Here is a 144,179-nt window from a genome sequence, read left to right as displayed (position 1 = left end):
CCACGGATTGTTGCGAGAGCCAACGAGATCTGTGAAGAGGAAGCCCTTGATGAATCAATTGAAGCGACTGACAGCTCCTCCAGGTAAATCTTCACCATTGTAAGGCCACTTGTGCCGCCTTAAAAGTTATCCTGATGAAAGGAGCCATAGATATAGTTCTTTTTCCAGAACCGCAATAAACACAAACGTTTGAAAAATGCTAAATTTCAACAATTTTTCAAAAATTTTTTCAAAGGATTAGGCTAATATTCAAGTTGAGAAATTGTTGAGAAAATCGCGTTCTCAACAAAAAACAGACATTACCCTCAACAGTAAAATTCGATACAATAGCAATAATTTCTCAAGTGTTATCCTCAAATTGAAATGCATCGCTACTCAACAATTTCTCAAACAATTTTCGATGCGAGTCAAATTAAAAATTAACATTGTTGCAAATACTTTTCAACCAAAATTTGTATAAATGATATCGCCACTTCTAATTGAAAGTCAAAGCCAAAATTCTCTGAATTTTGTATAATTTTTTCATTTTCGTCAAAATAAAATATATAATAATGCACTACATTACGCAATACACTACAATACTAATTGAAAAATAAATACCTTATTAAACATATCAACAAATAAGAACAAAACAACAAAACTTTAAATATCTTAAACGTTATTTGTAAACACTTTTGCATTGATAATTCGATTTCTTTCATGTTTGTGTCATAAAACTGCATTGAAATTAATTAATATGCGGGCAATATGAATTCACATAATATCTATTTTAAGCTGATAATAGGATGTAAATTAAACTGACGATGTGATGCACATTTTCATCCAGAAGTTAATGATATGGAATAATATCAAGTTCTTAACAATTTTAATTGGTTGCACTTTGAAATCTTTCTGGAAACTTTTTCTGTTAAGCCATTCAGTTTTCATCGGCCAGCTTCATAATGTTTGCAAGAATGTAGCATCCAAAGATTTTAGTTTTCTGCAAAAATATTTAAATTTAGTGACTTTAACATGTTGATTTGATTTTTCATATTGACTTACCAATTATTATAAACTATTTGAAACAGATCCAGTTAATTGTCCAACATTTTTTCATCGGTCAGCTTTTTAATGTCTTCAAGAACGTAGAATCCATAATTTTAGTTTTCGGCAAAGAGATATACATTTAGTGACTTTCTTAAAATTTTATTTCATTTTTTATTTTCACTTACCTATAATTATAAACTATTTGCAGCAAATTCAGTCATTTTCCATGTTTTTTTTATTTCTTCCACTTGACCACGAACTTCGTTGCACAAAGATGTATTAAAAACCACATGGTTTTTGCGTTGCATTTTTAGGGTAGTGTTTTGTCAAAGTTTTCTCATATTATCTTCAACACCTTTTCAATGATTTCGTCACCATTTTGGCAAATTGAATGTAATTCGCAACCAATTTGAAGATGTATTGAAGATGAGCTGTTTCAAGTCAAGTTGAATTTATATTGAAAATTACATTTACCCTCAAACTGAAAAGTTGTTGCATTTGAAAAACGCTCATCCTGTGTTTATTGGGACCATACATATATAAGAATAAGATCTGTGAATTAAGCACTCTGGATTTGAAACTTTTGCATAATACCGGTAAAGATAAAAATCGAATATGTATAATTGCTTAGAATTAACTAAACTTGTTTCTGCTTCTTTCATTGAGCAATGCAGACACTGTCGTAGCCAGTCTAGAGATATCAAAATGCAAATACTGGATATCTTCGGTCTACATGGGACATGATAGGGAGATGCCTCCTTGTGCCGTTAAGACCTTAGTTGAGGAGTCACTGAAAACAAAGACAAAAGTCATTATGGGATGCGATGCAAATGCACATCATAGTATTTGGAGAAGTAGTGATACTAACGCAAGGGGAGAGTCGCTAATAGAGTTTATTTTGCGTAGTAACCTGGTAGTTTGCAATAAGGGCGATGCACCAACCTTCGTCACCAAATACAGGCAAGAGGTTTTGGACGTCACATTGGCCTCTCCGGAACTGAATGACAAGATATCTGAGTGGCAAGTTTTGAGGGAACATAGCTTCTCAGATCATCGCTACATCAGTTTCAGTTTGTCTGGTCGTACTTCAAAGACCATATTTCCGCCAAATGTTAGGAAAGCTGATTGGAATAGCTATAGGGAATCGTTCAATATGATGATACCGAAAATACCAGAGACAAATATGAGCACTGTGCAAGATATCGAACACGCAGTGGAGCGGATTACTAAGGCCTTCAACATTTCACTGAAAGCTGAATGCCCTAGAGCTAGGGTTTCCACATGGATAATTTTCAAAAGAGAACTTTCGCTTTTAAAAAAGAGAACATTTTAACTAAAAAAGAGTTTACAATAAAAAATTCTTTATTAAATAATTAATAATTTTATTGATGTTAAAATTAAAATAATAATAGTTTCTAATGATAGAAACAACGAAATAAATATATAATCAAACAATAAAAAACAAAAAGAATCACATTTTCTTACAAAATAAACAGAATAAATTCAAATATACGCTGTCAAAAATAATACACACATGTTCCTATAAAATCGCCCACAATTGACGACGACAACGTATTGGCGTATTTACGTCGTACGTTCAATTACATCTATTTCTAATTTTTACGTGGTACGTTGAAACGTCGCAATTGTGTTCCGGCCTTTAATTTGTCAACAGATTTAACCCAGTAAACAATTAGTGGCGAACAATTGTGGCGAATTCCTACTAAATAAATAAAATTCCATCAATGTAGGATTTTTTTTTTGAAATAGAGTACATAAAGAGCACTGTTGGACATAAAAATACGGCACCAAAAAAGAGAGTGAACAAAAAGATACGAACACAAAAAGAGAACATGTTCTCTTTAAAAGAGATGTAATGGACAGCCTACCTAGAGGGAACCCAAGGGGGATAAACGACCACCATGGTGGTCTACGGAGTTTAGTAATATGAGGAAATCCTGCAGGAAGCTCTTTAACAAAGCAAAATCCTCCAGAGCTCCTGAGTATTGGGACGCTTACAAGAAGAATCTGAGAGGGTACAAGCGAGAACTGAGAAAGGCTCAGCATAACTCTTGGAATGTTTACTGCAGCGTCTCCTCACTGGACAACGTCTGGAGGTACTATTGGACACACATTTTCTTGGAAATCAGACGGTTGAACCATGCTCTGGCGGTGCTACGGTGGCTCATCGGTCGTTTCCTATCGAGGAAATTGTATCGTAATCTAGACTAAAATGGGCGCTAAATAGCTTTGGGTCATTCAAATCCCCCGGACCTGATGAAATTACTCCGGCGGAGTTACAAGCAGTGACTGACAGAATTATCCCTTGGTTGACGGTGATATATAAAGGATGTATAAACTTAGCATATATTCCAGAAAAGTGGAGGGAAAGTCGTTTTCATACCTAAAGCAGGGAAAGCCTCTCACTCGAGTGCCAAGGATTTCCGACCAATCAGCTTATCCTCATTCCTACTTAAGACCCTGGAGAGGATGATAGACATGTATCTTAGAACTACCGTGGATTCAGGTTTGCTCTCGAAACGACAGCATGCATACTCGAAGGGCAGGTCTACTGAGGCCGCTTTGCATGAACTAGTCAGCTTTATCGAAAGCTCACTATCTGTAATTGAATACACAATCGTGGCGTTTCTAGATATCGAGGGTGCATTCAAAAACGTCCATCCGAGCTCGATATTAAATGGATTGGCAACTCTGAATGTTGATCCAGGTATACTAAAGCGGACCTTACACGGTCGGATAAATACTACGACAGAGGTTCGCCTATTTGTTGTGTGTTCGTTCAAGTTTTACCCTTACATAGCACGAACAAATATGATGACAACATGAAAAAATAAGGAGAAACATAAACAATGAAGATGTAAGAAAATTTATGGTTGAAGCCATTTTTACTAAAAACTGGAAGAAAACAATAAAATCCTGGTATTTGTGGCAAACAATAATTCCTGAAGTAATCCATATTTAATAAATTACAAATTACTTTATGAATTTCAAAATACTTCTCGCCTAGTTTTCCATGAATAGAAGTGGAATTTTTCTACGTTTTTGCCACAATTCTGGTTTAGATTTATATATTTCTTAAATTCCCATGCAGAATTTGCTATCCATCATTAATTTCATTGCAGAAATGCTTGTTTTTGAAAATAAATTTGTTTATGATGTTTGGCGAACATCACCTTACACGTAAAGATTTGTGCCTCCCAACCAGAAAAAAATCAAAGTAGTTTTGATTTTATGCCAACACGTCTCCGCAACACGCGAACATGACCTTAAACTAACGGATTTGTAGCCGCAACGTGTTGTGTCGCAAGGTTTATCCGCAAGGGAGCCACCGTGGTCCAACGGTTAGCATGCCCGCCTGGCATACACAGGGTCGTGGGTTCGATTCCTGCTTCGACCGAACACCAATAAGTTTTTCAGCGGTGGATTATCCCACCTCAGTAATGCTGGTGACATTTCTGAGGGTTTCAAAGCTTCCCTAAGTGGTTTCACTGGAATGTGGAACGCCGTTCGGACTCGACTATAAAAAGGAGGTTCCTTGTCATTGAGCTTAACATGGAATCGGGCAGCACTCAGTGATAAGAGAGAAGTTCACCACTGTGGTATCACAATGGACTGAATAGTCTAAGTGATCTTGATACATCGGGCTGCCACATAACCTAGGTTAGGTTAGGTAGCCCGATTAAATTTCAAGCTCACTTAGCACACAAGCTCCATTGTGATACCACATTTAACTAAAAGTACCTATTACATATGGGCACTTCTAGTCTTAACCACTGAACCCTCTCTATTATTTACTTTTGTGGAGCCAAACAGATTGCTCCAAAAACATTAACAAACTGCTTAAGTTAACGTTTTCCAGGTCAGCCAGTAATCTAAAGCTATATGCTCCTAAAATTCGCTTACGCCTTACACAAAAAGCAGGACACTCACACAAGAGGTGTTTAATTGATTCCTTTTCCTCCACATCATGACAGCTTATACAATAGTCATTATACTTCGCACCTATAGTTTTTGCAAATTCGCCTATCAGGCAGCGACCCGTTATAGCAGATATCAGGAGTGCTATCTGACGCCTTAAGAACATTAGCATATCTAGTGTGCGGTTTAAGTTTAAAGGGGGCCATATTTGCATGGTGTCGTTACAACCCTTGCAATTTTCCCATCGAATATTGGACATCATAACAGCCTTCTCACGCAGTAAGAGCTTGCAGGTGGCCAGAGGCATACCAACAGATTCTAGTTCCCCTGGAATATGTAAGGTAGTTCCTAGCCTTGCTAACACATCTGCTTCGCACTTCCCCGGTATGTTCCTATAGCCAGGCACCCATATTAGGTGAATATTGTACTGCTCAGCCATCTCGTTGAGAGATTTGCGGCAGTCTATGGCCGTTTTCGAGTTAAGGAACACAGAGTCCAAGGATTTTATTGCAGGTTGACTGTCTGAGTATATATTAATGCCAATATTTGTTGGAACATTACTTCTCAGCCAATTCACCACCTCTCTTATTGCCAATATTTCAGCCTGAAATACACTACAGTGATTTTTTTCGCTATTCGAATTTCCAGATCTTTAGAATATACTCCGAACCCCACTTGTCCATTCAATTTGGAGCCATCTCCGGGGTGTACACAGAGCCCGGGGTCTGAGTACACCACGCCTCACTGTTGGGTATTAGAGTTTCAAACTTTTTGTCGAAAAGTGGTTTTGCCATGGTATAATCCACTACGTTAGGCACATCTGGCATTATTTTGAGGACCGAACTATGACCGTACATTTTTTCCGACCACAGCGATAGCTCGCGCAACCGCACAGCCGTTGTTGCAGCTGACTGTTTGGCCAAAATGTCTAAAGGCAATAGATGTAGCATGACATTAAGGGAGTCTGTTCCTGTCTTACTAAATGCGCCTGAGATACATAAGCTCGCCATACGCTGAACTTTATCTAAACAAGTCGGTTTCTGAAGTGCCGGCCACCAGACTACAACACCATATAGCATTATAGGTCTAACTACTGCCGTGTATAGCCAATGCACAATTTTTGGTCTTAGTCCCCACTTTTCCCTATTGCCTTTTTGCACGAGTACAAAGCTACCGTGGCTTTTCTCGCCCTCTCTTCAATATTAAGCCTAAAATTCAGCTTCCTGTCCAAAATAACGCCAAGGTATTTTGCACACTCACCAAAGGGAATTTCAGTACCCCCTAAGGAAATGGGCCTAACCGTGTGAGTTTTGCGATCTTTGCAGTACATGACTAGTTCTGTCTTTGCTGGATTTACACCAAGACCATTATCTTTCGCCCATTTCTCAGTCATCCGGAGAGCTCTCTGTATAATATCTCTGATTGTGGATGGGACTGACTGCTAGCGCCACATCACCTGCGTATGCCACCACTTTTATCCTTTCTTTTTCTAGGGAAACCAGAAGGTTGTTTATAGCAACATTCCAAAGAAGAGGTGATAGAACTCGTCCTTGGGGAGTGCCTCTGTTCACATACCTTTGTATGTTTGCTTGCCCTAGTGTGGCTGAAATACGTCTCTTTATTAGAAGTTCGTCTAACAGCCTAATGGCCAGTTTATTATCCTCCGATTAATTTTAACCGGTGGATAGACCTCCGGTTAGTAAATTTTTTGTATGGGATCAGCTGTTTTATCGACACGATAAATAATAAGAAGACATTGAGAAACTGGCCCTAAGTATACCTGGATCAACATTCAGAGTTGTCAGTCCATTTAATATCGAGCTCGGATGGACATTATTGAACGCCCCTTCGATGTCTAGAAACGCCACGATTGTGTATTCTTTGACAGATAGTGAGCTTTCAATAAAGCTGACCAGTTCATGCAATGCGGTGTCAGTAGACCTGCCCTTCGAGTATGCATGCTGTCGATTCGAGAGCAAACTTGAATCCACGCTAGTTCTAAGATACATGTCTATCATCCTCTCCAGGATCTTAAGTAGGAATGAGGATAAGCTGATTGGTCGGAAATCCTTCGCACTCGAGTGAGAGGCTTTTCCTGCTTTAGGTATGAAGACGACTTTTGTTTCCCTCCACTTTTCTGGAATATATGCTAAGTTTACACATCGTTTATATATCACCGTCAACCATGGGATAATTCTTTCAGCCACTGCTTGTAATTCCGCCGGAGTAATTCCATCAGGTCCGGGGGATTTGAATGGTCCAAAGCTATTTAAAGCCCATTTTATTCTAGATTCCGACACAATTTCCTCGATAGGAAATGACCGCTGAGCCTCTGTTACACCGACAGAACATGGTTGAGCCGTCTGATTTCCAGGGAAGTGTGTGTCCAAAAGTACCTCCAACGTCTCCTCACTGGACGTTGTCCAATTTCCCTCCGATGTTTTAATGAAACCTGGAGCGGTGTTAGTGGATGCTAGTACCTTCCGTAGTCTGGAAGCCTCTGACGTATTCTCAATACTGCTACAGTAATCATCCCAAGAGTTTTGTTGAGACCTTCTCAGTTCTCGTTTATATGCTCTCAGATTCATCATCCTCCGGAGCTCTTGTGGAATTTGCTTTGTTAAAGAGCTTCCTGCAGGATTTCCTCATATTACTTAACTCCGTAGTCCACCATGGCGGCCCCTTGGCTTTCCTCTAGGGCAAGCAGCTTTCAGTGAAATGTTGAAGGCCTTAGTAATCCGCTCCACTGCGTGTTCGATATCTTGCACAGTGCTCATATTTGTCTCCGTCATTTCCGGTATCATCGAATTGAACGATTCCTTATACCTATTCCAATCAGCTTTCCTAACATTTGGCGGAAATATGGTCTTTGAAGTACGAACAGCCAATCTGAAACTGATGTAGCGATGATCTGAGAAGCTATGTTCCCTCAAAACTTGCCACTCAGATATCTTATCATTCAGTTCCGGAGAGGTCAACGTTACGTCCAAAACCTCATGTCTGTTCCTGGTGACGAAGGTTGGTGCATCTCCCTTATTGCAAACTACCAGGTTAGTACGCAAAATAAACTCTATTAGCGACTCACCCCTTGCATTAGTATCACTACTTCCCCAAATACTATGATGTGTATTTGCATCGCATCCCATAATGAGTTTTGTCTTTGTTTTTAGTGACTCCTCAACTAAGGTCTTAACGGCACAGGGTGGCATCTCCCTATCATGTCCCATGTAGGCCGAAGATACCCAATAGTTGCATGTGGATATCTCTAGACTGGCGACGACAGTGTCTGCATTGCTCAATGAAGGAAGCAGAAACAAGTTTAGTTCGTTTTTAGCAATTATACATGCTCGATTTATATCGAAACCCGGAGTGCTTAATTCACAGATCTTGTTCTTATATATGTATGGTTCTTGAATAAGAACTATATCTATGTCTCCTTTCATCAGGAGAACTTTTAAGGCAGCACAAGCGGCCTGGAGGAACCGTAGAACCATCCAAATTTTCAACCACCGTCACATCAGCCGCTTCAATTGAGTCATCAACGGCTTCCTCTTCACAGATCTCGGTGACTCTCGCAACAATCCGCGGTTCAGCTTTGGTGAGGCTTGAGCCTGTAGAAACTTCCCGCATATGATTTTCGCCATAGTCTGCAGATTTTATGTCTCCTTCGGCTTCGCTAGGAGATTTTTCACTGCTGACTCTACCGGAGGCTTGTCCGTTTCGGAATCCTTTGGCTGATCGCTTTTGTATACCTTCATATGGATATCATGAAAGCCATAACTTACGCGTCCTTGGGTCTGGGCTAGATGTGGCAGCGACTCTATGTTTAATATAAACACCGCATTTCGTCTTGGTCCATCCACCTCATCCAAACGACCAACCTTCCAATCCGCGGTTGGAAGATCTGGGTTATATTCTTTTAGTCTCTCTAGTATTGACTCAGGATCAGGAGGGTTTGCCGGTATCCATGCATGTGCTCTAGGTTTAGCCGGTATGTCTTTTTTATCGACTAACTCCAAAGCGGCTCCTTCCCAAACTTCACCAATTAGCATCAATGCAGCTTTAAAGCAATCCATAGACCTCTGGTCTGCAAAAGCTATTAACTTATATCGTCCTTGATACCATCCAGCATCTTGCCGTCGAGGACTTGGTCCGGGAAACTTTTTTCGCACCTCTGAGTAGACACCAGACATCGCGTTCTCAATTTTCCCCCATTTTTGCCTTGGAATCATACCGTCCAATGCTCCTTTATTAATAATAGCCATCACAAGGCTGTCTTTTGCAACTGAGGCAAACGATCTTTGATCCCGTTTAGAGGATGGCAGCTCATCCGGTGATCGTTCCCTTTTTCCAGCTTCGAATTCCTTGAGCCCATTTTAAGGAATCGCTTTGCTTAGCCGACAACGTGCTTGGGTCGACTGATCCTAATTTCTTTAGGATAAACAAAGCATCTCTTCGCTCCTTGAATCTCTTTCGAGAGGGTTTGCTCCTTTTGATGTCGTCACCTTAGAAAAGGTTCGACTTGCCAAAGTGTCACCGCCAGTCGACCCGTCTACAGGTCGACTAATTGGGCGTGACTCTTGGTCGCTGCCCAAATTTATAACTTCAGTCGTTACCCGTCCACTGGGCCCTGAAGTTAGCAACCCAGTGGATGACTTTGAATTTCGCTGCATGGTGGTTTATTATTTCCACCACACGTGAAATTCGTAATAAGTACTTATTACGATGAAATACTCCGCTATTAGAAAACACGTCCGTTCAGTTCGACGGTTGAACAAAAACCACATAACCTAACCTAACCTAACCTAAGGTTTATCCGACCGTATAAGGTGCCCTTTAGGCTGCTAGACGAACTGCTAATGAGGAGACGTATTTCAGCCACACTAGGACAAGCAAACATACAAAGGTATGTGAACAGAGGCACTCCCCAAGGAGGAGTTCTATCACCTCTTCTTTGGAATGTTGCTATAAACAACCTTCAGGTTTCCATAGAAAAAGAAAGGATAAAAGTGGTGGCATACGCAGACGATGTGGCTCTAGTAGTCAGGGGAAAATTCCCATCCACAATCAGAGATGTTATACGAAGAGCACTCCGGATGACTGAGGAATGGGCGAAAGAGAATGGTCTTGGAGTAAATCCTGCCAAGACAGAATTAGTCATGTACTGCAAAGATCGCAAAACTCCCTCGGTTAAGCCCATATCCTTAGGGGGTATTGAAATTCCCTTTGATGAGTGTGGAAAATACCTTGGCGTTATTCTGGATAGGAAGCTGAACTTTAGGCTTAATATTGAAGGGCGAGTAGCTTAGTACTCGTGCCAAAAGGCAATAGGAAAAAAGTTGGGACTAAAACCGAAAATTGTGCATTGACTATATACGGCAGTGGTTAGACCTATAATGCTGTAGTGTTGTAGTCTGGTGGCCGGCACCAGACTACAGTTCAGCGTATGACGTGCTTGTGTATCTCATGCGCTTTACAGACTATCAGTTATTCCGGACGACAGTATTCGTGTCGAACATATTCCATATATTGTGCACATTATAAGTTAAGTCCGAAGGCATAATCGATACTGCTGCATGTTTATGGGATCGATAACACATTTACCGATTATTTAGTTATCGCCGACAAGTCGTATCGATCCGACACACTGTAAAGCGGACCTTAGACGGTCGGATAAACACTCCGACAGAAGTTCGTCTATTTGTTGTGTGTTCGTTCAAGTTTTGCCCTTACACTGCACGAACAAATTTGATAACATCATGTAAAAATAAGAAGAAGCATAAACAAACAATGAAGTTGTATGAAGATTTATGGGTGAAACCATTTTTTACTGGAAAAATGGAAGAATATAATAAAAAAAATCCTGGTATATGTGTCAAAACAATGATTCCTGAAGTAATCCACATTTAATATATTACAAATTACATGATGAATTTCAAAATACTTGTCGCCTGGTTTTCCATTGATTGGAAGTGGAATTTTTCCACGTTTTTGCCACAATACTGGTTTAGATTTATATATTTATTTAATTTTCAACCAGAATTGGCGATCCATCACTAATTTCATTGCAGAAATGCCTGTTTTTAATGTAAAAATAAATTTGTCTTTGATAATGTTTGTCGAACATCCCCTTACACTCAATGATTTGTACCACCCAACCAGAAAAAATCAATGTTGTCTTGATTTTATGCCAACACGTCCCCGCGACAACCGAACACGACCTTATACTATCGGATTTGTCGTCGCAACGTGTTGTGTCGCAGGGTTTATCCAACCGTATAAGGTGCCCTTAAGATTCTTCACAAACACCGACTTACCGTCCGGAATAACTGATAGTCTGTAAAGCGCATCAGGCGCATTCAGTAATGGCGTTTTCTTTTCGTGTAAAAAATGCGCACTTTTTTTGCATTTTGCCCGGAAAATTTAGTTTTTAGGTTCTTTTCTAAAAAAAGCAGGCAAAAGTGCAAAAAGGCTTCGCATTCTGTTGTGAAAATAGCGCCACGCATAGAAGCAAATTACGGGCATTTTCAGCACTGCCTACAAACGAGAGTGCTGCGATTGCCCTGTTTCCTTCTTTGAATTCTTTTCTGCCCGCTGAAATGATATCATTTTTTTAGGTTGCTGGTAACATTTTAAAAATGCGCATTCTGTACAGACAAAATGAAGGCAAAGCCCTTTTTTCAGAAAAGAAAACACCATAAGACAGGAACAGATTCCCTTAATGTCATGCTGCATCTATTGCCTTTAGCCATTTTGGCCAAACAGTCATCTGCAAAAACGGCTGTGCGGTTGCGCGAGCTATCGCTGTGGTCGAAAAAAATGTACGGTCACAGTTCGGTCCTCAAAATAATGCCAGATGTACCTAACGTAGTGGATTACACTCTGGCGAAACTACTTTTCGACAAAAAGTTTGAAACTCTAATTCCCAACAGTGAGGCGTGGTGTACACAGACCCCGAGGAATAAAAGGTATATAGATGTCACACTGATGGCTCCAAATTGGATGGACAAGTGGGTTTCGAAGTATATTCTAAAGATCTGGAACTTCGAATAGCGAAAAGATTACCTAATCACTGTAGTGTTTTTCAGGCTGAAATATTAGCAATAAGAGTGGTGGCAAATTGGCTGAGAAGTAATGTTCCAAAAATTGTTGACATTAATATATACTCAGACAGCCAACCTGCATTAAAATCCTTGAAAACGGCCATCGACTGCCGCAAATCTCTCAACGAGATGGCTGAGCAGTACAATATGCACCTAATATGGGTGCCTGGTCATAGGAACATACCGGGGAACTGCGAAGCGGATGAGTTAGCAAGGCTGGGAACTACCTTACATATTCCAGGGGAACTAGAATCTGTTGGTATGTCTCTGGCTACCTTCAAGCTCTTACTGCGTGAGAAGGCTGTCATGATGGCAAATGTTTGATGGGAGAATTGCAAGGGTTGTTACGACACCAAGCAAATATGGCCCCATTTAAACTTGAACCGCACACTAGATATATTAGTGTTCTCAAGACGTCAGATATCACTCTTGATATCTGCTATAACGGGTCGCTACCTGATAGGCAATTTTGCAAAAACTATTGGCGCGAAGTATAATGACTATTGTATGAGCTATCATATGTTATGGCCTGTTATGACACCAATCAATAGCCGTAATTCCTCTCTGTTCATCGACAACAAAATTTCACAGTTCCTACGTTTCTTTTCTTCCCATATCAACTTGGTTTGCTCGCAACCATCCGAAGAGACCCAGCGTCTTCGCCATTGCTCATCATATTTAACCTCTATCCTGTAATGATAAGAAGATAGTGGAGGAAACACGTCCGCTAGGAGAAGAAAAGAAATGGACTGAATAGTCTGAGCCTGAAACTTAATCGGGCTGCCACTTTAACCTAACCTCACCATATCTCGAAAAGTGTTCCATATTTATCCTCTATTTTCGAATTCACGAGTTGAAAATACAAAAAAATAGCCTCTCATCAAATGCACATGACAAAAATTTTATTTTGTTAACTATTTTTATTTATAGGAATTGTATTGAACGATGTCATCAAAGTTGACCAAGGTTAGGTTTAACCTTAACCTAACCTCACCATATCTCGAAAAGTGTTCCATATTTATCCTCTATTTTCGAATTCACGAGTTGAAAATACAAAAAAATAGCCTCTCATCAAATGCACATGAGAAAAATTTTATTTTGTTAACTATTTTTATTTATAGGAATTGTATTGAACGATGTCATCAAAGTTGACCAAATAAATATGTGCTTTTAGCAAAAAATACATACATACATTATTCTCTTAAGACCGTATTTTGTAGTAATTATTTTGCTAAATAGCAAGTTTGTAATGTTATCCAGGTTTTAATACTCACATTTAATGCGCTTTACAGACTATCAGTTATTCCGGGCGGAATGTCGGTGTTTGTAAAGAATGTTACAGTGTGTCGGATCGGTACGACATGTCGGCGATGACTAAATAATCGGTAAATGTGTTATCGATCCCATAAACGTGCAGCAGTATCGATTATGCCTTCGGACCTAACTGATAATATGCACAATATATGGGATATGTTCGACACGAGTACTGTCGTCCGGAATAACTGATAGTCTGTAAAGCGCATAAGGTGAACTTTGCCAATTGTGGTACATTCGTGTACAGTTTAGGTTAGCTATAGTGGCAGCCCGTTATTTCAAGCTCACTTTGACTATTTAGTCCATTATGATACCGCAGTGTTGAACTTCTCTCTTGTCACTGAGTGCTGTCCGATTCCATGTTTAGCTCAAAGACAAGGCATCTCCTTTTTGTAGCCGAACCTGAACATCATTTATTTATTTATTTCCATTTATTTAAGCAATTCAAAGACTTTACAGGGCCAATTTAACGGATTACAATGTACTACTCTAACGGACATTACAATATTATATAAAAATATTAAATATAAATTATAAAAATAAACAACAATCTTATATAAAAAATTGAACCAGCAATCTTATATCAATAATGTTATATATACATTTTTTTATTTTTTTGCGTTTGTTAATGTTCTTGGATCCCATTGAAATTAAAATATGTTTTATTTCGCGAGTCAGGAGACTACTCCAAAATTTTCATTGCGATGAAAACACTCAGAAATTTCACCAGCATTACAGAGGGAGTAATCCACCATTGCAAAACGTTATGGTGCTCGGTCGAAACTGGGATTGAATCCATAACTATTTGTATGCAAAGCGAGCCTGAACCATTGCACGACGGTTGCTCCCATATATCAATGTAAAATAGTAATTTTCTAATATAAAAATTATTAAAAACAAAAGGACTATAAAAGGTATGTCAAATTTCTTAAATGACAAATACAATACTTACCAAATATAATCGCCGTAATAATAGAAATTTTGGAAAATATATTCCAACACAAAATAGCCAATTTTTCCATTTTCCCGGCTTGTCTCGTGTTAAATTCGCTTAAAAGTTATGTTTTGACGGCGTTGGCGTTGACATTTCTCAAAACTGATGCGTCGACTTCACCAATAATAGATCTCTTCGTGTACTTTTCTAGCAATAATTATCCAGTAAAAACTACCAAGAGAGTAAAATTGCATTTTACTCCCTTTGTTTAAAATTGCTTAAAAGTACGCGAATGCAATCCAGTAACTATTTGTATATTCGAAATTTGAGCTTCTAAAACATTAAAAACATTAAACGTATTCAGTGTTTTTAGGTTCCAGTATAATTGCGGAACATTTACATTTCACTGTCTTCTTTCGTTTTGATGAAATATATATTTATGACTCAAAGCGAGAAAATGTGGATATTTAAGGCGAGGACTGATACAATTGAGCTAAACGGTAGAACATTCCGAGTTGGTATCAATACAAATTGCTCCATGTGCAATATGAATGAAACTGAAAATATACAACATTTTCTATGCCGATGTCCCGCATTAAGAGAATTCAGGCAAATGTTTTTTCAAACTATCACATTTCAAGAAAACTTTCTTATTAACATTCTAAATGGATTAGTCGTAAACTGGAAGAAACTAGCAATGTTCATTAAAATTTGTATAGAATACAGAGCACAACTATTAGCTGAATTTAACCTATGAAAAAAAAATCAAAATCTAAGCATTCCATAATTAATTTAAAGACTGACGACCTAAGGTCAACGTCACATTAATTTTTTTTTATTCTTATATTTAAACATTAAATACATATATTGTACAAAATATTTTGTTACAAAAAGATTTTATGAAATGTTGAATGTTGAAATAAAGAATACTACTACTACTACTACTATTTATGACTTCTCAGGCTACACTGGCCCACAGATACGCCTCGACCTTTTCCTACACCCATTCCCCATGGAATATTCTATTGGGCTATAAAAATTCCATTGTGAATAAAAATGATAACCGAAATTTAGTTTATATTGTACTCAGTTCATTTTTAATCGCTTTTTGTCCTCTGTCGCTTTTAAGACGTCTCGTCATTAGGTTAGGTTAGGTTAGGTTAAAGTGGCAGCCCGATTAAATTTCAGGCTCACTTAGACTATTCAGTCCATTGTGATACCACATTTAACTAAAAGTACCTATTACATATGGGCACTTCTAGTCTTAACCACTGAACCTTCTCTATTATTAACTTTTGTGGAACCAACCAGATTGCTCTAAAAACATTAACAAACTGCTTAAGTTAACGTTTTCCAGGTCAGCCAGTAATCTAAAGCTATATGCTCCTAAAATTCGCTTACGCCTTACACAAAAAGCAGGACACTCACACAAGAGGTGTTTAATTGATTCCTTTTCCTCCACGTCATGACAGCTTATACAATAGTCATTATACTTCGCACCTATAGTTTTTGCAAATTCGCCTATCAGGCAGCGACCCGTTATAGCAGATATTAGGAGTGCTATCTGACGCCTTGAGAACACTAGCATATCTAGTGTGCGGTTTAAGTTTAAATGGGGCCATATTTGCTTGGTGTCGTTACAACCCTTGCAATTTTCCCATCGAATATTGGCCATCATAACAGCCTTCTCACGCAGTAAGAGCTTGCAGGTGGCCAGAGGCATACCAACAGATTCTAGTTCCCCTGGAATATGTAAGGTAGTTCCTAGCCTTGCTAACACATCTGCTTCACAGTTCCCCGGTATGTTCCTATGACCAGGCACCCATATTAGGTGAATATTGTACTGCTCAGCCATCTCGTTGAGAGATTTGCGGCAGTCTATGGCCGTTTTTGAGTTAAGGAACACAGAGTCCAAGGATTTTATTGCAGGTTGACTGTCTGAGTATATATTAATGCCAATATTTGTTGGAACATTACTTCTCAGCCAATTCACCACCTCTCTTATTGCCAATATTTCAGCCTGAAAAACACTACAGTGATTAGGTAATCTTTTCGCTATTCGAATTTCCAGATCTTTAGAATATACTCCGAACCCCACTTGTCCATTCAATTTGGAGCCATCAGTATAGAAATCTATATATCTTTTATTCCCCGGGGTCTGTGTACACCACGCCTCACTGTTGGGAATTAGAGTTTCAAACTTTTTGTCGAAAAGTGGTTTTGCCAGGGTGTAATCCACTACGTTAGGCACATCTGGCATTACTTTGAGGACCGAACTATGACCGTACATTTTTTCCGACCACAGCGATAGCTCGTGCAACCACACAGCCGTTGTTGCAGCTGACTGTTTGGCCAAAATGTCTAAAGGCAATAGATGTAACATGACATTAAGGGAGTCTGTTCCTGCCTTACTAAATGCGCCTGAGATACATAAGCTCGCCATACGCTGAACTTTATCTATACAAGTCGGTTTCTAAAGTGCCGGCCACCAGACTACAACACCATATAGCATTATAGGTCTAACCACTGCCGTGTATAGCCAATGCACAATTTTTGGTCTTAGTCCCCACTTTTTCCCTATTGCCTTTTTGCACGAGTACAAAGCTACCGTGGCTTTTCTCGCCCTCTCTTCAATATTAAGCCTAAAATTCAGCTTCCTGTCCAAAATAACGCCAAGGTATTTTGCACACTCACCAAAGGGAATTTCAGTACCCCCTAAGGAAATGGGCCTAACCGTGGGAGTTTTGCGATCTTTGCAGTACATGACTATTTCTGTCTTTGCTGGATTTGCACCAAGACCATTATCTTTCGCCCATTTCTCAGTCATCCGGAGAGCTCTCTGTATAATATCTCTGATTGTGGATGGGAATTTTCCCCTGACTGCTAGCGCCACATCATCTGCGTATGCCACCACTTTTATCCTTTCTTTTTCTAGGGAACCAGAAGGTTGTTTATAGCAACATTACAAAGAAGAGGTGATAGAACTCCTCCTTGGGGAGTGCCTCTGTTCACATACCTTTGTATGTTTGCTTGCCCTAGGGTGGCTGAAATAGGCCTCTTTATTAGAAGTTCGTCTAACAGCCTAAGTATACCTGAATCAACATTCAGAGTTGTCAGTCTATTTAATATCGAGCTCGGATGGACATTATTGAACGCCCCTTCTATGTCTAGAAACGCCACGATTGTGTATTCTTTGACAGATAGTGAGCTTTCAATAAAGCTGACCAGTTCATGCAATGCGGTCTCAGTAGACCTGCCCTTCGAGTATGCATGCTGTCGTTTCGAGAGCAAACCTGAATCCACGGTAGTTCTAAGATACATGTCTATCATCCTCTCCAGGGTCTTAAGTAGGAATGAGGATAAGCTGATTGGTCGGAAATCCTTCGCACTCGAGTGAGAGGCTTTTCCTGCTTTAGGTATGAAGACGACTTTTGTTTCCCTCCACTTTTCTGGAATATATGCTAAGTTTACACATTGTTTATATATCACCGTCAAACAGGGGATAATTCTTCCAGCCATTGCCTGTAACTCCGCCGGAGTAATTCCATCAGGTCCGGGGGATTTGAATGGTCCAAAGATATTTAAAGCCCATTTTATTCTAGATTCCGACACAATTTCCTCGATAGGAAATGATCGCTGAGCCTCTGTTACACCGCCGGAACATGGTTCAACCGTCTGATTTCCAGGGAAGTGTGTGTCCAAAAGTACCTCCAACGTCTCCTCACTGGACGTTGTCCAATTTCCCTCCGATGTTTTAATGAAACCTGGAGCGGTGTTAGTGGATGCTAGTACCTTCCGTAGTCTGGAAGCCTCTGACGTATTCTCAATACTGCTACAGTAATCATCCCAAGAGTTTTGTTGAGACCTTCTCAGTTCTCGTTTATATTCTCTCAGATTCATCTTGTAAGTGTCCCAATCCTCCGGAGCTCTTGTGGACTTTGCTTTGTTAAAGAGCTTCCTGCAGGATTTCCTCATATTACTTCCTCATATTACCATGGCGGCCGATTTTTTCCCCTTGGCTTTCCTCTAGGGCATGCAGCTTTCAGTGAAATGTTGAAGGCCTTAGTAATCCGCTCCACTGCGTGTTCGATATCTTGCACAGTGCCCATATTTGTCTCCGGCACTTCCGGTATCATCAAATTGAACGATTCCCTATACCTATTCCAATCAGCTTTCCTAACATTTGGCGGAAATATGGTCTTTGAAGTACGAACAGCCAATCTGAAACTGATGTAGCGATGATCTGAGAAGCTATGTTCCCTCAAAACTTGCCACTCAGATATCTTATCATTCAGTTCCGGAGAGGTCAACGTTACGTCCAAAACCTCTTGTCTGTTCCTGGTGACGAAGGTTGGTGCATCTCCCTTATTGCAAACTACCAGGTTAGTACGCAAAATAAACTCTATTAGCGACTCTCCCCTTGCATTAGTATCACTACTTCCCCAAATACTATGATGTGCATTTGCATCGCATCCCATAATGAGTTTTGTCTTTGTTTTTAGTGACTCCTCAACTAAGGTCTTAACGGCACAGGGTGGCATATCCCTATCATGTCCCATGTAGACCGAAGATACCCAATATTTGCATGTGGATATCTCTAGACTGGCTACGACAGTGTCTGCATTGCTCAATGAAGGAAGCAGAAACAAGTTTAGTTCGTTTTTAGCAATTATACATGCTCGATTTATATCGTTACCGGTATTATGCAAAAGTTTGAAACCCGGAGTGCTTAATTCACAGATCTTGTTCTTATATATGTATGGTTCTTGAATAAGAACTATATCTATGTCTCCTTTCATCAGGAGAACTTTTAAGGCAGCACAAGAGGCCTTACAATGGTGAAGATTTATCTGGAGGAACCGTAGAATCATCCAAATTTTCAATCACCGTCACATCAGCCGCTTCAATTGAGTCATCAAGGGCTTCCTCTTCACAGATCTCGGTGACTCTCGCAACAATCCGCGGTTCAGCTTTGGTGAGGTTTGTAATGGGCAATGTGTGAATATACCTGCATCACAAGAGGAAGAGGAATATATTTACGAAATAAATTTTTTTTTAAGTCTTCTATTAACACTTTAATTGACCTGAGGTTTAATTGAATAGTCTGTGGGAATTTGGACTAATTGGAACCAATTATTTTCGCTATCGGATTGAACGGAAGAGAGAACAATTGAATTGTTTTGAATTTGAACGATGTGCAGATGTCGGTGTATCTTTAACGATTCAGGTCACCGATGAATGGCAATGTCGTTACTTGTGGTATCGATGATCGATTCAGAAACGTATGATCGTCAACAAATTTCGACGAGTTACTTTGACAAGCGATTTTGGCAAGGAACGTACTTCCTTTTTTTGTTAATATCTTGACCGAATAGCTCAGTAGACGTGGGAAGTAATCTTGAGAGATCGCCGTTTTTGAGAAAATTCCAGTACAAAATTCGTAAACATTTTAAGAACTATAAAGGAATTGTGTAAACAAGTTTCGGTATTTCGGAGGATTTGTCGATATTGGAACCAGGTGGAAGAACAGAAACCCACCCGGGGTGATCGTATCTCCGATCTGCGAAGGAACTTAATCTAAATTCCTTTACCACAAGCATAACACTATTGGTAATTAAACTGAATAACTCTGTCAGGCATGGAATGTGAATGACGATATATATCTTTTTTAGTAGTCTTGTACCACTGCCAGATTGGCAAGAATTTTACGTCTATCACGTGGCGTGGTGTCATTTGGATATATCACTTGGGCACTTGTAATCGGAGAAGTCACCAGTTAATATTCGTTGCCTACGATCAATCTACCAGACGGTTTACAAATGAGAGAAAAGGGACTAGTTACGTCGATTTTAGTGCTTACAATCGTCAATGGTCCCTCTACGATTAAATAAGCACAAGTTCAATTAATCCCCACTCCCCCTTTTGAGTCGTGGGGTTCATAGAGCCTAGAATTGAGACCATTGCTTTCTCTCATCTATGATATAACTTTAAGCAGAGAGAGCTAACAACGCAGAAATAAAAATCAGTCTTGCATTGATGCTGACGGGAATAGTCACGAATGTAAAAATTAACGGCTCGCCAAAATTTCATATTTATCAACATCTCCAGGAGTTGAGATCCAGTAAAAATTTACAATTACCATACTATTAACTCAACTCGTTCATTTTAATAATTAAAGTCCGTGTAAGAAGAAAAGAGAATAATATTAGTGGTGCTTTTAAGAAATCATATAGTGAACATTAAGATAAGTGATTACATATATCTAATTTTAATGATCATTAAATAGTAATGTAAGAACAATTTAATGACATTTTATTTTCATTATTATGTGCATTTAACGATCATTAAAATTTAGTAGATTTGCAAAATCAAAGACAGGCTCCAAGTATTCTTTTTATCCACAACGCTCTCATCAACATTTTCCACGCTTTGTACGAGTTTGCTGAAGGCCTTCATCATCATCGACAATGCGGGTGAGTACAAAAAAACAATGCAATCAATGAATGTGTAAATAGTAAAATCAAAAAATCCATTCAATGAATGCGTAAATAGTAAAATCAAAAATTCCATTCAATGAATGTGTAAAAGATCATAGCAAAGTAAAACGGAGAAATTCCAATCAATGAAAGTGTGGAAAGATCATAAGCAAAGTAAAATCAAAAGTTCCAATCCAGGAATGCGTAAAATAATAACCAAAACAGAAAAACAAATCTAGTTAATGAAAGCGTAGTAATAAGAAGAGTATACATCGAATATATTGTTATGAATAGAGTCACAATGAAAAATCAGTAAATCGCATTGGTCTATTAAAATTTGGCTTTGCAAATAAAAAAAAAAATAGAAAACAAAAATAATAACCATAATTAAAGAATACGGAAAAGAAGTAGGGAAAAATTTGAATTTATCGCGATACCTTCCCCATTGAAAGAGATGGAGAATTTAAGAAAAAGAAAAATGTTTAATCACTAATATTAAGTAAATTCTTGGAATTTGGAACATTTCCTTTTAAGATGCAAACATAGTAAAACTCTAAAAATATATATAATTTTTCGCCCAGGTTATTGTGAATTTCAGATAACTTATTTAACTATTTTCATAAAGTTTTAGAAAATTGTGTTCATGTAGGAATTTATTCCAAGGAATACAATTTAGTAGGAATAATTTCGGTTCATTAAGCATAAAGAGCAATACTTTAATACTAGAAATGTATTTTAAATAAGTAAATTGATGAATAAATGTGATACAATATCGACATGAACTGCTAAACGGAATTGAAGTGTTTCCATCCCACTATGTGGTAATTGTTTATGTAGGTCGTAAGGGGTCTTGGAATACATAAAGGGCGCGGCCAAGACATCGGTTGGGTATGGGTTACGAGAGCGCCGAAATCTCACAACATCTTGAGATACATGGGAGTGAATTTTACACCGTTTCCATAAGATTATAATGGGGTAAAAATAATAGTTATTTATAGTCTTAACCATTTAAATTTTTTTTTGCCAACGAAAAAAAGGGAGTCTATAGAAAAATTTTCCTGTAGAATACAATTTGCTTGAAGAGGACGAGAACCCCCCACCCGACTGAACCTAGTCCTGAAAGGCTCCCGCAGTCCTCTTCATATCAAATTTTTTCGGGATTAGAAACGATAGTATTTGAGTTGGTATCTACTCGACCTAGGTTTCTGCTCGACTTATCTGCTGATCTAAACTTATCAGTAGGTTCATTACAGTAAATGGCGCCCAACGTGGGGCCGAAATCGGCTCTAAAATTCCATTTCCATCCAAAAAATGTTTTCACATATCTATAGAACCAGTAAAAGGGTTACTTTTGTCTAACTTTTAATTTTTGAATACATCGTCAAGTTTATCAGGATTTTCGAGTATTTGATGAGGTTCGAGTACTTGACCGATAAGTCCTTGGCGATGATTTTCTGAATTCAAAAAGTTAACAATAGTTTCCCTTCGGACATTTCTGGGAAATTGCGAATTGATTACTTAGTCATCGGAAATTGATTTTCTATTGGAAAACTTTTGAGACGCTGCTGGCGCTGAAAGTCCATAAAAAATTCAAAGACAACAAGGACATGATTGTCGTCCGGTTTGTATCAATTTGTCATGTTTTCAGATACTCGACTTTAATCACACTAAATAACCCGGCTTTGTTAAGTATTTTTCGCTCCCATATTAAATCACGAACACATGAACATCCACTGTGGAAAATGGAAACACTAATATATATAATTTTTGTAATACATTTTTTTCACGAATTTTTATCTGATATCGTTATCAGTCTTTACGATATTTTACAAAATGTCAGTTATGAGATCACCGACTCGTCAAAACGACGGAACGGGTACCGATGGGATTCCGAATTGCATTATTTGCAATACACTTCTGAATTCGTCGCAGGAGTGTCTTAAAATAGACCAATGCAATCACATATTCCATCGTGCTTGCATCGAGAATGCTCTCGCTGAAACATTAGAGTGTCCTTCTTGTCAAAGACCATGTGAACTGTCTGAGCTCCACGAGTTTGCAACCCAATTTCATTGGAGAAAATACATCAGCTATGCAACAGGAGGACCAACAAAGTACTTCTCAGAATACACCGTCATGGCAATTTAAGAATCGGAAACCGAAACAAGGACCTCTTAGAGGAGCCAAAGCTTTCCGGTATAATACCCGTAGTTCTGGAAAGATCAATCCTCAAGACCCTATTTATACTCAAATGTCAGGTTGTAATATACAGGTAGCTGAGGATAGACACCTTCCTCCTCCTGAGCAATCTCACACAGATCTGAACCATTTCAATACGACCCACAACTCTAATCAGATTTTTGAACGGAATCCTAATGCAATCGATTATTCTCAGCTTAGTCAAATTATTGAGTCTACTATTACAAGGGTTTTGAGTAATTTAAATTTACAAGGCATCCCGGTCTCAAATGTCCCACGCAATAACAGTTCTCCTTCTCCTAATATGCCATCGAATTCACATTTTTTACAGGGTAATCCCAATATTCATTCTCCTTTCAGTCATAACACGAGCTTTGCATTGAGAACCGACAAGATAACATCGATAATTAAGAATTGGAACTTGCAGTTCGACGGTTCGGCGAATGGGTTAAGTGTAGAGGAATTCCTATATAGGATCAAAATTCTGACAGCGGATCATTTTGATAACGATTTTTCAGTTATTTGTAAGAATCTGCAATTACTTCTAAGTGGGAAAGCGCAATCATGGTTTTGGCGCCACCATAAGAGAGTGGGAACAATTGTATGGGAAGATTTTTGCACGGAAATTCGTTATCAGTTTAAAGACTTCAAGACTGACTCCGACATCAGTGATGAACTGCGTAATAGGAAACAAAAACCTGGGGAAAAATTCGATTCCTTTTTTGAAGCGGTTTCGTCTATCATGGATAAATTGAGTAAGACCATCGATGAGACAGAATTGGTTGAGATTCTTAAACGAAATCTCCGTTCCGATATTCGGCATGAGCTCCTCTACGTGCCTATATGTACTTTGGCTCACCTTCGTAAATTAGTGCAAATGAGGGAGGAATTATTAGGTGAGGATAATTTCCGGAAACAGAACTTGGCCAAAATTACAAATTATTCGTTTCCGCGCAGGAACATTGTTTCGGTCGATATTTTCGACGACACAACAGCTGATAATCAGGCGGAGGTGCAAGCTGCCGTAGACGCCTTAAACCACCCGATGCTTAAGTGCTGGAACTGCAACGAGCCCGGACACCTTTGGGAGGATTGCCTGCGTGATAGAGTCGTTTTTTGCTACGGGTGCGGAGCAAAAAATGTATATAAGCCCAACTGTCCTAAGTGTGCCTCCAAAAGAATAGGGGCGGGGAAGCTTTACGGCCAGAATACGCAGTCAAAAAACTAAATGATGATGGTAAATTGAGCAAGGAAGTCTGTATTAATACGGGTAATCCAGACTCTCCAACGCCCAGTTTTTCCATTGAAAAGCCAATAGTAATTTGGAAACGAGAAGTACCCGAGATGGGAGAAAAACTAATATTTCCGCCCCGGCCTTATCACATTAGGTTGGCGGAATATATCTCCAAACGGAATGAAATTTTTAACGTATCCTCTCTTTCCCGTAACGATTGCTTAAAACCTAAGCGTTCAACACTTCGCCTAAGGAAATATTTTAGGAAAAGGAGATTGTATTCTCGTTATATCGTATCGAGTATTATCAATGATCCACAGGATCACCGATATTATGCTCGAGTGTCATTTTTGAATTTTGACGTACACGGTCTCTTGGACACAGGAGCCAATGTAAGCTGTTTAGGTTCCAAACTAGCGTTGAGTGATTTTTCAAGTTTCGATGGATTCCATGAATCCAAAGCATCAGCTTCTGGGCATCGACAGACTGTTATTGGGTATTTAGATGTCGACGTTGGTTTTAGGGATCAAGTCCGTCAACTTAGATTATTGATTGTTCCGTCCTTAAGTCAAGATTTGATACTAGGTCTAGATTTCTGGGATAAATTCAATCTAGCACCTTCTATTTTTCAGTCCGTCACAGTGTCATGTCCGTCCGGGAATCATAATAAGTCCAAAGTCCTGTCTGAATTGTCCGATTTCGAAAAGTCCGATATATTGTCCGATATTAAAAATAGAATCGAATCAAATGATTCTCAATCAAATAAATTTCCACTAACCCATAGTCAGCTACAACAATTAGAAGCTGTCAAAGCTCTATTTCCAAACTATGAAATTCAGGGGTTGGGGAGAACAAGCTTAATTAAGCACGAAATCGACATTGGCAATGCCAAGGCGATCAAATAGAGGTTCTATCCAGTTTCTCCAGCAGTGGAGAATCTGATGTATAAGGAGATCGATCGTATGCTGACTTTAGGGGTTATTGAACCATCTTCCTCCTCATAGAGTTCTCCCATGAGATTGGTTGTTAAACCAAATAAAGTCCGACTGTGCCTAGATGCCAGAAAGTTAAATTCCGTCACTAAAAAAGACGCCTATCCGTTACCAAGCATAGAGGGAATATTTTCACGCCTGCCGAAAGCGAATATAATATCAAAACTTGACCTGAAGGACGCATTTTGGCAAATCGGCCTAGCCGATGAGGCGAAGCATCTAACGGCGTTCACAGTCCCTGGTAGACCTCTCTACCAGTTTGTGGTTATGCCATTTGGACTGTGTAACGCCCCACAAACGATGTGTCGCCTCATGGACGAATTGATACCTGCTGATCTCAGAGCTTCTCTGCACATTTGGCTGTGCTTGTCAGAATAGCTGCCGAATTTCAAAGGGCAAATTTGACATTAAATGTGGCTAAGAGTCGATTCTGCGTTACAGAAGCAAGGTACTTGGGTTATGTAATCGGGCATGGGGGTTTGAAGACGGATCCCGAAAAGGTTCTGGCAATTCTGTCATGGCCTATTCCGAGAAATCTTAAGCAGGTTCGGGGTTTCTTGGGTCTTTGTGGGTGGTATAGAAGATTTATTAGCAACTTCTCCTCTATAGTCTTCCCCATTACCGAAGTAATATCCACCAAGAAAAAGTTTGTCTGGACCCATGAAGCCGACGAAGCCTTCAGGAAAATACAGCATTTACTTACAACGGCCCCTGTCTTGAGTAATCCTGACTTCACGAAAAAATTTTACGTTCACTGCGATGCCAGTGATTATGGCATCGGAGCTGTTCTGGTGCAACTGGACGACGATGGCTCGGAACGACCCATAGCCTTTATGTCCAATAAGCTAAACACCTCTCAAAGGAACTATAGTGTAACTGAGAGAGAGTGTTTAGCTGCAATAGAGGCCATAAAGAGGTTTCGTTGTTACATCGAGCTCCATGAGTTCGAAGTTATAACAGACCATTCGAGCCTGGTCTGGCTGATGAAGCAATCCGATTTATCCGGCAGACTGGCTCGATGGGCTTTTAAGTTACACCGGTTTACAGTGAGTCACAGAAAGGGAAGGGACAACGTAGTCCCGGATGCGCTTTCAAGGATGTACTGTGAAGGTGTTACGTTAGTGGATGAGTCGCAACCGGAAATTGACCTGAATTCGCCCCATTTCTTCGATGCCGATTACGTTTCACTCAAAAATGAGATACTGACAGATGCTTCTAGATACCCAGATGTAAAGGTCGTTGATCATTTCATCTACATTCGAGTTGAGCATTATACTGGCGACGCAATTCAAGAGGAGAAATCCTGGAAGCTTTGGATTCCTTCAAAACTTAGGCAAGGGGTTCTTGCTAGGTTCCATAACGCAGAAGTCGCATGTCACGGATGGTGACGAAAAATTAAGCCATATATGTTGTGCGTTGAGAAACTCGATTCATCAATCTACCCATTGCTCCCCTTACCATGTACTTTATGGGTTTGACATGGTCACCCATGCGACCTCATATGAACTTTTACGTAATCTTCAGCTTCTGGACGAGCCAGCGCATGCAATTCCAAGGGATGACCAGTTAAAACTCATTAGACATGATGTACGGAGATACATATCTCAAGCTTACGAACGGAACAAACAGCAATATAATCTAAGAGCTCGACCTATATCATTTACAGTGGGCCAGAGCGTTTTTAGAAGGAATTTCGTACAGAGTTCCGCAGGAAAACAATTTAATGCGAAACTTTCTCCAATCTTTGTGAAGGCGACAATAAAAGAGAAAATAGGGAATAACTACTACGTCTTAGCAGACGAATATGGGAAAATCGTTGGCACTTATCATGCCAAAGATATTCGGACTTAGGGTTTTTCTCTCCAATTAATATTTTAGTATAAGATACAAATATTACTTGGTTTTGTAATGGGCAATGTGTGAATATACCTGCATCACAAGAGGAAGAGGAATATATTTACGAAATAAATTTTTTTTAAGTCTTCTATTAACACTTTAATTGACCTGAGGTTTAATTGAATAGTCTGTGGGAATTTGGACTAATTGGAACCAATTATTTTCGCTATCGGATTGAACGGAAGAGAGAACAATTGAATTGTTTTGAATTTGAACGATGTGCAGATGTCGGTGTATCTTTAACGATTCAGGTCACCGATGAATGGCAATGTCGTTACTTGTGGTATCGATGATCGATTCAGAAACGTATGATCGTCAACAAATTTCGACGAGTTACTTTGACAAGCGATTTTGGCAAGGAACGTACTTCCTTTTTTTTGTTAATATCTTGACCGAATAGCTCAGTAGACGTGGGAAGTAATCTTGAGAGATCGCCGTTTTTGAGAAAATTCCAGTACAAAATTCGTAAACATTTTAAGAACTATAAAGGAATTGTGTAAACAAGTTTCGGTATTTCGGAGGATTTGTCGATATTGGAACCGGGTGGAAGAACAGAAACCCACCCGGGGTGATCGTATCTCCGATCTGCGAAGGAACTTAATCTAAATTCCTTTACCACAAACATAACACTATTGGTAATTAAACTGAATAACTCTGTCAGGCATGGAATGTGAATGACGATATATATCTTTTTTAGTAGTCTTGTACCACTGCCAGATTGGCAAGAATTTTACGTCTATCACGTGGCGTGGTGTCATTTGGATATATCACTTGGGCACTTGTAATCGGAGAAGTCACCAGTTAATATTCGTTGCCTACGATCAATCTACCAGACGGTTTACAAATGAGAGAAAAGGGACTAGTTACGTCGATTTTAGTGCTTACAATCGTCAATGGTCCCTCTACGATTAAATAAGCACAAGTTCAATTAATCCCCACTCCCCCTTTTGAGTCGTGGGGTTCATAGAGCCTAGAATTGAGACCATTGCTTTCTCTCATCTATGATATAACTTTAAGCAGAGAGAGCTAACAACGCAGAAATAAAAATCAGTCTTGCATTGATGCTGACGGGAATAGTCACGAATGTAAAAATTAACGGCTCGCCAAAATTTCATATTTATCAACATCTCCAGGAGTTGAGATCCAGTAAAAATTTACAATTACCATACTATTAACTCAACTCGTTCATTTTAATAATTAAAGTCCGTGTAAGAAGAAAAGAGAATAATATTAGTGGTGCTTTTAAGAAATCATATAGTGAACATTAAGATAAGTGATTACATATATCTAATTTTAATGATCATTAAATAGTAATGTAAGAACAATTTAATGACATTTTATTTTCATTATTATGTGCATTTAACGATCATTAAAATTTAGTAGATTTGCAAAATCAAAGACAGGCTCCAAGTATTCTTTTTATCCACAACGCTCTCATCAACATTTTCCACGCTTTGTACGAGTTTGCTGAAGGCCTTCATCATCATCGACAATGCGGGTGAGTACAAAAAAAACAATGCAATCAATGAATGTGTAAATAGTAAAATCAAAAATTCCATTCAATGAATGCGTAAATAGTAAAATCAAAAATTCCATTCAATGAATGTGTAAAAGATCATAGCAAAGTAAAACGGAGAAATTCCAATCAATGAAAGTGTGGAAAGATCATAAGCAAAGTAAAATCAAAAGTTCCAATCCAGGAATGCGTAAAATAATAACCAAAACAGAAAAACAAATCTAGTTAATGAAAGCGTAGTAATAAGAAGAGTATACATCGAATATAATGTTATGAATAGAGTCACAATGAAATATCAGTAAATCGCATTGGTCTATTAAAATTTGGCTTTGCAAATAAAAAAAAAATAGAAAACAAAAATAATAACCATAATTAAAGAATACGGAAAAGAAGTAGGGAAAAATTTGAATTTATCGGGATACCTTCCCCCATTGAAAGAGATGGAGAATTTAAGAAAAAACATTTAACATTTTTTAATCACTAATATTAAGTAAATTCTTGGAATTTGGAACATTTCCTTTTAAGATGCAAACATAGTAAAACTCTAAAAATATATATAATTTTTCGCCCAGGTTATTGTGAATTTCAGATAACTTATTTAACTATTTTCATAAAGTTTTAGAAAATTGTGTTCATGTAGGAATTTATTCCAAGGAATACAATTTAGTAGGAATAATTTCGGTTCATTAAGCATAAGGAGCAATACTTTAATACTAGAAATGTATTTTAAATAAGTAAATTGATGAATAAATGTGATACAATATCGACATGAACTGCTAAACGGAATTGGAGTGTTTCCATCCCACTATGTGGTAATTGTTTATGTAGGATGTAGGTCGTAAGGGGTCTTGGAATACATAAAGGGCGCGGCCAAGACATCGGTTGGGTATGGGTTACGAGAGCGCCGAAATCTCACAACATCTTGAGATACATGGGAGTGAATTTTACACCGTTTCCATAAGATTATAATGGGGTAAAAATAATAGTTATTTATAGTCTTAACCATTTAAATTTTTTTTGCCAACGAAAAAAAGGGAGTCTATAGAAAAATTTTCCTGTAGAATACAATTTGCTTGAAGAGGACGAGAACCCCCCACCCGACTGAAGCTAGTCCTGAAAGGCTCCCGCAGTCCTCTTCATATCAAATTTTTTCGGATTAGAAACGATAGTATTTGAGTTGGTATCTACTCGACCTAGGTTTCTGCTCGACTTATCTGCTGATCTAAACTTATCAGTAGGTTCATTACAGGTTTGAGCCTGTAGAAACTTCCCGCATATGATTTTCGCCATAGTCTGTAGGTTTTATGTCTCCTTCGGCTTCGCTAGGAGATTTTTTCACTGCTGACTCTACCGGAGGCTTGTCCGTTTCGGTATCCTTTGGCTGATCGCTTTTGTATACCTTCATATGGATATCATGAAAGCCATAACTTACGCGTCCTTGGGTCTGGGCTAGATGTGGCAGCGACTCTATGTTTAATATAAACACCGCATTTCGTCTTGGTCCATCCACCTCATCCAAACGACCAACCTTCCAATCGGCGGTTGGAAGATCTGGGTTACATTCTTTTAGTCTCTCTAGTATTGACTCAGGATCAGGAGGGTTTGCCGGTATCCATGCATGTGCTCTAGGTTTAGCCGGTATGTCTTTTTTATCGACTAACTCCAAAGCGGCTCCTTCCCAAACTTCACCAATTAGCATCAATGCAGCTTTAAAGCAATCCATAGACCTCTGGTCTGCAAAAGCTATTAACTTATATCGTCCTTGATACCATCCAGCATCTTGCCGTCGAGGACTTGATCCGGGAAACTTTTTTCGCACCTCTGAGTAGACACCAGACATCGCGTTCTCAATTTCCCCCCATTTTTGCCTTGGAATCATACCGTCCAATGCTCCTTTATTAATAATAGCCATCACAAGGCTGTCTTTTGCAACTGAGGCAAACGATCTTTGATCCCGTTTAGAGTATGGTAGCTCATCCGGTGATCGTTCCCTTTTTCCAGCTTCAAGAATTCCTTGAGCCCATTTTAAGGAATCGCTTTGCTTAGCCGACAACGTGCTTGGGTCGACTGATCCTAATTTCTTTAGGATAAACAAAGCATTTCTTCGTTCCTTGAATCTCTTTCGAGAGGGATTGCCTCCTTTTGATGTCGTCACCTTAGAAAAGGTTCGACTTGCCAAAGTGTCACCGCCAGTCGACCCGTCTACAGGTCGATTAATTGGGCCTGACTCATGGTCGCTGCCCAAATTTATAACTTCAGTCGTTACCCATCCACTGGGCCCTGAAGTTAGCAACCCAGTGGATGACTTTGAATTTCGCTGCATGGTGGTTTATTATTTCCACCACACGTGAAATTCGTAATAAGTACTTATTACGATGAAATACTCCGCTATTAGAAAACACGTCCGTTCAGTTCGACGGTTGAATAATATAATACTGTGTAAATATAACCATAGCGATAGGCGAACACCTGTTTACGTGTATTTCTTATGGGAAGACCAAAATCCGCGACGGAATACAGTGACGGCTAGCGGCATGTCGCCAAAATAACGGTCTGTTCGTGGAATTTTCGTTCGCCTCGAGACGAACGAAAAGTCAAAAATCATTCGTTAATATCACGAGAACTATAGTTTGGGGTTCGATAGTAAATCATTAAGAATGAGTTCATGCCAAAATTGGAGGTTTTGGGCCTGTTCGAAACCGAATCTTTTAACTAGCATTGGTAAAAATTTGACGTAGATCGAGGTGAGAATAATTTCCCTAGCCTATGGGGCTAGTAAGAAATTTGACATTTGTTGAAAATTCTTGACATTTACGACATCACTAGGTTTGGCATGTTTGGATTATATCAAAACAAACAAAAAGTGGTTGTATTTGTTAAAGAAATGTGTACCACAAATTAGCAATTTTTTCACCATAGTAAATTGATATCTCACCATAGTAAAAAGTTTCGGTTTTGTGACGGATCGCTTTAATTGTGATAGTTCGACTACGGTAAAGATCTTCGCAGGACGCAAACATTTTGCGTGAAACAGTTGTGGTGGAATATGGCAACATGGGAGTTACATATCGAAAACACACACCTGCGAAGGACAGAAAAGAGAGTTGACAAAGAAAGTGATAAGAATGTTCTCGACCTCTTTTTGTGCTCGACATTTGAACCATTAAGAAGTGTTTTAAAAGAGATATATTTTCCACGTGTTATAAACTTTTAAGGAAACCATCCGCCAACTTTACAATTATTTATTTTGCCAATATTCCGCAACACGGGCAAAGCGATCGCAGTCTCAAAAAGAAAATCATTAGATTATACACATTTTTTGCCAGGAGAAGCGTTTGCTAAGATTTTCCATCTGTATATGGATATACATATTGAAGCCTCAAAAGAAAAGGGAATCCACGCCATATTTTAGTGCGCTGGCGTTGCACATCATCGTTGGTGTAGCTGAAAATTATTTCATCCGATAAGGATACTTTCCTAAAAGTCAAATTTTCTAAAATATTGGGTTATCTTGGCAAAACCCCAATTTTCAACGTCAACTCGCAAAACTAAGGTGCAGTTCATCTATAATTGGCGAACTGAAAAAAGTGCGACTCATCTTCAACCGGCAAAGCTTACAATTGCGGTTCAACTTTAACTGAAGAGAATTTACAACTGTTGAATTTACATCTCCATCAGCTGGCAAGAAGGGGACAAGTGACTCTAGCGACTTCACTATATTCAGCTAAACACATTCTGGGAGTTTTTTTTTTTGTTTGTTGCAAGTGGCGGCTCAACCAACTCCAAGAAGACCATAGATGTAGCAGCTCAACACTTGGGAAGTATTACGTAGTATTAGCATATAAGAATTTCCTTTTTGGCCATGTAGAACCTTCTCATATACTCATGTCCTTAGTTTTATCCCAAATTTCTTTCCCCTAACCTCTTCCATTATTGTGTGATTGCGGCCTTTAATGATAAACAGTCAACTCAAATTTCTTTGTGTTGCGTCCTACCGAATAACGAGCTCGTAATTAGGCAGGCTTACCTCTTGTTAGGTATTAATGAAAAAACAGAAAAGGTTAATTTCGCTCAATTTTCGAAATGTGGTAAGGGGGTAGAAATTCATAAAAGGGTTAATGAAATATGCCTCAATTTCTACAGAGTTACATGATTTATAATCTATGAAGTTGCAATCATCTTACGATATACTATCCATTTTACATTCATTTTATGCATTTTTTTCTCATTTTTCCTGTACTTTTAAGTAAACAGCATTACTTTTAAGTATTATTATGCCTAAGCAATTTCTTTGTACATTTTATAATTCTCTCTGAAGCTGAGGTTGTGTAAATATAATTCCTCATAGTTATACGACACTATTTATGTATTTAAACGCTTTTGAGCGCCTGTTAAGACTCTTTTTATGTGCTCATTATATTTGCTATATTTTTCCCTCATTTCGAATCCTCTTATATATCTCATAATCTTCTAGAGTTATATAGATTACTACTATTTTTTTTTCTTGCTCCGCCATTTCCATATAGTACTAGATTCGTTTTTCGTTTCATTATATCATGGTCTTATAAATTACAACTTATGTTCACATGAATATATCATATAATAATATTTCTATAGATATAAGACATTCTACATTTATAAGGCTCAATCTCCTTAAATATATCTAATGAATTTGTATCACTTAAAAATGGAACTCTAACTCGTTTTCATTTGGAGAGATAATAGCATAGTTGGTCGGTGAGTCCGTAGTGTGGTCAATGGGACAGAAAATATATTTTGCACGGAATCTGTCATAGGCTACGGGCGGGGAAATTGTGCACGACGACAGTGACACCTTGTCGTCGAGGAATGGCATATGCTTGGTCTGTGACAGTGATATCGAATCCAAGGTGGTATTCATTGGAAACACATTAGATATTTTTTTTGTTGATAATGGCATGGAATAATATCTTTATATGTTAGCGCGCCAGAGACAGGGACAGAACCAAAAACAACCTGATAAAGAGTTAGCCAGGGTAAATTTCGAACTGACCATGCCATTCTGCCTTTGTTTTGAAGTTGACATCTTTTGCTTATTTGTGGATGCACAGTGAAAGGCGGGCGCGTAACATATATGGCGCCCAACGAAAGTTAAGGTTTTCTGTATATCTTAACATTTTTTTTTTTGTTTGATTTTCATAATCACCGCCCAAATTTATGGATGTTCTTTTAAAGGATTTCATTTTAAAACCAGAGCCACTGTTGCTGACACAAGATTCGAGCTATGCTTCCATCTACTCGCACTTATAAGTGAAATGCCATAAGATCTAAATTCTTTGGGACTTTACTTTACATACCTGATATTTATAGCTATGGTCATTACATTTGTAGAAAAAGTGTGTGGTAGTCGCGAAAAGCTTGTTTATTTATTTTCACATCTCCAACATGACATTCTTACTTTTGGACATTCGAGGGGCCAGGCTAATAACTATTAACATGTTAGCTACTGTTGCAACGAATGTACATTTTGGGAGTTGGCATGTAGGCACCCACATACAATATGCACAAGACATTGGTCGATTTTTTTTTGTCGTGCAATAGCGGTGTATTTTGTTTTGGTTAATGATAAAATGCTATTTGGAGCATTACGATCATACGGCTTTTTGCACTTTTCTTGTTTTATCATACGTTTTACTTGAGACGGTACGAGGATTCTCTTAATCTAATGAGTCACTGCTTGTCAAGTAATGGAAGGGGGAAAAGTCTGTGTACTTCTGTACCATGCGTTCCCTGATCGAGACCACATTTAGACTTATTTACACCAATATGCTATTTATCTCTCCGGAATGATATATATCATTATTTCGATTTTTATTTACGCTGATCTTTATTTTACTATCATATGTCTTGCAGTTGTTTTTTGTTTTGTTTTTTTTTTTGCTTACCTCAACAATACAGTTTAGGATATGACTTATTTTCGGGGATACATTTTATTCTGATAAGGAATGGAAACCCGTTCCAAATCACGTTCTAACTCATCTAAGGACAATCAGATTGAAGAGGAGGAAAATATATCGACTTCGGTTCCGACAGATAACAACATAGGTAGGGAAAGGCTCATAGAAGTGGTAGATTCACCAAACCCTTCGTCTATCGGTCTGACAAATTCTTTTAAGTGTACTAGAGGAAGAGATGTCGCTCATAATAACAATAGGTCCGGCATCTGTGTCGGAGCTAACTCTTCAGTAGAGGCGATTAAAGGGTCGGAACTGAATTTTTCCCTGGATAGTTCAGGTGGCTCAGTTGGGACTATTACCAACATTGAAGTGACTGATAGTAAATCAGTGTCGCATTTGGGTATATCTGATAGTACTACCGAGGTAGGGCCCGTGACAGGGCAATCTTGTGAACCGATAAATAACCGATCTAATTTAGACCGAGGTTTCACAATGGATGAGCAGGGGCGATTGCCCGATCCCCCACCGCTTACTGTAAGACCTGACGGGAATAACTCAAATGTGAATTCTTTGGAGAGCCTAGTCCTTTGCCTGCAACAGTCATTGGCAAACACACAAGCAGAATTTCAAAGGGAAATTAGATATCTTAGGGATTCAATAAGCCAGCCACGCGATGGTGGGCATTCGCCGTCACACACTCGGGATGTATCATCTCCAATAAATCAGACGAGTAACTCGGATATAATTGCTCCTCAGGCAATCAAGCTGAAGGACTGGAATGTTACCTATAGTGGGGAAGGTAGCGTTTCCGATTTTATATTTAAGATAGATACGTTGGCCAGTAGGTCACATTGCCCTTCGGATCATTTAATGAATAACTTTCAAATCTTCTTATCAAATAGGGCCGAATCCTGGTACTGGAGGTATATAAAACAGCACCCAAGATCTACTTACGATCAACTTAAAAATGCATTGAATAAGGAATTCGGTACCTTAGAGAGCGATAATGAGGTCAAGCTCAGAATTTCGACCCGTCGACAACATGCCAAGGAATCATATGATGATTACCATACGGTTATCATGCAGATGAACCAAAGGTTGAGAATTCCGCTATCGGACAGCACATTGGTAGAGATCATGAGAGAGAACGTTGACGGGGACCTCAAACTAATGCTTTTTGGGCGCGATTTTAAGGATGTCGATGAATTACGTGAAGTTGCCCGGAGGGCCGAGAAGATAATTAGGGAGAATAAATCCGCCCCCAACAGTGTAACGACTCGCCAGCGGCAGGTTAACGAAATCTCATTTGAGGAGGAGCATGGGGACTCAGATGGGGAGATAGATCCACAAATTGAGTCCCTAAGGGTGACTCGCCCTAATACCAGGGCTGACTATTCTCGCATAAAATGCTGGAACTGTCTCAACATGGGACATAGTTTTATTTACTGCCCAGATACTGTGAGAAATATTTTTTGTTATAAGTGTGGGCAAAGAGACGTTACGACACCGCAATGTAGCAACGCCCACACGGGAAACCGCCGCAGGAGCGAGATGGCCACCGGGGACTCTCGTTTCCCAAATTAGACCCCGAGTCGTATTTTGAGAAGAGGGAGAGTGTTCCACAGGAAAACTTCCCCTCGACTATTTCAGCATTACCTGACTATGTCCTTAACACTCAGATTGTACCGACTTGTAGACCTTCTCCTCGGATAATGAGATGCAGAGCGCGTTATGAAAAGAGAAGGTTTTTTAGAAGGGCCATTGAATCGACATGCTTGTCAAACGCGGACGACGGTAGGCCTTATGCCAGAATTAGGATATACGATGACGAATTTCTGTGTCTGCTGGATTCCGGTGCGAACATTTCGGTTCTGGGGAAGGGCGGTTTAGATTTCGTTAGAAGGAATAGGATTGAGTTAAAGCGATTCAGATGCAATGTATCCAGTGCGAATGGCTCGAAAGATGAGATAGTGGGGTATTGTTTTTTACCGGTGATGTTCAAAGGTGTAACGAAGGTTGTTACATTTTATATAGTTCCGACCCTAACACAACAGGGCTACCTTGGTGTTGACTTTTGGAAGTTATATGCAATAGCTCCTGAAATAATACCCCAAGTTAGCAGCATTGAGAAGGCACCACCACCTAATGTACTCTTTCATGATCTAAGCCCTGAACAGAAACTACGCTTAGATATGACTATTTTGAAGTTTCCGTCGTACGAGAAATTAGGGCTCGGTTGTACAAGACTTCTCGAACACCGGATTGAGACTAGTGACGCTACACCAATAAAATCACGGCATTACCCCCTATCACCACCTAGACAAGCCGAGGTCTACGAGGAGCTGGACCGATTGCTGACTCTCGGAGTCATAGAGGAATCTAACTCCCCGTGGTGCAGCCCAATTGTTGTCATTCGTAAACCAGGCAAGATAAGGCTTTGTCTGGACTGTCGTAAGGTGAATGCAGTGACCAAGAAGGACTCATATCCTCTTCCCCATATTAACGGGCTCTTGAGTCGATTGAAAGATACACATTACATCACCGGCATCGACCTAAAGGATGCGTTTTTCCAAATCAGACTATCTGAGGACTCAAAGGAAAAGACAGCTTTCGCCGTACCTGGCAGACCCCTATATCAATATAGGGTCATGCCATTTGGTGTCTGCAATGGTCCTCAGACCATGAGTCGTCTGATGGACAAAACCATCCCCTCGAGACTTAGGGACTCTGTGTTTATTTATTTAGACGATTTACTCGTTTGTAGCCACGATTTTGACAGCCATCTGAAACTTCTTGACGAAGTGGCATATTGCCTCAAGTCTGCCGGACTTACTATTAATATTGGTAAGAGCCGATTCTGTCAAAGGGAAATACCATATTTAGGTTATATTATAGGAGGTGGCACACTGAGGGTTAATCCCGGAAAGGTTGTAGCCATCACGCAGTTTCCCATGCCCAAAACGCCTAGGCAAGTTAGACGTTTTGTGGGAATGGCGAACTGGTACAGGTCCTTTATACCAAATTTTTCGAACCTATCTGGTCCTCTCACCGATTGCCTAAGTAAGTCTAATAAGCCGTTTCGACTTACTGACGGGGCAATGAAATCATTCTCCTCACTAAAGGATGCTCTTGCTCATGCACCGGTGCTTGCGGAACCTGATTTCGAACGGCCATTTGTTATTCAATGCGATGCTTCGCGTATAGGGGTCGGTGGTGTACTATACCAAGTGGACGACGAAGGAAGGGAACGCCCAATAGCCTATGTTTCGCAAAAGCTCAACAAGGCCCAGCGAAACTACACGGTGACCGAGCTGGAGTGCCTTGCGGCCATTGTGAGCGTGGAGCGTTTCAGGCAGTATGTAGACGGGGTTCCTTTTAAAATAGTCACTGACCACTCCAGTTTGCGCTGGCTTATGAGCCTGAAGAATCTCTCGGGGAGGTTAGCTCGTTGGAGCTTAAAGCTCCAATCGTATGATTTCACCATGGAACACAGGAAAGGGTCACTCAACGTGGTGCCAGACGCCCTTTCAAGATTTGACATTGATGAGTTGGAAGTGATACCCTCTCTGCCCGAGATCGACCTTGCCTCACCCGCTTTTCGGGAGGAAGGGTATACCGAATTAAAGGATAGGATAAGGCAGAATAACGAGGCTTTGCCCGATTTACGCATCACTGGCGATATTGTATACAAGAGAGCAAGGTTTCGGAATGGTATTGACAACGAGGAGGACCTGTGGAAGATTTGGTTGCCGCAGTCTCTTGTGGATGAGACAATTGCAAGGTATCACCTTATTGATTGTCACGGCGGTTACAACAAAGCCCTTCGTCGTATAAGACAGAAATATTTCAAATCTAGGAACACGCAGTTATTGATTGTCGTTGACCATATGACGAAATTCGTCTTTTTGAGGCCGTTGCGGACTGCAACGTCACTCAACGTCATAGACTTCCTTAGTAATTATATATTTTGCACTTTTGGTGTCCCTCAGTTTATTCATACGGACAATGCTAAGCAGTTTACATCTAAGGAAATAACTGATTTTTTTTGCACTTATGGGATCACCCATATTACCACGGGTTTCTACTCGCCTCAAGCAAATTGCTCGGAGAGAGTTAATCGCGAAATTATTTCTAAGATACGTTATTTCCTAAAAGACGAAGGTGACCATACTAACTGGGATAGGGACATACCAAAGATTTTGTCAGTATTGCGTAGCGACTTCCATTCTGCTATACAATGTTCGCCTTATTTTGCCGCCTTTGGGCAAAACATGATTCTACACGGCTCTACATATGAAGTTCTCATTAATCTCAATAGCCTGACAGACGATACTGTAGTTGAACGCTCTGACAGGCTTCAGGGAATTCGTGATAGGATATGTAAGAATTTGGAGACGGCACACAGGAAGTCGGACAGGACATATAATACAAGGGCGAGGACTATGTCCTATATCGTAGGAAAAGAGGTATTTCGAAAAAGCCACTCACAGAGTGATTTTAAGAAAGCCTTAAACGCTAAATTCAATCCCAAATTCATCAAGTGCCGGATAAGAGGGAAAGTTGGGAATAGCCTCTACGATATTGAGGACCTGCAAGGGAAATACATAGGTAGATTCCACGCTTCAGACCTTCGCCCGTAAGTGCGATATGATGTGTGCCCGGCTTGTGGGTCGAGCCACACGCTTGGTTTATTTTCAAGCTATCCTGCCTGTCCGTTCTTCGACCTTGGCCTTTGATACGGAGCAGGTTTGTGACGGATCGCTTTAATTGTGATAGTTCGACTACGGTAAAGATCTTCGCAGGACGCAAACATTTTGCGTGAAACAGTTGTGGTGGAATATGGCAACATGGGAGTTACATATCGAAAACACACACCTGCGAAGGACAGAAAAGAGAGTTGACAAAGAAAGTGATAAGAATGTTCTCGACCTCTTTTTGTGCTCGACAGTTGAACCATTAAGAAGTGTTTTAAAAAGAGATATATTTTCCACGTGTTATAAACTTTTAAGGAAACTATCCGCCAACTTTACAATTATTTATTTTGCCAATATTCCGCAACACGGGCAAAGCGATCGCAGTCTCAAAAAGAAAATCATTAGATTATACACATTTTTTGCCAGGAGAAGCGTTTGCTAAGATTTTCCATCTGTATATGGATATACATATTGAAGCCTCAAAAGAAAAGGGAATCCACGCCATATTTTAGTGCGCTGGCGTTGCACATCATCGTTGGTGTAGCTGAAAATTATTTCATCCGATAAGGCTACTTTCCTAAAAGTCAAATTTTCTAAAATATTGGGTTATCTTGGCAAAACCCCAATTTTCAACGTCAACTCGCAAAACTAAGGTGCAGTTCATCTATAATTGGCGAACTGAAAAAAGTGCGACTCATCTTCAACCGGCAAAGCTTACAATTGCGGTTCAACTTTAACTGAAGAGAATTTACAACTGTTGAATTTACATCTCCATCAGCTGGCAAGAAGGGGACAAGTGACTCTAGCGACTTCACTATATTCAGCTAAAAACATTCTGGGAGTTTTTTTTTTGTTTGTTGCAAGTGGCGGCTCAACCAACTCCAAGAAGACCATAGATGTAGCAGCTCAACACTTGGGAAGTATTATGTAGTATTAGCATATAAGAATTTCCTTTTTGGCCATGTAGAACCTTCTCATATACTCATGTCCTTAGTTTTATCCCAAATTTCTTTCCCCTAACCTCTTCCATTATTGTGTGATTGTGTCCTTTAATGATAAACAGTCAACTCAAATTTCTTTGTGTTGCGTCCTACCGAATAACGAGCTCGTAATTAGGCAGGCTTACCTCTTGTTAGGTGTTAATGAAAAAACAGAAAAGGTTACTTTCGCTCAATTTTCGAAATGTGGTAAGGGGGTAGAAATTCATAAAAGGGTTAATGAAATATGCCTCAATTTCTACAGAGTTGCATGATTTATAATCTATGAAGTTGCAATCATCTTACGATATACTATCCATTTTACATTCATTTTATGCATTTTTTCTCATTTTTCCTGTGCTTTTAAGTAAACAGCATTACTTTTAAGTATTATTATGCCTAAGCAATTTCTTTGTACATTTTATAATTCTCTCTGAAGCTGAGGTTGTGTAAATATAATTCCTCATATTTATACGACACTATTTATGTATTTAAACGCTTTTGAGCGCCTGTTAAGACTCTTTTTATGTGCTCATTATATTTGCTATATTTTTCCCTCATTTCGAATCCTCTTATATATCTCATAATCTTCTAGAGTTATATAGATTACTACTATTTTTTTTTCTTGCTCCGCCATTTCCATATAGTACTAGATTCGTTTTTCGTTTCATTATATCATGGTCTTATAAATTACAACTTATGTTCACATGAATATATCATATAATAATATTTCTATAGATATAAGACATTCTACATTTATAAGGCTCAATCTCCTTAAATATATCTAATGAATTTGTATCACTTAAAAATGGAACTCTAACTCGTTTTCATTTGGAGAGATAATAGCATAGTTGGTCGGTGAGTCCGTAGTGTGGTCGATGGGACAGAAAATATATTTTGCACGGAATCTGTCATAGGCTACGGGCGGGGAAATTGTGCACGACGACAGTGACACCTTGTCGTCGAGGAATGGCATATGCTTGGTCTGTGACAGTGATATCGAATCCAAGGTGGTATTCATTGGAAACACATTAGATATTTTTTTTGTTGATAATGGCATGGAATAATATCTTTATATGTTAGCGCGCCAGAGACAGGGACAGAACCAAAAACAACCTGATAAAGAGTTAGCCAGGGTAAATTTCGAACTGACCATGCCATTCTGCCTTTGTTTTGAAGTTGACATCTTTTGCTTATTTGTGGATGCACAGTGAAAGGCGGGCGCGTAACAGTTTCGAACAGGCCCTTTGTAGCAAATTATCTAAAGTTATTTTAGTTTCACCCTAGACGAACGATTCGTCTCGAGACGATTTTGGGTTTCATGAACGGGCAGTAAAATCTATTCTAATTCCTTGGCGGAAAATGGTATAGTGTTGGCATCGATTATCAAATTTTACTAGGCATTGTTGTTGCCTGTCCACGTGAACAATCTTTTATCTTCAAATAACTCAACAAATGACAAGACATTACATGTTTTTATTCAACTTCAATGTTTAACATTGAAAATGTATGCTGTATGGACAGCAAAAGCACTCGGAAACATGAAAAAAGGAAGTATTTGTCGATATCACTAGAAAACAATCGGCTGATGTGCAAAAAATGAATTTTAATTTTTTCCGTGGGTATTAAGTTCGTGTTTAGCCGCTAAAATCCTCACTTTTTCGCGATTAATTTTCTTTAATAATCCATTTTAAAGAATATAAACTTTATAAAAAGTTGTTTTGGGATATTCCCCATCAAGTTATAATTAAATTTGCATAAAAGAGGTATAATTTTATACTTTATTATCAGTTTTTTTTTTCTAAAACAGCAAACAATCTGTTATTTTTGAACAGCTGCTGATCCGAATAAAATTATAAATTCACTCAGGTCAAATGAACAATATTAGAATGGTACACATTATATAACTTCAAACATTAAAAACAATTACTATATTTTGATTGTGCAATAACATTTGTGAACAAGCTAACCTTTTTAGTAATTTACATTTTTTAATTAAATGGACCCTAGGATTTGTATACGCTTATCTTCTGTGAATATATGGCTAACATAAATAAAGGGTGATTCTTTTGAGGTTAGGATTTTCATGCATTAGTATTTGACAGATCACGTGGGATTTCAGACATGGTGTCAAAGAGAAAGATGCTCAGTATGCTTTGACATTTCATCATGAATAGACTTACGATCTGCCACAACGTCGAATTTTCAGTGAATGGGCCCTAGAAAAGTTGGCAGAAAATCCGCTTTTTTATCGACAAATTTTGTTCAGCGATGAGGCTCATTTCTGGTTGAATGGCTACGTAAATAAGCAAAATTGCCGCATTTGGAGTGAAGAGCAACCAGAAGCCGTTCAAGAACTGCCCATGCATCCCGAAAAATGCACTGTTTGGTGTGGTTTGTACGCTGGTGGAATCATTGGACCGTATTTTTTCAAAGATGCTGTTGGACGCAACGTTACGGTGAATGGCGATCGCTATCGTTCGATGCTAACAAACTTTTTGTTGCCAAAAATGGAAGAACTGAACTTGGTTGACATGTGGTTTCAACAAGATGGCGCTACATGCCACACAGCTCGCGATTCTATGGCCATTTTGAGGGAAAACTTCGGAGAACAATTCATCTCAAGAAATGGACCGGTAAGTTGGCCACCAAGATCATGCGATTTGACGCCTTTAGACTATTTTTTGTGGGGCTACGTCAAGTCTAAAGTCTACAGAAATAAGCCAGCAACTATTCCAGCTTTGGAAGACAACATTTCCGAAGAAATTCGGGCTATTCCGGCCGAAATGCTCGAAAAAGTTGCCCAAAATTGGACTTTCCGAATGGACCACCTAAGACGCAGCCGCGGTCAACATTTAAATGAAATTATCTTCAAAAAGTAAATGTCATGGACCAATCTAACGTTTCAAATAAAGAACCGATGAGATTTTGCAAATTTTATGCGTTTTTTTTTTTTAAAGTTATCAAGCTCTTAACAAATCACCCTTTATTAGTCCCGAACGCAAATCTAACATGTCAATGTCTTCGGTAGTCGATATATGGCAGTTCTACAAAAGCCTAATTTTATTTCCCGTACAAAACAGCCGCAACAAAACTCAACTTGATGAAGATCTTCTAAAAGGACTCTATTTTTGTAAAGTATTTTCCAATAAGAGCTGGTATTGTCGTGTTGGAAGAAAAATTTAATGTTTTGAGATAAATGTTCGGATGTTTATTTCATAATAAAGCGAAAAGTATCCAGTTGATAATGAGAAGCAATTTCAACCAAATGTATTCACTTGAATTCTATCGTTGAGGCTGTGATTCGACGCTGGGTTGATAGCATTCTTTCACATGGTACGACAGGAAGGTTTTAAAGTCGCAATGTCTTGGTGGCTTATTATGATTGCCCAGCTTGGAAACGTTTCCTGCAAAAGATCAACGGCTTAGTTGCTTGTGTGACACGTAACTGTTAAAAGTAAAGGGTGATACGGTCAAAATTTGGTCAATATAAACTTGACTTATTTCTTTCAATTTTGCATTTAAAAAACCTGAACACCCCTCATTTTGAAGGTGTGTGTGTGTGTAGAATGTTGCTCCTATTTTGATTTTGGAATTCACTCTTCAGTTGTCAAAATGCCGTCCAAGCAAGAAGAGCTGCGTATCAAAATTATGCTCGCGCATCGCGAAAATCCGAGCTACTCGCACGCAAAGCTGGCAAAATCGCTAAAAGTTGCCAAATCAACCGTTACAAATGTAATTAAAGTGTTTGGGGAACGTTTGTCGACAGCCAGGAAGTCTGGATCGGGGGGAAATCGAAAACCGGAAGCCGCTGAGACGACAAAGAGAGTTGACGGTAGTTTCAAGCGAAACCCTAACCTCTCTCTCCGAGATGCCGCAAATAAGCTGGGTGTATCGTCTACAACCGTGCATCGAGCCAAAAAACGAGCCGGACTAGCGACTTACAAGAAGGTAGTGACTCCAAATCGCGATGATAAACAAAATACGACGGCCAAAGCGCGATCCCGGAGGCTGTACACGACGATGCTGACGAAGTTTGACTGCGTGGTAATGGACGACGAAATCTACGTCAAAGCCGACTACAAGCAGCTTCCGGGACAGGAGTTTTATACGGCAAAAGGAAGGGGAAAGGTAGCAGATATTTTCAAGCACATAAAACTGTCAAAGTTCGCAAAGAAATATCTGGTTTGGCAAGCCAGCTGTACCTTTGGCTTGAAAAGCAGCATTTTAATAGCTTCCGGGACTGTCAACCAAGAAATTTACGTGAAAGACTGTTTGAATAAACGTCTGCTGCCTTTCCTGAAGAAACACGGTTGTTCCGTACTGTTTTGGCCGGATTTGGCATCTTGCCATTACGGTAAAAAGGCCATGGAGTGGTACGCCGCCAACAACGTGCAGGTGGTTCCCAAGGACAAGAACCCTCCCAACACGCCAGAGCTCCGCCCAATTGAGAAATACTGGGCTATTGTCAAGCGGAACCTAAAGAAGAGCAAAAAAATTGCTAAGGACCAGCAGCAGTTCAAGGCAAACTGGCTTTCTGCGGCGAAGAAGGTGGGCAAGGTGGCTGTACAAAATCTGATGGCAGGTGTCAAGCGTGAGGCCCGGCAATTCGGATTTGGAAAAGCGAAATCCTAACTGAATATTTTTCCTGAATTTTATACTAATTGAACTTGAAAAATAAATTTAATTTGATTTTTTAAATAAACGATTTCACCGATTTACACGCGTTCTCCCTTGACCAAATTTTGACCGTATCACCTTTTAAGCGTTGTCCAGATCAAAACCAACCAACGCCAACCATAAAAAAGTTCATTTACGAAAAAAATCAAGTAACTCCGCAAAGCCACTAACCAAACTAAACAGTCGTACGTTGAGAATAGAGGACCCTCAGATAAAACAATTTCGCACTTTGACATATACGCCGAGTTGGAATGAGCCTCATTTATCAAGATGATTTTCCGAAAAAAATCCGAAAAAAATTCGGCCAGGCCGAATCTTGTGTACCCTCCACCATGGATTGCGCAGAAACTTCTACGAAAGACTGCCATCCACAATCGAATTGAGTCGTGGTATCTAAAACTTCTTAACATCGTTTTCTAAATTGTGAGTTAGTCCATACGTGGTATATATTAGACAAAAAAGGTATGTATAGGTAAGTCTACAAATAATTACGAATCGATATGGAATTGTACACGGTACGTAGAGCCAGAATTGAAATATGGGGGTCGCTTATATGTGGGCTATATACAATTGTGAACTTGATATGGACCAATTTTTGTGTGATTGGGGATCGATTTATCTGAGGGCTATATATATAATTATGGACTGATATGAACCAATTCCTGCATGGTTGTTGGATACCTTATACTAACATCACGTACCAACATGTACCAAATTTCAGCCGGATCGGATGAAATTTGCTTCTCTTAGAGGATCGGCAAGCCAAATTTGGGGGTCCGTTTATATGGGGGCTATACGTAAAAGTGGACCGATATGGCCCATTTGCAATACCATCCGACCTACATCAATTACAACTACTTGTGCCAAGTTTCAAGTCGATAGCTTGTTTCGTTCGGAAGTTAGCGTGATTTCAACAGACGGACGGATGAACATGCTCAGATCGACTCAGAATTTCACCACGACCCAGAATATATATACTTTATGCGGTCTTAGATAAAGTGAAAACTAAATCAATAAACAAGGCATAAAATTATACATATTTGTTGCAAAAATTTTATTATAACTTGATGGGGAATAGCCCAAAGCAAATTTTCACAAAGTTCGTATTTCTTAAAGTAGATTAATTAAGAAAAGTAATCGTGAAAAATGGCGAGTTGTAATTGTCTAAATTTACAAATTAGCTATAATTCGAGCTAAAACTAACTTATTTACCACTCCTATATGGCGAACACGATGTAAAAACCAAGGGGAAAATGTCTTACGATAGCAAATCCAAAACATTTTCAATCAATAAAACTCGATATCGACTCCCGGATCAAAAAATTTAGATTTCGATCAAAAATTCTCGATATCGAATGTCGTGATTAGCCCACAGGACAAAAAAACTACAACTGACACAAAACTACAACAGCAGACGCCGACTGATGTTTTTAAAAAGCTTTTATTAGTGTATTATTTCGAATATTTTTCAGAGATTTATATTACCAGCAACATTAATAAAATGTCTTTATAACTAGTTACATACCAAATAAAAACCGTAAAATAAAAATATTGACAAAATTGTCGTGCAAGTTACATATGTAGAAACCAAAGATTGCAAATATAATGGTACATAAATTAGTACCCGGAAATAAAATTTAAAGCAAGCCATAATCTGATAGTTCTTTGATTATATGAGGTAAAGATATTGAATAAAAGTGATCATTCTCATATGCTTTAATATATTGGCATTTGATGGTGCTGCCATTAGGTATTAGTTCTTCAAGTACACGTACAATGTCTTCGCTGCAAGTCTCGGGTAATCCTGTAATATAAAATTAAAAGGGTGAAGAAACCTAAATTAGTTATCATGAACATATTCGATAAAATTTTAACAAAACATAATTACCGCTAATTTCACAATCTGCCGTATAAATTGGGAAAGTGAATTGTGATGGATAGCGCCGAATGTCGTCCAGGTGCACAATTGCTATATTGCCATAGTCTAGAAACAAAACAGTTGGGTAACCATCTCCAACAATTTCAAGACATCGTCCCCGATACCATAGGCCATCTTCTTTATATTTTACAATACATAGTTCATCAACTCTGTAATTTTAAAATTGTTTTCATGCATACAGAACTGCAATAAAACAAATGAACTAATTGCGATTACCTTGGAGCATATCCTATTTTCGGTAAATTTACAACGTATCTCTGTAGTTCATGTTGAAATTTTTGAATTTCATAGGCAAACGGTTTGGTAGTGCAGGATATACATCCAGTGCTCATTAATGAATTGTCCATTACTATTAGTTCTGTATTATCTCCGTTTGGCAAAGGTGTAATTTGAAGATACTATACGCGAAACAATAATACGGTGTTGTTAGTGCCTCTAGTCTTAACAGCATATTGAATAAAGATATATTTACCTCCCTGTAGCATATTTCTGCATTTCGTTTTGGTTCGGTAGGGATAGACATTTTAGTTATCATCTTATTTAAATTCTGTTGTGTTGTCTCATCTATAAGTTCTACTTTATACACGTTTTTACTGTGATCGTAGTCTTCTGGTTTATATTTTATATATACATTGATACCATCCAAGTAAGAGTACATAAAATTTCTTATTTCTTCAGTCATATAACTGTCTGGGACATCCTTGAGAATCACAGGTACGGCGTGCCTTGGCCTTTCAGTATATTCTAGGGGAGCTTCGTATAAATCTTCCAACCTCAAACTGTCCAAATTTCCGTAATCCATGAAGTTTAGAAAAATATTCTCTTTGTTGTCGGCATTTAAAACGAGCGCACGATTGTATTGGTTTCTATATTTGCCAATAACAACATTCCCACATTTTGGTAATATTGTCAAAGGCTTCAGTAGTTTACTGATGGACTGTATACCATCAATAGTCTTAAAATAATTAATGTCGTCGTGGTAAGATTTTCCACGTAAAAAGACAATATTAGTTTTGCTAATAGCAGTTATGGTCACCACATTTCCACTCCTTGGGATCTTTGGAGAACAATTTTCATAATTTTTCGCCGTTGTTACAAGTTGTTGAGTTTTACTTTCTGAATAGTTTTCCTTTTCCTCTAGTTTCAGTTTCGGAGTAATTCCCATTTTTGGAAGCGTTTTTTGTAAATGCCTAATAAAGTATAATATATTACTATTTTTGTGTTAAAACCTTGAAAATATATATTCGGAAAATCTGGAGAAGCCCTACAGAGTTAGTAGTAGTTAAATGTTTACTAGGCTGTAGTGACAATGCTTTTATTTAATATATTTTTCTCTTTACGAAGTAATTCAATTTATTTTTAAATGATTTGTTTGTGAAATTGATACAAATTATGTTACTTAGGTTTCCGTTTCCGTTTCGCAAAAATGTCACCATTCAACTATCCATGGGACGGTTGTTCAATTTGCACCACTACTACAATGGCAACTTGTCGATCTGTGCACGGCTAAGGCTAGTCGGGCTTGGGCGGGTGTTCGTTGTAGGCAAACCGAATGAAATCTCGGATAATAAAAATTATTTGTACCAGTGTAACCAAAACGTAGACTATAAATCTTTAAAAAAAATAAAAAAAATGGAGCCAGAAACAATTTGCGTCAAATCTGTGGTGAAATGTTTGAAAACAGAGGGAAATGATGTAAATTCCCAGGCCTAATCCCACCCACGGTCACTCACCTATGACCTACCATGGTAACACTTGGGCCTAATTGATTATGGTTACCCCTAGAACCTTTTATTTCACGACCAAATACCTACCTGTATATCAGCCTACTCAGACATTCCAAAACACGTTCTATTCAAATTCATTCAACGACCTTAAATTTATTGATACAGATTTAGATTCTCCATAAATATGTCTAATAATTCCAAAATTCGATTTAGTAAAATAATGAATTTAAAAAGAGCATCTAGACAAAGTGTCTTTGTCAACAATGAATCAAACTTTGGAAAATCTTCTTCACGAAGAGCAAAAACATTTTATCTAAAGCTCATAGTAACTCTAATTTCTTAAGTCGAAGATTTTATATAATGTAACCTTGATAATAGTAAAAAAAATACAATGGGTTTATATCAAGGCTCTGAAACCTTAGTTCGACGTTGCTGTAAATCAATAAAATAAAATAGATTCATTGTACTACAGACTCCCTAACATAGCGCTATGGACAGGGTGAAAGCGTGTATTAATCCCTAATTAAATATTTTTCGAACTAAAATTTCACCGAGAAAAATATGAAAACCGTAACTAAAAAGTATGTATTATAATAAATATTACCATAATTGAAATTAGACTGTTATATGTTTACATTTTTGGACATTATAATTTTTATCCTGCATGTATTGTCTCATCCCTAACGTTGTGTTAGCAGATGTTGACTAGTTACTGAGTAGCTGTAAATTCTTTAATTAATTTTTTTTAATTTTTATTTATTTTTTATATATATATATATTTTTTTTATTTAGTTTTTAGTTTTTTTTTTATTTAGTTTGTATTATGTTATATCATTTTTAATTTATTTTATTGAGTCTCTTTACTAGCTTTTTATGTTAGTATTGCTGTCTTACTCACATATTCATGTTTTTTTTTTACTTTTTTATTTTTTTTTATTGTTCTTATTGTTTAATTTTTTAAATTGATAATTTAATTTTTTTTTAATAGTTTTTTTTCTTAATTTTGTTAATTGTTTTAATTATTGTGTATTTGTTTCAAATTCAGTTTAGTCACTTATTGATACTATTTTTGTTATTAATTTCTAGTTTTTAAGCGCATAATTTTTATAATTTGTTATTATTGCTATGTTTGTGTAGTTTTGGAATCCGTATATGGCTTTGCGGCTTGGATTCGCCAAGAGAAAATAAATAAATAAATAAATAAAACAATCAAAACCATTGCTCTAAATTATTTCGGACGTTAAATTTTCATAATAATAACATTTCTCAATGTCTCAATGAGATTCAATAAATTTCTGACTTCTCGAATTAAATTCTGAATCACACTCAACACATTAAATTAAGCACAATAATTCATATCACTTAAATATAATTGTGATCAATAAATTTAAGTTTAAGTTGTATTCAATAAACACTAAAAAATATAATTCTTAACATAGCTTAATTGTAAGAATTTTCAAGCCTGTGAAATGTATTTAGTTAGGCAGCAGATACTGTTATTGATAAGTGGTAATCGATTTAACAACATCAACTGGAAACTGGCTGGTGGACTGGTATATGCTTGTGGATCATTTCGGCCGTACATAATATGTATGTTGTAATATGTATGTATGTTGGCAGGTATCCTCAACGTACCAATCGAATTTTTGTGACACAGTACTTGTGGCTGGTGGTTTTGCCACGTTCCCCTCGTTGTGGGCTGACTAAAAGTTTGCCAATCAGTGATGGCTATAACACAATACGTCTTTTTTTCTTATCGTGTCGACTGGAAAAGCTGTGTTTAAAACGGAGGCCTCACGAAATATAGTCAACCACAAAAATTGCAAATTATTTTTCCAATATGGAGGACTTGAGCCTGCCACGTCGACACTCAACCGGAAAAGAACATTTCTCGACGAAACGCCTTTTTATATATGGATCAAACTTCGTTAAGTCGAGCTTATAAACTGCTACCAACTTCTTTTTAGCATCATAATTATTTTTCCATCTAGTTTATCTATAATGTGTAGATGGCGCTAATCGGTACAAAAATATGTTGACCTGGTGTTGCACTACTTCTTCCCCATTGTATTTTCGCTCAAATGGTAGTGTCATTCCAAAGATATTGTTATTTCATAATATTGTGAGGGATACAGGTTCCAAAATCTATGACAGAGTCCTTCCTATTTAGGAATAAATTTTGAGAATGTTGCAGATTTTTCCCCAATAGAAATCGAAATTAGAATCACTCTGAATAAAAACCTACTTTTATATATATTTCATTCAACCGTCGAACGGAACGGACGTGTTTTTTTAATAGCGGATAAAATCATCGTAATAATGACCTACTACGAATTTCAAGTGTGGTGGGATATTAGGCCACCATGCAGGAATTCTTGAGGCTGGAAAAAGGGAACGATCGCCGGATGAGCTGCCATCCTCCAAAAGGGATCAGCGATCGTTTGCCTCAGTTGCTAAAGACAGCCTTGTGATGGCTATCATTAATAAAGGAGCATTGGACGGTATGGTTCCAAAGCAAAAATGGGGGGAAATTGAGAATGCTTTGTCTGGCGTCTACTCACAGGTGCTGGAAAAGTTTCCCGGTCCAGATCCTCGACACCAAGAGGCTGGTTGATATCAAGGACGATTTAAGCTAGTCGCATTTGAGGACCAGAGGTCTATAGAATGTTTTAAAGCTGCTCTAGAGTTAGTCGAGAAGAAAGACATACCGGCTAGACCTAGAGATATAGTTCTTATTCAAGAACCATATGTTTATAGAAACAAAATATGTGAATTAAGTACTCCGGGGTTCAAACTATTGCAGTAAACTGGTAATGATGTAAATCGAGCCTGTATAATTGCTAAAAACGAGCTCAACTTGTTTCTGCTTCCTTCAATGTGCAATACAGACTCTGTCGTTGCCAGTTTAGAAATAGCCAAATGCAAATATTGGGTATCTTCGGTCTACATGGGACATGACAGGGAGATGCCTCCATGTGCCGTTAAGACCTTAGTGGAGGAGTCACTGAAAACAAAGACGAAACTCATGATGGGATGCGATGCGAATGCACATCATAGTATATGGGGAAGTAGTGATACTAATGCAAGGGGAGAGTCGCTAATAGTTTATTTTGCGTACTAATCTGGTAGTTTGCCACAAGGGAGATGCCCCAACCTTTGTCACTAAAAACAGGTAAGAGGTTTTGGACATCACCTTGGCCTCGCAAGAACTGAATGAAATGATATCTGAGTGGCAGGTTTTAAGTGAACACAGCTTCTCAGATCATCGCTACATCAGTTTCAAATTTGATGTTCATATCACCAAGACCATATTTCCGCCAAATGTTAGGAAAGCTGACTGGAATAGGTATAGGGAATCGTTCAATATGATGATACCGGAAATAACAGAGACAAATGTGAGAAATGTGCAAGATATCGAACACGCAGTGGAGCGGATTACTAAGGCCTTCAACACCTCACTGAAAGCTGCATGCCCTAGAGGGAAGCCAAGGGGGAAAAATCGACCACCATGGTGGTCTACGGAATTAAGTAATATGAGGAAATCGTGCAGGAAGCTCTTTAACAACGCAAAGTCTACCAGAGCCCCTGAGGACTGGGATACTTACAAGAAGAATCTGAAAGGATACAAGCGAGAACTGAGAAAGGCTCAGCATAACTCTTGGAATGATTACTGCAGCAGTATTGAGAATACGTCCGAGGCTTCCAGACTACGGAAGGTTCTAGCATCCACCAACTCCGCTCCAGGTTTCATTAAAACATCGGAGTGCAATTGGACAACGTCCAGTGAGGAGAAGCTGGAGGTACTATTGGACACACATTTTCCTGGAATTCAGACGGTTGAACCATGTACTGGCGGTGCCACAGATGCTCAGCGGTCGTTTCCTGTCGAGGAAATTGTATCGGAAACTAGAATAAGATGGGCGCTAAATAGCTTTGGACCATTCAAATCCCCCGGACCTGATGGAATTACTCCGGCGGAGTTACAACCAGTAACTGACAAAATTATCCCCTGGTTGTCCGCGATATATAAAGGATGTATCACCTTATCATATATCCCAGGAAAGTGGAGGGAAACAAAAGTCGTTTTCATACCTAAAGTGGGAAAAGCCTCTCACTCGAGGGCGAAGGATTTCCGACCAATCAGCTTATCCTCATTCCTACTAAGACTCTTGAGAGGATGATAGATATTTATCTTAGAACTAACATCGATTCAAGTTTGTTCGAGAGCATGCATACTCGAAGGGCAGGTCTACTGAGACCGCACTACATGAACTAGTCAGCTTTATTGAAAGCTCACTATCTGTCAAAGAATACGCAATCGTGGCGTTTCTAGACATCGAAGGGGCGTTCAATAATGTCCATCCGAGATCGATATTAAATGGACTGACAACTCTGAATGTTGATCCATATATATTCAGGCTGTTAGACGAACTGCTAATGAAGAGACGTATTTCAGCCACACTAGGACAAGCAAACATACAAAGGTATGTGAACAGAGGCACTCCCCAAGGAGGAGTTCTATCACCTCTTCTTTGGAATGTTGCTATAAATAACCTTCTGGTTACTCTAGAAAAAGAAAGGGGGTAAATCCTGCAAAGACAGAATTAGTCATGTACTGCAAAGATCGCAAAACTCCCACGGTTAGGCCTATTTCCTTAGGGGGTATTGAAATTCCCTTTGGTGAGTGTGCAAAATACCGTTATTTTGGACAGGAAGCTGAACTTTAAGCTTAATATTGAACAAAGGGCGAGAAAAGCAACTGTAGCTTTGTACTCGTGCAAAAAGGCAATAGGAAAAAAGTGGGGACTAAAACCAAAAATTGTGCATTGGCTATACACGGCAGTGGTTAGACCTATACTGCTATATGGTGTTGTGTTCTGTTGGTCGGCACTTCACCAGCCAACAAGTTTAGACAAAGTTCAGCGTATGGCGTGTTTGTGTATTTCAGGCGCATTCAGCAAGACAGGAACAAATTCCCTTAATGTCATGCTACATCTATTGCCTTTAGATATTTTGGCCAAACAGTCAGCTGCAACAACGGCTGTGCGGTTGCGCGAGCTATCGCTGTGGTCGGAAAAAGGTTACGGTCACAGTTCGGTCCTCAAAATAATGCCAGATGTGCCTAACGTAGTGGATTACACTTTGGCGAGAACAGTGAGGCGTGGTGCACACAGACCCCGGGGAATAAAGAATATATAGATGTCTACACTGATGGCTCCAAATTGGATGGACAAGTGGGGTTCGGAGTATATTCTAATGATCTGGAACTTCGAATAGCGAAAAGATTACCTAATCACTGTAGTGTTTTTCGGGCTGAAATATTAGCAATAAGAGTGGTGGCAAATTGGCTGAGAAGTAATGTTCCAAAAATTGTTGGCATTAATATATACTCAGACAGTCAACCTGCAATAAAATCCTTGGACTCTGTGTTCCTCAACTCGAAAACGGCCATCGACTGCCGCAAATCTCTCAATGAGATGGCTGAGCAGTACAATATTCACCTAATATGGGTGCCTGGCCATAGGGACATACCGGGGAACTGCGAAGCGGATGAGTTGGCAAGGCTAGGGACTAACTTACATATTCCAGGGGAACTAGAATTTGTTGGTATGCCCCTACTTACCTGCAAGCTCATACTGCGTGAGAAGGCTGTTATGATGGCAAATGTTCGATGGGAGAATTGCAAGACACCAAGCAAATATGGCTCTATTTCAACTTAAACCGCACACTAGATATGCTAATGCTCTCGAGACGCCAGATATCACTCCTGATATCTGCTATAACGGGTCGCTGCCTGATAGGCGATTTTGCAAAAACTATTGGCGCGAAGTATAATGACTATTGTATGAGCTGTCATGATGCGGAGGAAAAAGAATCAATTAAACACCTCTTGTGTGAGTGTCCTGCATTTTGTGTAAAGCGCAAGCAACTTTTAGGAGCATATACCTTCAGATTACTGGAAAACGTTAACTTAAGCAGTCTGCTAATGTTTTTGGAACAATCTGGTTGGTTCAGCGAAGAAAAATAATCGAGAAGGTTCAGCGGTTGCCCATATGTAATAGGTACTTTTAGTTAATGTGGTATCACAATGGACTGCATAAAGGGTGATACGGACAAAATTTGGTCAATATAAACTTGACGTATTTCTTTCAATTTTGCATTTAACCTGAACACCCCTCATTTTGAAGGAGTGTGTGTGTGTGTAGAATGTTGCTCCTATTTTGATTTTGGAATTCACTCTTCAGTTGTCAAAATGCCGTCCAAGCAAGAAGAGCAGCGTATCAAAATTTTGCTCGCGCATCGCGAAAATCCGAGCTACTCGTACGCAAAGCTGGCAAAATCGCTAAAAGTTGCCAAATCAACCATTACAAATGTAATTAAAGTGTTTGGGGAACGTTTGTCGACAGCCAGGAAGTCTGGATCGGGGGGAAATCGAAAACCGGAAGCCGCTGAGACGACAAAGAGAGTTGCCCGTAGTTTCAAGCAAAACCCTAACCTCTCTCTCCGAGATGCCGCAAATAAGCTGGGTGTATCGTCTACAACCGTGCATCGAGCCAAAAAACGAGCCGGACTATCGACTTACAAGAACGTAGTGACTCCAAATCGCGATGATAAACAAAATACGACGGCCAAAGCGCGATCCCCGACGATGCTGATGAAGTTTGACTGCGTGGTAATGGACGACGAAACCTACGTCAAAGCCGACTACAATCCGGGACAGGAGTTTTATACGGCAAAAGGAAGGGGAAAGGTAGCAGATATTTTCAAGCACATAAAACTGTCAAAGTTCGCAAAGAAATATCTGGTTTGGCAAGCCCTCTGTACCTGTGGCTTGGAAAGCAGCATTTTCATAGCTTCCGGGACTGTCAACCAAGAAATTTACGTGAAAGACTGTTTGAATAAACGTCTGCTGCCTTTCCTGAAGAAACACGGTTGTTCCGTACTGTTTTGGCCGGATTTGGCATCTTGCCATTACGGTAAAAATGCCAAGGAGTGGTACGCCGCCAACAACGTGCAGGTGGTTGCCAAGGACAAGAACCCTCCCAACACGCCAGAGCTCCGCCCAATTGAGAAATACTGGGCTATTGTCAAGCGGAACCTAAAGAAGACCAAAAAAAACTGCTAAGGACGAGCAGCAGTTCAAGGCAAACTGGCTTTCTGCGGCGAAGGAGGTGGACAAGGTGGCTGTACAAAATCTGATGGCAGGTGTCAAGCGTGAGGCCCGGCAATTCGGATTTGGAAAAGCGAAAGCCTAACTGAATATTTTTCCTGAATTTTATACTAATTGAACTTGAAAAATAAATTTAATTTGATTTTTTAAATAAACGATTTCACCGATTTACACGCGTTTTCCCTTGACCAAATTTTGACCGTATCACCCTTTAGTCTAAGTGAGCCTGAATCTTAATCTGGCTGCCACTTTAACCTAACCTAACCTAGACCTAGAGCACATGCGTGGATACCTGCAACCCTTCCGACCCTGAATCTATTTTAAATAGGCCGTTTGGAATATATGAAGGTTGGCCGTTTGGGATATTAGGCCACCATGCAGAGAAATTCAAAGACATCCACTGGGTTGCTAACTTCAGGGCCCAGTGGACGGGTATCGACTGGAGTTATAAATTTGGGCAATGACCAAGAGTTAGGCCCAATTAGTCGACCTGTAGACGGGTCGACAGGTGGCGACACTTTGACAAGTCGAACCTTTTCCAAGGTAACGGCATCAAAAGGAGGTTAGGCTAGGTTAAAGCGGCAGCCCGATTAAGATTCAGGCTCACTTAGACTTTTCAGTCCATTGTGATAAAAAGGAGGTAATCCCTCACGAAAGAGATTCAAGGAACGTAGAAATGCTTTGTTTATCCTAAAGAAATTAGGATCAGTCGACCCAAGCACGTTGTCGGCCAAACAAAGCGATTCCTTAAAATTGGCTCAATGAATTCTTGAGGCTGGAAAAAGGGAACGATCACCGGATGAGCTGCCATCCTCCAAAAGGGATAAACGATCGTTTGCCTCAGTTGCTAAAGACAGCCTTGTGATGGCTATCATTAATAAAGGAGCATTGGACGGTATGGTTCCAAAGCAAAAATGGGGAGAAATTGAGAATGCTTTGTCTGGCGTCTACTCACAGGTGCTGGAAAAGTTTCCCGGTCCAGATCCTCGACACCAAGAGGCTGGTTGGTATCAAGGACGATTTAAGCTAGTCGCATTTGAGGACCAGAGGTCTATAGAATGTTTTAAAGCGGCTCTGATACTAATTGGTGAAGTTTGGGAAGGAGCTGCTCTAGAGTTAGTCGAGAAGAAAGACATACCGGCTAGACCTAGAGCACATGCGTGGATACCTGCAAACCCTTCTGACTCTATTTTAAATAGGCTCAAACGATGCAATCCAGATCTTCCAACAGCTGATTGGAAGGTTGGCCTTTTGGATGAAGTGGATGGACCAAGACCGCATGAATTGTTTATATTCAACACTCAGTCTTTGCCACATCTAGCAAAGTCTCAGGGCCGTGTATGTTATGGCTTTCATTATATCCAAATGAAGGTGTATAAAAACGATCAGCTAAAGGATTCAAAAATGGACAAGCCTCTGCCTGAATCAGAAGTAAACGGATCCTCTTGCGAAGTCAAGGGAGATCCCAAAGTTGAAGACATGGATAGATACCGTATGCGTGAGAAGGTTTCTACTGCCTCAGAACTCACCAAAGTTGAACCTATGGTTATTGCGAGAGTCACCGAGATCTCTGAAGAGGACATTCTTGATGACTCGATTGAAGCGGCTGATGTGACGGTTGTTGAAAATCTCGATGGTCCTACGGATCCTCCAGATAAATCTTCATCATTGTAAGGCTGCATGTGCTGCCTTAAAAGTTCTCCTGATGAAAGGGGACATAGACATAGTTCTTAAGGTTGAACTACACACCATGCGTCAATCCGTGCGTTGGTGGAAGGGTTGATATTTTCTGTTTGTGGCAGACTATTCGAGCTTTTGATTTCAAAGACAAATATCAACTCTTCAATCATCGGACGCATTGTAAGCATTGAGCGCATGTAATTCTAATTCATGTAATTATGTAATTCTACCTTTATTCAAGAACCATACGTTTATAGAAACAAAATATGTGAATTAAGTACTCCGGGGTTCAAACTGGTAATGATGTAAATCGAGCCTGCATAATTGCTAAAAACGAGCTTAACTTGTTTCTGCTTAATTCAATGTGCAATGCAGACACTGTCATTGCCAATTTAGAAATAGCCAAATGCAAATATTGGGTATCTTCGGTCTACATGGGACATGACAGGGAGATGCCTCCATGTGCCGTTAAGACCTTAGTTGAGGAGTCACTGAAAACAAAGACGAAACTCATTATGGGATGCGATGCGAATGCGCATCATAGTATATGGGGTAGTAGTGATACTAATGCAAGAGGAGAGTCGCTAATAGAGTTTATTTTGCGTACTAATCTGGTAGTCTGCAACAAGGGAGATGCCCCAACCTTTGTCACTAAAAACAGGTAAGAGGTTTTGGACATCACCCTGGCCTCGCAAGAACTGAATGAAATGATATCTGAGTGGCAGGTTTTAAGTGAACACAGCTTCTCAGATCATCGCTACATCAGTTTCAAATTTGATGTTCATACCACCAAGACCATATTTCCGCCAAATGTTAGGAAAGCTGACTGGAGGAGGTATAGGGACTCGTTCAATATGATGATACCGGAAATAACAGATACAAATATGAGAAATGTGCAAGATATCGAACACGCAGTGGAGCGGATTACTAAGGCCTTCAACATCTCAATGATAGCTGCATGCCCTAAGAGGGAAGACAAGAGGGAAAAATCGACCACCATGGTGGTCTACGGAATTAAGTAATATGAGGAAATCCTGCAGGAAGCTCTTTAACAAGGCAAAGTCCACTAAGGCCCCTGAGGATTGGGACTCTTACAAGAAGAATCTGAGAGGATACAAGCGAGAACTGAGAAATGCTCATCATAACTCTTGGAATGATTACTGCAGCAGTATTGAGAATACGCCCGAGGCTTCCAGACTACGGAAGGTGCTAGCATCCACCAACTCTACTCTAGGTTTCATTAAAACATCGGAGGGCAATTGGACAACGTCCAGTGAGGAGACGCTGGAGGTACTATTGGACACACATTTTCCTGGAAATCAGACGGTTGAACCAGGTTCTGGAGGTGCCACAGTGGCTCAGCGGTCGTTTCCTATCGAGGAAATTGTACCGGAATCTAGAATAAGATGGGCGTTTAATAGCTTTGGACCATTCAAATCCCCCGGACCTGATGGAATTACACCGGCGGAGTTACAAGCAGTAACTGACAAAATGATCACCTGGTTGTCGGCGATATATAAAGGATGTATCAACTTATCATATATCCTAGGAAAGTGCAGGGAAACAAAAGTCGTTTTCATACCTAAAGCGGGAAAAGCCTCTCACTCGAGGGCGAAGGATTTCCGACCAATCAGCTTATCCTCATTCCTACTTAAGACTCTGGAGAGGATGATAGATATTTATCTTAGAACTAGCATCGAATCAAGCTTGTTCTCGAAACGACAGCATGCATACTCGAAGGGCAAGTCTACTGAGACCGCATTACATGAACTAGTCAGCTTTATTGAAAGCTCACTATCTGTCAAAGAATACACAATCGTGGCGTTTCTAGACATCGAAGGGGCGTTCAATAATGTCCATCCGAGCTCGATATTAAATGGACTGACAACTCTGAATGTTGCTCCATGTATACTTAGGCTATTAGACGAACTTCTAATGAAGAGACGTATTTCGGCCACACTAGGACAAGCAAACATACAAAGGTATAAACTGCACGTGGAATGATTTCCTTAGTAAACGTGAAGTCTCCCTTGCAGCAAAGTGGAAACTCTTCTTAGCTGTCAGCAGATCAATACAGACATACGCGGCGCAAGTGTGGGGTGGCAAACACTTTGAAGAAGTCGACAAATTGCAGATATTCTTCATCAAGAGAATACTCAAACTGCCAGATTGCATGCCAACGTACGCTATAATGCTAGAAACAGCTCTCGAAAATGGGCATATTTTCACACTAGAATTGCATCTACGTTATTTATTTAAGACTCTCTTTCTATATCAAGAACCTCGATTACCGCTTTTACTACACCCAGAAAAAAGTGCCTTTGAAACTAAAGGAAAACATTTTCATCAATATAGTTTATCCATTTTATTTCCATTAAGGTAAATTTTTGTGAAAAATAATAAAATTTACTCGTTTCAGTAAAAAAATCCTAAACTGTAAGCAGTTAGGAACAGTTCATTAACTAGAGTAAGGCATGGAATTTTACTCATACTATTTTCTTCGCTGGGTATAAGAATTTACTACTGAAAAAGAAAATTTTATTCACCGATAACAAAGCATTCGTAAAAATAAACAAAAACCGAACTAAAACCAAGTTTCCTCAAAATTAGTAAAATTTCTTATAAAATGATAATTGCGACTTCCTTTATAATAGAAAGTTTTTCATACATACGAACAACACTTGGCATAGAAAAATATTTTAGTTCGTTCGTACTAAGAAGTATGCAATCCTTTCAAAACTTAAGGAAACACACTTGTTAGAATATAGGAAATTTTCCTAAATTTCTATTGTCTACCTGTAATCGATACCTGTCATCGTAATCGATGTGTTTGCGCGTGGGTGTAATCGATATATTTGCGCGTCGGTTGTTTTTTAGTTGGAATCGCGTTGTTAAAAAATAATATGGTAAAATAATATAATAAATAACAAATAAAATATATAAAATATTTGTTATTTTAAATTAGTGAGAAAAATTTTCGTTTTTTTTTAAATAAATCTATCAATGTTCGTGATAGTGTATAAAGAAAGAAAACACCAGCAGAATAACAACCCTTTCATTTGTCTTCATTTTGGAATCTTCAATTATCAGGTAATATTCAGTGACGCTAACCTTTTGCAACAAAAATGTTTTATGATTTTTTATATTTGTAGGTATTGAAATTGTAAAAGGAGGACAAAATCGTTAGGCAGCAACTTATTAAAAGTGAAAAGTACAAGAAGAAGAAAAAGTGCGTTTTACAGTTGATAATATCACACGGAAATTGGAAATAGTGGAATAATAAACTAATATTTCAAAGAGATTCGATGCTGTTGATTCTTAATAAATATATTCAATATATTAATAAAACATGTCTTTTATTGAAGATAAAGTTGCTTATAGAAATAAATAAAATTGTATTTAAAAACGAAGGTAAGCAGTTCTAATTATGAAGTAAAAGTTTTACCACAAATGTGTAAGATTTGTCCAAATGAATGAAAAAAATTCAATAAAATCATTCCATATATGAATTCAAATTAGTTAAATTTTTTCATTCTGTAGTATAGTGGTACATAAATATAGGAAAATGTTAACTAATATATGGAATACATTATTCCTAATTTCTACGAAAATCACATCGTTCAAACAAATAAAAATGGCTTTGGCGCTATACGAAGTTCAACTTTCTTCACAATGAGTTCATTTTAACTTAAAGAAGGGGTCACTTTTTTCTGGGTGTATCAGAGAAAATATTAAACAAAAGAATATTCTGGGAAAAAGATCTAAATGACATGGGAACGAATTTTAATATCGGGTGGACAACAAATAATCTGAACTGGTCGATATGGAAAAAAAACGAAAACAAGCTGCTACAAGCACTAAGATTAAAGAACATAAATGGGTACGTGTTAAGAAAAAGTAAAAGTAAAGTAAGTATTTTTACTATTTATAAATACTTTTTTTATTCTTATTTCTATTTACTACACCATTGTCTTAAAGATTTTATCTAGTTTTTTTTTTTATATATATATATACCATTGTTGAAGTTTATATTTTATTATAATTTTGTGTGATGCAGGATTTTAGGTCTATTTATTGCCTTTTGTATCACTTCGTACGATAATAAATGAAATGAAATGAAATGAAAACAGAACACCCGAAGAATATATAGAAATTTGGACTCATCGCAGGGAACAAACTATTTGAGCATAACCAACACAGTCGAGGACATTAATAATGCAAATTAGAACAGAAACAACAATTTTAAATGGCAACAGGTTCAATAACAATGGCTCAGAAATGTGTTCGCTGTGCAACACACAAGAGAACGAAAATGTTCAGCACTTTATAAGCAGATGTCCAATTTTGAGGGAAATAAGAAAAACCTATTTTAAAAAAGAGATTTTATCAGACGAGAAGATAAAAAATTTGCTTGATGGAAAGATTGTAGAATGGGCATGTCTGGCAAAGTTCACAAGAATGGCATTGAAGTACAGACTAGGATTAATATCTGAATTCAACTATTAAATAGTATTTCATATTACATATGTACAACGTAAAATTAAATTCACATGTAGACTAACGACGATATGTCAAAGTCTTCAAGATAACTGAAAATAATTGTATTTATAATAAATGAAAACCAAACCAGAGTATTATACACATTGTAACTGTTTATGAAAAATATTAATAAATACTACTACTACTGCAAAGGTATGTGAACAGAGGCACTCCCCAAGGAGGAGTTCTATCACCTCTTCTTTGGAATGTTGCTATAATAACCTTCTGGTTACCCTAGAAAAAGAAAGGATAGCAGTCAGGGGAAAATTCCCATCCACAATCAGAGATATTATTCAGAGGGCCCTCCGGATGACTGAGAAATGGGCGAAAGACAATGGTTTTGGGGTAAATCCTGCAAAAACAGAACTAGTCATGTACTGCAAAGATCGCAAAACTTCCACGGTTAGGCCCATTTCCTTAGGGGGTATTGAAATTCCCTTTGGTGAGTGTGTAAAATACCGTTATTTTGGACAGGAAGCTGAACTTTAAGCTTAATATTGAAGAAAGGGCGAGAAAAGCAACGGTAGCTTTGTATTCGTGCAAAAAGGCAATAGGAAAAAAATGGGGACTAAAACCATTGGCTATACACGGCAGTGTATATGGTGTTGTAGTCTGTTGGTCGGCACTTCACCAGCCAACAAGTTTAGACAAAGTTCAGCGTATGGCGTGTTTGTGTATCTCAGGCGCATTCAGCAAGACAGGAACAAATTCCCTTAATGTCATGCTGCATCTATTGCCTTTAGACATTTTGGCCGAACAATCAGCTACAACAACGGCTGTGCGGTTGCGCGAGCTATCGCTGTGGTCGGAAAAGTTACGGTCACAGTTCGGTCCTCAAAATAATGCCAGATGTGCCTAACGTAGTGGATTACACTTTGGCGAATCCACTTTTCGACAAAAAGTTTGAGACTCTAATCCCCAACAGTGAGGCGTGGTGCACACAGACTCCGGGGAATAAAGAATATATAGATTTCTACACTGATGGCTCCAAATTGGATGGACAATTGGGTTTCGGGGTATATTCTAATGATCTGGAACTTGGAATAGCGAAAAGATTACCTAATCACTGTAGTGTTTTTCAGGCTGAAATATTAGCAATAAGAGAGGTGGCGATTTGGCTGAGAAGTAATGTTCCAAAAAAAGAATCAATTAAACACCTCTTGTGTGAGTGTCCTGCATTTTGTGTAAAGCGCAAGCAACTTTTAGGAGCATATAGCTTCAGATTACTGGCGGATCTGGAAAACGTTATCTTAAGCAGTCTGCTAATGTTTTTGGAACAATCTGGTTGGTTCAGCGAAGAAAAATAATCAAGAAGGTTCAGCGGTTAAAACTAGAAGTGCCCATATGTAATAGGTACTTTTAGTTAATGTGGTATCACAATGGACTGAATAGTCTAAGTGAGCCTGAATCTTAATCGGGCTGCCACTTTAACCTAACCTAACCTATATAGGTTATAATATATAGGGTGAGTGCAGCAAATGTGGTACAGGCTGGTAACGTGGTATAGTAACTTTTTTCTCTATCTAACAGCATATGAATAACTAAACCAAGCTGAATAGTGGCTGTCAGAGAATGAAGCAATCAAAGATCAGTTAGAGTACACATAATCGGACGGTGGTGGATCAGGTTTCGGCAGACTGAACAATACCATGGTCCGGGGTTCTCCTCTATCCCGGCTCGGACCAACAGCAAACGGAGAAGGCTCCCCGGGATGCACCTTCTCCAACACAAAAAGACGGACGAAACAACACGTACACTGATGTGGCAGCCGCTGGCCAATGGATGGGGTCCATCGGGTCGATCCGGTACACAGAACCCGCCGTCGTGGGATCGTAAAATTTGTTGTTTTGTACTCTATATCACTAGAACACACTAGTTCTGAAGGAAAAATAATTTTGCAATGGCAGGGTTAAATATACGAATATGAACCTTTATATAGTTCTAAACAAATTTGGAGGACTTGTGATGGAATAAAAATTGTATTCTACAAAATGATTAATTTCACACTTAAAATAGAAATAAATGTAGGTTGTTTAAGGGAGTTGGATTCGTGAATTACGTTATAAATATGCAATAGCCAATTCACATAAGGTTCGAAATCTACTAAAAGTGGATTTTAAGTCTCTTTTTCATTTGAAATTTAGTTTAAGCGCATTTTGGAAGTGTAATGTGAATGAGGTATAAAAAAGCGTTTATTTAATACCTAATATGATAATGTCATTAAACACAATTATTATGAAATATTTGTGACAAAAATTTCTTAAGAAAAAATTTTCAGAATTACCGTTACATTACATATTCTTTTTGATTTTTTATGTAAGTGCTCGATTATGTGAATAATTATACCTAATGGTACCATCATTTATTCTATTTTATTAATTCGTTAACTACAACTGCCTAAAAATTTGAGAATAACAATTCGAAAATTAGCGAGAAGTATTTATTTTTGTCATTACAAGTTAGTCATTATAACTCGCCGCAATGTAATGCAACGTGTAATGACAGCTTTACTCCTGGTAATGTCAATTGTAATGAGATGTGGTTACCTAGTTTTTGCTGGGAGAGGACATGACTTAATCGACTTACCCTGCATATACCGTACACCGAATTTTCAATTTTTTATGTCCTTTTAGTTAAATAACACTTCCTCTCATACAAAAAAATCAATAATTGTATACTATAAATAGGTTACCTTAATTGCTCAAGGGCAATAGCAGAAATGACAAAAAATGAGGATTTCACTTTTTCCATAGAAATAAACTTGCATAAAATTGACGAAACACATTTTCGACAATATGAAACCGATAAATTAATATTAGAGGGACCCCCTTAAAATACTCTAACAAAAATTTTAAATACAGCATACAAGGATAATGTATAATCGGAGCTGAAAGTGAAAGGGTTGAATATCAGGTCAATTGGAGTAAAATCACGTTGAAAATGGTTGTAAAATATCAAAATTTGCTACCATTTTTCCCCAAATCTAGCGTACATATAATTGTAGCTATATCCAACTCTTAACCGATTTTAACCAAATTTGGCACACATTTCCAAACTGTTAATTCTAACCTCAGTGCAAAATTTCATCACAAAATCGGAATGAAGCTTTGGCCTCAGGCGTTCATATGAATCTATATCGGGCAAAAGATATGTATGGGAAATATTTATAAATCTGAATCGATTTTATCCAAATTTTGCACACTTGACGATACCAACAATTGTACTCTTTTTGCAAAATTTAAGGAAAATCAATGTGACTCTCTAACTCTGGTGCCAATTAAATCCATATCGGGTGAACGATATTTGGGAGCTATATATAAATCTGAACCGACTTGAACAAATTTGACCAATATAATAAAGATATTATTGCTGCTCTCTGCAAAATTGTATGTAAATCGGTGTAAAAGTTTGGCTTCTGTGGTCATAAAAGTGTAAATCTGGTGAAATGGGAGTTATAACTAATTCTGAACCGAAGCAAATCATTATGTAACACTGGCCTCTGAGGCCATATAAATGCATATCGGGCGAAAGATATATATGGGAGCTATATATAAATCTGAACCGCTTTGGTATTTTGCAAGTTTTAGGAAACTCACAAAATATTCGGATGCACAAAGTTTGAAGAAGATCGCATGATAAATATTTCAATTATGACTAAATATGAAGAAGATCGGACATAAACTGCGCTGTTCTTAGCACACAAATAAACTCAGAATTTAATTCTAACAAGATCGGTATACTAAACGATGTGTCTCCAATTTATCCTTTCTTATCGAAATTTAACGTCTACGAATAGTGAATTTTGAAAGCTTCCACTGACCACAAGGTTTAATATGGCAGACAATTGTAATATCGATGGAATTAACGTTGATGTCACCAGGGTTATTCTTATCCCATATTTTTCGCTGAGAATATAAAAATAGGTAGGGTTCCCTAAAATATAATGCAATACAATTTACTTTTTACTTTGAAATCGTCAAAAATATTCAAGTATAGACAAGCATGTATGTTGTCTGTTTTTAGTTTTTGACAAAACTATAGATCGGTTCATGTTTAACCACAGACTTCAGTTGTAACATTCTTTTTTTTTTTTAATACATACCCAGTTTTTCCGCAAATGTAGCGATGTTGTTGCCAGTTACTTTTTTGACAATCTAAACTGCAATAGTAGGTCGAGCAACGACTGCATATGCTATCACATGACCGAGAACATGTAGTGCATTTTCCTATATTGTCAGGCTTATCAATACCACAAGACTTGTTGGTGTATTGTTCTGCGGACTCACAATATTGGCCTATTGATTCATTATGTTTTTTTACAACAAATTTTCTTGTATCATCGGGTATTCTGTAAATAAACAAATATCAAAAATGGGCATTAACGTAAATTGGTTCATATTACTCAATATATGAACGGCCTGTATGGTATTTATATTTATTGCGTTGAACTGGTCGATAGCATCCTTCACGTTCTAATAAATGTGCGTCATTATTGAGAGCTTCAGAAGGAATTCCGTAAATTTGTTCCTTTTCAACTAAAGGTTTTTTATATATTGTAGGCCTCGGTGGCAATTTATTGGACACTTGGTACCTGCGATTTTCATAGTCAATGCCAATACTTCGAGGAGGCACTGTTGGTAACCTATTGCTATTGAGAAAATCTGTGGGAGAGATCTTTCTGTTATGCCTACCAACAAAAACCTGAAATCCGTAGTTATTTTTTTCTAATGCACGAAAAGCAGCTTCCATATCCCTAAAATCGAATAGGTATGTATTGTATATTTCGTGTCACAATTGTAATTTACTTACGCCACTGTTGCAAAGTCGGCAAAGAAATAATCACACTTCTGACTATCCCTTATACTAGTTACTTTTCCATGCTTTGAACATATATTATGCAAAGCTGATTTTGTCATCCTATGCGGCATATTTTTAAACAACAAAAACGGCGTTGGTACGTTCTCCAGTTTATTGGCATCCCCCTTCGGTTTTGGCTGTTGCAGAGACAAATCAAGATTTGCGCCGGGACCTGTATTATATCGATTAAATTCTACGCTTTTATAATCACTTTCCATAGGATTCCATTTATCAAAGTCTTCACAAAAGCCGGCTTCGTCATCCATGATTACGCTTATCTACAGAAGAGGTAGTGTTGGGAAAGTAAAGTATTTGATTACAAGTACTCGTTACTGACTAATTTTTGGAGTACTCGTTACAATTAAATGAGTACTCAATATCTTCAATACAATCCAATTAAAAAATTGATTGACACTGAAAATATAATAGTAAACAAGTATATACGGCCGAAAGTTCGCCAGGCCGATTATGTACCCTCCACCATGGATTGCGTAGCAACTTCTACAAAAGACTGTCATCCAAATCGTATATTAGGGCTGTTTTCTATTAACACTGGATTCACAATAGCAACTTATTGTGACTAATTTATCAAAAAACATGTAATTCAAAGTGGTACAGTGTCATAAATAATCGCAGCAGTAAATATTTATTACAAATTGGAGCATTTCATATATTAAAAATGCAAGATTTAACTTCTTTTCTGTGATTGTTTTTAAACAGCTGATGACAGTAGGGCTGTTTTCTTTTAGCACTGGATACCCTAAGCCGTGAATAGTGGTGCCAACTGTTTTGGGCTGAAAATCGTCAATTTTAAAAATATTTTTCGTCAAAATCGTCAATTCATCCCAAAGAATTCGTCAAAAAATCGTCACTCATAAAACAGTTGAAAAACAAAGATTTAGGAACAAAATAAAAATTTTATTCAAACATCTGAGGCATCCATATATTGTATACACAATAAAGCTGTTATTAAAAAAGGGGTTTTATTCATTTTAGTTACATGAATAATGTCATTTAAATCTCTAAGTAAGTCATATAGTTTCCAGTTTTTTAAACGACGATTAATTGAAATAAATTTTTAATTAATTTAAATTAATATATCTGATTGTGACCATATGTACTACATTGTTTAACAAAATTTTCTTGACAGAAAAATTTCCTATTCTCCAAACGAATTTAAATCCTTATTACTTGCTCATGTATAATTTTTTTATTATTACTATTATCGGTAATGAATAAATAAATAAATTGAATTTAACTAAACTGGCTTCATAGGAATCAAAATTATTTCGCTTTAAACAGTTTATAGACAAAAGAATACCTTGCAATGTTTAAGTTTCAAAGGGATTTCGAATTTTAGGTTTATCAATATATGCTTTGAAATTTCTTTCTACATTGGAGACGGCTGGGAGCAAGCTACATATAAATTGTCATATTATTGAGATCCAAAATAACATGTTTACATTGCAACTTATGAAAATCGTCAACTTATAACTACATCTTTTTGAAAAATCGTCAAACACCCTTAAAGGCCGGTATGCACCTCTAGCGAAAAATTTCATTCCCATAAGAAATGCATTGCTATTTATGCTAACGAAATTTTCGGTAGCGTTCAATTTCGTAAGCTGGTACGCACCTCTAATGAAAATAACAGGGTTGTCAAAAGCATATTTTGGCAGCAAACATTTAATTTATTACAATCATTGTGTGCGTAAAAGTTTTAAAAGGTCTGTAAATAATAAACAATTTATTTGAGGAATATTTGGAACATATATTAACAATGTTTAAAAGCGATTAGCTGGTTTAAAATTTGTGTACACAGCCCTGTTTTTTTGTTGCAGACTTAAATAAATTTTTGCTACCGAAAATTTCGCTAGAGGTGCATACCGGACTTAAAAGGAAACACTTGAGTCGAGCATTTTAAAAAATCGTCATCTCATAACTAAGTTGTTTAAAATCGTCGTCAAATCGTCAGAGGCCAAATTTACCATCAAAAATCGTCAAAATGACGAAAAATCGTCAGAGTTGGCACCGCTGGCCGTGAAGGACTAAAAGAAAACAGAGTACTCGTTTATCCAGGACATCTCCAAAAATATGCAACACTGTCATCACCCTGCCAGCATTTCAATGTTCCATTTCATCCTCATCGCTACCACAGACTCGTAAGTGACACTGCAACAATCGCCAATTGTGATAGTATTTTGCCATCACTATTCGCATAAAAGTATTTTGCCATCACTATTGTTACAAGAGCCATTTTATATTTTGTGAAACACCAAGCGCAACTGGCTTATTATAATTTATTTCAATGAAAACGAAAATAAAGTGCTGAAAACATAGTTATTACGCTTAAAATTGTGAAAAGTAAATTGGTGAACAATTTTCGACTTTCCAAATGGAATAAATTGATAGTTTTTCAAATATATTTCCAGACACGCTGCCTCCATTGGGAATAAAAGTACTGGCTGATAGACGCTACAACATTTAACTTACATCTTGTAACACAACATCAATCTCTTATTAATGCATAAAAATGTGTTAAATGTGATGTGATAGTCGTATAAATGTTATATTTATGAGAATTTATAAATGTTTCATAAAATTAATAAACATCTAAACAATCGTGTTTTACTTGACCACAATGATTCTTTTACAACTATCTTAAAATGCACTTTGTCTGGTTGTTTGAAGGGGCTCTTATTGGCGTCCTTCTAAATGTATCCAGAAGGGCTCCTAATAATTGCACTCATGCGATACTTTTTTGTAGTAACTTGGCGTGGTACAACTACTCAATAGTGACGGCGCTTTTCCGAGGAGTTTTGGATATCGTATACGACTGTTTTCGACGTAGTGGGGATTCTCAGAAGCGTCCCCAAATTCAAAAAATGTTGGCAGGGATCTATTCATTTTCTAGTACTTTCCTTAATTTCTCTTATGTTCTTTTGTTTGCTTATTTTCATATCGAAATGTTAGTTCTTACTCTCTCATAGAATAACAACCCCTTTTCTTTATTATTTTGCATTCTCATTTCATCTCATTGTCTATTGTCATTGTTGTTGTAGTAATGCGAGCATATATCTATGTGAGTGTATATGTGTTTGGCAGTCACCAGATGAATAACTTAATGGTCGTAGATCCTTCTAGCGTTGTCAAAGCAAAGATAATTGAGTATAACAAGATTAAGCATTGTGCTCTTATAAAGAGAAAACAAATGTCAAGGTGTAGAGGGCTATGAGAAAAAAAATTGTTTTATTTGTCAATTTTTTCCAAAGCAGCTCTGCCCAGGAATAAATTTAAAACGGCAATATTCACATAAAACCATAATGAATATTCGCTTTAAAATACACATACGTTTTATTTTAATTTTCTACAATCGTTTCGGTATTGCTTTTGTGGGTTTTAATTCAGAAATTTATGAAAAACGCTAATGTTATGATATTTTCCGACGCAAACGGCAGTACATTTGAGAGACACGTCGACGCAAACTTTATGATATTTTGTTGGCAGAGTCCTCTGGTGCTTCAGTTTTGCTATGACAAGACTGCATCTTCTTCTCAATTATCTGTGGTCAAAGAATGTTCTGGCGTTGCCAGAATATTGTAGTGCTGCCAGAATATTCTCGTATTGCCAGACCGTCATATATAAAAGCGCTCGCATGCTGCTAACGAGTCAGTCTTAATTAAAGCGTTAAACGAATAACATCAGTGTGAACGAATTGTAAAGTGAAGGAATTGAGCAAACTGGAGCTGCCGACAACAGGCAATAAGGCCCAGCTTCAAAAGCGTCTACTGGAAGAATTTGAACGGCGTAATATGGACATTGCGACGCACGAGTTTGATTATAAGGAAGACATTGATGAATCAATACTCGCCAATACCAGCAGTGTAGAAACTCCGTCTGTGGCCTCGAGTGTTGTGGATTACACATCAATGCTCAATGTTCTGAGCAAAATGATGGAAGAAAACTCTAGAAAAATCATGGATGAGAATTCTAGAAAAATGGAAGAAAATTCTAGAAAATTGCTGAAAGAAAATGCCCTACAAATGGAAGCAAGTTCAAGAAAATTGGAAGAAAAATTCGACGAAAATTCTAGAATTCTCAATGAAAAACTACAACAAATTTCTGAAGGCATGGAGAAACGTGTGGACCATATAGAAAATCAAATTGTGGAATTGGATAAGAAAGTTCTTTCCGTGGATGAGAAAATTATGGTTCATGATGAGAAGTTTCTGCACATTGAGAAAAAAATGTCAGAGCTGGAAATTAAAGGTGGTCCAGTGCGCGTCATCGAGGGCTCAAAAATCAAAACTCCTGTTTTAGATGGCTCAACGTCATTTGATGTCTTCACATTCCAATTCGAAATGGTTGCTTGTAGGAATTTGTGGAATGACGATGATAAAGCAATTGAACTTCTATTGGCATTAAAGGGCAATGCTGCTGATGTGATTCAAAGCATTCCCGCTGCTTCTAGAAATAACTATAATGAAGTAATAGCGGCACTCCAACGCAAGTATGGCGGAGAGCACAAGCAGGACATCTTCAGAATGGAATTGAGAGGAAGAATCCAGAAATTGAATGAAACCCTACAAGATTTCGCAACAGAAATTGAGCGGCTAGTGCTTTGACATACCCAGGTGAGAGTCATCCTCTTGTGGACCGCATCAAAATTGAGACCTTCGTCAATGGAATTCGAGACCCAGATATAAAATGTGCAACATATGCCGTAAAATTAACTATTGCTAACAAATCCGTTACTTATGATTTCATTGTGGCCGATATAGTAGACGAAGTTATAATTGGAGCGGATTTCATGATTGCTTTTGGTCTCGATCTGGATATGAAGCGTCGTGTAATGACATGGTGCGATGCCGAAATAACGGTAAACGTGGGATACGACGAGAATACACCTGTCAGACGTTTGACAACGAGCCAGTCAGAGTCTATACCACCGAATGCCGAAGCAATTATATGGGTTTCTATGAATGGAGATTGCGAAGTCGGCCAATTGTGGGTTGTTGAACCAGCAGAAAACAAAAGCAATAACATCTTGATAGCAAATGCCCTGGTAACAACGAACGAAGAGAGACTAATACCAGTTCGTGTCTTGAACTTGTCTGACAATCACGAGCGAATTGTAAAATTTTCTGACATTGGCAAATGTACACCAGCCGAGGCATTAGTCAATTTGGAAGGCAACTCATCAAACACACATGGAGCAGTGAGAAAACATCTAAAAGGGTATGCCGAGGCTTGGACACGTCATCTATCGCCGTCAGAGAGAAATAAAGCCAAGCAATTGTTGTGGAAAAACGCCTCTGTTTTTGCTTCTGAAAAGGGAAATCAAGGAAGAACATCTGTAGTGAAACATGAAATTAAAACCGCAGAAGAAAGGCCCATAAAACAGGCACCACGAAGTGTTCCCCTGGCAAAAAGAGACAAAGTTCAAAAGCTTATTAAGGAAATGGCGGAGAGTTGTGTGATCGAGCCATCATCAAGTCCTTGGTGCTCCCCAGTTGTGCTGGTCAAAAAGAAAGATGGAAGTACCCGATTCTGCGTAGACTACAGAAAACTGAATGATGTCACCAAAAAGGACAGTTATCCGCTTCCACGCATTGATGACACGTTGGACACACTAGCCGGAACAACATGGTTTTCTACGCTTGATTTGCAGAGTGGATATTGGCAAGTAGAGATCGCCGAGAAAGACAAGGAAAAGACGGCTTTTGGCGTTAATGGCGGTCTCTGGCAATTCAATGTAATGCCGTTCGGGCTCTGCAACGCTCCGGCTACCTTCGAAAGATTTATGGAGCGGGTACTGAAGGTTGCACTGGAAATCGTGCTTGATATACTTGGATGACATCATAGTGATGGGCAAAACATTTGATGAGCACATTAAGAACTTGAAAGATGTTATCCAGCAATTGTCAGCCGCTGGTCTACGCCTTAACGCAAAGAAATGCTCCCTTTTCCAGCGGGAAGTTAAATACCTGGGTCATCATGTGACTGCAGAGGGCATATCCACCGATGAAGACAAAATCCACGCTGTCAGAGATTGGCCACGACCCCGAAATCTCCACGATTTAAAAAGTTTCCTTGGGTTATGTACATATTACCGACGATTCGTCCCAAACTTCGCCAGCATCGCCGCTAGTCTCCATAAATTGATGCAAAAAGGTCAGAAGTTACAGTGGAGCGACGAACAGTAGGAATCATTCCAACATTTAAAAGAACTTTTATGTTCAGCTCCTGTTCTAGCGTATCCCATTCCGGGCGAAAAATTTGTTTTGGATACAGATGCTAGCGCGCATGGTATTGGAGGTGTCCTATCTCAACAGATAGACGGCAAGGAGAAGGTCATCGGATATTTCAGCAGAACGTTGTCCAAGCCCGAAAAGAACTACTGTGTAACGCGACGAGAGCTGCTAGCCATCATAGAGAGTGTAAAACATTATCATAAATATTTGTATGGACAACGCTTCTTGCTCAGGACTGATCACTCAGCTCTACGATGGTTGGTCCAATACAAGAATCCGGAAGCTCTACTGGCACGTTGGATCGAGAGGCTCCAAAGCTATGATTTCAGTATCGAGCATAGAAATGCTGGAAAACACGGTAACGCTGACGCTTTGTCACGTCGACCTTGCAGTATAGAATGCAAGCACTGCTCGAAAGCTGAACATAAGGAGGAGATTGTTGTTATTCGGCTGTTACACATCGAATCTGGAGTGGACTGGCCAACAGAACAGCGTAAAGATCCCATTTTGAAAAAAAAATATTTCGGCAAAGGAAGAGAACAAGAAGCCCAGTAAGAAAGACATCACAGCCGAAAGTCCACTTATGAAATCATACTGGGCTCAATGGGATAGTTTAGTTCTAGTCAATGGATCCCTGCAACGTAAATGGGAAAGCGAAGATGGCAAGAGCAGCCGAAATTTGATCATCGTACCGGATTCATAAAATAAGAGACGTTTTGGAGGAGTTCCATAATGGTCCCAGTGGCGGTCATCTGGGAATAACCAAAACAGCCGAGAAAGTGAAGCAACGATTCTACTGGGTTGGATGCCAGAAATCAATTGCTGAATGGGTAGCCAATTGCGAGAAGTGCATGACGGCGAAAGGTCCAACAAGGAAAAGTCGAGGTCCTATGCAAGAGTATAGACCAGGAGCCTAGTTTGAAAGAATAGCAATGGACGTGGCAGGCCCTTTCCCAGTAAGTGATTCTGGAAACTGTTATGTCCTTGTGGTCATGGATTACTTCAGCAAATGGCCGGAGGTGTATGCAATTCCAAACCAAGAGGCAAAAACGATTGTGGATGTGGTCAACAAAAACTGGATATGTCGCTACGGCGTGCCGTCCGAGATTCACTCAGACCAGGGAAGAAATTTTGAATCGGCCATATTCAAAGAGATGTGTGAATCCCATGGTATCAAGAAAACGAGGACTACACCGTTACATCCACAATCCGATGGCATGGTAGAAAGGTTTAATCGCACTCTGGAGGAACATCTTCGAAAAGTGGTGGACAACGGCCAGAGGGACTGAGACGAGCATATACCAAAGTTTTTGCTGTCCTATAGATCTGCCATTCATGATTCCACCTCTCGAACACCGGCCAATGTTCTATTCGGAACTGAGTTGAAGTTGCCTGGAGATCTGATATTCGGCGCTAAACCTAATGAGCTCGCCATGGAAGAAAACAGAAACGACATCCCAAACACTTTCGGTGAAGTTCACGAATCAGTGCGCAACAAAATAAAAATGGTCAGCAACAGAATGAAGGCGAGATACGATCGTGCTGTAAATACTGAGGGCTTCCAAGAAGAAGAATTGGTTCTGCTTTTTAACCCGCAACGAAAGAAAGGATTGTCCTAAACTGCAAACACAGTGGGAAGCAGCGTTGCCAATTTAGCTTTTTTCCCGCTAGATTTGGCTTTTTTTTTGAAGACGTTTAGCGGGGAAAAAAATGCATTTAGCTTTTAGCTTTTTTCTGGCTTTTTTTCATGACCCTTTTAGCTATTTTTGGCTTTTTTATTTTCGAGATGTTCCTATTGCAATATGGATAAAACTTCGATTTTATCTAAGCCTTGCTGCCAGAATAAGGTTTTCCACATATTTCAAAGCTCATTTGAAACATTAATAATTATTCCGGCCATTATGCGGGCATTTTGCAGCAAATACACCTTGTTGTAAAGTTTTTTCCTCGTATTCATAAAAGTTATCGTAAACTTTAAATCTACTATTACCATACAAATTCCTTATATAAAATGTCAGTAAATTATTAGGAATATTAGCATTTGACTCGTTTATTCTTTTTATGTTATTATAATATTTCAAAGTTATTATGATATTACTAAATTAAAATAGTAGATGTGAATTGCTTTGTATACTGAAAAAATATTGTCCTGAGACCAAAGATTTCATGTCCTTAAAATACGAACGCGAATTTTGGTTATAATAGCATTTGTGAATTTCTCTTATATAAGCTGTTTTCCTTACCCAAAAGCCGATAAAGTCGTTTTGTCCTTATACGAGTAGTTAAGTGATTCAACTTAAACATCGGTATCTTTTCATGAAAGAAGACTAGGGTCAAATCCAAAAATTTCTTAAAATTAATGATATAGTCTTTAAATTTGTGGGGTTTTTGTATCTTGACCACAAACCAAAATAACGTTCAAAAATAGAAGAGGTTTTTCAACATTTTATTCTTATTAAAGTCGAGTCTGAATTTGGAAATTTAAGTTGTCGTTAGCACGTTTTTAGCTCACTGTGATAGCTCATGAAGAAAAAGATGAAAAAACGAATGAATTCAAATTTGACTCGGAATCAATACCAAAATCATCAGTGTACAAAATCTTTGGAACCGAACATAGAAATAATAAGGGAAATAAAGTTTTGAATGTGGTATTTTTTTAACATCAAAAAATGCAATAAAAAAATCGTAGTGATAGGATCAAAACAAATGTGCTATTTATTAATGGAATGGATTTACATTTACGAAAATTGGACAACAATAGGTTTGTATGGGAAGTTTTCGAAAAAAGTTATTCAGTATAAACTTGCAAGACAGTTAGAATGGGTTTTATTCTCTTGGGCAAAATTAGGAGAATTGTGCACGTTCACGAATTTATGATTAATTCGGTTAAAATATATAATATATTGATATTTTCTAATGCAGTTCTATGTGACATTGTGCAATATATCACACATTGGACTTGTTGATGATTAACCAGCTGATACTTGCAAGTTTACTGGGAAAAATGTTTTTACTAGGAAATATAAACGAAGAACGAAAAATTTGTGATAGTAATCAAAATGTATCGAGTACGCAAATAGAGCTAATATGACATAGATTTTCTTACAGTTTCACAGAAATGGAATTAAAATTAATACAATTAAAATAATATGCATTTTAAGTGAAATAAAGCCTTAAAGTTTGTTAAATTTCAATCAAAAATGTGACTTTTGATACAAAAAAATTTGGTTTTTTTCTAGCTATTTTTTAAAATTGTTCAGTTTTTTTTGGCTAGTTTTTTTGGAAAAATCTAGCGGTTTTTGGTGAAACAATTCTGGCAACGCTGGTGGGAAGGCCCATACAAAGTCATCAAGAAGATCAATGATGTTGTATACCGGATTCAGAAGGACGACAGCCCTAGATCAATGATGAAAGTTGTACATCTGGAACGATTGGCTCCTTACGGAACAGGTTCTGTGCCTGTTCGGGACGAACAGGCTTAAGCGGGAGGCAGTGTTACGAATTTGATAATTATAGATTTAAGTTTATTTAAATTAGTTTCCGTTAATTTAAAATTTCAAATTGTAACGATAAAAATTCGCTATCACTTGTTGGAATCATCTATTCATTTTCTAGTACTTTCCTTAATTTCTTTTATGTTCTTTTGTTTGCTTATTTTCATATCGAAATGTTAGTTCTTACTCTCTCATAGAATAACAACCCCTTTTCTTTGTTATCTTGCATTCTCATTTCATCTCATTGTCTATTGTCATTGTTGTTGTAGTAATGCGAGCATATATCCATGTGAGTGTATATGTGTTTGGCAGCCACCAGATGAATAACTTAATGGTCGTAGATCCTTCTAGCGTTGTCAAAGAATGTTCTGGCGTTGCCAGAATATTGTAGTGCTGCCAGAATGTTCTCGTATTGCCAGACCGTCATATATAAAAGCGCTCGCATGCTGCTAACGAGTCAGTCTTAATTAAAGCGTCAAACGAATAACATCAGTGTGAACGAACTGTAAAGTGAAGTCATACAGCCTATTTCTGCTATCCGAATTCTAGTCTTCGTTCGCATACAAAACGAAAAACAGCTGATTTTGGTTTCTCTAAGGGGTATCTAAACGAAAGTCGAAACGAAAGTCAATGCGAACGAAGACGTAACGTAAGCTCTAAAATTGGGTTTCTCTAACTCGATTCGTTCGCATTTTGACGAACTGAAATGTCAAAACCACTCACTTGGTAAAGACCTTTCGTTTTGTGGAAAAAGGCATTTATAAATAGGAAAAACTTAATAATTGATAAATTGATTAAAGCTTTTATTATAAATATGTGATAAAGGTTAATTATATCGATCTATTTTTTCTTTATAACCGCAATAGAGACCGTTTAAGGGAAAGTCTAACACGAGCAAACATATACATTTCGAATGAAACACTTATTAAAAGGACAACTGAACTGTAATTATTGTAGAAATATGGAAATACAAATTCTTATCTCTCTACGCGGGCTATTTTGTTAAAAAAAAATATTGAGCTAAACCAAATATCAAAAGCGGGAAATGTTTGCCAAATGAACGGCGATGCCAGATTGAATTTTATGGAAAATCATTTTTAAAATGTATGGGCCTTTTTCAGGAAATTGAAATAATGGAGATCTGGCAATGCTAGCATTTGACAGTAACGTAAGCCATGCGAACGAACGAAAGGAAGTTAGAGAAACCCAAATCTAGACGAAAGTGAGTGACTGCCGTTCGTTCGCAATTGTTTTCGTTCGGATATCAGAAATAGGCTGATAGTAAATAAATTGTAGATTAACGTTATTAAAACGAACAGTGTTTTAATTGTCGGGTAATTAAAAACGCCTAAATATAAAAACGTAACAGTATTGACAACATCGCAGACTGTCACGAAATTACATAAAACATACGCAACTAGTGGCTCGATTTACACACACACGCATACAAAATAAATAATTTGAAAAAGAAGAAGCAGGCGGTTATTTTACTAATATTTTTGGAATTAAAAAATTAATTTTACAATGCTGCATTTTATTTTTTGGAACATAGCAATTAATTATTGTGATTCCATTCATTGCTACCTCGGTACTATACATGTTGGTTGAAGTGCTAATGCTTGTTTTGGAAAATCAATTGCTGTGCCTCCTTTTGTTTAAATTATGTTTTGTGTTTGTTATCCCGATGCCCAGTACAAATGAAACGATTGTAAAATATAATTCACCAAATAAAGCTTTTATTACATTTACATTTGTGTTTAAATTTCATGTTATATACATTATTTATATTCTACCATATAGTAGGGAGCGGCTAGATGTTGTTTGCTAGTTTATTATGGAAATACAACTCCATGTTATACTTTGTTTTATCAATCATCAGATTACATTTTTAAATAATAGTAAGATCCACTTTTGTGTTATAAATTCACAAAAATCAGTTTAATAAATAAATTATTTCTTAATTCACATTGCAAATGGCGCCATTTTATGAAAATACTGACTACGCGAGTTACGTCAGTTTTTCAACTCGAAAAAAACAAAGTACCACAAATGGAAAAAATTTCGCTAGTTTTTCGCATGTTTTGGTTTTTGTAGTGGCGCAAGTAGCTGAAATAGTTTCCTTATATGGCCCGTTCAACTCATAAGGTTGGACATAAGGATTTGGGCATCTAAATGAAATTTTCGCTAACATAAGTATCTGAGATATTTCTATTTTAGTGGGCAATTGCGTAAACTGCTGATATTTTCTTTGCAGCATGAACCGTAATGTTAGCAATTGGTATTTTAATATTTTACTTCTCAGCTTTGCGTATGAATCGACTATTAGCCTGAACCCTCTGCTATCGATTATGTGGTTGCTGTTTTAGCATGCAAATTCAATGGTCCAGTGAAGAGTATGTCAGACTATCACTCCGGATGCCCGGGTTCGATACCCGTCATCCTCTTTTTAAATATAGAATTATTTTTTTTTTAATTTTTTTACTTTTTATTTATTTTTAATTTTTATTTTTTTATTTTGCTATGATTTTTCTTCTTTGTGTGCTTGGGTGAGTGGGTTTATGGGCAGATCATTAGTTTGAGGTAGCGCTGTTGATGCTCTATCCGCTGTTAAGTGAGTCACTGTTAATGGGGCAGCTGCTGTTAACGGATTAACAGTGATCGCCTGTTTTTCATAGCTCAGAGGAAGTGTGTTGGACTACGGCGCAGGAAACCTGGGTTCGACTCTTCGCTCGGTCGTGTCCTGAGAGATAGTTTTTTTTTCGTCCGTGTGGTGAAAATTTGCCTATGTTGATGGCAAAAGTGTGTAGCTTTTACGACCACATTAATATTTTTGGGATGTATGAGTGAGCATTTCTTGGAATGGGGAGCCATATTGTCCTTGGAAAATGTATGATGCTGTTTGATAATGGCCGATGTGGTTCTTTTCGGAGTTATGAAAGGGTAGAAAAGGGGGTGCTGTGATAGCCATCTTCCACAGTTTCCTTTGAATTTTGGTATCCGGCACATTGACTTCTCGTGGAAGGCAAACTATTGCTCTTTAGTTGGAATTTTTCTTTTTCATCGTTGTTGATCACAGCCATGTAAGTTTCCCTAAACTGTTTGAGAACTGATATCTTTTTCTTTGCTTGGTTTTGGCTTGTTGAGAAAATATACTTTTCTTTTTTGTGCTTCAGACTTAAAGGATACTTCGAGTGGGAAAATTCTACAACAAAGATCCTTTGAGGGAAACTAAATTTTGCTGCAACCCGAAGATTTCTCCAGCTTTAGTTGGAGGTTATCTGTTATTGGGCGATTTTGCTTGGAATTAGCCTTTTGCTGGTTGGATATCGTTGGCTCCCTGTTATTTCTGTTGGGCTTTGTCCAATATCATTTACGCTCCAAAGTCTCTTGGCTAAACATAAATGGTAATTTTGTTTTACACTTCTCTCTTGGACGAAGGAATGATACATATAACAGACTCTCAATTCCTCCACAGATTCGCTTTGAAGACCCCTTTCGTCTGTCACCATTGCTCTCCTATTTTTGCCAATAAACCAAATTCGATAGGAGAGCACAGTTATCAGTGGGTTGCTGTTAGTGCCGGTTTGCGAGTTGGTGACGTCGGTAAGGCTCAATACCGCGGTGATTGTGTCCGTCGGGTATCTTAGGCTGATAAATACCTTGTTGGGCTCTTGGGCTGTGTAAATTGTGCAGAAAGTGGAGTGAAATAACAATTTTGGATTTTTAGCCTTTCTGTCGTCCTGATATCCTATTTGAGGAAAAAAAAAACCATCATAACAACACCGTATTTTCGGTTGATCCTTTGATTTTGAAACTTGGTGATTGAAATTTGAGGTGTAAATATTTGTTAATATAGTTTAATAAGTTTGCATAAAATTAATCGGAAGTGAAGCGTTGAAAACTTAAAGTCAATCTACAATTAATTTTCAATTTTTAAGTAATTCCATTCGAAGTTACAGATTCCGGCTAAAAATCGGTTTTCATAATTTTTGAAACATAACGGTTGGAATAAATTTTTATTTTTTTTTGCTTCCATCGGTATAAATATAACTAAAGAAAAAATATTTAAAGTGCATAAAAAAAAACAAACAAAAAGACATTAAGAACATAACATTCGTATATGAATATATACGTGAATGGACAATTAAAACAAAAGAAAAATAATACCACAGGAATATATTCAAAGTGAACAAAACCCTCTCCTGCTCATCACCCCTGAAAGGCCTTTCATCGTTGGATAGCAGCATATGTTCAAAGTAAGTGATCCAGATTTTCTTTTGTTTAATTTTTGTACTTGTGTGATATGTATTTTTGGCAGTTTGTATGCTGAGAGAAACTCGTATAACTCCCGTTATTTGAGTCTCTCAGTTGATCCGTATAAATTCAGAAAAATATTAAAATATAAACTAATTTAAATAATATTGTTTATATACCTTTTTGAATCCTGTTTTTCATACGAAAATGTGTTTTTACTGTTAATCAAAATAGTCCTTGTAATCCTGCCGTTAAATACATATACACTTTAGTTAAATTGTAGTATTGCTATGCTAACGAATGCACAATAACATACTTCTGTTGAATCTGTTAATCTCCCATGTTGGTGTTACACAAATAGTCATGCGCAGTTTTGGAAGCACTGGACTTGATGTTAATTATATATGTGCATCGATTTCGGTAACGAAATTGCAATTATGATTTTTAAATGATTATCCGTTCGCATAGCATTACTATTTTGAAAAATATTACCGTGGAATCAAAATTTGTATATATAACTTGGCTTGCAAACCTATTTCGACCTATAATATCGAAGAAATTACAATAAATTTACCAAAATTCATTTGATTTTAATTTGCCCCGCATGTTAACATTTATATCGGTGTGAAGAATAACATAGTGGGTCAAAGACCTAATGATCACGATTGTGGTTGTTGTTTTGTTTGCATTAGGTTAAATGTATCGAAATATTTTTTTTCGTCTAACATTCGTGATAAAATCTCGCAGATACTGGTAGTTTTTTTCTTTTCGCTTCCGATTTTAATGTTGCCGCGTTGTTAGTAAAAATAGCTCTATTTATATATAGGAAAGTTTACGAATAATTTATTTTTTTTTATAATTTGGTTATTGCATATAATTTGAATCTGTGAATTTTGAATTCTTTTTATAGTAATTAATCTGTAATATCATTTGCTCTCGGCTATAATGTTCTACCATTTACATGTATCAAAGAAAACTGTTATGAATGTTATAGTTAAATGAATTTTTTTTCTTTTCGACATTAACTTTTGGTCTTGTTTGGATTAAATATATGGATTTTCATTCTATGAATATGAACTAAATATTTTCGATTTTGATTTGTAGGGGCCGAAGGTAAAAGGGTAGGGTTACAATGTGTGGGTTTACCAGTTATTTTCGTTCGATATCGGATTTTTAGGGTAAACAGGAAGGGCGGGCTATATGTTTGTACGAATGACATCTAAGTACAGACCCTGAACACTTCGAGGTGCTCTAAACCCTGATTCTATCTTGTCTGTTGTTTTTCCATTTTCCCTGCGACAACCGCACGCAACACATTTTTTTTAAATTATAGCATCGATCTCCTTGTTCGAAGGTGGCAAGATCCCACCCCATCCGACGAGCAATAAGGCTGGCCAGAAGCGTGCCATTGCCTTGGACCTTTGAGTAAGGATTAGGGACTATGATTTTTTTTTCAGTGGACCGACGTATGCTACAGTTTTATGGCGCCCAACGTGGGGCCCGAGTGAATCGGAAATATATATGGATTTTGATTTATTGACTCTTGGTATTTTCCCAAGAAAATATCGAAGCTTTTTCACTCTGGTCCTAATTTTTCTTCTTCATTTCTTTTTGCTTTTCTATTTTCTTATTATATTTCATTTCTTATCATTGTGATGTGATTTCATTGGAACTTATATTTTTGGAAATGCAGAGGTGCTACATAATATAACCGGAAATCAACCCACTTTGCCTCAGATTCTAGTTGATTTGTCAATATGGTTTCTATGCTCTAGGAAGTTAGATATTTGGCTTTTGGTTGGATTCTAACCTTGACACAGAAGTCTTTGCGACAATTCTACACTTTCTCTCTTCATGGTTTGGAATATAGTTGTGTTAGTGATGACGTGATTAGCCAAATGTGAACTTTTCTTGCCTTTACTTTTGCCTTCTTTTTATATCTTTATTTTTGTTTCTTTGATTTCCTCGAAGTGTTTTTTTATATTGTTTTAATAACTCTACCTTACCATCGGCTACCTTAACAAATCAAAGTTGTATTCAGAGTGATTTCATTTTCTTTTGTTTATAGTTTTTGATATATTTTTTTAGAGAGTTTTCTATTAATTGGGATATTTTTTTCTGCTTGTATAATTGGTAATTTTTCTCGGGAGTTGGTGCAAGCATTTCTTTTATAATTTATTGTTTAGGTTGGTTTACTTTCTGTCCGGATTTTTTTTTTGATATTTATTTATCTATTTTTTTTCTCTTGAATTTCTAAATTACTATTGTGGGTATGAGTCTCGCTAGAAGTACGGAGGATCTTTCTTTGGCAGGTATTTCTGATGAGAATCCCACCTGTGGGATATGCAAGTCTCTCATCACCAGTCCGTCCGCTTTGACAGAATCACCTTGTAATCATGCATTTCATAAAATATGTATCTCGAATCATATTAAGAGCAGCTCGAACTGTCCGATTTGCGGGGCAAGGATAACGAAAAGTAGCAAGCCAGAGACCTCTGGTAGTGGCCAGAAGCAGGCTTCATCAATGATTACTCGGTCCTATGCAAAGGCTAAGAATTTCGATGCTAGTAGAACTGGAGAGTCAGCTCCTCAGGATTCTGGTCAGTCGGCCAGGATACAGTCCGATATTACCCAGCCTATGTCAACTTTAACTATTGAGGGGGTTAAGGAATTGGTATCTGCTTTAATGCAGGAGCAACAGGCTCACCTCTTGTCGACATTGTCTTCACAAATTACTACGTTGGTGGAAAAGAGTGTTGACGCGAATGTTTCTCGTTTGTGCCCCAACCCTCCCCCGCAAATGAATTGTACATCATCTCCTGCTGCAGTTTCTAACCCGGTTATGCGCACTTTGCCTGATGTTGAGCAGCGAACCCTTGAGCAGTTGTTAGGTTTGCCTCCTTCCAGTAATGATCGACATAGGCATAGCTTCATTAATGGTAATGGCTCAGCAGCTCCTTTGGAGAGCAGGTCTCGTTCTAATGGCCAGAGTACTGTTTCCGAGCTAGCTTTTAGGCCTGATAAGGTTAGTCAGATAATGGCTAATTGGAGATTGAAGTTCAATGGTAGTGCTGGATGTTTACCTGTTGATAGTTTCATATATCGAGTGGAGGCTTTGACTAAGCAGACTCTTGACGGTAATTTTGAGATTTTGTGCAGGAGTGCGAGTGCTCTTTTTGATGGGAAAGCCAGTGATTGGTTTTGGAGGTTTCATCGTACAGTAGGTAATATCGATTGGTGTGAGCTTTGTAAGGCTCTGCGACAGCAATATCGGGATTCGAGGACTGATGTGGATTTCAGAGAATTGATCCGTGACAGGAAACAGAAGGTCAATGAATCATTCGATAGTTTCTACGAATCGGTTATTGATTTGGTTGATAGACTTGATAAACCTCTTGATGACAGGACTTTGGTTGAGATTTTGCGCAGAAATCTTTTACCTGAAATTCAACACGAAATTTTGAACATGACCATATCGTCAGTGGGTCAGCTCCGTGAGATTTGTAGGCGACGGGAATTTTTTATGCAGGACATACACCGGAAGCATGGAGTTTCCAATTCCAGAGTAGGTAATTTTAATAAGAGAATTTCTGAGATTGAGATTCAGGAACCGGAAATGCCTGTGTATGAGGAAGTATCTAAGATTGCGCTGACTTGTTGGAATTGCCGGAAATCCGGCCATAGATACCAGGACTGTTTAGCAGAGAGGTCCATATTTTGTTACGGTTGTGGTGCGCCCCAGGTGTATAAACCGAACTGCCTTAAGTGTAATGGGGCTTCAAAAAACTTCCAAGCGTTGGCACAGAAAAGTGCCTCCAATCAGGACACTTGTCCACGGTCATCTCAAACCCAATAATCAACCCTAGCCATTCATATGTTGACCATACCCTGATTAAGTCAAGTTTAAACGAATGCGACCACCAAGGAAATAAAATTTGTGATGGAATTAAAATTTTGAAATCGGATAGGAATACCATTACACCCAATTCAAATGATTTAGATACAAATCCCAGTTTGTTAGGACCACGGCCATTAATACCACTACACTTGCGTTTGGAGAATTATTATCGTGTTCGTGAACGGATCTTTAAGGACGGACCAGTATTGACCAGGTCGAAACGCCGTATGCGTAATTTTTGGCGGAATGTTAAGTCTTGTAAACGTAACTTTGCTGTGTCATTTCTGGAAAAGCCTGGTGACGTTCGGCCATATGCTGAGGTACGCTTGCTAGATAAATGTATGGTGGGTTTGTTAGATACGGGTGCTTCGGTGACGTGTTTAGGAGCACAGGCGGCGTTGGATTTTCTTAGTTCTGAGGTACCCTATAAAAAGTTGAATATTTCTGTAATCCTATAAAAAGTTGATTTCTCCAGCTTTAGTTGGAGGTTATCTGTTATTGGGCGATTTTGCTTGGAATTAGCCTTTTGCTGGTTGGATATCGTTGGCTCCCTGTTATTTCTGTTGGGCTTTGTCCAATATCATTTACGCTCCAAAGTCTCTTGGCTAAACATAAATGGTAATTTTGTTTTACACTTCTCTCTTGGACGAAGGAATGATACATATAACAGACTCTCAATTCCTCCACAGATTCGCTTTGAAGACCCCTTTCGTCTGTCACCATTGCTCTCCTATTTTTGCCAATAAACCAAATTCGATAGGAGAGCACAGTTATCAGTGGGTTGCTGTTAGTGCCGGTTTGCGAGTTGGTGACGTCGGTAAGGCTCAATACCGCGGTGATTGTGTCCGTCGGGTATCTTAGGCTGATAAATACCTTGTTGGGCTCTTGGGCTGTGTAAATTGTGCAGAAAGTGGAGTGAAATAACAATTTTGGATTTTTAGCCTTTCTGTCGTCCTGATATCCTATTTGAGGAAAAAAAAAACCCATCATAACAACACCGTATTTTCGGTTGATCCTTTGATTTTGAAACTTGGTGATTGAAATTTGAGGTGTAAATATTTGTTAATATAGTTTAATAAGTTTGCATAAAATTAATCGGAAGTGAAGCGTTGAAAACTTAAAGTCAATCTACAATTAATTTTCAATTTTTAAGTAATTCCATTCGAAGTTACAGATTCCGGCTAAAAATCGGTTTTCATAATTTTTGAAACATAACGGTTGGAATAAATTTTTATTTTTTTTTGCTTCCATCGGTATAAATATAACTAAAGAAAAAATATTTAAAGTGCATAAAAAAAAACAAACAAAAAGACATTAAGAACATAACATTCGTATATGAATATATACGTGAATGGACAATTAAAACAAAAGAAAAATAATACCACAGGAATATATTCAAAGTGAACAAAACCCCCTCCTGCTCATCACCCCTGAAAGGCCTTTCATCGTTGGATAGCAGCATATGTTCAAAGTAAGTGATCCAGATTTTCTTTTGTTTAATTTTTGTACTTGTGTGATATGTATTTTTGGCAGTTTGTATGCTGAGAGAAACTCGTATAACTCCCGTTATTTGAGTCTCTCAGTTGATCCGTATAAATTCAGAAAAATATTAAAATATAAACTAATTTAAATAATATTGTTTATATACCTTTTTGAATCCTGTTTTTCATACGAAAATGTGTTTTTACTGTTAATTAAAATAGTCCTTGTAATCCTGCCGTTAAATACATATACACTTTAGTTAAATTGTAGTATTGCTATGCTAACGAATGCACAATAACATACTTCTGTTGAATCTGTTAATCTCCCATGTTGGTGTTACACAAATAGTCATGCGCAGTTTTGGAAGCACTGGACTTGATGTTAATTATATATGTGCATCGATTTCGGTAACGAAATTGCAATTATGATTTTTAAATGATTATCCGTTCGCATAGCATTACTATTTTGAAAAATATTACCGTGGAATCAAAATTTGTATATATAACTTGGCTTGCAAACCTATTTCGACCTATAATATCGAAGAAATTACAATAAATTTACCAAAATTCATTTGATTTTAATTTGCCCCGCATGTTAACATTTATATCGGTGTGAAGAATAACATAGTGGGTCAAAGACCTAATGATCACGATTGTGGTTGTTGTTTTGTTTGCATTAGGTTAAATGTATCGAAATATTTTTTTTCGTCTAACATTCGTGATAAAATCTCGCAGATACTGGTAGTTTTTTTCTTTTCGCTTCCGATTTTAATGTTGCCGCGTTGTTAGTAAAAATAGCTCTATTTATATATAGGAAAGTTTACGAATAATTTATTTTTTTTATAATTTGGTTATTGCATATAATTTGAATCTGTGAATTTTGAATTCTTTTTATAGTAATTAATCTGTAATATCATTTGCTCTCGGCTATAATGTTCTACCATTTACATGTATCAAAGAAAACTGTTATGAATGTTATAGTTAAATGAATTTTTTTTTCTTTTCGACATTAACTTTTGGTCTTGTTTGGATTAAATATATGGATTTTCATTCTATGAATATGAACTAAATATTTTCGATTTTGATTTGTAGGGGCCGAAGGTAAAAGGGTAGGGTTACAATGTGTGGGTTTACCAGTTATTTTCGTTCGATATCGGATTTTTAGGGTAAACAGGAAGGGCGGGCTATATGTTTGTACGAATGACATCTAAGTACAGACCCTGAACACTTCGAGGTGCTCTAAACCCTGATTCTATCTTGTCTGTTGTTTTTCCATTTTCCCTGCGACAACCGCACGCAACACATTTTTTTTAAATTATAGCATCGATCTCCTTGTTCGAAGGTGGCAAGATCCCACCCCATCCGACGAGCAATAAGGCTGGCCAGAAGCGTGCCATTGCCTTGGACCTTTGAGTAAGGATTAGGGACTATGATTTTTTTTTCAGTGGACCGACGTATGCTACAGTTTTATGGCGCCCAACGTGGGGCCCGAGTGAATCGGAAATATATATGGATTTTGATTTATTGACTCTTGGTATTTTCCCAAGAAAATATCGAAGCTTTTTCACTCTGGTCCTAATTTTTCTTCTTCATTTCTTTTTGCTTTTCTATTTTCTTATTATATTTCATTTCTTATCATTGTGATGTGATTTCATTGGAACTTATATTTTTGGAAATGCAGAGGTGCTACATAATATAACCGGAAATCAACCCACTTTGCCTCAGATTCTAGTTGATTTGTCCATATGGTTTCTATGCTCTAGGAAGTTAGATATTTGGCTTTTGGTTGGATTCTAACCTTGACACAGAAGTCTTTGGGACAATTCTACACTTTCTCTCTTCATGGTTTGGAATATAGTTGTGTTAGTGATGACGTGATTAGCCAAATGTGAACTTTTCTTGCCTTTACTTTTGCCTTCTTTTTATATCTTTTTTTTGTTTCTTTGATTTCCTCGAAGTGTTTTTTTATATTGTTTTAATAACTCTACCTTACCATCGGCTACCTTAACAAATCAAAGTTGTATTCAGAGTGATTTCATTTTCTTTTGTTTATAGTTTTTGATATATTTTTTAGAGAGTTTTCTATTAATTGGGATATTTTTTTCTGCTTGTATAATTGGTAATTTTTCTCGGGAGTTGGTGCAAGCATTTCTTTTATAATTTATTGTTTAGGTTGGTTTACTTTCTGTCCGGATTTTTTTTTGATATTTATTTATCTATTTTTTTTCTCTTGAATTTCTAAATTACTATTGTGGGTATGAGTCTCGCTAGAAGTACGGAGGATCTTTCTTTGGCAGGTATTTCTGATGAGAATCCCACCTGTGGGATATGCAAGTCTCTCATCACCAGTCCGTCCGCTTTGACAGAATCACCTTGTAATCATGCATTTCATAAAATATGTATCTCGAATCATATTAAGAGCAGCTCGAACTGTCCGATTTGCGGGGCAAGGATAACGAAAAGTAGCAAGCCAGAGACCTCTGGTAGTGGCCAGAAGCAGGCTTCATCAATGATTACTCGGTCCTATGCAAAGGCTAAGAATTTCGATGCTAGTAGAACTGGAGAGTCAGCTCCTCAGGATTCTGGTCAGTCGGCCAGGATACAGTCCGATATTACCCAGCCTATGTCAACTTTAACTATTGAGGGGGTTAAGGAATTGGTATCTGCTTTAATGCAGGAGCAACAGGCTCACCTCTTGTCGACATTGTCTTCACAAATTACTACGTTGGTGGAAAAGAGTGTTGACGCGAATGTTTCTCGTTTGTGCCCCAACCCTCCCCCGCAAATGAATTGTACATCATCTCCTGCTGCAGTTTCTAACCCGGTTATGCGCACTTTGCCTGATGTTGAGCAGCGAACCCTTGAGCAGTTGTTAGGTTTGCCTCCTTCCAGTAATGATCGACATAGGCATAGCTTCATTAATGGTAATGGCTCAGCAGCTCCTTTGGAGAGCAGGTCTCGTTCTAATGGCCAGAGTACTGTTTCCGAGCTAGCTTTTAGGCCTGATAAGGTTAGTCAGATAATGGCTAATTGGAGATTGAAGTTCAATGGTAGTGCTGGATGTTTACCTGTTGATAGTTTCATATATCGGGTGGAGGCTTTGACTAAGCAGACTCTTGACGGTAATTTTGAGATTTTGTGCAGGAGTGCGAGTGCTCTTTTTGAGGGGAAAGCCAGTGATTGGTTTTGGAGGTTTCATCGTACAGTAGGTAATATCGATTGGTGTGAGCTTTGTAAGGCTCTGCGACAGCAATATCGGGATTCGAGGACTGATGTGGATTTCAGAGAATTGATCCGTGACAGGAAACAGAAGGTCAATGAATCATTCGATAGTTTCTACGAATCGGTTATTGATTTGGTTGATAGACTTGATAAACCTCTTGATGACAGGACTTTGGTTGAGATTTTGCGCAGAAATCTTTTACCTGAAATTCAACACGAAATTTTGAACATGACCATATCGTCAGTGGGTCAGCTCCGTGAGATTTGTAGGCGACGGGAATTTTTTATGCAGGACATACACCGGAAGCATGGAGTTTCCAATTCCAGAGTAGGTAATTTTAATAAGAGAATTTCTGAGATTGAGATTCAGGAACCGGAAATGCCTGTGTATGAGGAAGTATCTGAGATTGCGCTGACTTGTTGGAATTGCCGGAAATCCGGCCATAGATACCAGGACTGTTTAGCAGAGAGGTCCATATTTTGTTACGGTTGTGGTGCGCCCCAGGTGTATAAACCGAACTGCCTTAAGTGTAATGGGGCTTCAAAAAACTTCCAAGCGTTGGCACAGAAAAGTGCCTCCAATCAGGACACTTGTCCACGGTCATCTCAAACCCAATAATCAACCCTAGCCATTCATATGTTGACCATACCCTGATTAAGTCAAGTTTAAACGAATGCGACCACCAAGGAAATAAAATTTGTGATGGAATTAAAATTTTGAAATCGGATAGGAATACCATTACACCCAATTCAAATGATTTAGATACAAATCCCAGTTTGATAGGACCACGGCCATTAATACCACTACACTTGCGTTTGGAGAATTATTATCGTGTTCGTGAACGGATCTTTAAGGACGGACCAGTATTGACCAGGTCGAAACGCCGTATGCGTAATTTTTGGCGGAATGTTAAGTCTTGTAAACGTAACTTTGCTGTGTCATTTCTGGAAAAGCCTGGTGACGTTCGGCCATATGCTGAGGTACGCTTGCTAGATAAATGTATGGTGGGTTTGTTAGATACGGGTGCTTCGGTGACGTGTTTAGGAGCACAGGCGGCGTTGGATTTTCTTAGTTCTGAGGTACCCTATAAAAAGTTGAATATTTCTGTTAATACCGCTGACGGTAGGCCTCAGAATGTTGCGGGGGTTGTTCAATCTGAAATAAGTTTTCGTGGAAGGACATTGCTCTTGACAATTTACATTGTTCCGAGTTTATCGCAGAACCTAATTTTAGGCATTGATTTTTGGAGATCGTTCGATTTACTTCCTTCGGCGTTATTTCCTACTGTTTGTGCCTCGAATTTTTTTTCATGTGTGGATAATACCTTTACTGATAAAAACTTGTCTTCTGATCAGATGGTTGAATTAAGGAAAGCTATTGAATTGTTTCCGTCATTCGCGAAAGAGGGGTTGGGAAAAACGAACCTGATTTGCCATGTTATTAATACGGGTGAGGCCAAGCCCATCAAGCAGAGACATTTTCCTGTGTCTCCAGCTATTGAGAGACTAATCTACGATGAGTTAGATCGCATGTTATCCATGGGCGTGATTGAGGAATCGACCAGTCCTTGGTCATCTCCAATCGTGTTGCATAGGAAACCTGGTAAGAATAGACTGTGCCTCGACAGTCGAAAAATGAACGCCGTCTGCCTAAGGCTGAATATATCAGCAGTCTTGACTTAAAGGATGCCTTTTGGCAGATACCATTGGACGAATCGTCGAAAGGTAAAACCGCATTTACTGTCCCTGGGAGACCGCTTTATCACTTTAAGGTAATGCCCTTTGGTCTGTGCAATGCGCCACAGACCATGTGCAGGCTCATGGACAGGGTGATACCAGCGTCTCTTAGGACAGAAGTGTTGGTGTATCTGGACGATCTGTTAGTGGTATCTCCAACATTTGATCGCCACGTTGAAGTTTTAAAGGAAGTAGCTAAGTGTTTACGAGTTTCTGGTCTCACTATTAATGTGGAGAAGAGTAAATTTTGTATGACTGAAGTCCGATATTTAGGCCATGTAGTTGGGGACGGGACAATTCGAACAGACCCGGACAAAGTAGCGGCCATCGCAGAATTTCCGACGCCGAAGTCTGTTAAACAAGTTAGACGATTTTTAGGTATGTCAGGTTGGTACAGAAAGTTCATTAGGAACTATGCTGCCATTTCTGCCCCACTTACTGATCTTCTCAAAGTCAATCGAAAATTTGTTTGGACCAATGATGCCCAAAAATCTTTTGAAGAATTAAAATCCATTCTGTGCTCAGCTCCTGTTTTACACAGCCCAGATTTTTCACAGCCGTTTTATATACACTGTGATGCTAGCAAAACAGGGATAGGAGGAGTATTGGTGCAAAAAAATGCGGAGGGCGAAGAGTTTCCCATAGCTTTCATGTCCAAGAAACTTAACCAAGCCCAACGTAACTATAGTGTCACCGAACAAGAATGTTTGGCTGCCATGTTGAGCATTAAAAAGTTCAGAGCTTATGTCGAAGGTCATGAGTTCACTGTGGTCACTGATCATGCATCATTAAAGTGGCTCATGTCCCAGAGTGACTTAAGTACAAGGCTGGCCAGATGGGCTTTAAAACTTCAGGGATATCGGTTTAAAATAGAGCATAGAAAGGGGTCGCAGAATGTAGTTCCTGATGCACTTTCACGTGTCAATACCGATGACTTGTCCGAGATATTTGGTTTGTCCGAAGCAGGGAATAACCGTGGGGTTTTTGTAGATTTAAAATCTACTCATTTTTTATCCGATGACTATGTTGACTTGCTGAAAAGGGTTGAAAAGAATATCGACTCCACACCTGACTTGGAAATTGTCGATGGGTATTTATATAGAAGGACTGATCATGCTGTCGGGGAACAAACTATTGATGATTTAGCATGGAAGCTTTGGGTTCCTAAGGGTCTTGTACCTGACGTTTTGAGGAAACACCATGACGATCCCATGTCTGCGCATGCAGGCATTAACAAGACACTTGAGCAAATCAGGCGTTTTTACTTCTGGCCAGGTATGGTGAATGACGTCCGTGATTATATCAACTCGTGTGAGGTTTGTAAGGCTACGAAACATTCGAACCAGATTTTGAGACCGCCAATGGGGGACACTGGGGAGACTAGACGGTTCTTTCAAAATTGTATGTCGATTTTTTGGGTCCATATCCGAGGTCGAGATCAGGACATATAGGTATTTTTATCGTTTTGGATCATTTTTCCAAATTTGTTTTTATTCATCCCGTTCGTAAGTTTACCGCTGATGCTATAGTGAATTATATGGAGGAGTATTTGTTTCATACTTTTGGTGTTCCTGAGATTGTTGTATCCGACAATGGTACTCAGTTCAAGGCGAATAAATTTAATGACTTGTTGAAGTCCTATAATGTATCTCATGTTTATACCGCTGTTCATTCCCCTCAGGCAAATGCGTCTGAGAGGGTAAACCGCTCTGTTCTTTCGGCCATTAAGGCATACGTTCGCCCGGATCAGAAGGATTGGGATGAGAAGTTGAGTAGTATTTCATGTGCCCTAAGATCATCACTTCATTCATCCATTGGAACATCTCCATATTTTATGGCATTTGGCCAGCATATGGTGACGAATGCATCTAGCTATCGCTTGTTAAGACAGCTCAATTTACTTGAGGATCGTTCGGTACGATTTGATCGTTCTGATTCTTTTGATATCGTAAGGAGTAAAGCGGCTAGGGTTATGAGGAGACAATTTGAGAGAAACGAGAGGGCATACAACCTTAGATCGCGAGAGGTTACGTATAAAGTTGGTCAGGAAGTGTTTAGAAGGAATTTCAGTCAGAGTAAGTTTGAGACAGGCTATAACTCTAAGCTGGCTCCAACATTTTTAAAGGCCCGCATACGTCGGAAAATTGGTAATTCTTATTATGAGCTTGAGGATCTACAAGGGAAGTTAGTAGGCACATATCATGCAAAGGATATTAAACAGTAGTTAACATCTACTTGCGGTATCAGCCGTCATTTCCTGGTAGTCTCTGGTGGCTGATCTTGGTGGGGGGTATATGTAGTGGCGCAAGTAGCTGAAATAGTTTCCTTATATGGCCCGTTCAACTCATAAGGTTGGACATAAGGATTTGGGCATCTAAATGAAATTTTCGCTAACATAAGTATCTGAGATATTTCTATTTTAGTGGGCAATTGCGTAAACTGCTGATATTTTCTTTGCAGCATGAACCGTAATGTTAGCAATTGGTATTTTAATATTTTACTTCTCAGCTTTGCGTATGAATCGACTATTAGCCTGAACCCTCTGCTATCGATTATGTGGTTGCTGTTTTAGCATGCAAATTCAATGGTCCAGTGAAGAGTATGTCAGACTATCACTCCGGATGCCCGGGTTCGATACCCGTCATCCTCTTTTTAAATATAGAATTATTTTTTTTTATTTTTTTACTTTTTATTTATTTTTAATTTTTATTTTTTTATTTTGCTATGATTTTTCTTCTTTGTGTGCTTGGGTGAGTGGGTTTATGGGCAGATCATTAGTTTGAGGTAGCGCTGTTGATGCTCTGTCCGCTGTTAAGTGAGTCACTGTTAATGGGGCAGCTGCTGTTAACGGATTAACAGTGATCGCCTGTTTTTCATAGCTCAGAGGAAGTGTGTTGGACTACGGCGCAGGAAACCTGGGTTCGACTCCTCGCTCGGTCGTGTCCTGAGAGATAGTTTTTTTTCGTCCGTGTGGTGAAAATTTGCCTATGTTGATGGCAAAAGTGTGTAGCTTTTACGACCACATTAATATTTTTGGGATGTATGAGTGAGCATTTCTTGGAATGGGGAGCCATATTGTCCTTGGAAAATGTATGATGCTGTTTGATAATGGCCGATGTGGTTCTTTTCGGAGTTATGAAAGGGTAGAAAAGGGGGTGCTGTGATAGCCATCTTCCACAGTTTCCTTTGAATTTTGGTATCCGGCACATTGACTTCTCGTGGAAGGCAAACTATTGCTCTTTAGTTGGAATTTTTCTTTTTCATCGTTGTTGATCACAGCCATGTAAGTTTCCCTAAACTGTTTGAGAACTGATATCTTTTTCTTTGCTTGGTTTTGGCTTGTTGAGAAAATATACTTTTCTTTTTTGTGCTTCAGACTTAAAGGATACTTCGAGTGGGAAAATTCTACAACAAAGATCCTTTGAGGGAAACTAAATTTTGCTGCAACCCGAAGATTTCTCCAGCTTTAGTTGGAGGTTATCTGTTATTGGGCGATTTTGCTTGGAATTAGCCTTTTGCTGGTTGGATATCGTTGGCTCCCTGTTATTTCTGTTGGGCTTTGTCCAATATCATTTACGCTCCAAAGTCTCTTGGCTAAACATAAATGGTAATTTTGTTTTACACTTCTCTCTTGGACGAAGGAATGATACATATAACAGACTCTCAATTCCTCCACAGATTCGCTTTGAAGACCCCTTTCGTCTGTCACCATTGCTCTCCTATTTTTGCCAATAAACCAAATTCGATAGGAGAGCACAGTTATCAGTGGGTTGCTGTTAGTGCCGGTTTGCGAGTTGGTGACGTCGGTAAGGCTCAATACCGCGGTGATTGTGTCCGTCGGGTATCTTAGGCTGATAAATACCTTGTTGGGCTCTTGGGCTGTGTAAATTGTGCAGAAAGTGGAGTGAAATAACAATTTTGGATTTTTAGCCTTTCTGTCGTCCTGATATCCTATTTGAGGAAAAAAAAAAACCATCATAACAACACCGTACTTTCGGTTGATCCTTTGATTTTGAAACTTGGTGATTGAAATTTGAGGTGTAAATATTTGTTAATATAGTTTAATAAGTTTGCATAAAATTAATCGGAAGTGAAGCGTTGAAAACTTAAAGTCAATCTACAATTAATTTTCAATTTTTAAGTAATTCCATTCGAAGTTACAGATTCCGGCTAAAAATCGGTTTTCATAATTTTTGAAACATAACGGTTGGAATAAATTTTTATTTTTTTTTGCTTCCATCGGTATAAATATAACTAAAGAAAAAATATTTAAAGTGCATAAAAAAAACAAACAAAAAGACATTAAGAACATAACATTCGTATATGAATATATACGTGAATGGACAATTAAAACAAAAGAAAAATAATACCACAGGAATATATTCAAAGTGAACAAAACCCCCTCCTGCTCATCACCCCTGAAAGGCCTTTCATCGTTGGATAGCAGCATATGTTCAAAGTAAGTGATCCAGATTTTCTTTTGTTTAATTTTTGTACTTGTGTGATATGTATTTTTGGCAGTTTGTATGCTGAGAGAAACTCGTATAACTCCCGTTATTTGAGTCTCTCAGTTGATCCGTATAAATTCAGAAAAATATTAAAATATAAACTAATTTAAATAATATTGTTTATATACCTTTTTGAATCCTGTTTTTCATACGAAAATGTGTTTTTACTGTTAATTAAAATAGTCCTTGTAATCCTGCCGTTAAATACATATACACTTTAGTTAAATTGTAGTATTGCTATGCTAACGAATGCACAATAACATACTTCTGTTGAATCTGTTAATCTCCCATGTTGGTGTTACACTAAATAGTCATGCGCAGTTTTGGAAGCACTGGACTTGATGTTAATTATATATGTGCATCGATTTCGGTAACGAAATTGCAATTATGATTTTTAAATGATTATCCGTTCGCATAGCATTACTATTTTGAAAAATATTACCGTGGAATCAAAATTTGTATATATAACTTGGCTTGCAAACCTATTTCGACCTATAATATCGAAGAAATTACAATAAATTTACCAAAATTCATTTGATTTTAATTTGCCCCGCATGTTAACATTTATATCGGTGTGAAGAATAACATAGTGGGTCAAAGACCTAATGATCACGATTGTGGTTGTTGTTTTGTTTGCATTAGGTTAAATGTATCGAAATATTTTTTTTCGTCTAACATTCGTGATAAAATCTCGCAGATACTGGTAGTTTTTTTCTTTTCGCTTCCGATTTTAATGTTGCTGCGTTGTTAGTAAAAATAGCTCTATTTATATATAGGAAAGTTTACGAATAATTTATTTTTTTTTATAATTTGGTTATTGCATATAATTTGAATCTGTGAATTTTGAATTCTTTTTATAGTAATTAATCTGTAATATCATTTGCTCTCGGCTATAATGTTCTACCATTTACATGTATCAAAGAAAACTGTTATGAATGTTATAGTTAAATGATTTTTTTTTCTTTTCGACATTAACTTTTGGTCTTGTTTGGATTAAATATATGGATTTTCATTCTATGAATATGAACTAAATATTTTCGATTTTGATATGTAGGGGCCGAAGGTAAAAGGGTAGGGTTACAATGTGTGGGTTTACCAGTTATTTTCGTTCGATATCGGATTTTTAGGGTAAACAGGAAGGGCGGGCTATATGTTTGTACGAATGACATCTAAGTACAGACCCTGAACACTTCGAGGTGCTCTAAACCCTGATTCTATCTTGTCTGTTGTTTTTCCATTTTCCCTGCGACAACCGCACGCAACACAATTTTTTTAAATTATAGCATCGATCTCCTTGTTCGAAGGTGGCAAGATCCCACCCCATCCGACGAGCAATAAGGCTGGCCAGAAGCGTGCCATTGCCTTGGACCTTTGAGTAAGGATTAGGGACTATGATTTTTTTTTCAGTGGACCGACGTATGCTACATTTTGTATGGAGTTTCAACGCGAAAACCGAACAGAGTACTATAAGTTATTCCGGACGACAATGTCCGCGTCAAACGTTTCGATTAAAATCGCACGCATTGACCACACTTCAATTTTTGTTTGACAATGAAAAAATCGATAGCAGAAATCGATTTGATATCAATATTTTTTATAAACAATAACATTAAGGAGAAAATTGTGCCGCTGTTATGCCTTGGTATCAGAGAATGAAGCCGCCGAGTCGCGCCGCCGATTTTAGCCGCCGCCGACTAGTTTTTACCAGTCGAAGCCGTCGCCGAATTTGTCGACTCATCTCGACTCAAAGTTAGCCGGCAATTAATCAAAAATATTGATTTGAATCAGAAAAAATTATTAATAATGGCTGCATTTTTTGTCAAAATGTTTAACTTTCCACCCAAAATCCGTCAGTATCAAGTTGCTATAATAATTTTGCAAAAATTTGGCTCAGAACATTTGAATTATGTGTAAATGTGTGTGTATGTGTGGAAGATAAGTTGTACAACTAATCTCATTACCATTCGGATAATGCGCTTTACAGATTATCAGTTATTCCGGACGGAATGTCGGTGTTTGTAAAGAATCTTACAGAGTGTCGGATCGATACGACATGTCGGCGATGACTAAATAATCGATAAATGTGTTATCGATCCCATAAACATACAGCAGTATCGATTATGCCTTCAGACTTAACTTATAATGTGCACAATAAATGGGATATATTCGACACGTGCACTGTCGTCCGGAATAACTGATAGTCTGTAAAGCGCATAACATCAAATTGTTTTTATTATGGATAATTGTCCGCCGTCGATAAGACAAATTTATATCGGCTTAGCCGTCAAGCCGCCGCCTCCGCCGGAAGCAAAAAATTAGTATTAGGCGCCCCCGACAAAAATGGGTCGGCTTCATTCTCTGCTTGGTATGTATGAGATTGGTTAGCTGTTGATATAGACTTTCAATATACATTGTATTTACAAACTTGTGCTGAAGATGTGATGGCATCATGCAAGTTATTCTTAAGAAAAGTCGATTCCAGTCTCGTATCTTCTTTTAAGGCATTTAATTCAGAGGTTTACAACGAGCGTTCTCATGATCCATGGTCTCGTATGGTTCTAAACGTGGTGCCATTGTTAAACAAGAACATATGTACGGGAGAACTGCTTAAAAACTCAAAGCGTAGGAGTTCTCCAATAGTTGAACAGAAATAAAGATTGTGATGTGAGAAATGAAGAACGTGGAAGATCAACAAAAAAGTTTGAAGATGCTGATATTGAATGGAGATGACACTTTGAGTCAAAACAAATGGTAGGAATTTTAAATTTTGCCCAACCCAATAAACACAAACGTTTGAAAAATGCTAAATTTCAACAATTCTTCAAACATTTTTTCAAAGGATTAGTGTAATATACAAGTTGAGAATATCGCGTTCTCAACAAAAAGAGACATTACCCTCAACAGTAAATTTCAACACATTAGCAATAATGTCTCAAGGGTTATCCTCAAATTGAAATGCATCGCTACTCAATAATTTCTCAAACAATTTTTGATGCGAGTCAAATTAAAAATTAACATCGTTGCAAATACTTTTCAATCAAAATTTGTATGAATGCTATCCCCACTTCAAATTGAAAGTCAAAGCCAAAATTCTATGAATTTTGTATAAAGGCCGGTATGCACCTCTAGCGAAAAATTTCAGCCCCATAAGAAATTCATTGTTATTTATGCTAACGAAATTTTCGGTAGCGTTCAATTTCGTAAGAACATATATTAACAATTTTTAAAAGCGATTAGCTGGTTTAAAATTTATGTACACAGCTCTGTTTTTTTGTTGTAGACTTAAATAAATTTTTGCTACCGAAAATTTCGCTAGAGGTGCATACCGGCCTTAATTTATTCATTTTCGTCAAAATAAAATATATAATAATACACTTCACTACATCATACACTACAATACCAATTGAAAAATAATAATCTTATTTAACATATCAACAAATAAGAACAAAACATTAATGGCCAGTTTCTCATCCTCCGATTAATTTTAACCGGTGGATAGACCTCCGGTTAGTAAAATTTTTGTATGGGATCAGCTGTTTTATCGACACGACAACTAATAACAAGACATTGAGAAACTGGCCCTAAATATCTTAAACATTATTTGTAAACACTTTTGCATTGATAATTCGATTTCCTTCCTGTTGGTGTCATAAAACAGCATTAAAATTTGAAAATAGAACGTGCTGGACCGCGTGAAAATTTATTGGGTATGGAGTGGTGGTATTAAGTATGAGAAATGGTATGGTTTGAATTTCCATGATGGCTGCACAAAAACCTTTGAAAGAGTTGTACAGACAGCCACCACATGTATGAGTTTTTGGGTAAATCAACATGACCTTTGACTTTAACATGGATTTTCGATGTATTGGAGCGGCATTGTTCTTTGCGTGCATGAAGGGAAATTCATTTCAAGTTCAAGTCCTAAACCTCCAATTTTCTCAATGGCATCATAAGCTTTATCGGGCAAACCACCATTATAAGCTGAATCTGTTGTATCACAATCTAATAATTCCTGCTCGGAATATTGTTCCAGTTTATCAGTCCTGACATCATGCAAATCTTCGACATTGCCGGTAACACTAAAAGCCCAGCAAGAGCCACATTGACCTTTTCTCTCCAATCGAATTCTTTGGGCAATTCAATGTCTGGAATTTCAGTTTTAGGGGTTAAAGCAGCATTACCCTCATCTCGTTGCCACATTCCGGTACGTTGTTTATATTCGGTACTGGTCAAATCAGCAAATTCAGTGATACCATATTAGGCACTACCACGCTCATTTGCATTCAAATCCTGTATGATTTTTAAATTTTGCTTGAAAATTCTCACACGCATTTGTCTTTCCATGGTGGTGTGATAACGACGATTTTAAGATATTCGACTTTATTCAAACTATGATGATTTTGTTCCTTATGTGTCTTCTTTGTATATTCCAATGAACGAGTAGGGGTTTTCACCAATTGTTTTGTTACTGAATTAAGTTTGTTGCTGAACGGATTGTCAATTGCTTCGGATGTAAAAGTTTGCATAACAAATTGACGGAATCCATTTGGATTATTATTGTCCAGTGCTTTGTGAGATTTGATTCAAAACAATTCAAAAACTGGTAGAAAAACACTTCAAAAAAATTATTATGAATGCGTGTATGGAAACAATCAGCTGCTGCGTATGTATACGTAAAAATATTATGACGTTTGGCGCTGTTGTCAATTAAATTGCTGAGAAATAAACGCAGAATAGCTCCAAAATAGCTGTTTTCTTCGTTCGAAATCTATTGTCAACACTCTCATTTTTCAACGCGAAAGAATGGTTAAGTGAAGTTTTTTTCGTGCCAACAAACATAGTACCCACCTTTAGAATAGATTTCCAGCACAAGGAATTCACAAAATATCCATTTTAAACTGATAATTTTTTTTTTTATTATTTTCATCTATGGATTAAACCCTTACAGACTAACAGTAATATATTACATTATATACATATCGTTTGTTAATATATCAAGTATTTAATAATAATGTTATCTTTTTCTTTACATTGTATTTCTCTTCTGACAAATCAAGATAATAATAAAATTTATTGAATTCTTTACAAAGACGGCGAAGTGGATCGTTGTTTTCAAAGTTCGTTCGAAAGTATTCAATGTGGAGCAGTTCAAAGTTGCGGGTAGGTCTAAAGGGTACATTGAATGATATGCTGTTAATAAGGAAGTCAGATTTAAATCTTCCGTTAATTAAATCAACCATAAAACAGATATTCAGCATGGTACGTCTACTTTTCAGTGTAGGTAATTTGATGAGCGATAGTCTTTCTTTGTAAGACGGCAAGGTTTGAGGTGTCCAGTTATTCCGACGTAAACAAAACAGTAAAAATTGTTTCTGAACAGATTCAATACGATTGCAATGAATTTGGTACTGTGGGTCCCAAATTACAGATCCATATTCCAGGATAGGACGCACAAGTGAAGTATATAAGTTTCTTGTAACAAATGGGTCAGAAAATTCCTTACTCCAGCGCTTGACAAATCCAAATGATCCATAGGCCTTATTTACAGTCATAGAAATGTGAGATCTAAAATTTAGCCTACGATCCAAAAGTATTCCAAGATCTTTAAAGGATTCAACAGTTTCAAGCGTTGTGCCATTCAAGTTATAATTCGTGTCGATATAATTTAATCTATAAAAAGAGATATGCTTGCATTTCCTTATGTTCAGTTCCATCATATTTGATGAGCACCATCTGTACATGCTATTCAGATCAGATTGGAGTAAGGATTGGTCATCACTATTCCGAATAACCTTTATAATTTTAACATCGTCAGCATACATGAGAGTGTAACCATATTTAATGGCTGATGGAAGGTCATTTATAAATAAGCAGAACAATAGAGGGCCAAGATGACTGCCTTGTGGAACACCAGAAGGCACATGTATTGATTTTGAAATAATGTTATCAAATACTACAAATTGTGTACGATTCTTTAGATAACTTTCAAACCAGGATACCATTAATTCACTGAAGCCCATGCGATGCAGTTTGTACAGTAAAAGTGAATGGTTTACTTTGTCAAACGCCTTACTAAAAGCAGTATAAATGACATCAGTCTGTAAACGATCTCTAAAGCCTTCATTAACCATTGTAGTCAATTCCAAGATATTTGTTATGGTCGAACAAGATTTACGGAAGCCGTGTTGTTTAGGCGATAGAAGAGAGGAGACTTGATGATTCAAACTATTAGAAATAATTTTCTCCAACAGTTTTGGAATAGCACTTAATTTAGCAATGCCTCTATAATTCGTAATATCTGACTTGCTTCCATTTTTAAATAGCGGAATGATAAATGAATTCTTCCACAACGTAGGAAAGAGACCTGTGCGCAAAGATTCATTAAACAGAAATGAAAGAGCAGTCGAAAGAGAATGAGCACAATATTTGAGGATGTTACTGGGAATCCCATCAGGGCCCGGGCGATATGAACATTTTATCTTTTCCATATAACTCATCACAATATCAGGAGAAATAAATGGAGTAGTGAATGTCGAATATTCCTGTATCTTATATGGGTACGCATCAGATTGCTTGAAATCCTTATGGCAGTAAGTTGTTGCAAAGAACTTTGAAAACAAATTACATATAGATTCATTATCATCCCCTTCAACAGCACCATAGTGAAGGGTTCTTGGATACACATTTGATTGACGTTTAGAATTAACAAATCTGTAAAATGACTTTGGATTAAGCTTCAGTTCATTTTTAATTTTCGATAAATAATTGTTATAGGATTGTTCATTCCACAGGTTGTATTCTGAACGAGCAATTGAGTAGTTTGCGTAGTCAGTCACAGATCCAGATTTTTTATACTTTTTATAAAGTTTATTCTTTCTATTCTTCAAGTTACGTAATTTACTGTCATTCCAAGGTGGACCAGTGTGAGAAGTTATTCGAATTAATGGAACATATTGGGCAATGAATGAATTCAAAGTTTCATAAAATGTATTTATTGATTCATCAAGATTTCTCGCTGGTAAGATTTTATTCCAATCCACATTTAATAGTAATGAGTTCAGTTTTTCGTAATCAGTTCTATTAAAAGAGAATATTTTATCAGTTTTCAATACGAGTTTTTTTCGCATAGATCTCGAAAAAGACATATTTATATTCATACAGACAGTGGGATGATGAACATCTTCAGGATTTACGACGGCATTGACGCGTGATAAAAACACATCTTTTAGTTCATTTGTAAAAAATAAATCAAGTAGTTTATTTTTCAAATTTTGTATGTTGCTAATTTGAAAAAGACCATCTTTTAACAAGTTTTCAACAAATTCAGATTGATATCCATTTCTTAGCATTGGTACGGAGTAATTCATTTCCTCACAATATTTCCATGTAATAGATGGAATGTTAAAATCACCAGACAAAACAATCAAATCAGAGGATCTCACAGTAGATAGGACCGATTGGATAGCAGTCAAATGAGCATTATAAACATCGTTACAAGAACCAGGAGGAATATAGGAGCAAGTCACAAACAATGAATTATGGCCGCACCTTATTTTCACTCCTAAATATTCAATTTGAAGTTCATTTAGAATATCAATTTTTGATGAAGCAAATTGCGAAGAAACAGCAATTAGGACGCCGCCACCAGATTTCTTCAAACCATTTGTGCGGTCACATCTATAAATTTGGTACTTGTCGCATAAGATTTCAGTATTTAAGATATTACTTTGAAGCCAGGTTTCAGTAAATATAATCAAATCATAATCAAAGCCAAAGCTATCCGTATATGGTTGCATAATTTTGTGTTAAGTCCCCTAACATTCTGATAAACTAAAGTAAAATTTGTATCAGACAGGGTTTTATTCAGTTTTTTGATTGCTCAACGGGACGTGCAGGTAAACGGGCAACTCTATCTCTAAAAACAAATTCATGCACCACAGCTCTGTAAGGCCAAAATTCCGGATTGACCACTGTGTCAAAAATGTCCTCAGGTACGAAAATTTTAAATGACGACTTGTTCCTCCTCTCTACAAATTGCAGTTTAGATACCTTAATGTCTACATTTGCATTCAGTTTTGATTTTATGTAGAAATGAATATCATCCTCAGTTGTTTCTGGAGCAAAACGGGCAGCAAAAATGGTTTTCATTGGGGGTAAGACCCTTAAAGGTTTTGGAGCTGAACCAGCAGGCGATTGATTTGTAGGTGTATTAAAAGGAGAAAAGAATGCATTAGTATCAGTTAACACAGTAGCTGGTGCCACTACTGTTCCAGTGGTCAGTGAATTCGAATGCGACGGGGTAATAATAATAGGTGGAATAGGTAAAGGTGCAGTTTCAGCGTTGTTAGTAGGAATGACAACAGTCTCTGAATCCTGAATATTATTATTGGCGTTAACTAGTGTCGGAGAAATTGTTTCAATCTCATTGTTAGATGAATTCTTGTTAGATTTAGATTTCTTCCTTTTTCTGGAATTTTCAGTTGGTGATTGTAACACTATGTCCAAGTTTGAAGAATTATCAAGAAGATTTTTATATTTTTTAAAGCGATCTGAGATCAAATCAAAATCCCTCGAAATATCATCAAGTCTGGCTCTACAGTTTTTAAAAAAGGTAAAAAACTCGCCATCAATATGTTTGCACTTTTCACAGCACCACCGTAGACCCTTATCTTCACGTAAGTTGACAATTGTGCGTGCTGCTAATTGCGCACATTTTGAATGGTAACTTGTTGAACAAATCCAGCACGAAATCATTTGTTCATCCAATTTAGTGATACGACAATTTAGTGATAAATGATGCGCTTTACAGACTATCAGTTATTCCGGACGGAATGTCGGTGTTTGTAAAGAATGTCGGATCGATGCGACTTGTCGGCAAGGGTAAATGTGTTACCGATCCCATAAAAATGCAGCAGTATCGATTATGCCTTCGGACTTAACTTATAATGTGCACAATATATGGGATATGTTCGACACGAGCACTGTCGTCCGGAATAACTGATAGTCTGTAAAGCACATTAAACTGACGATGTGATGCACATTTTCATCCAGAAGTTGTTGATTTTAACAATTGGTTGTTTTTAACAATTTTAATTGGTTGCACTTTGAAAGGTTTATGGAAACTTTTTCTTGTCGATAAGCCACTCATTTTTCATTGGTCAGCTTCTTAATGTTTGCAAAAATGTAGCATCCAAAGATTTTAGTTTTCTGCAAAAAGATTTAAATTTAGTGACTTCTCTAAAATGTTGATTTAATTTTTCATATTGACTTACCAATTATTATAAACTATTTGAAGCAGTCACAGTCAATTGTCCAACATTTTTTCATCGGTCAGCTTTTTAATGTTTTCAAGAACATAGAATCCATAATTTTAGTTTTCTGCAAAGAGAGATACATTTAGTAACTTCCTTAATGTTCTTTTATTTTCACTTACCTATTATTATAAACTATTTGGAGTAAATTCAGTTATTTGTCTAAAATTTTCCATTTTTTTTATTTCTTCCAATTGACCACGAACTTCGTTGCACAAATAAGTATTGAAAACCACATGATTTTTTCGTTGCATTTTAGCGTAGTGTTTTGTCAAAGTTTTCTCATATTATCTTCAACACCTTTTCAAAGATTTCATCAACATTTTGGCAAATTGGAAGTAATTCGCAATCAATTTGAAGATATATTGAAGATGAGCTGTTTCAATTCAAGTTGAATTTATGTTGAAAATTATATTTACCCTCAAACTGAATAGTTGTTGCATTTGAAAAACGCTCATCCTGTGTTTATTGGGAACAAACAATGGGAAAGATTCAAATGTGTGGAAAATTAGTATCACATGAAACAAAAAACATTTCATACCGGTGTACCCGGTAGTGTTTTGACCAGGGCTGTGTAGTCCAGCCAATTTTTCTCGACTCCGACTTCAGCATTTTTCATCAGCCTCGTAAATGGATCGATATAAATTATCGTATTTATTTGTGTGTGCAAAACATTTGATGCCAATTGAACTCTATATTTTAAATTTAAGTCAATGTCTGCCCTATGTTTAATAAATAAAATAATTATATAAATACACATTACAATATGAGCAGCTACCAACAGTCTTCAGTATATGTATTTATAGATAAGTAAAGAAAGTTCAAAGTCGAACGGAGCTCATTGTATTATACCCTGCTACATATTGTGGAACAAAACTATTGAAGGCATCTCAAATCCTTTAAATTTTTTATTTACAATTTTTTAGACAATTTTGCAAAAATGCATTCACACCCAGAAAAAAGTGACCCCTTCTTTAAGTTAAAATGAACTCATTGTGAAGAAAGTTGAACTTCGTATAGCGCCAAAGACATTTTTATTTGTTTGAACGATGTGATTTTCGTAGAAATTAGGAATAATGCATTCCATATATTAGTTAACATTTTCCTATATTTACATACCACTATACTACAGAATGAAAAAATTTAACTAATTTGAATTCATATATGGAATGATTTTATTGAAATTTTTTTCATTCATTTCGACAAATCTTACACATTTGTGGTAAAACTTTTACTTCATAATTAGAACTGCTTACCTTCGTTTTTAAATACAATTTTATTTATTTCTATAAGCAATTTTATCTTCAATAAAAGACATGTTTTATTAATATATTGAATATATTTATTAAGAATCAACAGCATCGAATCTCTTTGAAATATTAGTTTATTATTCCACTATTTCCAATTTCCGTGTGATATTATCAACTGTAAAACGCACTTTTTCTTCTTCTTGTACTTTTCACTTTTAATAAGTTGCTGCCTAACGATTTTGTCATCCTTTTACAATTTCAATACCTACAAATATAAAAAATCATAAAACATTTTTGTTGCAAAAGGTTAGCGTCACTGAATATTACCTGATAATTGAAGATTCCAAAATGAAGACAAATGAAAGGGTTGTTATTCTGCTGGTGTTTTCTTTCTTTATACACTATCACGAACATTGATAGATTTATTTAAAAAACGAAAATTTTTCTCACTAATTTAAAATAACAAATATTTTATATATTTTATTTGTTATTTATTATATTATTTTACCATATTATTTTTTAACAATCTCTCCGTATACCAAAACAACGCGATTCCAACTAAAAAAACAACCGACGCGCAAATATATCGATTACACCCACGCGCAAACACATCGATTACGATGACAGGTATCGATTATAGGTAGACAATAGAAATTTAGGAAAATTTCCTATATTCTAACAAGTGTGTTTCCTTAAGTTTTGAAAGGATTGCATACTTCTTAGTACGAATGAACTAAAATATTTTTCTATGCCAAGTGTTGTTCGTATGTATGAAAAACTTTCTATTATAAAGGAAGTCGCAATTATCATTTTATAAGAAATTTTACTAATTTTGAGGAAACTTGGTTTTAGTTCGGTTTTTGTTTATTTTTACGAATGCTTTGTTATCGGTGAATAAAATTTTCTTTTTCAGTAGTAAATTCTTATACCCAGCGAAGAAAATAGTATGAGTAAAATTCCATGCCTTATTCTAGTTAATGAACTATTCCTAACTGCTTACAGTTTAGGATTTTTTTACTGAAACGAGTAAATTTTATTATTTTTCACAAAAATTTACCTTAATGGAAATAAAATGGATAAACTATATTGATGAAAATTTTTTCCTTTAAGGTGGGTATTAAGTTCGACTTTTTTCACTAAAGTGAAAACTAAAACAGTAAAAAAAGGCATACAATTATACATATTTGTTGCAGATTTTATTATAACTTGTTGGGGAATAGCCCAAAGCAAGTTTTCACAAAGTTTGTATTCCTTAAAAAGTATTATTAGAGAAAAGTAATCGTGAAAAAATGGCGATTTTAGCGGCTTATCTCGAACTTAATACTCACCTTTAAGGTGAGTACTATGTTCGGTTTTTTCACCAAAACACTAAATTACAAGTACAAATATAATTATGAAGACGATTATATTTTGATCGAGTCTTGCCAAATAATGGATGGAAAAGATCCAAGGAATTGATTGCAAATAATTTTATATTTCTGAATTAGTTCATTAAAAAAAGTAACCGTGAAAACAAGCTGGTTTTCAGCTTGAAAACTGAACATAGTACTCAGCTTTAGTTTCGAAGGCACTTTTTTCTGGGTGCATGATTCATCAGTCGATATATTTGTATTAGAGGTATAGGAACATTTGAGTAATTTTTACAAATTTTTTACTTATATTTGCTAAAGAAATAAAATTTTGAGAAAATTTGTTGTAGAAATAAAATGTTGACAAAATTTTCTATAGAAATAAAATGTTGACCAAAATATGTATAGAAATAAAGAATATAATGGCCAGTTTCTCATCCTCCGATTAATTTTAACCGGTGGATAGACCTCCGGTTAGTAAAATTTTTGTATGGGATCAGCTGTTTTATCGACACGATAAATAACAACAAGACAATGAGAAACTGGCCCTAAGAATATTTTTTATAGAAAAATTTCTATAGATATAAAATTTTGACAAAATTTTCTATAGAAATAAATTTTTGAAAAAATTATCAATATAAACAATATTTTGAAAAAAAAAAATTATAAAGTAAATAAAATTTAGCAACATTGTCTGTAGAAATACAATTTTGCAAAATTTTCTATAGAAATAAAGTTTTACAAAATTTTCTATAGAAATAAATGTTTGAAAAAAAAAAAAATTCTGGCAATATTCGCCATATGTATATAGGTATATGGTTTTAAAATAAAATTTAAAAAAATAAAATTGATTGTTCGAAATATTTTAAATAAATTGCTTTGATGGTGGACATTAATATGGATCAATTCAACCTATCTGCTAGTCTAACATTCTAGGAAACATAAAATGACCTCCTTAATTGGAAGTTGATTTTCATTTACATTCATAGCTTACATTTATCGAATGAAGAACGCAATGGAAACGATTTTGCGTAAAAGCTTGTTTAGTTAAAAAATGTGAAGTGTTTTAAAAAGAATTAGTTTAGCCGGAGTCGGAGTTGAGCAAACTTTTTACAACACCGACTCCAGCAAAATTTTCAGACTCCGACTCCACAGCCCTGTTTTCGACGTTTGAGCAATTTCATAAAAATAAAATATTTGTTTTTAATTTGTATGTACATTTCACGGTTTTTATTTGGAAGTCATTGAGATTCAACAAAACAATATAGGTCTATCAATATACGTGATGGCATATAAAGGAAATATGACATAAAGAAAACACCAGTAGAAAAACCCCATTCATTCGTCTTTATAGTGTAATTTTTTATGATGAGGTAATATTCAGTGACGCTAACCTTTGGGGGGAAACTCTTCTATTATCTTCTATTCGTAGGGATTGAAATCCAAAAAGGTCAAAATCGTTACGGCAGCAACTTAACTGGAAGGTAGAAACAATGGATGAGAATAAGTAATTTTACTTTAATATTCCTTTAATTTTATATATCCTATTACACGTATTAATAAAATAATATTTTAATGTCAGTATATGCTGGTATGATTCGTAATAAATATAACTAATAGAATGTAAATATATAATAAACCAAGTAAGTAAAGTCTGAAGTCGGGCGGGGCCGACTATTATATCCTTCACCACGATGTACACCAAAATTTCAATTCAATTCAGACATTTATTTAATTAATTAAGCCCTCTTGGACCATGCATTGATAGCTTTGTGTTACCATCTCAACTCCCTCAAATTTGTTGGGAGTTATTATGAAGGTTTATATTCCCATATTGAAATATTTATCTTAAAAGATTTGGAGACAATTTTTTGTGCAAAATCTCTAGAATTAAAATTTAAATCGGCTAACGTCCTGGGATGAAACACAATGTTAGTAAAAAAGTGTAGGAAATATAAACCAAAAGCAATTTTAATGCATTTGTACAAAAGAGCATTTATGATTTATCGGGCGATACATATGTATTCGGAATAAATGACAATTTGAGTAATATTAATAATTTTTATTATTTTATTTGATTTTCTTCGACCTTCTTATGTTATAATAATAAATTAATGATTTTTCAAGCTCGAGGTCTTTAATGAATATTTTATTTATTTTTCCCAATATTTCGCGATTGCCATATTGAATCGCTTCTTCAGGGGGTCTACAATAGATTTTAAAAAATTACATTTCATAAATTATTAAATAAATTATTATTATTAAAAAAATATAAAATTTTTAAATAAGTCTATAAATTATTGATTAAAAGAAAATATTTTTTTATTTATTTTATTCAATAATTCAATATTTACAAAGAAATGTTTGTCTCTGCGTCATAAAGGCTTTAGTAGAGACTAGTTGGCAATTTTCTAATTACAATTCATAAACATTTTGAATTTACTCAAAGTGACGCTTCATCGATTCACAATAGCACTTTATTGTGACTAATTTATCGAAAAACATGAAATTCAAAGTGGTATAGTGTCATAAATAATCGCAGCAGTAAATATTTATTACTAATTGGAGCATTTCATACATTAAAAATGCAAGATTTCACTTCTTTTCTGTGATTGTTTTTGAACTGCTGATGACAGTGTTGCATATTTTTGGAGATGTCCTGGATAAACGAGTACTCTGTTTTCTTTTAGTCCTTCACGGCTTAGGGTATCCAGTGCTAAAAGAAAACAACCCTATTATATATATTTTTTAAAGTAACGATTCAGTTCTCTCAAAGAATTCTGGCGGAAAAGGTCCATTGTAAAATACGATTTTTTGAAAATTTGGCCTTATCGCATCGATAATTTTTGAACCACTTAACTTATTACAGAACCAATTATAGACAATTATTCGTCACCTTAATACCTTTCATTTATGTTCCAACGATATAATCGGACATTTCTAACTCAAGATATAATTTGTTTAGCCAAAAAAGAGCGAAAAACTAAAAATAGCGGGATATCTCGAAATCTGTTCTATAACTTTTTTTAATTTTTTCGAATTCAGCAGATCAAAATACATAAGAAAAGGTGACTTTCATCGAGTGTGCATGAAAACAATTTTTTTGTAAACTAGTGTAATTTTTGTTACTTAGCAGTAGTGGTTTACAAGTCTATTGGTTAGATCTCGCCATGATATGTGGTCAATTGTGGGTTGTAATATATTATTTGGCCATTCTGTAGAAAGTCTGGTACTACAGTGTGTAGGATATGATTACGATATGGAAAAATCATGTGGGTATTTTGGCCATATTTGTATAACCCGGAATAACAAATATATTGAGAAAATGAGATTAAAATATGAAACATTCACCTGCGTGAAGATAGGGACGTTGCTAACTTTCGATAACAGGGTTATCGAAAAAATAACAGGGTGACACAGAGACGACAGAAACTGAATTAATATAAGACGAACAGACAGAATACTATTTCCTGCGCTGAGGCCAGGAATGGACTTCGTACACAAAAATGATAACGGAACTTGGTAGAGGACATCAATATTACAATTTGGTATACCACATGTATCTGGGAAACGCCGAGTGTAGAACAAAATTTTCCAGAAACTGTTGGACGCTCTGGTAGTCAGGACAGTATTTCCAGCGCTGAGGCAAGGAATGGACTTCGTACACAAAAGTGACAACGGAACTTGGTAGAGGACATCAATACCTACAATTTGGTATACCACATGTATCTGGGAAACGCCGAGTGTAGAACAAAATTTTCCTGAAACTGTTGGACTTACTGGTGGTCAGTACAGTATTTCCAGCGCTGAGGCCAGGAATGGACTTCGTACACAAAAGTGACAACGGAACTTGGTAAAGGACAGCAATACCTACAATTTGGTATACCACATGTATCTGGGAAACGCCGAGTGTAGAACAAAATTTTCCAGAAACTGTTGGACTTACTGGTGGTCAGGACAGTATTCTCAGCGCTGAGACCAGGAATGGACTTCGTACGCAAAAGTGACAACGGAACTTGGTAGAGGACATCAATACCTACAATTTGGTATACCACATGTATCTGGGAAACGCTGAGTGTAGAACAAAATTTCCCAGAAACTGTTGGACGAACTGGTGGTCAGGACAGTATTTCCAGCGCTGAGGTCAGCAATGGACTTCGTACACAAAAGTGACAACGGAACTTGATAGAGGATATTATTCCCCACAATTTGGTGTACCACATGTATCTGGGAAACGCCGAGTGTAGAACAAAATATTCCAGAATCTGTTGGACGCACTGGTGGTCAGGACAGTATTTCCAGCGCTGAGACCAGGAATGGACTTCATACACAAAAGTGACAACGGATATTGATAGAGGACATCAATACCTACAATTTGGTATACCATATGTATCTGGGAAACGCCGAGTGTAGAACAAAATTTTCCAGAAACTGTTGGACTTACTGGTGGTCATTACAGTATTTCCAGCGCTGGGGCCAGGAATGGACTTCGTACACAAAAGTGACAACGGATATTGATAGAGGACATCAATACCTACAATTTGGTATACCACATGTATCTGGGAAACGCCGAGTGTCGAACAAAATTTTCCAGAAACTGGTAGATGCACTGGTGGTCAGGACAGTATTTCAAACTTAAAAGCCAAAAATAAACATTAAACACGAAAAGGACAACAGAACTTAAAATGGGGAATTAATAACTTAAATTCTTTCGTATGTACAAAGATCATTTATTACATTTTTACAATTAATATCATGTTTTTTCTTTTCAATAATTATTGTGATGACATGTCGATCGTGGAAAGGGTGCATATTTAAAGCACGTGTTTCGAATGTTATCTTGGTAACTCTGCTAAAAGTGTTATAACACGTAACAAAATGGCGGGCTGGTGTATAATGCGCTTTACAGACTATAAGATATTCCGGACGACAATAGGGCTGTTTTCTTTCTGCACTGTTGACCAGTGCTAAAAGAAAACGCAAAAATGGTTTCAGTTCAAATTTCGATTTTGATTGTCAACACTTGGCCCCCAGCTGTCAAAATAAAATTTATTGTTTACAAATAAAAAAAAGATGGTTGAAAATTTTGTGACGGCCACTCTATTACAGTTATGATGGCGGATGACTGAAACTTGCAGCAGATTTTTCAAATGAATTTGGATACATGTCTCGTTTGTTTTTTTTATTGTTTGAGATATAGCACAATGTATCTAAATGGAATTTTTGTTTACAATGCCTAAGGATTATTTTGTTTTAGCAAAATTTATTTTATGTGTGATCTGCCAACGGTTCTCATTTAGAATAATTTAGTGCGGTTTTGGGAAACGAGACTACGGCGGACTTACATATTAGGTGACGAAATGGAAGTTATAGGCGGAACAAATGATGATAGTTGCCATGTTCATTTTTTATTGGAAAAGGTATTTGAATTCCCCAGTCATAACGTATGTCGACAAACACGCCATCTATGGGTAATCAGAGGCAATTTGCGATTCGACCAACATTTGGACAAAAAAGGAGTAGATAGGCCATGGTTGTTGATGATACGGAGTCAGGATAGGAGTTGACCTTTCTCAAAGTCGTGAGATGAGGGCAAAAACATGGTGGTATATGAACCTCATGGTAACTGCTATTGTTCATTATTGATGTTGAAGTCGAAGTAATAAGATTGCTATTTCACAGTTACAGTGTAAACTTTCAAACATTTAATTTGTTTTCATCACGATTTGTTATTCTTCTTAGACCCGAAACTGTGTTGCATATCAATACTGTTTTTGTGTGTTTTTTTTTCTTTTAACCTCGGGATATTGTGTTGGCAACAAAACGGCGTTTTGGTAGAAGAACACTCAGGACCATCTAGCAGTTTCAATTAGATAGCCAGACCCACCTGGTGGCCACTGGCATCAATCATCCAAACGCGCAGGCAACTATGTATCCCGAGGAAGTCAGGTTCTTAACCTTGCTAAGAGAATGAAAATGTTGAGTGAGTACATAACATTATGAAACATGTTTCTGAAAGAATTAAAGAAACATAACGAGCACAGTAGGAGAATAAGTCGAAGAACACATGAAAACGAATTTTAAAAGCTTGAAAAGCAAAAACGGGGAAGATATCGGAAAGACTAATGAAAATAATGTAGATTTCATAAAAAACACGTGTCAGGCCGTTACGCAATCAAAATCCTTATGACTTATTTTTTCTCCATACATAATCATTATGAAATTAAACTAAAAAAAAAAAACTTTCTAACAAATATGAAGAAAAATAATTAAATTTAAACCAATCATACAACTCACACAATTACCACAAGATGAAATATTGAAGAATCAGTTTATGTAAAAAAAAAAAAAAAGCAAAGATTTTCTAAACTTTAATAATTGTTCAACCTTAAAGAAAAATGCAAATATATCAGAAAGACAAATAAAAAAAAAAAAGAAAAGAAGTTAAAAGCATGAACCGAAATAACATTGTTAAACAACTAAAGGAATGAACATTTTATATTATGTTAAAAAAATGTTAAAAAGATTATCAATTCGAAAAAATTTTAAATGTTAGAAATAATAATCTTGTATAATAAATAATAATAACGTCCAAACCGTAAAAACTATTTAATAAGCCGATACCTAAAATCTAAAAAAAAAGGAAAATAACCGATGTTAAATTCATAATACAGAAAAAGATATATTCATAAGTTTGGACCTTGTTATTATCTCCTTTATGCTACATTATTTATTTATATTTATATAGTGTTATACTACCTTTATTCATTATTATAAATTTGTTTACAAATTATTATTTTAATATGGAATTTATAACAATATATTTTGGATTTTGAAAGAATATTTGATTCTATGATGTGTTGAGTTTCTGTTTGAGGGTCGAGGATGTAGCTGATGTGAAAGGAAATTTTGTGTAGCATATTTTTGGGAGTTTCTTTTAAGATTGTACATAAAGGGCTAAAAAGGAAACTCAAGGATGATCAATCTAAGGATCATATTAAGGGGGGGTAGCCCATTGGACCACATACACCTGGTTCGGGATGTAATCAACACACATTCTCTTGTTCGAACAATGGGGTAGTCAGCTGGAGGATGTCCGTCCGTCCGTTTTCTTTATAGCTTCAAATTCAAAAAGGGTAACTGTCCATCGTTATGTGTTCGAAATTAAATCGTTTGGAAATCTTATGACACCAGGCACTTCAAATTTGAATGTATGGATTATAGCGGAAAGAACCCCCAGTTTCCGGCGAGCTACAGCCGCAACCAATCGCTAAGAGTGCCACCGCTAATTCCACAAAACTAGTCCATTACATTTTGGCGCCCAGCAACGTGGGACAGTCCAATGGTTCCAGTGCAACACAGATAAACGTCTTTTCATTTGGACTTCTAGTAAGTGCACAAGTCTTTATGGCAGTTCTGAACCATTGGCTGCCTACCATATCGGATTGGAAATATATGATCGTATAGCCACTTGACTCCATCTGGCACTATATTCCTGAAATCATATTTACCATTGTGTGATTATCTTCGATAGATCTGTAAGTCCCGGAAAACAATCCTTACTTGTTATGCCTGCGTTGCTACAGATCTTGACAGTTCGTCATACACTGGGTGACTGATTAGCTTCCAGTCGTGAATATGAAATGTCGTAAGTCATAATCGACTTAACGCCAAGTTTTCGATTGTTCGCGACGACATTGTTATTCATTGGCCGATTGCTATTTAGTTACTACATGTTAGTATTTGTCCCGAGTGATGTGTTACAAAAGTTCTTTAGCTGACCATGGGGAGAAGATTTAGAAATAAAAAACTCACAGAAATAAATTTTAAAGAAAATTGGAACAAGGTTTTTCTCCAAGTGTAGGACAAGAGATAGTTTATTGGGAGTTTTATAGAAAAGTCTTATTTAAATTTCGAATACAAGAAAATAAGAAAATTTGATTGATTCATAAAGACAAATGGAAATTAGTTTAAGCATTAAAAAAAAAAAGAACGAAATTTAAAATTTTCAAATGTTGATTAAAGATGTCCACAATTTTTCCGCCATTCAGCTACAAACACCTCGACCATAAAATATTGCATCTTCTGGAAAAAAAAACAAGAAGTTAGAAAGTTTTGATGAGAATACAGCTAAAAAAGCTACATTTGAAAAAATTACGAAATAAATAAGAGAAATTGAAACAAATGTATCTTACGGAATTTTGAAATAATTTAAAAACGTAACTACTGACAAGTTTTTTTTGGGATTCATTTTTGAAGGAATCAATACATTTTGGATAGAATACCCAAAGTTGAAGTTCATTGCTTTGTGTGATTTATATTATGATACTCAGGTCAATGGCCAGAGGTACTGCGTCCAACATGACTACAACAACAACTACTACATCAATTACTAATACTACAACTACCGCAACTACAACAACTACAACAACACCAACCAATACGTATACAACTTCTGCCACAACACCGGCCAATGTTGCCGTTCAGGACAATGAGCAGGACGTTACTTTAGGTCCTCATAGTTTTGCATCGACTGGGAGCGAAAGTACTATACCGTCGCCCCAGTATAGTAGCCTAACGGCTATAGGGATTCGAAACGATTTTCAGTCTCAGAATTTAGGAACGTCAAATATTCGGAATAGAGAATCGACTTCGAATGAGAACAGGATATCGATACAAGACTATGTAGCAGCCTCGGTAGGTGCAGCTCAAGCTGGATCTATGAGGGAAGTACAAGAGAGTTTGAGGCGAATTATACCGGAAATAGTGAGGGAGACGATTAGATCGGAACGGCAATTATCATCTTCTGATAGGAATCATGCAAATATAGGTATGGGGAGTAACAGGCCGCTAAGTGTTGTTTCCCACAGATCAAACAATGATAATATTACAGGGGCGAATATTGCTCCACAACAAAGGCAACAGACAATGTGTAATACACGATCGAATCAAACAATTCAACAACAAAATTTTACGCATCAACATCTCGGTACAACACCACCTCCTATACCACACAATTTTACAGCAAACAATACTCCAAATTATGATTTTCCACCAAACAGATCTAATTATCCACCACCACCTCCTCCTGTATCAACGGGTGATAATCTGATTTACAATTTTCCACATAGTAGGTCTAATTATGCACCACCACCTCATACGTCTCACAATTTTGCGACGGACAATAATCCAAATTACAATTTTACACAAAATAGGTCAAATTATATACCCCCACCTCCTCAACAGCATTTTATATCTTCGTCTGCGGTTGGTTTTGCACCAAGGGCCCAGAGTAATATAGATCTGGAGAAATGGGGTATACAATTTGATGGGAGTAACAAATCTGTCAGTGTAGAGGATTTCTTATTTAGAGTAGAGACTATTAGAGCGGATATGAATTGCCCATGGCCAATACTCATAAAAAGCTTTCACCGATTGTTGTCCGGAAACGCTTTCGAATGGTTCTGGAATTTCAGAAGGCAAAACCCGAATAGCGATTGGGAAAATCTTAAATATAATTTGAAACGAAAATTCCAGAGATTCGAAAGTGATTTCGAAATCCAACGGCGTATAATGGAAAGAAGGCAACACCACGGTGAGAGTGCGGATAGTTTCCTCCACGACATTATGGTATTGAATAACCAAATGAGAGTTTCAATTCCGGAGTATGAGCTTGTGAAGATTGTCAAGGACAACCTCAAAGATGGATTGGCACAACTCATTTTTCCGATGTATATCTCCAGCATGGATCATTTACTCGAGGAATGTAGGCGGGCAGAAAGAAATCTTTCTAAAAGAAGCTCCTACAGACAACAACAGCAGCAGCCGCTGCGCAGAGTAAATGAGCTGGATTTTCCGCCGGGATTTTGTTACGAAAGACCACAACTTGATTTGGACCAAGATTATCATCTTGAAGCTCTAAGGCTCAGTGATCAACCAACAAAGCAGATTATTTGTTGGAATTGTAGACGTTCAGGTCACACATTTGTGGACTGTGATTCGGAGAAACGAACGCTGTTTTGTTACAAATGTGGGTTCGAGGATGTCATATCTCCGAAGTGTCCACGATGTGCGGGAAAAGACCCGAGGAGCATGATGAGGAAGGGGCCATCATGTTCGGAAGCGAATCAGCCCCAATAAGTATTCCTGACTATAACAAATCGTTATATGTCCAAAATTTCAAATACCACAATGATTCACAAACCGCCATTGATGATGTTGACAACAATCTACAGAGGGTTGCAAATGTTGTCAAAGATAATTTTATTTTTTCCCAGTGTAGAAATGATACAGATACTAGGAGACAGGGGCCAGAACTTAAAGTCTTGATCCCTTATGAGGACAGACTGGCCAATTACAAGCGAATTAGAAATGAGATCTTCAAGGATTTTGATAAAGGACCGACGAAAAGGATATTAAATACCCGGATTAGACACCGAGACAGAAAAGCTGAAAGGAAACAAATTTCCATTTCGAGTTTATCTGTTGGCAACGATATCAGACCATATTTGGATGTTTTCATTAATGATAGGCCAATAAGGGGGTTAATGGATAGTGGAGCCAGTGTTACCTGTTTGGGGAAGGACTGCTTGAAAAGTGTTGAAGATATGGGATGTAAAATTTTCGATTTTAAATCCAAGATTCATACTGCAGACGGACGAGGAAGAAGTATAGTTGGCAAGGTGAAGGCCACTATACAATGTAATGATAAATCTCAAGTAATGACATTTTATTTGGTGCCTTCATTGTCCCAAAAACTCATCCTCGGCTATGACTTTTGGACTGCTTTTGGTATTAAGATCACTTTTAACAATCCAACAGTTGAGGAACTGGCCATAACCGAGAATGATAATCCCAAGATTCATGAACTTACCTATGAGCAAAAGATCCTACTTGAGAGCGCGAAACTCGAATTTAAATGTTTCAGCAAATTTGGTTTAGGAAAGACACATTTAGAAACTCATTTTATAGATACTGGGGATTCTGAACCTAGGAAGATGAGGTATTTCCCCATATCTCCAGCTATACAGAAGTTGACATATGCCGAGATAGACAGAATGTTGGATTTGGATGTCATTGAACCGGCTACAGAGGCAGCGTGGAACAACAGAGTGACGCTTGTGATAAAACCTAATAAGAATAGGCTTTGTTTGGACGCCAGAGAATTAAATAAGGTTACGAAGAAGGACGCTTATCCCCTGCCTAATATTGATGGACTATTGAGCCGACTGGGAGAAACTTTTTTCATTTCTGCTATTGACCTGAAGGATGCCTTTTGGCAGATTCCTTTAGAGGAATCAAGTAGGCCAAAAACAGCATTCACAGTCCAAGGGAGACCTCACTACCAATTTAAGGTCATGCCCTTTGGACTGTGCAATGCTGCGCAACGCATGTGCAGATTAATGGACAAAGTTATTCCGTCGGGGCTCAAGGACAGGGTCTTTGTGTATTTAGATGACCTCCTGGTTGTATCTTCGAGTTTTGAATCTCACGTCGAGATATTGAGGGAGGTTGGTAGACGATTAACCTCAGCTGGACTTACTATAAATTTGCAGAAATCTAAGTTTTGCTACAAGGAACTTAGATATTTGGGATACATTGTTGGTGATGGAAAATTGAAGACCGATCCATGCAAAGTGGAAGCGATCACCAATATTAAACCACCACGAACGCCTAAAGATGTGCGAAAGTTCCTAGGAACAGTGGGGTGGTACAGGCGATTTATTCCCGATTACTCAACTTTGACTGCGCCGATCACAGACACGCTAAGGAAATCTGCTAAGTTTAGCTTTACTCCACAGGCATTAAAATCTTTCGAGATATTGAAAGAAAGATTAATTTCCAGTCCGATCTTACGAAGCCCAGACTTTGAAAAACCCTTTTATGTCCAATGCGACGCTTCGAACGTAGGTGTAGGGGCGGTATTGTTCCAGAAGGATAGTGAGGGGGAGGAACATCCTATCGAATATTTTTCGAAGAAGCTAAACCCTGCCCAGAAGAATTATTCAACAACAGAGAAGGAATGTCTGGCAGTGGTTTTAGCTATCGAAAAATTTCGACAATATATTGAGTTAATGGATTTCACAGTCATCACAGACCATTCCAGTCTGCGATGGCTGATGAAACAAAAAGATTTGAATGGGAGACTAGCTCGCTGGAGTCTCAAGCTCCAGGGCTACCAATTTAAAATCGAGCATCGCAAGGGTTCGAAAAATATCGTTCCTGATATGCTTTCACGTTTGGACATGGAAGAGCTCAGCTTTGAAGAAAATGTGTTTGTTGATTTGAGCTCAACTGAATTCCAAAATCCAAAATATGAAGCATTAAAGGATACGATTAATCAGAACAGGGAACGTTTACCAGACCTAAAGGTGGAGGATGATATTGTCATGAAGAGAACCGGATTCAATCGTGGCGACATAGTGGATGAAGGGGAGTGTTGGAGAATATGGCTCCCAGAAGACCTCACTCGTGGCGTCATCAAACGGTCACATGAACTGAATACCTGTCATGGGGGGATAGCTAAAACTATCCACGATGTCCGAGAATTCTTTTATTGGCCAACACTAGCTGCAGACGTTCGAGATTTTGTAACAAATTGCGAAAGCTGCAAAGAGAACAAACATACTAAACAGGTTCTTCGACCGACCATGGGCCAAGAGGTGAAGACGGAGCGCCCATTTCAGAAGATATATGTTGATTTCTTGGGACCATATCCCAGAACAAGAAATGGAAACACACATATATTTATAGTGTTGGATCATAGGACCAAGTTCGTTTTGCTAAAGGCAATGCCGAAAGCAACTTCGAAATCAGTTATCAAATTTCTCACGTCAGAGGTATTCCACAAGTTTGGAGTTCCTGAAACTCTTCATTCCGATAACGGAAAACAATTCACTTGTGAAGCGTTCAAGGAACTCATAAACCTATATGGAATACGACACATGCGCACAGCCATCCATTCGCCACAATCGAATGCCAGCGAAAGGGTTAACCAATCGATACTGAGTGGCATTAGGGTTTTACTACAGAAGGAGCAGAATAGGTGGGACGAGAACTTGTCATTGATTGAATGCTCACTACGATCAACCATACATGCATCAACAGGGGAGACACCATATTGTGCACTGTTCGGTTATAACATGATAACCCATGCTCAAGCCTACACAATTCTGAGAAAGCTTAATGCTTTGCCTGATGGTGAGATTTTGGTTTTACCAAAATCATCTAAAATGCAACTGATTCAAAAGAGGATTACCGAACGATTGCACGAGGCATATACACGCAACGTCAGAAGTTATAATAAACGTTCCCGGGAGATAACATTTAAGCCAGGTCAAGAGATTTATAGAAAAAACTTTGTTCAGAGTAATTTCTCGAAGGGCATAAACGCGAAGTTATGCAAGCCTTGGCTCAAGTGTCGAGTTAGAAGGCCTATTGGCAGGAACTTGTATGAGATAGAGAACTTGAAGGGTAAATTAATAGGCAATATACATGCACAACACTTGAAGTTTTAGATAAGGATATGGCAGTTCCGATTAGAATGACTGAGTTTTTTTTGTTTTCTTGCAGTGTATCTATATATGAAGATGACTACACACAAGACAATTTTTTTTGATTCAATAACGAAATTAATTGATCCAAATTGATTTTTGATTGAAGTGTCTTCAATCACGGAAATCAAGGTATCAATTAAAAATCAATAGACAGTCAATTTAAAAAAATTAATTGATACAATTAAAAAATTAATTGATACTATTAATCTGTGTGATTGATTTCTATTTCAAGTACAAAAAATTCGTTGAATCAATTAAATTTTTAATTGCATTTTTTTAACTCAATTAGGATTTTAATTGGAAATTTTCGTGATTTTTTTTTGTGTGATGATCACGAGTGTATAAGCAAACTAGGGTATTGCTTTACCTAAGTTTGTTATGAACTTGCATTTTTAGTGCAATTTTAAAAATTGGAGTTGAATGTTTAGTAAAATCGACCGGAACACGGAGAATGCTACCAACTGTGGCTACTAAGTGCATTCCGTTTTTTTTTGTGGTTTACTTAAGATGACATCATCCATAAATTTGAAGTCTTGGAAAGTTTCCCAACCACTACGCAGAAAAGAATGTCCTCTGTAAAACTGATGATAAAATGAACTAATATTTATTGCAGGAATCTATTTTACTTTAGTTTTTTTTAATTTGGTAAGAAATTTTTCCCAGACCAACGATTGTTTTTCTTTATGATAAGTATGTCTCAAAAAATGTTTATTGGCTAAATGGCAGTAAAATTTCAATGACATACAAATTAGTTCAATTTGTCTTAGACAGAAGAGGTTGTTCGTACATTTCTCAAAGATAGGAAGAATGAACGACGGCGTGGTTGAGATGGGAATGATGAGGCGTCTACATTTTTTTCCTTTAGTTTTAGTCAGTTTTTTTGTCCTTTCTACAAAGATGCATTTCGTAAATTGTAATAGAAATATTCGCCCATTTAATGAACCTCAAAATCTGGAATACGATTTAGTTAAATCTTCGCACGAGATAACTCATTTTTCGTGTATATTATTTTTTTCTGTTTAATTAAGAATCGAAATCATTAGGTTTGTTTTCGGTACTTTACACTCATGGAGAATGTGTGTGCGAAGACGGAAGGACAGCAATCTCGATTAGTGGTATATTTTTTTTGTATTTCAGGATCTGAGGAATGACAAATTGTAGGTTTTAAATTGTTGGTTGATTCAATCACGAGATTAATTGATCCAATTATTATTTTTTTGATCTGTCTTCAATTACGGAAATGATAGTATCGATTAAACAAATTAATTGGAGGTCAATTAAAAAAAATTAATCCAATTAAAAATTTAATTAATACTATAATTTTCGTGATTGTTGTTTCAATTATAGAATTGGTTGAAACGATTAAATTTGTTATTGAATATTTAAAAAAAAAACTCAATTAAAGTTGTAATTGGAAAATTTTTCATGAAACTGTTTTCTGTATACCCGAGCATATTTATGAACCTGAGGCGACTTTGATTGCCCTCACATGACCTCCGGTGTCTCGATAAGGAAAAAGACTACTAGACTACTTTCAGACGTAGGTGGTGAAACTTTTCAGTTTTGTTTACAGGCAGATTTCTTTGGATGTATTCTCCTAGAATTCCCTAGATGATGTCAGGACATATATTGTTTATTGCAATGCATTAATATGGAGGGCTTCAGATTTTGAACAAATGCAAGCCACTTTCGGCTTGGCTAGTTAGTCGCTTGGCTTTATGGCAGATTCTTAATACATTTAGGGCTATTCTTATTCATCGAGATATGCAGGGTTTAGGATTCATCGATTATTTGCGTTTGGTGTCTTTGACAGACGAGACGAACAGATGACATATTATGATCGGTACCCGATGTGTTTTCGTATCCGGGGAGGTGAATTTGGCTGATCCTATGGGCAAACGAATCGAGAAGTTGTTCCTGTTATTGAAATTAGTAATCTATATGTCATATAGATGAACTTTTTGTCTCTTTTGGAACACCATGTGCTGCATTGGTATCGGATGCCATTGGGGTTGTACATAGTAGGGTACAGGCGTTTTCACACATCCATTGTTTCCGAGATATGGCAAATTTTGATTTAACTAGTAACAAGAGTGCGGGTCATGATTTCTCCCTAAATGGAGCCAAAGTTTGACGATACAGTTATGCGTTTTCTTCCAAAGTTTTGGTCCGAAGTGGTGAAATGCTCTGGTGGAGAGTAGCGTTTCCGCTAGATATAGTCACATGCTGTTGATGTGGGTTGCTGCAGGAAAGGTGCTTCGCAGTTTGCACATGGGGGCACCTGGCCGCAGGTTATGTGCATTTTTGCTGGGTGTCGGTGTAGAGATAGAGTTTGATAGTGGGGGACAGCTGCATCTGCCACCGGGTTTTTTTAGCATGTTCTTTATAAGAAACGTGTAGTGGACATAAATGCCCAGGGCATATGTCGCCTAATCATGGTGCCAGGGAATTATGTATATGGTTTGATGGTAATGACGCTTATGCTGCAATGTCAAGAGACATGGCGAAAGCTGAAAGTTGTGGAACGTTTCACATTTTTTAGCTTTTCTATCTTCTTACGCGTGAGCGTCACCTAATACGAAACGTTTGCGCCGACGCAACTGTATAGGAATCATAAGTACACGACCCAGGTAAGGTGAGTACTATGTTCGTTTTTTTTACCAAAACACGAAATTAAAAGTACAAATATATTTATGAAGACGATTATATTTAGATCGAGTCTTGCCAAATAATGGATGGAAAGGATCCAAGGAATTGATTGCAAATAATTTTATATTTCTAAATTAATTAATTTAAAAAAAAGTAACCGTGAAAACAAGCTGGTTTTCAGCTTGAAAACTGAACATAGTACTCAGCTTTATATGGAATTGGTAATTTATATTCGTAGTACATAGTGTCCGACTTCGTATTTCCCAAATTTTGTTTCTGCATGACTTACGAAGACAAAATTTGGCTTTGTGACGGCCACTCTATTACAGTTATGATGGCGGATGACTGAAACTTGCAGCAGATTTTTCAAATGAATTTGGATACATGTCTCGTTTGTTTTTTTTATTGTTTGAGATATAGCACAATGTATCTAAATGGAATTTTTGTTTACAATGCCTAAGGATTATTTTGTTTTAGCAAAATTTATTTTATGTGTGATCTGCCAACGGTTCTCATTTAGAATAATTTAGTGCGGTTTTGGGAAACGAGACTACGGCGGACTTACATATTAGGTGACGAAATGGAAGTTATAGTGTGTAAATATAACCATAGCGATAGGCGGTAGGCGAAACATTTTTGCCGCAACGGCAAATACAATAAGCTTGACGGCGAATAATTCCCTTTTTCACGTTTCCTAGCGTTTTTGTTGTCAATACAGACCGCTTTGACAATATTAAACAACGAAGTTGAATAAAAACATACAATGGCTTGTTATTTGTTGAGTTATTTCAAGAAAAAATAATCTACACGTCTCCAGGCAACAGCAATTCCTAGTGGTGAGTTAAAAAAATTGATAAGCGATGGCAACACTATACCAGTTTTCGCCAAGGAGTTAGAATAAGTTATAATTTAGCGACACGCCGCTAGCCGTCACGGTATTCCGTCGCGGATTTTGGGCTTCCCATAAGAAATACACGTAAATAAGTGTTCGCCTACCGCCTATCGCTATGGTTATATTTACACACATAGGCGGAACAAATGATGATAGTTGCCATGTTCATTTTTTATTGGAAAAGGTATTTGAATTCCCCAGTCATAACGTATGTCGACAAACACGCCATCTATGGGTAATCAGAGGCAATTTGCGATTCGACCAACATTTGGACAAAAAAGGAGTAGATAGGCCATGGTTGTTGATGATACGGAGTCAGGATAGGAGTTGACCTTTCCCAAAGTCGTGAGATGAGGGCAAAAACATGGTGGTATATGAACCTCATGGTAACTGCTATTGTTCATTATTGATGTTGAAGTCGAAGTAATAAGATTGCTATTTCACAGTTACAGTGTAAACTTTCAAACATTTAATTTGTTTTCATCACGATTTGTTATTCTTCTTAGACCCGAAACTGTGTTGCATATCAATACTGTTTTTGTGTGTTTTTTTTCTTTTAACCTCGGGATATTGTGTTGGCAACAAAACGGCGTTTTGGTAGAAGAACACTCAGGACCATCTAGCAGTTTCAATTAGATAGCCAGACCCACCTGGTGGCCACTGGCATCAATCATCCAAACGCGCAGGCAACTATGTATCCCGAGGAAGTCAGGTTCTTAACCTTGCTAAGAGAATGAAAATGTTGAGTGAGTACATAACATTATGAAACATGTTTCTGAAAGAATTAAAGAAACATAACGAGCACAGTAGGAGAATAAGTCGAAGAACACATGAAAACGAATTTTAAAAGCTTGAAAAGCAAAAACGGGGAAGATATCGGAAAGACTAATGAAAATAATGTAGATTTCATAAAAAACACGTGTCAGGCCGTTACGCAATCAAAATCCTTATGACTTATTTTTTCTCCATACATAATCATTATGAAATTAAACTAAAAAAAAAAAACTTTCTAACAAATATGAAGAAAAATAATTAAATTTAAACCAATCATACAACTCACACAATTACCACAAGATGAAATATTGAAGAATCAGTTTATGTAAAAAAAAAAAAAAAGCAAAGATTTTCTAAACTTTAATAATTGTTCAACCTTAAAGAAAAATGCAAATATATCAGAAAGACAAATAAAAAAAAAAAAGAAAAGAAGTTAAAAGCATGAACCGAAATAACATTGTTAAACAACTAAAGGAATGAACATTTTATATTATGTTAAAAAAATGTTAAAAAGATTATCAATTCGAAAAAATTTTAAATGTTAGAAATAATAATCTTGTATAATAAATAATAATAACGTCCAAACCGTAAAAACTATTTAATAAGCCGATACCTAAAATCTAAAAAAAAAGGAAAATAACCGATGTTAAATTCATAATACAGAAAAAGATATATTCATAAGTTTGGACCTTGTTATTATCTCCTTTATGCTACATTATTTATTTATATTTATATAGTGTTATACTACCTTTATTCATTATTATAAATTTGTTTACAAATTATTATTTTAATATGGAATTTATAACAATATATTTTGGATTTTGAAAGAATATTTGATTCTATGATGTGTTGAGTTTCTGTTTGAGGGTCGAGGATGTAGCTGATGTGAAAGGAAATTTTGTGTAGCATATTTTTGGGAGTTTCTTTTAAGATTGTACATAAAGGGCTAAAAAGGAAACTCAAGGATGATCAATCTAAGGATCATATTAAGGGGGGGTAGCCCATTGGACCACATACACCTGGTTCGGGATGTAATCAACACACATTCTCTTGTTCGAACAATGGGGTAGTCAGCTGGAGGATGTCCGTCCGTCCGTTTTCTTTATAGCTTCAAATTCAAAAAGGGTAACTGTCCATCGTTATGTGTTCGAAATTAAATCGTTTGGAAATCTTATGACACCAGGCACTTCAAATTTGAATGTATGGATTATAGCGGAAAGAACCCCCAGTTTCCGGCGAGCTACAGCCGCAACCAATCGCTAAGAGTGCCACCGCTAATTCCACAAAACTAGTCCATTACAATTTAGATTTAAACTAATAAGAGATTATTTAAAACTCAGGAGCGATTATTTCTCATTTTTATGATACACCAACTTTAAAACCATCGATTTTTCAATAAGTTAATTATAATTATTGCCCGTCATTTTATTTAATTATTCCAAAAACAGAGTATAATAGAGACAAGGCCTGGTCGATTATCTTTGACGAATTGTCCAAATGAAAGCGTTGTCATTTCCATGAAGGTTCTTTTATTGGAAGTTGTTAGAGATGTTACAGCTAAAGTTGGGTCTCCAGATATTTCCTCATGATTCGATACAGGGAAATGTTATTTTCTTTTCATTCTCTTGCGTCCACTAGCACTAATGTTGCGACATTTACAACAATAGCATAATTAGCTGCATCTATTTTTATCAATTTTGAGAAATTGGGAAGAATACATCAATTTTTGTAGCGGCACGATAATATCACAAGATACAAACAAATATTTTGTATTTGGTTATTTACTTTTTCTTTCGTTTCTTCTTCTTTTCTGTATGTGACATTCACTTGAGATGTGTTCCTTTCCCAGCATTACTTTAGTTGCCAATTCATATTTTGACAACTACAAAATTCGCTTATCATGGTGACTCTGGTGCGACTTGCACTGATAGATGTTCTGGATAGAACACCAGTGCAAGGCATATTAATCCAGGTAAAGTCATGCTTACTTGTTAGAAACTGGGGAGAAAATAAAAGAATTTTCTTAAAAAACTCTTTTATTTATATATATACTATGTTCACAAAAACGTAAAACCGAATTCAAAGTGCGCAAAATTACAATTCGGGAACAGCTCAAAGAATCACAATATGACCGAGGCATAAGGCAAATAAATAGGGCTGTTTTCTTTTTGCACTGATAACCAGTGCTAAAATAAAACGCAAAAAAATTTCAGTTCAAATTTCGATTTTGATTGGCAACACTCGGTCCCCAGCTGTCAAAATGAAATTTTTTGTTTAAAAATAAAAAAGAGGATAGAGACCGCCAATATATAGCAACAAGTGAATTTTGATAATATTAATTGTTATTAGATACATAAACAAAAAATTAATAAACCAAAGTTTGTGGTGGTAATTTGCATAATTGTTTTTGCCCTAAATCAACTTGTCGGTAGTGAAATGGATTTGGAAAATGGATGGATTTGAATAGTTCTGTGGAACAATTCCAAAAGCTATTGAGAGGTTTACAAAATGAACACAGTCATTTGCATGAAGTGATCAAGTAAAATAATGTTGAAATTCCACCTATATCTGCCTTACCCCCAGAGCCTGAGCCACTACAAACAAAGCCGATTACAAGTGTTGCGGACACGGATAAAATTGAAATTATGTCCAAGAATTGTGCAGAACTAAAGCAGGCACTGGCAAACAATTGCAAGTCCAAGAAGAAACAAAAGGAAAAGTCTAAATCTAAAAAGAATGATAGCAATCAAGTGACCAATATCAGTAAGGAATCATCACCAGCAATATCGGAGGAAGCAGTACAAGAATCCAGCGAGGTGCAGGGAAATAGTATAAACAATACAAATGGTGACGTTGAGACGAATAAAAAGAGGCTGTCAATGAAATACTAGCGCATGCCGCGGAAGTTCCTTCTCCCAATGACATAATTGTAACAGAAGAGTCTGTTGAATCCAGGGCTGTGGAGTCGAGTCAATTTTGCTTGACTCCGACTCCAGCATTTTTCATCAGCTCGACTCCGACTCCGGGCAATATAACTAAATCTCATTTTAATTTGTAGTTCTATTGTGGGGGTATCATAAATGGATCGATATAAAGTATCGTATTTATTTATGTGTAGAAAAATGGTCTTAATTTCACACTTGTTGCCAATTGAACTCCATATTTCAAATTTAGGGCAATGTCTGTCCTATATTTACAAATATATTTACAATTTTTGATGGCAATTTCGGAACAACGCATTTATGATTCATCAGTCGATAGATATGTATTAGAGGTATAGGAAAATTTGAGTCATTTTTACAAGTTTTCGGCTTAGGTAGTGAGTATCAGTGAGCATCAGTAAGAAAAAAATTGAGAAAATTTGTTATAAAGGGTGATTTGTTAAGAGCTTGATAACTTTTTTTTTTAAAAAAACGCATAAAATTTGCAAAATCTCATCGGTTCTTTATTTGAAACGTTAGATTGGTCCATGACATTTACTTTTTGAAGATAATTTCATTTAAATGTTGACCGCGGCTGCGTCTTAGGTGGTCCATTCGGAAAGTCCAATTTTGGGCAACTTTTTCGAGCATTTCGGCCGGAATAGCCCGAATTTCTTCGGAAATGTTGTCTTCCAAAGCTGGAATAGTTGCTGGCTTATTTCTGTAGACTTTAGACTTGACGCAGCCCCACAAAAAATAGTCTAAAGGCGTCAAATCGCATGATCTTGGTGGCCAACTTACCGGTCCATTTCTTGAGATGAATTGTTCTCCGAAGTTTTCCCTCAAAATGGCCATAGAATCGCGAGCTGTGTGGCATGTAGCGCCATCTTGTTGAAACCACATGTCAACCAAGTTCAGTTCTTCCATTTTTGGCAACAAAAAGTTTGTTAGCATCGAACGATAGCGATCGCCATTCACCGTAACGTTGCGTCCAACAGCATCTTTGAAAAAATACGGTCCAATGATTCCACCAGCGTACAAACCACACCAAACAGTGCATTTTTCGGGATGCATGGTTCTTGAACGGCTTCTGGTTGCTCTTCACTCCAAATGCGGCAATTTTGCTTATTTACGTAGCCATTCAACCAGAAATGAGCCTCATCGCTGAACAAAATTTGTCGATAAAAAAGCGGATTTTCTGCCAACTTTTCTAGGGCCCATTCACTGAAAATTCGACGTTGTGGCAGATCGTTCGGCTATTCATGATGAAATGTCAAAGCATACTGAGCATCTTTCTCTTTGACACCATGTCTGAAATCCCACGTGATCTGTCAAATACTAATGCATGAAAATCCTAACCTCAAAAGAATCACCCTTTAGAAATAAAATGTGTAAAAAGTGAAAAATTGCTATAGAAATACAATTTTGAAAAAAAAATTGTAGAAATAAAATTTTGAAAAAAAATATCAATAGAAATACAAATTTGAAAAAAAAAATATGTATTGAACAAAATTTTGCAAAATTTTCCATAGAAGTGATATTTTGCAAAAATTTCCTATAGAATAAAATTTGGAAAAAATTTCAATAGAAGTAAAATTTTGCAAAATTATCTAAAGACACAAAATTTTGAATAAATTTTTTTATAGAAAAAGAATTTTGACATAATTTTCTATAGAAATAAAATTTTAAAAACATGTTTGTGTGGTAAGTAAAATTTTGCAAAATTTTCTTTATAATCAAAATTTTGAATAAATTTTTTTATAGAAATAAAATTTTGACAAAATTTTCTATAGAAATAAAATTTTGACACAATAAAATTTTGAATACAAATTTTTTATAGAAATAAAATTTTGACAAAATTACAATAGAAATAAAATTTTGAAAAAGTGTAGTAAATAAAATTTTCTGTAGAAATAAAATTTTGCAAAATATTATATAGAAACAAAATATTGACTAAATTTTCTATAGAAATAAAATTTTTACAAAATTTTCTGCAGAAATAAAATTTTGACTAAATTTTCTATAGAAATAAAATTTTGACTAAATTTTCTATAGGAAAAAAATATTTCTATAGTAATAAAATTTTGACAAAATTTTCTATAATAACAACTTTGAAAAAAGTTTCTGTCAATATTACAAATAAATTTATATGGGCATTAAAATGGATCGATTCGGCAAATCTGCTAACATTCTAGGAAACATAAAAAGATCTCCGTAATTGGAAGTTGATTTTCATTTACAGTCGTGCCGTACATTGCTCGAACGAATAACGCAATGGAAACTAATTTTCGTACAAACGTGTTTACTTACAAAAATATGAAGTGTTTTGAAAAATTTAGTTTAGCCGGAGTCAGAGTCGAGCAAAATTTATGATACTCCGGCTCCAGCAAAATCTTCAGACTCCGCCTCCACAGCCCTTGTTGAACCAGTGCCAGTTTCTAATTAGATATACAATACCAAATTTTATTATATGTACAGTATGTCAAGAAAGTCTTTTGACATTGCCAAATATTTCAAATTCCAGAAATGATTGAAATATTAAATATTTTAGTTTTTTGCAGCAATGCTGTGTACGTATGTATACTTTGCAAAATACATAATAAAATATTTTTTTAAATTTCATTATATTTAATTTTGAAACAAAACATAATTTTTAACCTATTGTCAAAACACTTTCTTGACAGACTGTATCTCTTGCAAGGCCGTAGCCAGGATTTTAATTCGGGGGGGGTTCAACTTTAAAAAAATATTCATATAATCTCATGTGTAGAAAATTTTATTTATGCAAAGGTATGTATACAATATTTTTATAATATTAAATTGAGCCGACGGGCTTTTTGGGCAGCAAATAAATCAATGACTTCTTCAGTCGGCACATTTATTCGGCGATGAACCGACATTAATGCCAATCCATTGAGTCTACTCTCGCCAGTCGAATTTCTAAGATACGTCTTTAATCTCTTCATTTTTGAAAATGAACGTTCGGATGAGCACGTAGTAACTGCAGGGATGGAAAATGCAGTACTAAAGTACTTTTTTCAATACTTTTTCACACCGGTCAGTACCGTAGTACCCCCGCGAATGATTTAGTACCTTTTGTGTAGACATTTTTGAGTCGATATCAGATTTATGGTACAATAGCTTTGACAAAATATTTTAATATTTTGAGAAAGTCTTTATCAACCTTATTTGCTAATAGTCTTTTACAAATATGAAACAGACATGTTCATGTGGGAAGAAAATCTCGATTTTGTAAAAGATATAGTCAAAAACAGGATTTTATTGAACTTCAAGAATGTTTTAAGGCCGGTACTATGTTCATTCTTGCGAAAAATTTTTATGGAAACCATTATTTCGCACATAGAAAACGGCGTTTTTTTAGGTAGCTTGGAGCGCTATTTTACAGGGAGCGATATTGGATTAAGTTGGTGGTGTTGCTTGTTTTTACAAAATAACATTTTATTTTTGCTTGGGCAATTGATCTGCTATTCCTTTGATCCTTTGTATAGTTTCGGAACAAAAATATGGTCCGTGTTTGATTTATAAACCCGCACAAATAGTTTTTAATAAATAAATTATTTCTTAATTCACATTGCAAATGGCGCCGTGCTATAAACGTCAGTTTTTCAACACGAAAAAACAAAGTATCACAAATGGAAAAAATTTCGCAAATTTTTCGCATTTTTTGGTTTTGTATGGAGTTTCAACGCGAAAACCGAACAGAGTACCGGCCTTTAAGGTAGAATTACATACCATGCGTTCGATGCGTACAATGCGTCCGATGATTGAAGAGTTGAAATTTCTCTTTGAAATCAAAAGCTCGAACAGAAAAAAATCAACACTTCAATCAACGCACGGATTGACGCATGGTGTGTAATTCAACCTTTAGTCGAAAGAAGAATGCGATTCTATATTCTCAATTTTTTATTTCGGTAGAAAATGTTGTCTAAATTTTATTTCTATATAGAATTTTTGCAAAATTTTATTTTTATAGATAATTTTGTCAAAATTTTATTTCAATTGAAAATTTTGTAAAAATGTTATTTCTATAGGAAATTTTTGCAAAACTTTATTTCTATAGAAAAAATTTTGCAAAATTTTATTTCCCTTCGTTTTGTTTTGTTATTGTTGGTTTTGTTCTTTAAGCATTGTTGTTGTTTTTTTATTGCATCTTAAAACCATACATTGACTAAACTACAAGTGTAGCTTAACCAACAGAGGAAAATAATGTTTGTCAAATTTATTTGGGCAAAGCCCTATAGATGGTTGGATGGACGCACGTTTCGGAATTACCACATTCCTCATCAGCATCCCCTACTTGCAGCAAAACTATCAACCAATTATAAGAATAAATTCAGGCAGTTCATTAAACCCAACAATAAACCACACTTGAACCTTCCGAAAAAAAGGTTTTTGTATGATAGCCGGCTATAGAAAAATTTTGCAAAATTTTATTTATATAGAAAATTTTTTCAAAATTTTATTTTCTTTAAAATTCAGTCTCTTGACAATAATCTTCCAGTGAAATTTTTGTTGAAATTTAGTAAAAAGTACCTTTCCGCTCAAAAAATACCTTTTTTGTACTTTCTTAAAAATTGTATTTTCCATCCCTGAGTTACTGGCAAAGTGACCAAAATTTTTAAAAGAATATGCACGTTTGGAAATATCTCTTTATTGCACTCTCCAAGTGCTTCCATCGCTGAATTAGGCAGGTTCTTTTCGCAGGTTTTGCGCCATTTCATTTACACATGTGTGTTTGGCTGTTTCGTTGTTGTTGCTATGGCCAAACAAAGCGAGTCATGTTCACAAAAAGAACAAAAAACACACATAAAAAGCAGAAATAAATTTTCCAAAAATGAAATTTGAGGTGCGAGAACAAAAACAATTTGTTTTTTCGACCGTCGTTTGACGGGCTTTTCAACTAGTATTCTAGGATTTGTGCAAGTTTTATAGGTAAGCGTTTTCAAAATAAAACCTTCAGCTTTCCTTCAACATCTTCGATAAGATTTTTCTATGCAGCTAAAAATATATATTTATTTATATAAAAATATTCATTCATTTCGGTGAGGGGGGGGGGTGGGGTTTAATCCCCCTCATCCCCCCCTTGAATACGGCCTTGATCTCTTGTGACGGTTGCCTTTATATTTGGAACTTACACTTCAACAGTTTTTTTTATTTCATTTATATTTTTTTTTCGAAATGTTGTCATGGCGGCTGTTGTTGTCTTGTTGTACAACTTGTTTTCACATGACATTTGTCCAATGAGAGTGGCAACTCATAGTGACACAACAGAGGTGTATTTTCTTTTTTAGGAAGGAAAAGTTAACCAAGGTAGGGCGACCATGCGGTTAGAGCGCCTCGATCAGTCATTCCAATTGAACAACGGCAAAGTAGAGAACGTGTGAAAGAGGAAAGAGTCGGATAAAATTAAGTTGACTTTCAATGTGTAAATTCAATGTGTGCAGTTAATAGGCAAACTATAAGAATCGTACAAAATTCTTCTTTTACTGGGAAATAATATTTTATTTTTAATAAAAAGGGGTAAGGATAATGTTACTATTATACGATTTTCTTTAATTGGTTGAAATTAAGACTTGTGGTATCTAAATCACGTTTAAATTCCATTCAATAGAATTCCAGTGGGAACGTGTGGTGCATGATTTGAGTTATAGATTAATTTCAATTAAATAAATATATATTTTTTTTACGACTGTTGATTTTTTTTATTTTTTCATTTTCCAATTTACAATCAAGTCTATGTTAAAATCACATATAATTCACGTGTTACCACAGGCTTTTCTTTTGTATTTCGGTCTGAGTAGAAAATTATATCACATTTCATCTATCTGGTAATTTGCTTAAAATAAAAAATAAGACTTAATACACATTAAAATTTTGTGGATGTTAATGAAATATGTAATTTTCTATGAAAGTAAATGTTTTCATACCGAAATGCAACAAAAATATAAATTTCTTTTACAAAATTTTCATTTGGCCATTATATATGTCCATCTATACAGGCCAAGGCCCCTTTATGTGTATGAACTGTACGAAACAGATTCTCGATCAGCAAGAAGCTCGTGCGGCATCTATATTTGATTGTCGGGAGCTCAATCTTACATGTTTTGTGTCAAAGTCACCCTGTCCTATTATGACCACGTGGTAATACCGTCTCACCAAGGTAATAACGTTTATGTAAAATTCTTTGCAAGTTTGTTTGAATTGTTCAATGTGGATTTTTCTTTGAAACCACATGTTGTGCTGTAAACCAGGTATATTTTGCCTCGTGCCATAATATCACAAAATCACATAATATAAACTAACCTAATATTAATCATATTCGAATGGTTACCACTAAAAATAATTATCAACTAATCTTCAATAATTTCGCTGACCAAAAGAAAAACGACAACATTAATTGAAATAATTTGGCTAAAACTAGGAAATACTTACAAAAATCTAATTAAAAATCCTTAAAATTCACAAAAAAAGTTATCTAGAACTATCAAAAGCATTCAAATTTTACCGATATTAAAAACGAAACTTAAAAATTCATAAGAAATTAAAATAATATATTTGAACCTAAAACTAAATATTGCACAAAAAAAAAAAATGAGAAAGATATTTTAAAAACAAAAAAAAAATATATATATATTAAATATCTACAATTATACTGACTAGAATTAAGTTTGTATTAATATCATGCATTAAGAAATTAAATAATCAATTTATTTCATAAAACTCTTTGTAAATAAAAAAATTTAAAAAAATTAAACTTTAATATACAATTCTTATTGTTGCCAGTTTTAAAGAAATATCGTCATGAATTAACTAACTTTTTTTATATTGCACAATACAAATTTTCTTAGAGAGTAATCTTCCTTTTATTCTCTGACAAAATTTGTTATTATATTTGTAAATAAATAATTATTAAAATCTTTATAAATACCAACAAAAAAAGTCTTTAAAATAAGCAACAATAAAAGAATTTAAAAGTCTTTAAAAATAGCAATAAAAAAAGTAAAGAAAGAATGTATATATTTACTTTGAAAACATACAAAAACAAAAAAACTTCATCTAAAGATTAATGATTACAAAACCAATCAATAAGAAAATATATCTATATGTGTTGCGGGCGCTTGAACCGACGTCCTCTCTTTGGGTTACGGCCATCAGGTGCAATCGGCCGGATGGCATATTTATTTCGAAAATATTATCGTTTTGGCGTTCAGGCCTCGGTGTGCCACTAAGTTATGAAACCGTTTATGGCTGATCACGACACCATATGTGGTGGTAATAGAATAGAGGGGATGATGATATATTTTATTTTTTTTTTGTGGCGAAAAAGGTATTCGGTGTCATGCCAAGGCAGGAAATGAAATGTGGTTTCGAGAATACAGATGTTCGGCAGTTTCAGAGAAAGTACTGCCAAGTTTGGAATTTGAATATTTTGGTTACAACCGTGGGGTGCGATGCAACCATGTAGTACATGGACGGACAGACTGTGGGAATTGTTGGTAGGAATGAGGTATATAAATTAATATATAAAAACAATTAGAAGGCGCGATTTCAGATACTGTTTTTTAAGCGTCTGTAGAAAGCTTTAAAATGGTCGTCAATGATGGGACGCGGTCATTATCACCAGTGAGTCTGAGCAGACGGTGAAAGTGGCTGTTATACTGACCTTACATATATTTGCCAAGTTTAGTTGAATCTCGGTTCAAGAAGTCTGTGTTGGACAAAAAGATTTGTGCGTTTTATTGTGCTTTGTATCGTACATTGTTAGAAGTGAGTGATCAATAAAATTATTGGTAGAATTCGAATGTAAATCTAATGTAGTGTTCTGGTTGGTGTTCGTGTATTTCTTCTAATAGGGCGATCACATCACAAGTCCATAGTCAGAAGTTCGTGTATTTGGCAACAATCTAGGGATTCCGGAAGGTCTGCATTCTACATATACCCATCTATAAAGATCTTGGCATCGACTCCGGCACTTCCAACTAAGCCATATATTGTATTAGGCTGGAGGCATCATAAAATCTGGAGCTGAGTCAACTGGAAAATTCGAAAAGATTTCTAATATTAGCACTGAAAATTAAGGTAAAACAAATCTTTTTACTTACCCTTGAAAACGAGAGTGAGGCGTGTTAAGGCCAAATTGTTGTGGTGCTGCAGCAAGCAGTTTTCGCAGTCCCCGAAAACAAAAGCTAAAAAAAAAGAGAATAAAAAAAAAAGCAATTACTTACTGGTGATAATTTAAACATTTTAAAATTCTAAAACATAACATATTAACATATTTAACATATTGAAAAAAAAATACGTTTAATACTATTAAGCGCATAATATATAACTAAATGCACTACAAAAACTCAAACAAAGGAAACTATATCTCAAAACAACTAAGAAATTAAAACAGAAAAAAATAATAATTAACTAGGCTAAGATTTATGTAGTTTCGTTTTTTTTGTGGTTAAGTGTTAGAAACAATTATAAATTAGTGTTGTGTTTATTGTAAGGATAATTAATGCCAATAGAGAGAGATTCGTGAGCGTAGGATTTGTCGCACGAGCGTCTAGACAGTTTTTGAATTTTGCCTATTTCATCTTTTGGGATCAGTGAGTGTGTAAAATCCCACAAACTTAATTAAGAGAGCTCTTTTAGTTAGGAAATTTTAAGTAAAACAACTTTTGCGAGCCGTTAAAGGGCTGATAAATCAAAATACGTCTAGAATCTTAAACATAGGCAAATCTGAGCCAAGGGCTCACTTTAGTAATTAAAAATTGGTGTTAGTTGTTCAGTATAGTTTTTTTTTGAAAATTTGATTTTCTTTGTTGATTTTGTAATATCTAGGTTAAGGAAGACAAATATAGTATTTAAGGTGATTTATGTGTTAGAGGTATTATTTTTTTTAATCATGACCAAATAAAAAAAAATGTTTGTAATGTTTTACGATATTGAAATTATGATGTGCTAGTGTTGTTACTATGAGGAGGTAATCTGAGTGGAATAGGCATGTAAGGTGAGTGTGTGGATAATGGGGTCCTTGGTAAAAATAATGAGCTGGATAACAAGGATCATGGCAGGGAGGGCAAGGTGAGGGAGCATAAGACCAAGCTCCCACCGTCAGGCAGTGTGTTATGTGTATAATGATCGTTTTTTTTTTTTTTGGGAGATTTGTTTCGTCAAAGTTACCTTTTTTTTAGTGTTCGGTCTCGTGGGCTAAGGTGAAGGGTTGGAACCCTCTGAGAGGTTGTCATGAGCTGCCGGACACCGCCTTAGTGCTGATATATGAGATACGTAACATATGTTACAATAAGTATTTAAGATTTTTGTTAAATTATAAAAAAAAATAAAAAAAGAGTTGTTATATATGTAAATATATTTAATGTAATTCATTACTGTCATTATTATTACAAAACACAATAAAATATATATTGGTATGTGAAATATTAATAATTAAACTAACATGTGTTAAATAATTTAGAGGAACGGCTAGCTAACTTGAAATAGCTATGTTAATTTTAGGGGTATTTTCAAATATACATAACCGGCGAAGAAAATACCATGGATGACAGTCATTGTCATACGGGGAGGGCAGCCGCTAGGGACAATAACATCTTGTTCCTATGGATTCGAAATCTGTTGGCAAATTCAGAAAGCATTAATTTTGTTCACCCGTTCCAGTAATAGGACAAATTTATGTCAATTACGGCATACCATCTCTGGACCAGCTGATATACACCTACATAAAGATTACACATACTACCATACAGAAGTAAGGTCAGGGCTGTGAAAGCGTAATTGCTATTTACATGTCTCGGGTGATATCTGTAAGTTCCCATCTCTGGTCATATAAAACAATCCCAATAAACACAAACGTTTGAAAAATACTAAAATGCAATAATTTTTCAAACATTTTTTCAAAGGATTAGGGTAATATTCAAGTTGAGAAATTGTTGAGAAAATCGCGTTCTCAACAAAAAACAGACATTACCCTCAACAGTAAAATTCAACACAATAGCAATAATCTCTCAATTGTAATCCTCAAATTGAAATGCATTGCTACTCAATAATTTCTCAAACAGTTTTCAATGTGAGACAAATTAAAAACTAATATTGCTGCGAATATATTCTAACCACAATTTGCATGAAAGTCAATCCCAGTTCTTACTGAAAGTCAACACTAAATTTCTAGTGATTTTGTACATTTTATTAATTTTTTTCGTTAAAAATATAATAATATTAAAAATAACATTAACAATATATAAAAATAATAATATGTTATAATACCAATCAAAACATAATTATCTTATTAAAGGTATTAATAACTAAAACTATCAATACAACTTTAAATAACTTAAACATTTTTCATGTATAATTTCCCCCATAATGTTGGTGTCACATAACTATTAATTAATTATTAATTAATATGCTGACAATTTCAAATAATTTCTATCGAGGAACTTGCTGGCCTGCGTGTTAGAATAGATTCCATCAAGAGGAATTCACAAAATATCAAACTGATGACGGAATGTAAATTGATGTAATGCACATTTTCATCCAGAAGTTCTTGATTTAGGAACTGTTGCACTTTGTTTTAATTGGTTGCACTTTGCAAGTTTTCTGGAATCTTTTCTTTGTTGTTTCCTTCATCATTTTTTCACCGGTCAACATCTTCCAAGAATATAACATCCAATGATTTTAGTTTTCTGCAAAACAATCGAGTTTTGTGATTTTCATTACGTTTTCATTTCACTTTTTATTTTGACTTACCAATTATAATTACCGTTTTGGATTAATTTCAGTTTTATGTCAATAAAAATAACTGACCACGTACTTCGTGGCACAAAATGTATTGAAGCCCACAAAATTCCTCAAGAACGTTGGTGTCACAAAATTCTTGTAAAACGCATTAAAATTCGGGAAATTAGCAAGGAACTTGATGACTAGAGAGTTAGAATAAATTTCCAGCAATTTCAATTCACAAAATATCAAATTAAACCGATGATGCGATGTAAATTAAACTATAGGCGTGATGCGAATTATCACCCAGTAGTTGATATGGAAAAGCATAAATACCAAGTTTAATTCATTGTACTTTGATTTATGGAAACTTTCTCTTTTCGATAAGCCACCATCATTTTTCATTGGTCAACCTCTTAATGTTTCCAAGAATGCAGCATCCAAATATTTTAGTTTTCTGCAATGAGATTTAAATTTAGTGACTTCTCTAAAGTGTTGATTTAATTTTTCATATTGACTTACCAATTATTATAAACTATTTGAAGCAGTTCCAGTTACTTGTCCAACATTTTTTCATCGGTCAGCTTTTTAATGTTTTAAAGAACGTAGAATCCATAATTTTAGTTTTCGGCAAAGAGATATAATTTAGTGTCTTCCTTAAAGTTTCATATCATTTTTTTTATTTTCACTTACGTATTATTAGAAACTATTTGGAGTAAATTCAGTTTTTTGTCTAAAATGTTTTTTATTTCTTTCAATTGACCACGAACTTCGTTGCACAAACAAGTATTGAAAACCACATGGTTTTTTCGTTGCATTTTAGGGTAGTGTTTTGTCAAAGTTTTCTCATATTATCTTCAACCCCTTTTCAAAGATTTCGTCAACATTTTGGCAAATTGGAAGTAATTCGCAAACAATTTGAAGATGTATTGAATATGAGCTGTTTCAAGTCAAGTTGAATTTATGTTGATAATTATAGTTACCCTCAAACTGAAAAGTTGTTGCATTTGAAAAACGCTCATCCTGTGTTTATTGGGATATGGTACATCAAAAAAAACTTTAAATGTACAACCCAAACGCGGAAAAGAACCACCCCACCCGACGAGCTAAGCTGTGCCCTAACATCTCCGTACCATATCCGCAAAGGGGGTTGTCACATTTTGGCGCCCAGCAACATGGGGCGAATTTTTATGGCCGACTCATAGTCAACCAATTTTTGTCGCCCAACATCAGAACAATTTGAAATCTAGCATAAAATAGCCCATAACTTAGTCCAAAATTATCACTTGTACGGTGTCCCGGAAGGCAAAAAGAAATGCCATGCCTGTGTTGCAACGATATAAGATGTATAATTGAGTATTAAGTATTGATTGAATTGTAATTATAACAAAAAGCATGATATGATAGGCTAAATAGCTAGGATATCATTTGTTTTTGTATATAATTTACAATGATTTAAGAACATAAGCGTTTGAAGAAAACAATTTTTTTTTATATTTAGAGTCAGAACATTGTTAATGCCTTTCGAAGTAAAAATAAGTCCAACTAGTTTTCAAGATACTTTATTAATGAAATTTTCATTGAAAATTACACGTAGTTCTAAATTCATTGTGATTAAAATTTTTAATTAAACTTAATTTTTAATTAACCACTTAATTATATTTGAAATTCGATTACAGAACTGCGTTTCGAATCCAAAAAACGCTATTTCATCTTAGTCCGTTACAGAATTCAGCCTAGCAGAAAATGATAATAATCTGAAAAGACAAAGAAAATAAAAAAAAAATAATTAGAGATACTAATTTCATACAATAATAAATATATGTTCTAATTCTGTGTCTATGTTGATTGCTAACAACAAACATTACTAAATATTTTTATAGCATTCAAAATATATTTAAAATACTAAAACTAACACTACAATCCTATCTGTGGCCGTAATGATTGTCGAAACGATAAAGCTATTGAATTTTTATTTAATTATAATTTTACGTAATAATATTTGATTTAAAATAATTTGAATGAAATTAAATTCTTTTCTGCTGAACATATTCATATTTATTATATGAATAAACACTATTCTAATTATTCAAATTGCTAAACCGAAGAAAATTCTTATTGGGATATTTATTTTGTGCGACTAGGTCTGAAACGCCCAACAGAGACTTTATAGGTTAGGTACTTTTATAGGTTAGGTACTTTCTTATTCGAAATGGCTAATGGATTACTTCCATCTCGATCATCGAGCAGAATTGCTGCAAGAAGAAACAATTAGAATATTCCACCTATTAATGAAACAGACACGAATACGACGAACTCAGGTAGAATTGCAAGTGCCTTGAACAATATTACAGCGCATTTTAACTCATCTGCCACATCTGGTCAGAATCGCACTGTTATTTCAAATAATTCTATACCTCCATTACATTAAGTCTTTGAGTTTCTCACGAGAGTTGGGACCACATATAACCTCGTCACCGGAAACCAACCACTCAATTACGACCCCAGAGTATAGCAGCTTAACTGCACAAGGGATTCAAAGGGAGTATTCTAGAATGTCACGTCAAAATTCTAGACTGCCTCCATTGCCAGAGAACAATAACGCCATGAATCCAACTGCTCATGAAGAACAGAATATACGTAATTATACATACAACAAAACTTGGCATTGGGATACAAACCCATTACTCCACTACAACTCCAAAAATGGGGATTGAAATATGATGGGAGCTCAAAATCAGTGAGTGTTGAGGAATTTGTTTTTCGTGCGGAATCCTTAAGAATAGACTACAACTGCCCTTGGGATCCCTTCACAAGATTTTACCACCTTCTCACTGGTAGAGCCTATGACTGGATTTGGGAATTCCGTCAACAGAATCCTTATTGCCAGTGGGATCATTTGAAATACCATTTTAAGAGAAAATTTCGTAATTTTGAGTCCGACTTTGAGATACAAAAACGTATAATGGACAGACGTCAATTACAATCAGAATCTGCGGATTCGTTCATTTCAGACATTGTGAAACTGAAGAATGAAATCCGTATACAAATTCCTGAACATGAAATCGTACGACTAATTAAGGACAATTTGAGGGACGGCAGGGTCCAACTAATTTATCCAAAAGAAATCGAGACAATCGATGTCTTATTGGAAGAATGTAGAAGGGCCGAAAGAAATCTTGCGAAAAGGAATTCCTATCGCCAATTACAATATTCAAATTATAGGCGTGTGAATGAAATCGAATTCAATGGTTCTACGACTGAGGACGGAAATCTTGGAATCGAGGAAGTAGCGCACAAACAATTTCCAAACAGACCTCTTGTATGTTGGAAATGTAAGAAACCAGGACATTCTTTCATCGACTGCACACTTGAGCAAAGAAATATTTTTTGCTTTAGGTGTGGGTTCGATGGGGTAACTTCTCCAAAATGCCCTAAATGTTTGGGAAACACTGCCAAGAACATGGTGAAACCTGGACCAGCATGTTCACCGACGGAGACAGCCCAGTAGATATACAGAATCAATATTTGAAATATGAAACTGATTATAACGCTAACGAGGTAAATTACACGGACAAAAATTCTGGCGACAATGATTTATCAACTGACTAGGAGGTGACAAATACTAACAACGATAATGACTCAATGAACCTCGATATTTTGAATGTAAAACTAAGTCAGGTAACAAATAATGATCGGATGATGGAAGAACAAAAGGTACATAGGAACAACGTCCGAAAAAGTACTCTGAAGCCGAATAAGATGGAAAGTAAACCCAAGTTTTTGAAGAGAATAATTCCGTATGAACAACGACTAGTCGAATATGAGAGAAGACGGGAGGAAATCTTTTCTGATTTCGTACCTGTTCAAGGCAAAAATGTGCGAAAGGCAAGAAAGGGTTATGCTCGAAGAAGACAGGAGCGAAACGAAATTGCTTTGGCGTGTATAAAAATGGACGAGGACATAAGACCATACAAGAATGTCATTCTGAATGGCATAGAACTTAAAGGGTTGATGGACAGTGGTGCCTCAATTAGCTGTTTGGGAAGAAACTGTATTGAGAATTGTAGATTTTAAATCCGTCATAAATACTGCCGACGGTAAAATGCATTCTATAATAGGAAAGGTCAATTTGAATGTGCAATGTGGTTCAAAATCGGAAATTATAACGTTTTATTTGGTCCCAAATCTTAAACAAGATTTGATGTTAGGGTATGATTGTTGGCCGAAGTTGGGTATTCGGATTTGCAAAGATAATGTTATTGGGGAAATCGAAACGATAGATTCAAAACAACATATTTTGACTTCAGGGCAAAAATCTATCCTGGACCAAGTAAAACTATCTTTTCGGTGTTATACAGAATTTGGATTGGGGATGACCAATATCGAGAAACACACAATTGATGTGGGAAATGCCACACCGAGGAAAATGCGATACTACCCAGTTAGCCCTGCTGTACAGAATCTAATGTACAAAGAATTAGACAGGATGCTTGAACTGGATGTAATCGAAGTTGCTACTAATGCGGAATGGAATAACCGGGTTACTTTGGTTATGAAACCGAACAAAAACCGACTATGTTTGGATGCGAGGGAATTGAATAAGGTGCCAAGGAAGGACCCCTACCCTCTACCAAACATAGATGGTTTATTGGCACGGTTAGGAGATACCCATTTTATATCTGCAATTGATCTGAAGGATGCATTCTGGCAGATTCCTCTGGAGGAATCAAGCAGGCCACTGACAGCATTCACAGTCCAAGGCAGGTCTCATTACCAGTTTAAAGTAATGCCCTTTGGACTGTGTAATGCTGCTCAACGTATGTGCCGCTTGATGGACAAAGTGATTCCTCCAGAATTGAATGACCGAGTTTTTGTGTATCTGGATGATCTATTGGTGGTGTCTCCAACGTTTGATTCGCATATAGAGCTTCTGGATATAGTTGGCAAGAGGTTGACATATGCAGGACTAATCATCAATATGGAGAAATCCAAATTTTGTTACACCGAACTGAAATACCTCGGTTATATAGTCGGCGGTGGGAAATTAATGCCTG

General features: G+C 36.7%; 4 protein-coding genes, 3 long non-coding RNA genes and 1 pseudogene across 7 annotated transcripts; 3 read left to right on the top strand and 5 right to left on the bottom strand.

Moving 5' to 3' along the window:
• The first annotated feature begins 1,532 nt into the window (after positions 1-1,532).
• LOC142229993 (uncharacterized) lies at positions 1,533-2,458 on the top strand. Its single transcript, XM_075300599.1, has 2 exons — positions 1,533-1,622; positions 1,701-2,458. The coding sequence occupies exon 2, from the start codon at positions 1,760-1,762 to the stop codon at positions 2,357-2,359; it is 600 nt and encodes a 199-aa protein (XP_075156714.1). The 5' UTR covers positions 1,533-1,622; positions 1,701-1,759; the 3' UTR covers positions 2,360-2,458.
• Positions 2,459-26,696: 24,238 nt separating this feature from the next.
• On the top strand, positions 26,697-27,068 carry LOC142230912 (uncharacterized). Its single transcript, XM_075301531.1, has one exon. It carries the CDS (start codon positions 26,697-26,699, stop codon positions 27,066-27,068), a length of 372 nt encoding a protein of 123 aa, XP_075157646.1.
• Positions 27,069-46,338: 19,270 nt separating this feature from the next.
• On the bottom strand, positions 46,339-67,141 carry vret (vreteno). The gene is made up of 7 exons (XM_075303245.1): positions 66,782-67,141; positions 66,375-66,725; positions 66,075-66,320; positions 47,328-48,045; positions 47,072-47,253; positions 46,805-47,004; positions 46,339-46,720 (listed from the first exon to the last, which is right to left on the bottom strand). Exons 1-7 carry the CDS (start codon positions 67,093-67,095, stop codon positions 46,554-46,556), a joined length of 2,178 nt encoding a protein of 725 aa, XP_075159360.1. The 5' UTR covers positions 67,096-67,141; the 3' UTR covers positions 46,339-46,553.
• A 31,626-nt stretch (positions 67,142-98,767) lies between these two features.
• LOC142231573 (cathepsin F-like) lies at positions 98,768-100,338 on the bottom strand (annotated as a pseudogene).
• Positions 100,339-103,346: 3,008 nt separating this feature from the next.
• Positions 103,347-105,303, bottom strand: LOC142230098 (uncharacterized). The gene is made up of 3 exons (XM_075300735.1): positions 105,111-105,303; positions 104,950-105,011; positions 103,347-104,884 (listed from the first exon to the last, which is right to left on the bottom strand). Exon 3 carries the CDS (start codon positions 104,429-104,431, stop codon positions 103,541-103,543), a length of 891 nt encoding a protein of 296 aa, XP_075156850.1. The 5' UTR covers positions 104,432-104,884; positions 104,950-105,011; positions 105,111-105,303; the 3' UTR covers positions 103,347-103,540.
• A 3,480-nt stretch (positions 105,304-108,783) lies between these two features.
• Positions 108,784-110,932, bottom strand: LOC142231388 (uncharacterized). The gene is made up of 2 exons (XR_012720806.1): positions 110,735-110,932; positions 108,784-109,064 (listed from the first exon to the last, which is right to left on the bottom strand). It is a non-coding gene; the product is annotated as an uncharacterized LOC142231388 (long non-coding RNA).
• A 25,016-nt stretch (positions 110,933-135,948) lies between these two features.
• LOC142230360 (uncharacterized) lies at positions 135,949-137,339 on the top strand. Its single transcript, XR_012720667.1, has 2 exons — positions 135,949-136,167; positions 136,254-137,339. It is a non-coding gene; the product is annotated as an uncharacterized LOC142230360 (long non-coding RNA).
• Positions 137,340-138,398: 1,059 nt separating this feature from the next.
• On the bottom strand, positions 138,399-140,224 carry LOC142230359 (uncharacterized). Its single transcript, XR_012720666.1, has 3 exons — positions 139,645-140,224; positions 139,153-139,579; positions 138,399-139,088 (listed from the first exon to the last, which is right to left on the bottom strand). It is a non-coding gene; the product is annotated as an uncharacterized LOC142230359 (long non-coding RNA).
• Positions 140,225-144,179: the final 3,955 nt, after the last annotated feature.

The sequence above is a fragment of the Haematobia irritans genome, chromosome 3 (genome assembly GCF_050003625.1).
Source record: "Haematobia irritans isolate KBUSLIRL chromosome 3, ASM5000362v1, whole genome shotgun sequence".
Classification (NCBI taxonomy): Eukaryota; Metazoa; Arthropoda; class Insecta; order Diptera; family Muscidae; genus Haematobia; species Haematobia irritans.
The sequence above is the reverse complement of the archived record's forward strand: the minus strand, read 5'-3'. Positions and strand labels throughout refer to the sequence as shown.

What these genes read in the sequence shown, in the direction of transcription:
- LOC142229993 (XM_075300599.1), top strand. Translation starts at nt 1,760, where the DNA reads ATGGGACATGATAGGGAGATGCCTCCTTGTGCCGTTAAGACCTTAGTT.
- LOC142230098 (XM_075300735.1), bottom strand. Translation starts at nt 104,431, where the DNA reads ATGATTTCGTGCTGGATTTGTTCAACAAGTTACCATTCAAAATGTGCG.
- LOC142230912 (XM_075301531.1), top strand. Translation starts at nt 26,697, where the DNA reads ATGGTCACCCATGCGACCTCATATGAACTTTTACGTAATCTTCAGCTT.
- vret (XM_075303245.1), bottom strand. Translation starts at nt 67,095, where the DNA reads ATGGATGACGAAGCCGGCTTTTGTGAAGACTTTGATAAATGGAATCCT. An exon ending in GCCGACTTTGCAACAGTGGC is followed by an intron (nt 66,726 to 66,781) that starts GTAAGTAAATTA and finishes ATTCGATTTTAG; the next exon opens with GGATATGGAAGCTGCTTTTC. An exon ending in GGCAGATTGTGAAATTAGCG is followed by an intron (nt 46,721 to 46,804) that starts GTAATTATGTTT and finishes TTTATATTACAG; the next exon opens with GATTACCCGAGACTTGCAGC.